This window comes from Synchiropus splendidus, chromosome 7 (genome assembly GCF_027744825.2).
Source record: "Synchiropus splendidus isolate RoL2022-P1 chromosome 7, RoL_Sspl_1.0, whole genome shotgun sequence".
Classification (NCBI taxonomy): Eukaryota; Metazoa; Chordata; class Actinopteri; order Syngnathiformes; family Callionymidae; genus Synchiropus; species Synchiropus splendidus.
Window position 1 is genome coordinate 4877333 of NC_071340.1, and position 141472 is coordinate 5018804.

At 42.8% G+C, this 141472-nt stretch overlaps 10 protein-coding genes across 20 annotated transcripts in view; 4 read left to right on the forward strand and 6 right to left on the reverse strand.

The window, feature by feature from the left end:
* Window positions 1-1660: 1660 nt before the first annotated feature.
* On the reverse strand, window positions 1661-39306 carry aacs (acetoacetyl-CoA synthetase). Its single transcript, XM_053871338.1, has 18 exons — window positions 38892-39306; window positions 36169-36272; window positions 31431-31551; window positions 28845-28958; window positions 25194-25291; window positions 24965-25079; window positions 24518-24599; window positions 23822-23975; window positions 23230-23310; window positions 22807-22931; window positions 16509-16573; window positions 13785-13907; window positions 5888-6001; window positions 4696-4821; window positions 4485-4554; window positions 4246-4304; window positions 2972-3174; window positions 1661-2902 (listed from the first exon to the last, which is right to left on the reverse strand). The coding sequence occupies exons 1-18, from the start codon at window positions 39028-39030 to the stop codon at window positions 2765-2767; spliced, it is 2031 nt and encodes a 676-aa protein (XP_053727313.1). The 5' UTR covers window positions 39031-39306; the 3' UTR covers window positions 1661-2764.
* A 5199-nt stretch (window positions 39307-44505) lies between these two features.
* On the forward strand, window positions 44506-64066 carry gak (cyclin G associated kinase). Of its 2 annotated transcripts, none has more exons than XM_053870973.1 (29): window positions 44506-44867; window positions 46941-47002; window positions 49560-49619; window positions 49837-49951; window positions 50830-50972; window positions 51047-51172; window positions 51590-51679; window positions 51764-51899; window positions 52112-52224; window positions 53597-53675; window positions 55182-55299; window positions 57916-57965; window positions 58038-58186; window positions 58495-58617; window positions 58676-58809; window positions 58871-59065; window positions 59141-59258; window positions 59822-59901; window positions 59972-60165; window positions 60228-60389; window positions 60470-60636; window positions 60695-60920; window positions 60984-61166; window positions 61231-61368; window positions 61610-61696; window positions 61758-61997; window positions 62085-62233; window positions 62302-62478; window positions 62548-64066. In XM_053870973.1, the coding sequence occupies exons 1-29, from the start codon at window positions 44726-44728 to the stop codon at window positions 62647-62649; spliced, it is 3858 nt and encodes a 1285-aa protein (XP_053726948.1). In that variant the 5' UTR covers window positions 44506-44725; the 3' UTR covers window positions 62650-64066. The 2 variants fall into 2 exon arrangements, with proteins under 2 accessions (XP_053726948.1, XP_053726949.1); XM_053870974.1 differs by having other exon boundaries at window positions 44507-44867; window positions 60470-60627.
* A 338-nt stretch (window positions 64067-64404) lies between these two features.
* LOC128762618 (uncharacterized) lies at window positions 64405-73720 on the reverse strand. Of its 5 annotated transcripts, XM_053870980.1 has the most exons (10): window positions 73609-73720; window positions 70829-71170; window positions 66965-67009; window positions 66329-66589; window positions 66029-66298; window positions 65633-65716; window positions 65483-65557; window positions 65319-65405; window positions 65049-65128; window positions 64405-64875 (listed from the first exon to the last, which is right to left on the reverse strand). In XM_053870980.1, exons 1-9 carry the CDS (start codon window positions 73651-73653, stop codon window positions 65066-65068), a joined length of 1272 nt encoding a protein of 423 aa, XP_053726955.1. In that variant the 5' UTR covers window positions 73654-73720; the 3' UTR covers window positions 64405-64875; window positions 65049-65065. The 5 variants fall into 5 exon arrangements, with proteins under 5 accessions (XP_053726955.1, XP_053726954.1, XP_053726953.1 ...); XM_053870979.1 differs by having other exon boundaries at window positions 65633-65713; window positions 66029-66589; XM_053870978.1 differs by having other exon boundaries at window positions 64405-64708; window positions 66029-66589.
* A 1623-nt stretch (window positions 73721-75343) lies between these two features.
* Window positions 75344-79727, reverse strand: LOC128762768 (uncharacterized). Of its 3 annotated transcripts, none has more exons than XM_053871257.1 (4): window positions 79528-79727; window positions 78231-78396; window positions 76196-76582; window positions 75344-76100 (listed from the first exon to the last, which is right to left on the reverse strand). In XM_053871257.1, the coding sequence occupies exons 1-3, from the start codon at window positions 79641-79643 to the stop codon at window positions 76244-76246; spliced, it is 621 nt and encodes a 206-aa protein (XP_053727232.1). In that variant the 5' UTR covers window positions 79644-79727; the 3' UTR covers window positions 75344-76100; window positions 76196-76243. The 3 variants fall into 3 exon arrangements, with proteins under 3 accessions (XP_053727232.1, XP_053727231.1, XP_053727230.1); XM_053871256.1 differs by having other exon boundaries at window positions 75345-76100; window positions 76200-76582; window positions 78231-78456; XM_053871255.1 differs by having other exon boundaries at window positions 75345-76100; window positions 78231-78456.
* Window positions 79728-80824: 1097 nt separating this feature from the next.
* Window positions 80825-88653, reverse strand: erap1b (endoplasmic reticulum aminopeptidase 1b). Its single transcript, XM_053870167.1, has 19 exons — window positions 88236-88653; window positions 87041-87532; window positions 86843-86981; window positions 86571-86705; window positions 86395-86515; window positions 86091-86245; window positions 85916-86029; window positions 85708-85839; window positions 84435-84566; window positions 84265-84348; window positions 84050-84207; window positions 83839-83918; window positions 83577-83760; window positions 83004-83160; window positions 82615-82799; window positions 82392-82553; window positions 82183-82323; window positions 81460-81541; window positions 80825-81402 (listed from the first exon to the last, which is right to left on the reverse strand). Exons 2-19 carry the CDS (start codon window positions 87505-87507, stop codon window positions 81232-81234), a joined length of 2799 nt encoding a protein of 932 aa, XP_053726142.1. The 5' UTR covers window positions 87508-87532; window positions 88236-88653; the 3' UTR covers window positions 80825-81231.
* Window positions 88654-90134: 1481 nt separating this feature from the next.
* Window positions 90135-99164, forward strand: naaladl1 (N-acetylated alpha-linked acidic dipeptidase like 1). The gene is made up of 19 exons (XM_053870573.1): window positions 90135-90384; window positions 90851-91023; window positions 91467-91588; window positions 91954-92073; window positions 92897-93089; window positions 93175-93268; window positions 93343-93447; window positions 94858-94943; window positions 95005-95124; window positions 95191-95276; window positions 95389-95452; window positions 95755-95822; window positions 96014-96105; window positions 96324-96417; window positions 96610-96691; window positions 97187-97360; window positions 97425-97512; window positions 97573-97665; window positions 97726-99164. Exons 1-19 carry the CDS (start codon window positions 90188-90190, stop codon window positions 97901-97903), a joined length of 2229 nt encoding a protein of 742 aa, XP_053726548.1. The 5' UTR covers window positions 90135-90187; the 3' UTR covers window positions 97904-99164.
* LOC128762365 (atos homolog protein B) lies at window positions 98844-120785 on the reverse strand. Of its 4 annotated transcripts, none has more exons than XM_053870574.1 (11): window positions 120477-120785; window positions 108729-109431; window positions 106881-107049; window positions 104405-104606; window positions 102903-104097; window positions 101090-101148; window positions 100910-101009; window positions 100596-100754; window positions 100436-100504; window positions 100161-100366; window positions 98844-99610 (listed from the first exon to the last, which is right to left on the reverse strand). In XM_053870574.1, exons 5-11 carry the CDS (start codon window positions 103992-103994, stop codon window positions 99457-99459), a joined length of 1839 nt encoding a protein of 612 aa, XP_053726549.1. In that variant the 5' UTR covers window positions 103995-104097; window positions 104405-104606; window positions 106881-107049; window positions 108729-109431; window positions 120477-120785; the 3' UTR covers window positions 98844-99456. The 4 variants fall into 4 exon arrangements, with proteins under 4 accessions (XP_053726549.1, XP_053726550.1, XP_053726551.1 ...); XM_053870575.1 differs by lacking the exon at window positions 120477-120785 and adding an exon at window positions 109641-110819; XM_053870576.1 differs by lacking the exon at window positions 108729-109431.
* Window positions 120786-121437: 652 nt separating this feature from the next.
* cenatac (centrosomal AT-AC splicing factor) lies at window positions 121438-129947 on the reverse strand. Its single transcript, XM_053870859.1, has 11 exons — window positions 129722-129947; window positions 129344-129510; window positions 128167-128265; window positions 128036-128102; window positions 127884-127946; window positions 127624-127691; window positions 127445-127550; window positions 127329-127356; window positions 122740-122841; window positions 122335-122467; window positions 121438-121928 (listed from the first exon to the last, which is right to left on the reverse strand). The coding sequence occupies exons 1-11, from the start codon at window positions 129836-129838 to the stop codon at window positions 121850-121852; spliced, it is 1029 nt and encodes a 342-aa protein (XP_053726834.1). The 5' UTR covers window positions 129839-129947; the 3' UTR covers window positions 121438-121849.
* Window positions 129948-130191: 244 nt separating this feature from the next.
* On the forward strand, window positions 130192-132006 carry LOC128763097 (gastrula zinc finger protein XlCGF8.2DB-like). The gene is made up of 2 exons (XM_053871889.1): window positions 130192-130575; window positions 130879-132006. The coding sequence occupies exons 1-2, from the start codon at window positions 130404-130406 to the stop codon at window positions 131832-131834; spliced, it is 1128 nt and encodes a 375-aa protein (XP_053727864.1). The 5' UTR covers window positions 130192-130403; the 3' UTR covers window positions 131835-132006.
* A 646-nt stretch (window positions 132007-132652) lies between these two features.
* The window catches only part of LOC128762301 (zinc finger protein 665-like), an 8968-nt gene continuing 148 nt past the window's right edge, over window positions 132653-141472 (forward strand). The window contains exons 1-5 of the mRNA XM_053870466.1: window positions 132653-132932; window positions 133297-133563; window positions 134523-135232; window positions 139586-139784; window positions 140035-141472. The exon at window positions 140035-141472 is cut by the window's right edge and continues 148 nt beyond it. Coding sequence (XP_053726441.1) covers window positions 132746-132932; window positions 133297-133563; window positions 134523-135232; window positions 139586-139784; window positions 140035-141302 — 2631 coding nt within the window. The 5' untranslated portion in view covers window positions 132653-132745 and the 3' untranslated portion in view covers window positions 141303-141472. The remainder of the gene's footprint in view (window positions 132933-133296; window positions 133564-134522; window positions 135233-139585; window positions 139785-140034) is intronic.

Sequence of the window (141472 nt, forward strand, 5' to 3'; positions counted from 1 at the left end):
AACCTACCTCCGTCTGTTAGAAGCGGCGGTCGTCCTCTTCGGTTGCGTCGGCCCAAGCCAGCCCCCTCAGAGCCGGTGTAGGTACCAAATGTGTCCACTTATCAAATGTGTCCTATCTGCCGCGAAGTGATGACGTCACATCCGGCATATATGATATCGTTTTTAAAATGCTTTAATGAGCCAGAAGAAATTGAAATAAAGGATTTCAAGGCGATTTCTACCACATGCATAGCATTTATTTCCACAAAATGCAATGTTTGTCATTGAATTGTTTGTGAAGTTTATGTCCATTCTTCTCCGCAATCTGCGGAACAACACGTCGTGATTGATCCCACAGCAGATAATCATGTACATCTGAAGGTATTTTTAGTCGTCAAGTCGTAAAAACAAGAACCCGTAAGTGTCAGCCAAACACAATGCGTCTTTTAGCTAACGCAGAAGTGTTAGGACCGATTTGGCAGGGGTGAAAACTCCTTCATATGGATATGTATAAGTGCCTGCTGTGGAGACTATTGTGATTTCTTGCGCTATCTGAGAAAAACAAAGCTGAAGCGGAGAAGAACAGACATAAACGATTCGATGACAAACATAATATTTTGTGGAAATAAATGCTATACATAATGCATAAAAAAAGATATTGTATATGTGACGTCATCACTCCGTGGCAGGTAGGACACATTTGGTACCTACACTGGCACGGAAGGATGAGACTCAGCAGTCCTTGGGAAGACGTTGAGCCCTACCTCCGTCTCGTAGAGATCTCGTAGATCCCATGATTTAATGCTTGCCCGCATGCGGGAAACTTGCTCAGGTAGAGCCAGATATGCAAAGATGGAGATGTGCTGAGTGCAGACACGAAGAGTGTTATACACAGTGAGGAGTGCCTTCCTGGGCGGAGAGCCAATCAATCGAAGTCTCAGGCCGAGGCCAGTGCCTCGATGTGGATTAACCAATAGCGAAGGCCGTTAGAGGGCGAAGCACATGTGACATAGAACAGCTTCTTACGACCTCTCAGCTTGCTGTCGATTGGTCTTCCTCTACTGTCAAAGGAAGCGAAAGAACTGAAGAGCTCACAGCGCCACTCCTCGTCGTGGAGGTGTGAATTTTCACTACACTGCATGTAAACCGGATGTATATGACGCAATCAGGATCGGTGGCTTAATTGAGCTATTGCCTTAGGTGGACAACGCTTTGCATGTAATTGCAGTCATTGTTTCAGCCACACCCATGCAACCCCAAAACCTACATAAATTCCAAAATCCCATCTCCTGTCCCCAAACCTCTGTTTCAGACATAACATACTTGACTACAAACAAGACCCAAACTTCTCATCCACACACAAAACCTCGACCCTCTTGTCAACACAGGAATCTGCACACCTTCAACAGGCTCATACATTGAGCCCAGACCTCTCATCCACACACATTGACCACAAAGCCATAAATCAACACACATCACAATCTACCATATTTGTGTTCTATACAAGGCAGCATTTCAACATATTCCACATGCACGTTATCACACTTGATATTTCCACATGAATGACAGCTCTGAGTACCCGCTCCTCTAAAGGTCACTGGGACTTTAAAAACCTGACAAGATGATTCCGTAAGTCCGTCAAAATGACAGTCTGTACACAGACACTGACTCACACGGGTAGTTACATCCCTGTCTTTATTTTGTTTACATCATCTGAGGTTTGGGAGTCCAACATGCCTCGCTTTGGGATTAAATGTCCTCAACGAAATAAAGCACTCTTGAAAACCTTTGATGCATTTTTAGGAAGCCTTTCATTGGTTTTAGTTGATTATTTTATTGATGAGGATCGCCTCAGTCGCTCATGACCGGTTCTGTCAGGAATGCTTGCCAACAACAACTAAAACAGAAAATAAATTATATTATTTTACAATAAAGCAGCAGATATCATTGAATAGAAGGGATGCACAATAACTATAGACACATTTAGGGGTAAATGACATCATACCGATATTGAAATAAATGTCAATAACAAGATTTGACTAAAATAAGTTTTCGATCACGGTCTGAGGGATCAACAACGGGGGGGGGGGGCCTTCGGCATTGAGGTGTCACAGGTCGACTGCGAAAGAAACGGCTTTAAGAGCTCTTTAAACTGACTTCCCATCTGAGAGCCATTCTCCTTCACTTCATTAAAAATTATGTGAATAATGGTCGGTAGAAGCAAAGAAACTGCAATTTTCCACCATGAAACGGCAAATGGTCGCTACTGTGGACACAGAACCCTCCAAAAATCTCAAGATGGGCAAACATGGTGTTTCAAAATGGAATATTAGATACTCATATTGTGAAATTAGAAATCATTTTTGTCCATTATGTAATTTTCAGCTTCAACAGTAACTGAGCACAGAAAAGTGCATATCAAAGATTTTAAGATCAGGAAATCTTAAAGGTCAGAGGAAAGTTGTTGAGTTGGAACCAATGAATACGTGATTAACAGAGAGCTAGACTGACCTGACACCTGGTTCACAAGGGGTAAGAGACGAAGCCTCTAAGCTCCTCCCACACGGATCACGAAACCACCAACCTGAACCGGACACCTGGAAATGCTATTAAAATGGAATTGATTACCCCGCTACCCTAAAACCACGTCACGTGCGAACAGGCATGACGATTCCAGAACTCCAATGTTAAAGCTCACATCAAAGCTCACATGACAGACAACAAGAACGAAAAAAAAGTGTCTTTAAAACATTCTTCTCGTCTCTTATAAATACATTTTTGCTCCTCAGTAGTTCTGCAGCTCTGGAATGTTCTCGTACAGGTCCAGGGAGTCCGGGTTGGAGAAAGCTCCTCTTTGTAAAACCTTCCGTCCAGCGAGAACCTGCTTTACCGCCACTTCCACTTTCTTGCCACTGATGGTGTACTGCAGGAGTGAAAAGAGAAGTGTCACAGAGGCGAGAGCCAAACAAGTTCATTGGTGATCCTTCCTCACCGGAATGTCTCTGGTCTCCAGGATGATTGCGGGGACGTGTCGTGCTGAGAGAGCTTTTCTAATGGCCCCTTTAATCTTAGACACCAAGTCTGGCATGAAGAGATGACCGGAAGCCATTTTTAAGAAGAGGATGACCCGCTCTTCTCCATCAGAGTTGTATTGAGGAACACAAAGACTGTCAGACACTTCCTCAAAGGCCTCCACTGAAGAGACACATGAAGAATGGGAAAATATTAACGAAAATAATGGACATTTACTGCACATTTTCTTTTAAGCTGCAGTCAGACTCTTGAAAAAGACAAATAAACAGGTGCCTGCGTTGATTCGTCAAAAATGCGCCGAACTGTGTTTATAAGAAAGCACATCTGTCAACAGGATGCAACTGCTGAAACAATCTAATCTCACGGTTCCTTGGGAATGTCTTTGTGGATTGAGGGGGCAGCTCCAAGGAAAACGCAAGTTGTCTGCCGTGTGGGACCATTTTGATCTCCTATATATAATTTAATTTAGAAAATTTAAAAATATTGGAAAAAACGTATTTTTCAGAAGAAAAATTTGAAAAAACAAAGAGTCCACAAGCATCTCATTCACATCGTTTTCACGTTTTTCACAATACGATACATGTTCACAGTATTTAAAGACATAGAATAATAATGAAAGAAGATTTAATGTTATTATTGTATACAGTCTGTCATCAACTCAGTGTCAATTCAGACAACAGTGTCAACTCAGTCTGTTAAGTCGGTTGCCTGCAGGGATTTTTAATGTCCAGCAGGTGTCAGTATTCAGTGATACAGTATCAGCACAGTGTGTCATTGTGTTGAAACACTTCATGATGCCTCATTTACCCATCACTACTAATCTGCTTTTGTGAGCTTAACTTCAGTGAGCTGCTGTGATTTCCCTCTCTTTTCCATCCATGAACAAAAATATAAAGCCTGTATCTCATAAATGAATATATAATGACCATATCCTCATAATATTGCGGAAGTCATTATTTTAACAAAAGCCATGAGTGGTTAACTAGTCACAATCCAGCACTGACACCAGTATGCTTCCTTTCAAGAGCAAAATGCCATATAATTTTCAGTCAAAGATTAATGTATCAATGAATATGCATCCTATTTTCGAAATGAGTGCCAGCTGATATTCATCAAGAGTGTTTGATTCATTTGAAAAAGATTGCTAAGCATGATGCGATGGACCACTTAGTGGTATCGCAGTCTCTAGTATCTGTACATCTTTCATACGCCATCAAATCCAAAAAATCTCACCAATGTTGTAGATCTCTGAGCTGCCAAAGCGAACTCCGTTGGGGTTCAGCGTCCCGTCACTGTCAGGCAGATTCAAAAGTGGGTCACGGCAGCAAACACAGGAAATCATTCTGCTCCATTTAGACTTCTCTCAATGATCGTGTGAAAAGGTCCCGGAAAAATAATCAACATTTGCTTTCCTTGTGAAAGAGTAATCATGCATCGTGAGCACAAACAGGTATAGCGAGCTCGCCACTGACCTTCTTCCGAGCATCACAACTCCACCTGTCTTCAAATTTATCTTACAGTAGTCACCATGAGCCCATACACCTACAGAGAGGAGACAACATTTTACTGTCATGTGGTGTTTATCATAGCCATCAATTGAAAATACATATGAAAATGGAAATGTCTGGATAAGTCTGTGGTTGAGTTACATCTCAAATGTAAGACAGCAAAGAGTCTTGTTACCAGGATACGTGGAAAAGTAAGCTTTGTGATATTTGCTTCCGTCTTCGTCGTTCCAGAAGTGTGTTGGCTGGCAGGGAATTGGTTTCAAGCAGACCAGCTCCCCGCTTTCCCCCCACACTGGTTTACCTGCACACGTCCAAAAGATAAGTATTTCCGGTCAGGTTAAGTTGCTGAGGTGCAGAACAGAGAGGCCATAAACAGAAATACTAGTGTTTAATCAGGCACTCTATGACCAAAATACAGGAGTTGGCACTGAAATATATCTGAGAACTGCTACATTTACCCTGAAATACGTCAATCTCAAAACACTTGGAGTAAAATTATTACTGCTCTTTTGATATAGCTTGACGAAATGTCGCCCAGATTCTAAAATGACACCCGACTTTGCTATTGCTCACTGCTGTGTGGTTTCAGCTGTCATCCGGCTTGGTCTGACGTGTCAATCTCTTACAAACAAAATGTTATTTATGCAATGCTAATCTTACAAGACAAGACAAGACATGCCAATCTTACAAGATGAGCTGAGGTTAAAATCTGAGAACCCACCGCAGATGTTTGGGTTGATGCTATACACGAAAGTAATGTCTATACAAAGCCATCTTGTGATTATTTCATCTCCTGATACATCTTGCAGTGTGTTGTTTCCCACCTCCTCATATCCCTCAGGGCGGCGATACCAGCTTAGAGGCAAACTAATATAATCTCAAATTCTTCCTGCAAAACTGCCTTTAAATTATCCCTCAATCCACTCTACTTTCAGGCAGTGGAGGAACACCATCACAGCCTGCAGCGGAGATCGGCAGTCGGAGATTGAGAGACTACAATCAATAAGATAAACACTGAAGCTTTGAAGCCTCCTAGGAAGATAGAAATCGTTTTTCTGTGGTGTGGATCAGAATGGGGAAAAAAAATCCTGGCTACCAGCAGTCACTTCTCTGTTTTGCGCCTTTTGCAGTTTTTTAGATGACGAAATACGGCACATGTACTACGGGGGCCTTGGGAAGAGCGGCTGGCTGACAGAAGAGCTTGCTCAAGGTCACAACAGCAATCCTCACAGCTATTAAACTTTGTCCGCACTCTCTCCTGGGATAGTTTCAAACAGTCTGTGGTATGGATAGCACATCTTCTACAACACATATTGCAACATTTTGGTTGTGAAAAACAGACCACAACTGCATGTCCACATTCTTACCATCTAGGTTCCAAGCCTCCACAGCCATACCCAAATTCCTGGTTTGGATCTCTCCCCGATACACAGGTACTGTCACATTCTGACCCATAAAACACGATACAATGTCAGTGCCACCTGGAGAGAGGAAATAAAATGTATGAGTTTGATACACTCAAATATCACAAGACTAGATTAAGAGATATTGTCAATATTTTAAGTTAGCTCTATTGATATTTAATACATGGATACTGCTGCAGCATTTGCAACATGTTTAATACCACTAACATTTTCTACACTGGAGCTATTTTATGGATTAAGTGAGCTGTTCATTCCACTGCTGGAATAAACTTTTTGTTTTCATGCACATCATTATCTGATTTCCCCATTAAAATGATGGCACTTGTTCTTGAACCAGTATCGCAATGTTATTTCCTGTGTTCCTGTGTCGTTTCCTTCTCTTCCTTCAACAACAATTCAGCAACTGGGTCTGACCCCATAGGCAGCCATGACAAAAGTGAGGCTATGCAAGAGAGTTTAATACACAATATGTTTGAATCACTGGATGCAAATGAGTCTGAAAGAGGAAAAAGTGAAGTTAAAACCATCAAATCTCGGGAAGGGTGATGGGTCAGCGGCCTTATAATGTGTCTAGAAAGTTCTAGAGGCATTGTGACACTTGAGCCACGACCTTCCTCTGTTCCGAACCTATCCTGGATGGCCTAACTCCGATTTCTAGGAGAGTCCGAACATCCTTGTGAGGAACCTGATTCCGGCCACTTCTATCCACGGGGTTGTACTTTCAGTCACTACAAAGACAGTGACCATAGGTGAGACACAAATGAATGGACTGATGAATGGAGAGCTTCGTCTTTCAGCTCAGCTACTTCTTCACCATTATAACCAACAGGACATTCACCATTTCCAAGCTGAAAACCATGTCCTCTGACTTGGAGGACTGCATAGTCATTTCAGATGTTCCAGTGAGAACTGGAGGTCTTGGTCTGACGGTGCCAACAGAACCAAATCATCTGATACATGTATGAGCAATTGCGAGACACAGATAAGAGCAGAAGCCCAACTCACGACCAGCAGACCTGAAAACGTCGCCAAATATCAGGAGAGGGATCTGTTTCCACCTCACCTGACCCACAAAGCAACTCTGTGGAGACAGATTCCTAAAAGCGAACCGCATACAGACACACAATCTTTTTTGACTTGCCACAACAGACGTTTGTCTCTATGGACCATCCAATAATATTCATCTCACACCCACAACCTTTACAGCTCAGATCAGAGGCCACATCCGTCCAGTCAGTCATCTATCCATCCATCCATCCATCCATCCATGCTGCTCCCTGCCCTTCCCCCACTTTGTCTTCATCTCCTCTTATGCTCATTCTATCCTCATCTCACTGTCTAGCAGGTTCTTTTGAGCTCTAATTGGATCCCAGGAGGAACAATTTTGTCTTCTGATTAAACACAAGTGAGTGTTTAGGAGAGGCAGGCAATCATTTTCATTTACACTATGTTTCATGGATAATTATGTGAAAACACACACATGGTTAGTTGTGCTGTAACAATTGAGTTCCTACATATGCAAGGGCACAAGACATTCATCACCGAACATAATGCCACACACAAGCAGCTCCTCCAATCCAGTGGAATGATTGCAGCCCACCAAGTGATGAACATCCATCTCAGTTATGTTTTTATTGCACAAGTGTTTTCATGTCAAACAATAATTGAACACAATACTCTGCAGTGATTACTTATGATGAAGACATCCATTATGAACAGGATGAAAATAAAAAACATACGGGAATGGCAAGTAGTGTGATGACAATATATTGTCATCAGAATAGTTGATTTAAAATTTGTTTTAGTATTGCATAAATGCAAAACATGCAGAATATTTTTGCTGCATATACACCAACGAAAGACCTAGAGTTCCATTTTTCATACTCACCATTTACACGGACCTGTCCTCCAGGTGCAATGATCAAGACAGAAAATAAAGACTGGGGAGTAAAATAGTAATGTGTTCCTGGCACAGCGAGGAACTGTCGGATCATTGAAGCTCGGATGTAAGGAAAATATGGATATGCTCAAATAGTGAGATACTTGATTGCGCAATGTCAATATTTTTGCTAAAATATCACAATCCTTGATTGTGTTATTGTCTTATTTATGTCAGCTATATCAATATCCAGATACTTGGCTATAGTGCTGCATAAGATTTATCTTTTGGATTTTGTTGATAAGCAAGTCATTCCTCTGTTGGAGTGCACATAAAAGTGCACGGCATTATCTGATTTATTCTCTTATTACTATATATTGTTGAAGTTACAGTACTGGAATATATCACGATGTATTGTCTCACCACTCCTGTATTGGGATACATATCCTATTGCGAGATAGCTGCATATACACAGCCCCAATGGATCAATTACCATGATTAATGGGTCTCGATGTGGGGCCCCGATTTAACTAATATGATGTTAGGCATGTATCTTCATGGAATTTTAAAATGGTATACAGAAATCACCGACCTTTCCAAGAAGGCACACGCTACAGCTTATACCTCTGTTTCATGTAGACTACACCACTGATCACTGGTGTTAAGTATCAAGTCAGATCTGGATGTCCTGTACTCAGATGGGGCGCTGTCTGATGCAGTCAGGTGCCACTCTCGTACCTTACTGTAATCGAAACTTGATGTACCTGCAGCACTTTCATTACCTTGAAATATTCTGAACCATCGAATACCAAGACATTCTTCTCACTCCTCTAGTGAGAATCTATCATGATAAGTGCCATCTTATGTAACAATAATGATATACCAAGATAAAATTTTTCACTTTTTTCCTCCCCTTATATGGAAGGGACATTCAGCATGACTGTCACAAATGAGGTGGCTGTACAGGAGTGCAACAAGACAAAATGGAAAACGAAAAACGCAAGATCAACCATAGCATAAATTGGTAACATATCATAAAAGAGGTATCATATTTTAAATAGTTTGTATCAAAATTGAATTTAATTGTTTCATGGTGAAACTTCTGAAGCCTCTTGTGCATTGCTGGAATTTGTGGCCAACATCAACTAAATCAATATAATTGTCAAATAGGTGTACGGATAGGCAAATCAATGTTTGACATCTCTCGTAGATCCCTGATGAGTTCATAGTCTCACCAACAGTGTTCTGCCAGTGTAATTTTGGGGTTAAATTGTGACTGCTAGAGGCTGAGACGTTTGTAGCTTTGTGGCAGCTAGTGAAACAGCTGATGGAGATGTTGTGTATCCAGTAAGCTCAACATCTGTTGCCGATGTTTTAAGGTGATGACTTTTTAGAAGAATGTAGCCAAAGCGGCTTCCGTACAACAAACATAATTTTTGAGAGTTTGACGGGCTGAACATTTTTTAAAATCCACAATCGACACCATTTTCCTTCGTCATTCGTCTTCTTGGCTGTCACACACAGTGAAGCCGGAAAGCACTGCATGCCATCCTGGACTGATCGTAGCTCAGTTTGTGACATAAGGTAAAGCAGTGTAGTGTTGCTAAAACAGAAACAGAGAGTCCTCAGAATGCTATCTTCTTTGTGGGAACAATAGTCTAAACTACACTGCGAGCTCACTTGAAACTGATGAAATGACTATAGAAAAGATAGAAGGGTTGCATATTGGCACATTAGGCTTTCATTTCAGTCCCCTCTCGCACCATAGGTTGCATTTGCAACTTCCCAACATGTTCAAAAAGAACAGTACGGGTAAGGATTAAGCCCTCCGATATTGCCCCTTAAGAATCGGATCTTGCTCTCAGGTCATGCTGTGAATGGGTGAACAATGAGCGACAAACAGGAGAAGATGAAATGTACACATTTTAATGAATGTGTGTATCGGTATCAGACTGTTTTCATGACTCGAATGCTCCATTTCAGAAGCAAAAACTTTTGCTGGGAAGTCTGATTCCATAGCATACGGAAAATCACTCTCTCTGTATGCGATGTCAACACCTAATTGTCATGTTTATTGGGTTTGACCAGATAGAAACTTTATGCATTTATTTACGAGGTTGGGTTAGGGTTGACATTATTGGATAAATGTTTTTAAAGAAATCGAACTTCAACTGTTTCAGACCAAGAAAACGGTTTACAGTTTGAGAACGATTGACTTTGCAGTCCAGCACAGATTCAGTGAGACTTGAGCACACACACACCAGTTCCACAGTGTGCTAGTGAGCAACCAAGTGGATGTCCTGTAAGGGTGAGTGACACATGCACACTAAACACTACGTAATCTTACATTATTTCTCCTGTATGCCTCTTGAGAGTGAATACAGTGTTGTGTTACTAAATTACCGTGCAACGCTTGTAAAAAAATATCAACTAAAAGTTGCATAGTACACCGTATGATTTAGAAAGACTACCATCAAATAAATCAAAACAGTAACTAAAAATGCCAGACACAGCAGTTAGCGAAGGGATATAAAATATTCAACAATTTGCCTGATAAAGTGAATGTGACCATGGTCCAGAGCACAGTGTCTGTACAGACCCTCTAATGGCCAGCAGTGGATGAGTTAAAAAGTCTGATGGCCACTGGAACAAAGGACTGGCGTTCTGTCTTACATCGTGGAGGAAGATTTCTGTCGCAGAAGTTGCTTGTATATGATGTTAACACCCTATAGAGAGGATGAGCTACGTTGTCCAGGATACTTTGTAGTTTACACAGCATCCACCTCTCAGACACCACAGGCAAGGACCAACTGGACCTCCTGGGTGGAGCCAGCCTTCCTGATGATCCTGCTGATCTTGTTGGCATCTGCTGCCCTTAGTCTGCAGCCCCCGCACACAATAGCACAGAAGATGGCACAAGCAACCACTGTACAATAGAACATCCTCAGCATGGTTTCACAAACACAGAATGAATGGAACCTCTTCAGGAAATAGTCAACTCTTGCCCTTCTTGTAAACACAGCTCTGCACAGCTCCTTCCTCACTTTCTCTGTAGTTTTATGTCTGTGCAGCGTTGGTGTCGCTGGCGGAGTTAAGGGTGGAGGGTGTGGGGACAGATGGACTGAAGTCAGGAAGGACTGAGCCGGTAGGAAGGCGAGTAAGGCAGGAGGTCTGCTGGTAAAGGGTTGTTGAGCAGCTGGGGAAGGGGTAGTCAACGAACCTTTCATCAAATACATTGAAAAACAGATTAGGCTCATTGGCTCGTTCGGTACCTACTTTTCTTGTTGTTGTCTGGCAGCCAAATGGTTTGTAACCAGTGATACCATTGCTGCAGTTTGTGCTTCAGCTTCCTCCTGCAGCTGTCTTTGCAATGTGCCCTCCCTCTGGAACAACTTCATTTGGTCCCTGTCCCTCTCTAAAGACCCTTGTCTTCTTATTCAGCAGGGCATGGATGTCTCTCGTGACCCACAGCTTGTTGTTTGGGAAACAGCGTAGTCACTGAAGGGAAAACACCGTCCACAGAGAAGTTGATGTATCCAGTGGTGATGAATCCTGCGACTACTGCATGGATGACGTCACTTGCGGTCGGAGGAATGTAAACAACAAGGATTATCGTGTGTCAGAACTCTTGTTGCAAGTAATATGTAGTCCAGTAATCGGGCTAGACATATGCTCCTCCATACAAACACGACACCACTTGTTGTTGTTAAGAATAGCAAGTCCTCCACCTTCTCTCTTGCCAGTCCCACGGCGAAACCTGTCCGCCCGAAACAGTCTGAAAGCCATCCACAGTTATATTAGTGTCTGGGATGTCTTCGTGCAGTCATGTCACAAGTCCCACTAGCTGTCTATATTGTTCCCCACGGTGAGAAGGATGATAAGGCTTATATCTCAGCTTCTTCGTTCAGATTTACAGTCTTACGTCATCCTTACTTCCTTCTCTGGGGATTTCTGGGCTCTCCATCTTCTGTGTGGCTGGTCGCAGCTGATCTCAGGCTGCATTGTTGAACTCCAACATAGATGCGGTCAGGAAAAAGTTAACGACCATTGTTGTTGAAGTAATAAAAGAGCTAAAAGCAATCATTAAAAGAGAAAGGCTAAAAAAAACATTCTAAGAATGGTATCTCCTATGTATGTTGCTAAACGGGTAACATGGTAATCGATCATTACATTTTTTATGTCTTTATTTGTACGTCACTGATGTTGTTGGGAGGCTTAATGAGAATTTTGGAGCGATGAAGCCACAGATAAGAAAAGAAGGAAAGTTTCTTTTTGTTTTTTTTCCTGATTCCCCCCACTAAAGAGCAACACGTCGACCAGGCCAGTGGATTTTACATTAGAAAAAGATGCAAACTCTGGCAGAGGCGGAAACAACCAGAGAGAACATATGGGCAGTCAGACGGCTTCATATGAGGATGCTGAGAATCCAGCAGGCCAAGTGATAAACCACCCAATGACAAGCAACAGGGGTCTGTTCATGTGTTACCCCTACAAGCCCACATGCACAGACTCTGAATAATGTGAAGCTCAACATCTTCGTTGTGAACTGACTTCGTTTGCAGTAATGCCCTTTCATAAATTTGCAGACACAATCCTCACACAATAATGCTAAACTATAGTTAAACAATTGTCAACCAGAAGCATTTCCGCTGTCCTCAACTGTCATCCTACCAATTTCATGCCAATGTTACAACTACCATTCTAGAACTGCTTCTCAACCTTGAGGAGCTGCAGGTATCAAGCTGTTAGATGTGATACAACAATTTGAATGTCTAATGCCAGCAACACGCCATGATCAACAACAAATTGAAAATAAATACATAAAAAGACAAAGAAAACACAAAGCTGTCTCGAACAACCATGATTGATGTGTGCATTTTTTAGAATGTAAATGGACAATCTCAGCAGGTCTCAGCACACATGCCCCAGTGACCACCAGTCACTCACTAGCATATGCTGCAACAGTGGTTGGACGCACACACATCCACTAACACACACAGTTGAAGAGAGCAACAACCTCAGCGGGTCAAGGAAAGGCTGCTTGGCAGCCAACATGGTAGCAGCCTGCTGTTGCCCTTGACAACCGGGCAGTAACTTGCCGGGGCACAACCTGCTGTTCTGGTGGAAGAGCATGGACACAATCCTCTTCCTAATTTCAGGGTGTTCAGCTCACAGGTGGAATTTCTTTTACACCGGGATGAAAACAACAGAATTTGTCACTGTGTAGTGTTGTATGCAGTCACTGCCTGACAACTTTTGAAAACAGCTTCCAGAGTGCATCCATACTTCAAACTGGAGAACTGTGGTACTGTAGCAAGGTGTTGGAACTTTGGGAACAGTACACCAGAGTTCTATATGATGGTGTCCACTGATGCTGATGATGAAGTGTCACAGAGCAGGAGCTTGTGGCTGCACTGTTTAAGGGTAACTGACAATGTCAACCAAGATGTAGTTAGAAAAAAGACTAATGTTTTTATTCTGTTTTTACAAAAAATGAGTATGAATTCAGTTATACACTTATTTAATGTTGGAATTTAACAAAACCAACTTTGTAGAACATGTGTGACTATTTCATACTGCATATTTATGGATAGTTCCACAGCCATGTCAGTGATTCTTGGAGTCTCAGTTGCTGCCAGAGTCTCTACGAGCTTTCTCCACTGCTGTTTATTTTAATACACTGCCTATCAACAACCAGGCAGTCACGCAATAAATGGCACTGCCATCGTACAGACAGGAGCTTCTCTAAAGAATTAGATTTTCTCTGGCCGTGTTGCCATTTTAACACAGCCTAAATGTGTGTCAGACATCTCAGACTTTATGTTAAAGACAATGTTGAGACAATGAGCTAAGAAGAGCCAGAGTCAGAATTTCTATTGAGCAGTTCAGTTCAATCAACTAAAACAACTGAAGCTGTTGTGGAGGTGGTGCAAAGCAGGTGAAGTGTGCTCATGTTGTCACCTGAGATAGACCCCAGCAGCACGTCGCTCTTGATGCAGCGGTAGACGTAGTCATAGCTCTGAGGTTTGAGGGGAGATCCAGTGGACAGGATGGTGTGAAGAGACTGGAGGCTGTGTGTTTCTGCTGCAGGACAAATGGACAAAGAAAGGACAGGTATCATAAGAGAGACACGCAGCTCAGATTGATGTGAAGTGTCTATGAAGACTATGAGGGTAAGATGATTGCTGACTTTATTCTACTTGGACACCCCAAGCTCTTCAGCTGAAGTCACCGGGCTATAGTCAAATTTTCAGATATATTAGTAGGCAGACCTTCGTTGAGTTCCAGCAAGAAACCATCTAATCTTCTTTCTCTTGCTTCAGCCAAACAATGCCTCTACCCGAGATCAACCAAAGACAACAAAGACCTTATACTTGCACCTCCAGTCTGTTTGAGGTCCCCACCTTGATTGGCACTTTCCCAACCTCAGAAGGGGTCCCAGTGATCTTGCTCCTTTTCTATCCAGACTTAATCCTCTGTTTCCCCGTTTTTCACTCCCATCTCTTCTCACATCTTGCTTCAGTGCTCAGGCAGACACCATCCTGGTCATCTGTCTTGTCTATAAATATCAGCCTCTTTTCAGGGTACCAATCCTCCTCTGAGCCCTACCCTTCTACTAACCAGACATTGGCCATTACAAATTCAAGAGCGATGCAATCCCAGTTCAGCCATTCAGCCATACAACGGACATCAGTAAAATGACTCCAGGCAGTTTTGGGGCTGGGGGAAATTCCAGGGAGAGCGCCTGATACATTTGAATACTTGTTTGTCCGTGAGGAGAATTCAAAACAGCAGTTATTTTGTCGCAGAATATTTAATATGCAGAAAGTTTATATGTAGTATGCCACTTGATTCCTGATGTGTTACAACATAGTAGACTAAACCAAAACATGGCCACAAGCTAATATCACCCTGCAAACTAATAAATCTCCATCAGCAAACGCGCTTCTCTCTAAAAAAAACATACAGCACATCCCCACAGAACTGTTGTACCCCATGCCATGCCTCCAGGTGTCTGGTCCAAATGTCAGCCCCGGGAAAAGGGCCTATCCGTTGGGACAGCCGGAAAGGAAGCATCCCCCACTAACCCTCTTCCACAGAGGCATCATTTCTCTGTCTCAGACACATTTGTCACACTATCTTTGTGGGGACTGTTCATTGCAATAATGTTTTCCCAGCTTCTCACCCTAAACCTAACCATCCAAAACAAATGGCTTTAAACTAAGACAACCTCAAATTGAGGCTTGGTTTCGTGGGGTTGGGCCAAATGGTCCAAACAAAGGCATAAGGACCAGACAAGGAGTCAAAAAGTCAAGAGTCAAAAAGTAAGGATAAACCAGGTATAAGACTCCTCTCTCGCATTCTATTCCTCTAATAATCATCCAAAGACAATGATGGAGCCAAGCAGGACTGATTGAAGGATGGAACCAGGGGGTTCTAATGATGACTAGACGTTAGAGTGTGGCAGACATGTACATTAAGTCATACAGCTGCTTTTCCGCTGACCCAGATACAAAATTCAGTTGTACAATGTACCAAGGTGTTTCCAGGAAAGCTGGGAGACACAATCTCTCCAACAAGCCCAACACAACCTGCCCCGAGGTCTTTTCCAGTTAGACAAGCTAGGCCTCAAGTGAGGTATCTTGACAAGATACCACCTCAACTGGCTTTCATCAATGTGGAGGAGCTAGATGACAAACCCTGTGACCCTCTGTCCATGAGAGGATTACACCCTGCAAAGGAAATAATCCTTGAATCATTGATGACTCTCCAAAGTTTGTGATAAAGGAGAGATTAGGTACACAAAAAAAACTAGTAACTCAAAAGCTTTGTCTGCTGGCTTAGCTCATTTCCGCTGAGGAGGTGATCCCTCTCTTGTGAAAAATACTTGAACTCCTCCATTATGGTAAGGAGCCCGTTGGTAACTTCAACTGAGGCGCAACACATTATTAAGTGCCTTAAAAGGTTACGGTAGAGGCCATTACAAAATCGCAAAACTGCGCAGAAATCAATGTTTTCCAAAGACCATGGACATTTTGTAATATTTTTGGGGGATTGATTCAGTTTTCCTGCTGAATGGGAAAATAGTGCACACAGTTTCAAACTGAAAGAATTGCATCTTGCACCCAGCTAGACATGAGCATGTGAGTGATTCTACTTTTGTTTGTTTATATCATTAAAGACTCCTCATATATTGTTCTCCGGTAAAAGCCAGGTTCAAAACTTCACACATTGCTTAATTCGGACCCTAACCCCAATAATAAACAGTGTGTTGATTTACTTTGTATTGCACCTGGGTCTGCCCGCCTGCATGAAATGGTTCAGGCCCACAGCATGAGCTGTAAGCAAGTTGTCAATATCAGTAAGTCAGACCACAGCGGCAACAAGAAAAGCAGCTAGTTTCAACGCAAAAGAACATAAACACGAAACTCATTTCTCCAGATTTGTAGCACTAACATATTTATTGTGTCTCCTGCTGACTGTCAGGAATAACAAAAACAGCATTTGTAATCACCCGACTCAATGTCAAGTACCAAAGTGCAGTAAGCAATATCAGACGTCAAACAGCATCATTGCAATAATAGTTAACCATCTGCCTAAACATCTGCTCAGAGAAGGTAATATGAGGAAGCATGTGCTCACAAATACCTCTGCTTGAGTGGTGTTATTTTGTTAATTACTCACAGGGTTTGAGGTTCCTCTCCTGCAGTACTGACAACCACTTGGCTCCGGTGCCAAAGATAGTGATACTGGAAAACAGGAAAGACATGGTCAAACAAGAACCAGAGAAGAAGGCCATGCACAAGGCGTGTGTGACATATCATTTAAGCACATATAGCTGCAAGGACTGAATGGACGTGTGATGCCAGCTGACGCCATTCGCAAGTGACTGTGGCGTTTCCTGTGATGTAAACGAATGCACCACTTGTTTTCGTGATTCTATGAATAACAAAAGCTACTTAAAAAAAAGGGGCAGCAGTTAGTGAGCCGCCTTTGCCCTTCATCCCATCTGCTCCACTGAAGCTGCTCAGCAGTAGGCGTCCCAGGAGGGAGGATCTGTAAGGGTGTATGACTGCACAAATACAAAGCAGGGTGTCTGTGAATAGAGTGTGTTAAGTCAACCTGCCCTGCACAGATAAGAAAAACAAGCTTCGGAAACCAATTTTCAAATAAAAAGAGCAGTCAAAAATAATGAGCAGTCTTGTGGAAGAGGACAAAATGTCACCTTGTTAGATGCTCCACGAGGATTTGCTTTAAAGACAAGCTATCGACATGATTGTTGTACACTTCAACACAGTAGGAAGCTTTCTGGAGCATGAATGAAAGTCAACTTGACAGCTGACAACAGTTGGACAACATGTGGAAAACGATAAGTGACAAAACGTCACTTCGCCACAATTTAATTCTCTAGCAGACGGCCATTTTCAGTCTGGCTGTGAATACGGGTGCGTCGCCTCTTCTGCTCAGCAGTTATTTCTGTTGGCGTCAAATCAATCAAAACTCATTGCATCACAGCGGAAACCGCGTCTGTCAATCACACGCCAAAATAAACAATGGTTCGCTGGTCTGGTCTGATGTTTGATCGGTAAAGAGGAATTGGTTTGAGATGAAAGATTCAATTTTCTCTTATAGGCCTGATTGATCTGTGGGAATGAAGGTAGTGAGGGAGAGAGAGAGGTAGGTCTTCTGCGGGTCTACTCTAAGGAGAATACACCGCACTGAATTCAGAGGTCTCAAAAGATGGTGGCAACGTGAGTATATATATCGTGTCTCTGAGTCTAAGCTGTAGTTTTTAATACTGATGTACTGTTGGCCATTGTTAATGTCAGCAGAGGTGAATCAGCTATTAACCACTTTACTGTCAACGCTATGTTTAACACAGAGAATCCAACTTAAGTTTCCTTGTCGCCCGCGGCGCAGATTACAAGGTAAAGATAAATACTCAACTAGATAGAAATGACAAAATAAATATGCACCAAGAAACAAGCAAAAACAGAAAAGCATATCGACAAAATATATATAAAAAAAAGACAGTTTCATCACTACAGTACACCACGCACTTCCATTTTCACAACTTCTGTTTTATTTTAGGGAATACAATGTTGCAGGAATCCTGTTTTTATCAACATTAATTTTTTGAGGTGAAAATTCAAATATTCGCACAAGCAACAACATAAATAAAGTAAAAGATTAATTTTAATGATTACACCATTACTATCAAAATGTTTGTCAATATTGTGCCGATATCATTATTGTGATTTTTTTTTTTGGCCACGATAATCATAAATAGAAAATTTGATTTCGTGACAGCCCTAGTTGGAATCCATTTGCTAAACTTCAGGCACAGCTCCAGCATCTTTGACCGTTTTATTTTTCATTTGCCGACTCATCATCTGATCCTGATTGGAGGCAGGTGGTTCAGTGCTGCGGCTAATTTGCCAGTGAGGACAGAAAGTGGAGGAAATACTGAGTAGCAATGCACTTGGACACATGATTCGAGCAGGACATGTTCTCTAAGCTGTCGAGGCAATAGGAGACACTTGATTCTGATCAAATGCATCCAAGCCAGGGCGGTTAATGCACTTGTGTGTCAGCGCATGTGTTAGCACTTTAAAGTCCCTCTAGTCAGCATGAGCTTGCTTAAGTACCCTCATGCTCGTCCTCCACCCCAGGAGGAAGGAGAATATCAAATCTCTTTTTTCCTGGCCAAAGAGGGAGAGGGTGTAAAATACATCGCAGCTCTACATTCACATCACCAAATCAAGGTGTGAGTGAAATTTCTCAGGCTGCTTTCACAAGTCTACCTGCACTACTCAACACACAAGCTACAAGCTGCAGCAGCAACTACTCATACTACAACATATCCTCGCCCATGGCAAGTATATGGACGTTGGGGAAAGTGGATGTTTGTGTCCTGTACAGATGACAAAGGCAACCTTCAGCGTTGCATAAGTTTAGCTTGAGGACGCAAAGCTCCACTCTGCCAAGGTCTATTTACAGTATTACGCCATGAGAGTGAGGATGAGATGCACACTAAAGAACCAGTATTTACCAAGAAGACAATTAACAAAATGACAAGGCATTTAGGAAGGAAAAGGTGAGGATTTTCATATGCAACCCAGAGAAGTAATGAAGTCCAAGAAGAGGAACCATCCAGAGCACTAAAGTTCTGCGACGGATTTCTTTTCTTTCATTTCTATTTTCTGGACTTCACTTTTTTTAATCCAGTTTTGTGTACTTTTAATGTTTTTGTTATTTCTCTTATACTTGAAATTGCATATCTGAATGTACATATCACATGTTTTTATAAAAGGTTCTCTACCCACATCATAAATTATAGTCATCATTTTCTGGCTATAATCCTTCTGACTTAATTTTCTAACTATCTTTGTTCACAAAAAATAATTTTGATCATATTTTATTTATTATATTATGTAAATAATGTTCTTCAGACTTATTAAATCCGTGAAAGTTTTATGATACATCATATTATTTTGGAAACTTTTGAATACCTCTATTTATTAAAATGATGAATGATTTTCCTTATAGATCAGACATGTCCAAAGTCCGGCCCGGGGGCCAAATGCGGCCCATGGTCAAATATCATCCGGCCCGCAGCCTCTGTCATAAAATCAATAATGTCTGGCCCGCACATAGACTTATTAAATTCAGCAGCAGTACTGCTACCAGCATATGAAGTAGCTTACACACTAAATGCTGTTACTCGTTTACCCACTAGAGGGCAGCAGCACTCTGAGCGACATCACTGCGTATGACGCTTTACCCCCAATTTTCTAAAATAGCGATAATAAACAACAAAAGGAAAGTTGACTGCGAGGGCCGACGCTTCAGTGACAGGTGGAAATAGGACTATTTCTTCACTGAAATACGCAACAACTGCGTATGCCTCATTTGCCAAGAGACAGTGGCTGTTTTTAAAGAGTTCAATGTCAAGCGACATTACCAAACGAGACATGCTGACATGTACGACAAGATTACAGTGAAGGAACGCAGCGAGAAAATGAAGCAACTTGAAGCTAGTTTAATCTCACAGCAGCAGTATTTCGCAAGAGCCCGAGAGTCAAATGAGAATGCTACAAAGGCTAGTTACGAGGTAGCAGCACTGATCGCAGAGCATTGCAAACCTTTCACAGAACATTGAACTGTCATGGTGATATATTTCATGCTTCAAATGTAATTTGCACTCAAGAGTACAATTACTTCTTAAGTTATGTGAATATTCTGCTGCATGTGATATGCATGTTTTAAATGACCCAAAACACATGCTTAAGACTGTTGAAATTATAATAAAAAAGCAAATGTGAAACACATAATGGCCTGCTACAATTTGTTTAAATATACTGTTGTTGTACGTAAAGAACATCAGCCAAGGTCGGCCCCGCACATTTTTACCACACCAAATCTGGCCCCCTTTGGAAAAAGTTTGGACACCCCTGTTATAGATGGTGTCTTAACTTATTAGCACCAAATATTTTTCTATGATTCAATATTTTTGGATATTTTTACCAGGGAAATATTGTTTCAAGTCTTTCCGAATAATATTTCTTTTATGTTTCAACATTTTTGAATATTGAACAGCTCAATAAATTGCATTCTCATATAACAAATTAATTAATACCTACATTGTTCCAGGTAACAGCGTAGGGCTCACAGTAAGGCTTACAGCCTAGAGGCACTCGCTGATTTGACTCAAATGTCAAACCTCCATTCAGAAGTTGTTCATGCCAGCCGCTTCCACAGGAGTTTGCCCACCGCACTTGGACAGACAATGTGACATCAGCGTCTAATTGGTACAAAAATCACCTCACAATATAAAAGGTTCAATTCATCTTCCTGTCAGCCCATGACTCTAAATTTTCTTCTTCTTCACCCATGACAATGTTAATCCATCAAAGCGGCAGCAACACATTCTGATCTCATGACTGTGGATTAAATCATGCAATGTTTCTTGAATCTCAGGACAGCAGTTCATTAGTGCTCCAATCTGCAAACAGATCCCATGTCTCAGCAGAACTTTTTTGACATTCCTCCTCAACATTCATGTCAAAATCTTCACCCCCCAACTCAATAATTTCTGCTTAAAATCGTGCTGACCGTCAATTCCCCATGTATATTTCAGTCGCAACACTCAGTCAAAAGTTGTATGATCTCTTGGCTCTCCAGAAACTTTAAAAATTTTGTTTGAGAGAGAGGGTGTTCAGCACAAGGAGGCCAACTTGTTTTAATATCTGGTTATCCTGCACGGTCACATTAGCACCTTTGTTTTTAGAGATGCACTAATCCAACCAATATTTCACTTTGCATCCGACCCCTGAATTGGGATATTTGCCCTTACCATTACCATTCATTCATTCATTCATTCATTCATTCATTCATTCATTTGACCAATCGAGGAACAACACAACAATGACATTTTAATTAGCAGAACATCTTTTGAAAAAATATAATACAATAATAAAATATAATGATAATATAATAATAGAGAAAATACAATAAGTTATTTATTTCGAGAAGTGGTCTTCTGACCTCTCTTTTACATTGTTTTGTACTTTTTTTCTCTTTTACATTGTTTAACTGCAGAAAGTGATCACAGAAGCATTGACTCCAGTAGTCCAGTAGTAGTGTATTTTGAGATCAACTGACTTATCAATACAGTAAATACCGCAAATTATATATTTATTAATATATAATAAAAATTATATATTATATAATTATATATATATTAAATTATAAGGTGAGTTTTAGCTGCTGCTGCTGCTAAATGTTTGCATATCCTGATGGGAGTCATGTCTCATTGAGATGCACCAACGTTCAGGAAATCCATTCCACATTTTGCAGTAACCTTGTTAAGCAGTTGCTTTCTCTCGGAAGAGATTTCATCTGACAACATGAAGCTCAGACCCAGCTGATGGATTGGAAGTATCCGCTGGTTGGATTGGCATCTACTGGATACTGGAGCCATCCCATCCCCAACTCTTCTAGGAAGCTTTGTGTTGCTGACAATGCTGACAAGCTTTACTTTTGTCAGCGATTGGGGCGGAACATGTTCAGCGAGAAAGCAGCACTGGAGCGCAAGAGTGGTTGCACTTTTAGATACTTCGTATTCTTAGATTAATTACTGACTGGCTTGAATGACCTTGTGTGAGCCAAAAAAACTTGTTTGCCTTTGATCACACTTTGACCAAAAGCTGACCCCCAGTGAGAGCAGTCATTTCTATGATTTAACTTTTTCAAATTCCGTCGTACTCAAGTACCAATGAAAAAGGGGACTTCAGCAGTATTTGAGAAAAAAACAAAACAAACAAAAACAATTCATGAAAGCAAATAAAATGAAATTAATTAAAATACCAGCATTAAAAAAAATAGAGAAATAAAATGATTGAATACAGGGTTTACACTACATATGAACAATTGTGGCACACAGCCATGGCTTCAGTGAGAGCCACAATGCCTTCACAATAATCATAAAGATGAAAAAGAAGATAAAAGATGAAATCTCAGGACAGCGAATGTTTTAAAACAAACTGGAAGTATTGAAACAAGTGGGAAATAACGCATCATGGAGGTGGGCATCATTATGGTGGTTATCATCGTGTTTTTAATCGGAAAAATTCACACCATTCACACCGACAGGAACGCGTCCACTCCTCATAAAATTAAGAAGGGACGGACGAAGAGAGATTTACTTCTCATGAATAAAATGTATGCATTTTATTGTTTCCAATGTCTCTTCTATTTCCTTGTTTGTCCTTGATTCTGTCGGAACCCTTCTCGATCAATTACAGTTTTTTGGGGTTTTTTTTGTTTCTTTCTTTTAGGGGGGATCTGTCTGTTTCCAAACCAGCACATCTGCTTGTGTGACCTGTCCATGTGTGCAGTTTTTAAATACGATTTCAAATATTCTTATAAATAGTTCTGACATTTCAAATGAATCAAGTTTCATACACTGCATCAAACTCACCCTAGCTGATCAGTGAGGTTCCATAGCACGTTTGGCGTGGGCATCAGTGGTGAGCCGTCGTAGAGAACCACTGAAGCTCCAACCGCCAGCGCTGACACCAGCCAGTTCCACATCATCCAGCCGGTCTGGAGGTCAAAAGTACACAAGCAGTGACAATCGGGTTATAAGCTTTCAAACACCCTTTTTTTCAGCTCACACAAGCTGAATTTTGGAGAAGCACATTGTGACATACAGATTAGCACATTAACAAATTTGAATATGGCTAAGTACAAGAAAAAAAAAATCATGAAATATTATTCTAAACAGCTCCTCAACTAACAGCCCTGACCTTCAGCACATCGCAGTTAGCCGAGCTCAAATTAGCATTTGGTCATTAAAATGTATTTTCCTCAGGCATTCTATTTTTACAGTGTTGGGACCTACCGTGGTGTAGTAAACGATGACATCACTGCTGGTCATATTGCCATGGAGAATGTGTTCTTTCAAGTGCTGGATCAGTGAACCCTAAGGCGACAGGGGGATTTTATTAGCGCTCAAAAGGAACATCTTTGTTTAGCACATTCACAGGTGTTGCATGTGGGCACCATCTTCAGCATCTTGTCTTTTTCCACAGCGCTGCCCAATTATTGGGAGCCGGAGCAGAACAGAGGGAAATCAGGAGGAGATATATTATTATTTAAATAGCCTAGTTAGAACTCAAAAAAAGCCAATGTTGTGGTTTATACACTATATGGTAAAATAACAGCAGAGGGATAACAGAGCTGATACACAGACGCAAGCACAGAACAGTGTTTGGCGGGCAATAAAAGTTAAGCAAATGTATTGAAAGGAAGTCAAAACAATAATTTGTTTTTAATTTTTCCAGCCCTCAAAGAGCAAATCACGCATTTGTCGGATGTTCTTGCTCATTCAGACGGTTTGTATAAGTGATAAACATGTCAGCAAGTACAAACGATAGAGATCTGCTGCCACCATGTGGTTTGATGAAAGCAAGGTGTGTGGACAGTTTTCTCACCCCAGCAGAGTGAACCATGCACTTGGGAGCGCCGGTGGTTCCGGATGAATACATGATGAACAGAGGATGGCTGAAAGGAACCTGCTCAAACTCCAACTGCGGAAACTGCCCGCCCTCCCCAAGACCTGATGCGAGAAAGTCATCCAGGAATTCACTGTTGAGAGAAATATATTCAAATGCATGTGAGAAACATTCTGTAATTTCTTTAATGAGTCCCTTAGAAATTAGCTACATCCCAATACTTTAACCAATTATTTCATTTCCAGTTTTTAATTTCATTTTAGAGCCCAAGAGCCACATAAAAATGTTGAGAACAGCTTGCCAATTGATTTGCCAAATTAGTGGCATTCTTGTGTGGTATTTTTTTTAAAGATGGATTTTTGTTAGTCATTATACACATTGGTCATTTATGTGAAACAGTTGATGACGTCATCATTCTTGGTTCAGCTTGCAATTACATCTCGTCACCACCAAGAGGCGGCAGCGCTCAGCAATCAGGAGGCACCTGTCAGCAGACTTGCAAACTGCAAGCACATTAATATTTCTAATCTAAATTCAAAAATATCCAGGGAAGAAATGGGACATAAATAAGTAGACTCATCAAACCTGGGCAAATATCAAATCCAAAGGATATATATTAACAGTTTACAAATAAGTTTAAGAAAAAGTTCAAGGCGACCTGCAAAAGCTACAGACCTGTTGGGGAGTTTGGAGATGTCAACCTCTTGTTTGGAACGTACATACGGGATCACTACTACTTTCTGCAGATCAGGTAGACCTAGAAAGGAACGTCATTCTTATTCAGGGACACATCGATTACAGTCGATCACATTATTTCAATTATTCAACAGTCACTTCCATTCAGAGAAATTGCAATAATGTTTCAAGTTTAAATGACGTGGTGATCCAATTTGAGGTGTTCACGTCATGAACTGCTAATGTAGTCTAAGCAGTCCTCACTAAAAACAATCTGCGCCACTGACAAATCACAGGTTCAAAAGACTAATGACAAAAGAGTGGGCCTGCAGCAGATGCGACACCAGATGTGCCACCAGAGAGATGGAGAGGGAAGGAAGCATAGTATGTGACAGAAATTATTATGTTGATCATCTCAACTCCAAGAACAGAGCCAATGAGGCTTACCTTCAACTACGCTGCACAGTTTCTCCATGTGGTCATGTGTCTTTCCGTTGTACACTACTGCTGCGACAGAGAAGATCAGTTTGGGCTGTATCTGAGAGAACCTGTCAAGGACGCCCTGGGTGATGCAAGAGAAGAGGCAGTTGAAGTGAGAAAGACACACAGTAGAGGGCTCAAGCTATTGTGCTCCAGTTTCCATCGAGTTCACCAAATGATCTCAGTTATAACTCACATTGACTCCAAAATCAACAGATGTGGAGCTCCAAATGGCTCCGATGCTGGCGGCTGCTAACATTGCCTCGACCGCATGGACACTGTTGGGCAAGTAGCCTGGACAGGAAAAGTAAAAAACTGTGCTGTCAACAACATCTTACTTTCAGTGGCTTTTCAATGTACTTGAAGTGAACACACACCCAGGGCCACAACTTTTGATGCGGGCTACAGAGAGAGTGAAAGGTTTTCAAAATATTTTTATCAGGGTCCCCAAAACTCCAACGCCACTAAAGTCAAACTTTTGATTGTAAATACAAATTTCATTTCATGTGAATGCACGGCAGAATCAAACGCATCTGAACAAACACCACACCAAAGTGTTCAGAGAGCTATAAACAAGTTGTTGTAAATAAAATGACTCCTTGTGTATGAAAACCTGGATTGCTATCACTAGTATCGCGCTGCTCCCAGCCCAACTTCACAGGTGGTGTCCTGGCTTTAGTAACTGTCATGAAATTACACTATAGCATAGCCTGATTGGGTTTAAACTTTGTCATGCTGCAGTTGGAAAACCAGATGTCCTGCAAATACCTGCACAGGTGCTGTGGCACATAAGCATCCAGTCGAAATTTGGCTTCAATGTGTCAATGTGTGCAGAATATGGGTTAATTTAAAAAAACAACATGTAGGATCTTGAAAAAGACAAGACATAAACACAAGGGGGCCAACTACCAGGAATTGGGTGGCAGGTTTGACAATTTGGCTCTTCAGACTTTTAGTTATTCTACTAAGCACCTTTGCATTATTTGGACCGTGGATGGAAACTGAAGGTAACCTGCACAAGAGCAGGGCGAACACATAGACACTGTAGGCTCACTCCAAACCCAGTATCAACTCAGCCTGGATTTGAAGCAGCACAGACTATGACGTCAGAGACTAGTGCCAAGCAACTCAATGCATATCAATTGGAACAAGGCAAGTTAGAACTCAATCTAAACATCCCTTTGGGAAGATTGTTCCTTGTTCGTCACTGGACCCTGCAGAAATAGGCCAATGAGTTAAAAATAATAGAAAAGACCAACTATAATCAGCTAGAATTTCAAGACTGTATTATGGCTGCAAATATCATTCACTTCATGAGAATGACATGACCCACCTTAAATCAATAAATCAGTACATATTTTGAAGTACTGGTATTTCCCCCCCCATGATTTCAGATTTGTTTCATTTTGAGCCCAATATGCTTAAAATGGCCCACTTAAAATAAAGGTACCCTATTACGCTTTTCATGTTTTAAGAGCTATTTACAGTGTTCGTAAGATGAAATGTCACCACGACAAAATAATGGCATGCGAAAGAACACTGACTATCCATTTCCAAGTACCGTATTTTCCGGACTACAGAGCGCACCGGAATATTAGCCGCACCCACCAAATCTAAGAAGGAAAATGGATTTTGTTCATACATAAGCCGCACCGCTCTATAAGCCGCGGGTGCACCGTTGCTGTCTGCGCCACAGAAAATGCATGAGGATCACTTCTCGCGATCCTCTAGTACTAGTTTTGAAAACGGGGTCCAGTGTCGAGACTGACTCATGAAACAATCTTGCCAATGTTCTGAACTCCAGTCATGAACTCCTCACATCTTATTTACATTTAAAGTGTTCAGAAAGCGCTGTTTTCACCCTCCAGTAGATCGTCTCTGTCAGCAGAGCTGCGGACACGCGGGCGAAAACAGCGCAATTTGAGCGCTTTAAAGGTAAATAAAACGCCCGTGATGTCATCGGTTTGTGACGAAGCTCAAAATTTTTGCCAGCAAAGAGCATGCTCATTAGACTCTAAAAAGAGAGACAGGGAGAGCACTCAGCTGAAGTAGCTGTCTTCAACTTCTTTCATGAAAGTTCTCACTCTGGACGGTTGCAAAGGTTTCAGATTCACCGCGAACGCTGCATCTGACACACACAAGACTGCAGCGGATTCGGTCCCGGTTGATTCCGTCTTAAAACGACACCTGAGAAAGGCTGCTCATCTGGCGCGGTGAAATTAATGATGATTTCTTGGGCAATATGCTTCGCGTTCTGAACGTCACGCTCAGACCGGCGAGTGTCGCGAGTGACCGCTGGTTCCTGCAGTTTCACTTTCATGAGCACCAGAAAACTCTCTGTGCTCCGTCAAGTGCTGGTGTTTTAAATATCCTATTGAATTCGTGGCGTTGAGGCCCTTTAACGTGCATGTGCTGCAGGATGCAAACTTGACATGACAGACTGAAAAAAGCTTCCGCATTAGACACGCCGTTGCCAAGCGAGTGGCGAGTAGGCAGGGAGGAGCAGACGCATCACAAACCGCGGGCGGTGCCTCATCAGAACGGCTGCTGTCACATGTGATCGGATTTTGTGACCAGCAATGACAGGCAGTGGTCGGCATTCACAGATCACCACGAGTTCAGCCTTTCATAATCGGTGGCCGATTGATTGGAATATCCCTGTAAAAATCAATATATTAGCCGCATCGTTTTATAAGCCGCAGGGTTCAGACCGCGAGAAAAAAGTAGCGGCTTATAGTCCGGAAATTACGGTAATGTAGTTTTTAAACTACATGATTTCGCCACACACTGAAACACCAATAAACAAGGAGGTGAGGTGGGGACAGCGGTTATATTCATTCCCATCACGGCTAAGTAACAAAGGCTACAATGTAATGCCTCCTTTACATGTAGATGGAAATGATGATGCATCCATCCGGCAAACCAGCGTGTGTGCGTGTGTGTGTGCTTACAGTGTGTGCTAGGTAAACAGAGAAAATAAAAGAAAGAGTATATCACAAAGACTCATTAGTCGTACAACATAAATAACTTGTTAACCTTAAAATGTATGACTGTTGTTAAACCACTGTAAAATACAGTATTGAGAAAAAAAGTGTAATAAATGATGTATCTATTTAATATGTATACAGTTGTTGACAATTGAACAATGCATTTGGCACTGAAATAAGTGATAGGTTAAAAAAACATGATTCCTATAAAGAAAAAACAAAAACAAAAACAAAAGTCTCCCCACCCCCAAAAAAATAAGAATAATTTGAACTTGGGAAAGAATACACCAGTTTCATAGGGCCCTGATATAGTGGTCGTGTCATAGACCCCTTTGGCACTCCAAGGAAGAGTACCAAAAATCTATGAGGCAATAGACGGTTTTGTCGAGAGAAGAGCAGCCATCCGGCTGCTCTCCAGGGTTTTCCATTTCTATGAGAGTGGGGTGTGAAACTGATTGGTAGGGCAACTGGTTCTCATCGGTTAGAGTGCTTTCAAATCTGTCAGACCTCGTCAGCACAAAACACACCAGCACCTCTGATATGTATTCTAAATCTCATGTTTGTAGATTTGTGAAGAAAACGTGTTGTGATGTCATCCGTCTTCCTCCAGCTCCGTCCTATTGGGATTACTAATGAGCTTAAGTCATTTAGATAATGGATTTCCCAGACTGCAGTGTCCATCTTTCCTGTAACCCTTTCTAAGACGTCGCTGAAGCTGTAGATTCACTTTCACAGTGCATGACGCGTGCAGCACAGTGTATCGTCTCATGTCATAAAGTATATTGACGGGGATTATTTCCTAATACTACCTAATACTGTGGTGTTGTAAAACAGAGTGTTGGCAAAAAGGCGTGACTCACCGACGACTCTGTCTCCGGGCCGGACACCAATTTTCCTCATGGCAGCCGCAAACAAGGCCACGTCCTTCCGCAGCTGCCCGAATGTCACCTTCAAGATCTCATCATTGGCCTCGGCTAAGAAAGAGAGTGGAGTTAGTACATTTTGAACGAGCAGAAACAAAACTTTTATTGGTGTGCATGCGTAGTGCACACATTTGTTTGCTGGTACGCTGGAAACAATAATCTCATCAAGAATTGACGTATGAGGCTCTGTGCTGTTTTATACTTTAGGTTGTCGAGTCCTTGTTTAAGGACTAGTCGACCTAGTCCTTAAACAAACCAGTTTGTGTATGTACCAGACTCCCTCAAGTGATAGTATTTCCTAACTAAAAAAAACACAAACCTCCACCAATAAAAAAAAAAAAAGAAACTCATGCATCCAGCTCACTAAATGGAATCATTTGTACACATATTTCCTGAAAATTGAATCAAAATCTGTCCATCATGTTTCATGTTACTTTAAACACAGACAAACTGGGCAAGCCACAGAAAACTTAGACTCCTTAGCATAGGTAATTATGTAATTATGTAGTCATTGTGTAGTATTTGTCTTGAATTCACAATATTTGCAGTTTGCAATGACGTGTCCTTCAGTTAGTGTAGGCAACGGCTGTTCAATGTTCAGTGCTGTCCATGGGAGACGGAAACAAAGACATTTGCAAAAGGAAAAGATCACCAGGTGATCCAACATCTAATGTGTTTTTTGCACACGTCAAAGATAATTTTGTTCATTTATAACATCTAATTAATGGCAGTGAGACAATGAACATGAGGGTACCAATGTAAGTGCATTAGAATTGCAGTTGTTTTTTTTAAATCACTCAGGTGCTGAAAGGCAAACCACTGTATAAAATGTGTTTTGTTTTTCTCCAAATGTAGTTTTTTTTTTCCAATTTTATTTTTTTTAAATGTTTTTTTTTCCATTTTATTTGTGGGTATCCTATTTTTTTAGCAGCTCATATCATTATATTTCAATGTTTTTAATTGTAAATAACTAAAACGTATACAAATTAAATATAATATAAAAACTTAAATTTATGTTAATATATATATATATATAATATGTTAATATTTTTTTCCTAAATTTTTTATCCTAAAAGTACAAGCAAAAAGAAAATTAACTTAACATCTTAATTTTTTAAACAGGTTATCTATGGTGTAAATCTAGTTCGTCTTCATGCTGTACTCTCTCTTCAGGTTTCACAGTTCACCTGACACATGGGATTATATTGGAATCAAGAATCCATGTCTGCACCCTGCTGGCAGAAGTTGATCATCGGTGATCAACATCAGGTAATTCTGATGTGGTAAGCTTCCAAATCATAGTTAGTTATAGACTCTACGCGTTGAGACTTACATAATTGTTTACAAATCTAACTCTTTTTTTACTCAGAGGAATATTTTGCTGTTTCTTTTGGCACAAAGCCCGCACCCCCTGCTTCCCCACTGCTAGGCATACAGCACTTGCCGAACGAGAGCACAACAGCTTAACAGATCAAAATTCATGTCTATTTATTTAACCAAAAGGCAAGCCTTCACATATATTTTGTAGAATGTAGAATTTGTTGAATGAATAAATGTTTAAATGTGTGTGTGTTCAGTAAACAGATACACAGCTGATATACATGTTGCTTATCTTGCATAAATATATATATATAAGATTATCAGAAATGTCAGATTATCAAAACTGTGGACATTTAGCTTGTAGTAGGGGAAAGAATCGTGATTAAAAAAAATGTTTGTTTGGTAATTTCGCCAAATATCTCTCTATCTATCTATATCTATATATGTATAGAGAGATAGAGATAGAGATAGATAGATATTTATATAGTTAACCATCACAGATACACAGCAGATACAACTGTATGCTTATCTTGTATAAATATATGAAAGAAGATTAACATTTAACTCGTAGTAAGGGAAAGAATCAAAAATCTAAAAATCTAAAACATCTTTTTTTTTAATTAATCATGGTCAGTGAAGTAAAAGCCCAGGGGACTCCTGCAGAGACCAAGACCAAGTGTTCATGTGGCAGTAGCTACTGAGTTCATTACTGCTAACAATTTGACTCAGATGTTTGTTTTTATAAAAAGTTATTTTTGTACAAATAGATGTACAAAAAGCCTGTTTGGAAAACACATTCCATTACATCGTGTTGACAATTTGAAGCAAAAAGAATCGTTCAGGCTGCTCTGTGTTGTTTCTTTGAGTGATCATGTCACACCAGTTAATCGGCTCCAGTGGTATATATATATTCAGCCACCAAACATTTGGTACGTCCCTAATTTCTATGTGAGTTCAAGGACTCATTAATCTTACAACTTGTTTGAGATACTTTTCAAGAAGTTTATATCGTTCGGATGTATTTAATGTACAATACGAAACAGTATTGAGAAAAAAATGTGTTGCTCGAATTTTTACCTCAATAATAAAAAAGCATATTATATAAAAAATATAAATATAAAAACAGGACTGCCACATATTCAAACAGAATTTGGGGGAAAAAAAATAAAACATCTTGTAGAGACCTATAAAAACTCCTCTTACTTGCAGCATAAAGAGCCACTTTGTCCTGATCAGCATGTTTGAGCAGATTCTCTGCGTAGTTCAGGCGGGCACCTTTAAACCACTCTGGGACATCTGAGATCTGCTTGGATGTGTCCACCACCTGGTCAAAAACAAACACACAGACCACACAGGGAAGAAGAGATGTAACTGTCAATTAAGGAGAGACCATTCACGATGAATGCAAATGGATGGACAAAATCCAACCTCATCCTGGTCCGAGGTCAATGGCCTATCACATGTTAAGACAATGGCTGACAAATACCATTGAGTCAACAATGAAATCTCATTCATTATTTTGTGACAGTGCGAGGAAACCAGAGTGGTACAAGGAAAACATTTAAGCAAGGACCAAAGACACAAGCTGGATTCCAAACCTAACCGCAAACTCATGAAGGAAACCAATCATAGTGGGATAATGAGTTTATGAGCAACTGAACAGGAGACAGAGCTATTCACTGTCAAATATGGGTGTAGCAGTACTCAGCCCAGTTGTATGTTTTTCATCCCTGTGTACACAAAAATCCTGCCACACCACAGAAATGCCTACACTCACTAAATCAGAAGGGGCCAACCAGTCAGAGGCCAAGAGCCACGTTGTTTTACTGAGCCACATCCTACAAATATATAAGGCTGTAAGGCTCACCTGAAAAGCTGGTGACTTTGCAGCAGTATAGCGGTTATAGCACATCCCTGTGTGTCACAAGGTTGCTGGTTCGCATCCGGTGTATATCAAGCAGCATATATAGAAATGTGTGCTCCATTTAATTTTTTATAAGACACTGCAGACTGGAGTGTCTTATCTTCACTTCATCTGAATTAAACATACTTAACAACGATCAGTTATGAATAATGGGTGAAACACATGCCATACATTTAGTTTAGGGAAAAACAAAGTGAAACGTGGAACTAAGTAATGTAAATCGTGTTCATCATGGATCAGATGACGGTCAGGCTTTTGACAAGGGGGGTGTCTGGACGTCCCGTAGACGCCCTGAACTGCAAAACATGAAAAATTGGATGCCCATTTCTCTTTCAGACAGAGCATTTTTTTTTCAGACAGACAGCCTAAATTTTTAATCAGTGCCTGCATAATGCCCCAATCATAGTCTCATCATATAAGTTTCCGCGCAGTATTTTCACTGAATATGATAAATTCCCCGTGTGTCAACCCTGCCCCGGCACCGGTGTAGGGACCAAATGTGTCCGCTTACCAAATGTGTCCTACCTGCTGCCAAGTGATGACGTCACATCCAGCATATATGATATCTTTTTTCTTTAAATGTTTCAATGAGCCAGATGAAATTGAAATAAAGGATTTCAAGGCTCTTTCTACCACATGTGTAGCATTTATATGAACAAAATACGATGTTTGTCATCGAATTGTTTGTGAAGTTTATGTCCGTTCTTCTCCGCACTCTGCGGAACAACGCGTCGTGACATGTACGGAGCTTTTTTTCTTTAATATCGCGCATGAAATCACAATAGTCTCCACCATAGGTCCTTATACATATCCAGATACATTTTTATTCATTTACCAGGGAAAATATGCACCTATGAAGGAGTTTTCACCCCTACCAAATAGGTATTACCACTTCCGCGTTAGCTGAAAGATGCGTTGTGATTGGCTGACATGCAGGGCACTGTTTTTATTTTATATCGCACAAAAATCAAAATAAACCCCACAGCAGATAATTATTAACATCTGAAGGTAATTTTAGTCGTAAAAACAAAAACCCGTACGTGTCAGCCAATAACAATGCGTCTTTCAGCTAATGTAGAAGTGGTAGGACCGATTTGGCAGGGGTGAAACCTGGGCGGGGGGTGGAGCTATGGGTTGGAGGCGGGACGTGTGGGCGTGGCTATGGGCGCCCTGCTTCAAACTCCGAGCTAAAAGCCTGATGACGGTCCAAGACTTAGGACCGCGACTCACATCAGCATTGAACGTGCCCCAAGCCGGATGAGCACATTTGGTGAAGAGCCGCATGAAAGTGGGGAAAGTTTCATGCAGCTTGGCCAGGCCTGCACAAAATGAATGAACCGTCACCTTGTGACACCAGAACACCAACATCAATGAGCAGCTAATCCTCTCTGTGAGTCTGTTATTAAATATCTGACATTATGTTCAGCATCCAGAACAGATATGCATTCGACTCCTACCAGACTTCAGCTGCATAAATGATAAATCTCAACAATGACACACACTCAAACTCTCACATGACATCCAGGCACTCGGCCACATTACAAGTCTTGTAGCTTATAAAAACTATTGAATTTGTAACATCAAGCTAACGACCAAATATGGCTGATGTAGTTGTGATCAGCAGGAAGCCAAAAACAAAGAGAACAAAAAAAAAGATTTAAATGTAAAGAAATGTGCCACATAAGTGGAAGCGCAGCAAAGCTCTGTATGAGGTCTGTTCCAGTCACTTCACATAATTTGCAAACTTTCCTCATCCAATGGCAAGGCGCATTTGAACTTGTGGTGTTCTAAGTTGCTGCCTGTTAGAACCTGCAAGAATGGGCCTTTATCAGACAGTAGGTGTCTCCTCCAAAATCTACCTGCCACGTTTGACTGATCTAGATATGGCTCTCACAATGCTATATACTGTAGTTAAGGTGGCCACGTTGATGAGTACTACCTGCCGCTAAGTCTGTCATCCCGCAAAAACCTCTTCACAGCAACAGATGCTGGTCTTGTTAGAAATTCTTATAAAAAAAAAACAAAAAAAAACAGAAGCAGCACTTTTATTGTAGTGAGCACCAGGTGATCACTGACAACAACATAGAGACATGCTCATGGATGATCTGAGTAATGTTCTCATAGAGAAGTCAATGGTAAAATTGCATAGACAAAATACATGAAGCGCAGTAGGGATGGGCAATAACTTATCGTACACGGCATACCGCCAAAAACAATCTCCACGATGACAACTCTGCATCTCTCCATAAATTCGATAAACACGCAGCACACTCACTGCATTGTAGAGTGTGGTGGACTTCGGTTCACGATCATAGTTTCAAACTTATTTCTAATAGAGGGAACCTTCGATAATGACACTGATCGACTCTGAGTCTCTGGATCCGTGTTTATTTTATTAGATAGAGTGGTCCTAATAGGTTTCCTGACGCAGTCCTCCGCCTTGGTTCATAAGAACAGAGTCTCCCGGTGCACTGCTGCCTCAGTTAAACACCGGTGAAAATAGTTGCATATTGGATGGACATCCACTCCGGTATTGGCAGCAGGGTCCTCTTCCGCGTCCCCGATGAGTGTTCACTGATCGTGGACGCACTCTCACAGGCAGCGCTAATGCTACAACCCGGCATCAGTTAGGGGCCATTAATAAATTCTAAAATGGTCAAAGTATTGGTGTAATCTTCAATACGGCAATAACAACCATTTTAGGAGAGAGAATTGGGTTTCTGGCAATACAAATATACCTAAATATCTATTGTCTATCATTCAGTTCAATATTGTTGACATTAGGATTGGTACTATTTGCTGAAGGTGACATTTTTGTTTATCTAGGGTTGTTCTTGATTGGCTATAGCGGTCAAGGAAGTGGTTCAACACTCACGGCTTTTATTAAAGTCTGAAGTACACATGATTAAATGAAAAATGTCTAGAGATTAAGTGACGATACAAACAATGACAATGACAGGATATATTCTTGATCCAGGGATGTCCCTCTGAGGCCCATCTGATCCACAAAAGGGCCGCAGAGGGTGCAGGTTTTTGTTCATCCCAGCAAGCACAACAGTTTCACCAATCAGGTGTCAGCTGAAACAAGTAGCAACTGATGGACAACCAATGGATTACAGCCTTCAAACACCTGATTGGTGAAAAGGTGTTCTCTGGATTGGACCCACCGCGGAACTTGAAGAGTCAATAATGAAGATCGTGAGGATGTCACAGAAGGGTCCAGCTGCAGCAGCTGGGCATTTCCGTCACAACACAAGAACAGTCATTGGAGGCTGATTGGCCAATCGCATTTCATTTTGCAAATAGGTACACTTGCCATTTCCCCTTCCAGTATGTTTACCAGGGAAAACAGAGAGGTCATTGAAGCAGAGATTATGATGGTCAATGGATGTCGTATAATCTGCGCCAGCATTTATTTAGCTGTAACCCTAACCTCTAGGGCAGTTGCGTCAGACTAATCTCACAATTCCATGCAACATTCAGCTCACGATACGACATATACATCATGATATTCATTGATCAATACGTATACTGTCCAATATACTGCACCTCCTTTCTTCTTTGACACAATCATGACATCACGACAGGTCTACATAGTAAAATGAAATTAACTGTAGAAATGGAAACATTAAATCGCTAGAATATTGACTTCAAGCCTTCTAAACAAGAATGATAAGTATCATTAATTGAACTACACCACCCAGGCCTACGAACCTCACCCTGGAGGTAAGACGGATTTTGAAACCCTGAATGTAACCTCAAAATTGAAACCAGGGACGAGGGAGTCACTATTATGGGGGTGTAGCAGTCTGCGAAATGGGTCGGTCCATCTGTGGCTGCAGTTGAATTATCAGTGGGAGTGGCCAGAAGGGATGTGGAATCGAATATGGACCATGCACCTGGAGCTGCATTGCAATACCGACAAACCAGCCATCTTCCACTGCATCACCATTCACGCGCATTCAAACCATTCCATATATTTATGCCATTAATAACAAACATTCATGGTTGTCTTACCTCGTCAAATGTTTTGGAGCTCACTATCCCACAGAAGCGCCACACCTCCATCCAAAAGTCAGAATAGTTTTCCACCGACCACTCATACAAGTCATGATAGGTGACTGGTAGAGAGAGAGAGAGAGAGAAACAAAACACTTGATTGTTTGACATTAACAACAAAAATATGATCATATTAACCAAGGGCGGGGCAGGCTTTTAGCCAGCATTTTGAAACCCCAGCTCAGCGCAGCACGGTGCACGGCACTTGGGAGCTATGGGTTGGTTAGTTTTGTAAACAACTGTTTAAATTTTGGAAGAGAGATTGAGATTGTGGCAACTTGTGAGATGTGGATAACCGCGACATTACCCCAGCAAATAAATATGGCAGCCAAACTACGGCTTCAAAAGAGGTGGAGAATCCACAAATTTTGATCATATTTGGTGAAATTACCAGATTGAAACACCCTTTTCATGGTAACAAGTGTAATGACACTACAAGTGGGGTATTATATAGGTATTAACAATCAGATTGGAAACATTGGTTTGCTTCACAATTACTTTATTTGCTTTGTTGTGCAAGAGTCATTTTACAGTCATTTTAAATGTTACTAGCTTCACTGTTTGTTGAAGGCCAAACTTTTTAAATAATTGTAGTCTCTACAGTTAGCTCTATAAAAAAACTTCAAAATTGGCATTCTGAAAACTATCATGAAACAAGAGAGAACAATCAAGTTCAAACAATATGAGAAAATTATTATGATCACTTTTTTTTCAGTTCCGATATCGATATCTGGTTGAATAGATAAAGCCGATAACAAATATTAGGCCGATATTTGTCAATCAGATTTGGCTTTGGTATTAAGAAAACATAACGACATTATGTTCCTAATACCGATTCCTGGGATTTGGGAATCGACCAATACCAGTGTTTTAAGTATTAAGTACTAACCATCTTTCCATGTTTTAGGTAAAGGTAAAGATGACCTCTTATGGAATTACAAACTTGATGTTTATTGAAACTAAGTGTTTACCAAATGTTGCTTGCGCTACTTCACCGCTTCTAATCAACAAGGATTCGATTTCTTGCGGAGCTACGTGCAGCACCGCTCCAAGTTGGAGTGGAGAGGAACAAACCGAAAAGAAATTAACCTGTGAAAAGTGACGCAAATCTGGGAAAGTTTCATTATTTGCAATTTACTGTGACAGCAAATGTGAAATCACAGCATGGTTTGCAGCTCCGCGCTGCACGAAACCAAAACCAAAGCATGGCACCTGGCCATTTGAGTGTGGATGACTGCAGTTCATAATCCTGATTTTGATTGCACTTTTGACACAAGTTACAGAAAAGTGTGGACTGAATGTTACAGACAACATGTAATGCAGTCAGTGGCCTAGCCAACAGATTGAGGGAGAATAGTAGATTTTTGATACACCTATTTGATACACTTTCTTTTTCACAAAGCAACTTGTCATGTCAGTAAATGACCTGGTGTGTCGGAAGGGGAGGGGCTAGAGGCGGGGTGTTGGGGGCGGGGCTTTGGACGGTCTGTTTCAAAATCCTAGCTAAAAGGCTGCATCATATGTAGGTCTGGCCAACAGGGAAGATGTGTTTAAATGTTGATTGTATTAGATTTTGTGTTGATGCTACTGTAGAATTATTTATTGCCTGAATTTTGTAAATAATGCAGAAAACAAATTTCCCCCCAAAATTGGCAACGCCAAACTTGAAGCTTGATATAGTTTCTACTTCACAAGCAAATGACTGACACCTGTAACTTTGATCAGAGCAATGTTTATGGGCGTGTTTCTATCAAAGTTTTGGAGTAAATAGAGATTAACAACCACCCGGGGGAGGCTGTAGTTTCGTAGTAGGAGCATGACAGAGACCTGAAGTGATAATTACACTGACTGACATTCTGAAAAGGAATATTCACACACTGAGAAAGATCATATCGAGAGATGGAAAGTGATGCACAGAGCTTAGTGACAGCGAGTCTGTTTGCCGTGACAGTCCAAAGAAGCACATATTGGTGTACTTCGGCGAAAGCAGGACTGTGGAAAAAAAAACACGGAAATAGCAGAAGAAGCGGTAGAAGCTGCAGAAGAAAACACAGCGAACAGCGGAGATGCAGCAGTGGTATTTACAGCCCCGCATCATTTTTGAATCCGTAAAAGTTAGCAATTTCACGATGACCCGCACCAGGTGACGTCATAATAAACCACTTAGATGAGAGGGTGTTTCTTTCATTCCAAACTTCAAAGTGAAGTCAAACTGAAGAGTTTTTCTCATTTACATCATGCCTATATTGCTCACAGTTTTTGAAGCATTTGCAGCACTTTGAAATTGTGGCGTCAAAACTCAAATGGTTAATATGCTTTTGTTTTGGTTTTGTCTACCAGCTATTCAGGTTTCACCAAACTGAAGTAATGTATGTGTGAAGTGTCAGGTAGACAAACTTGTTCCTTTGAGTGGGAAGGATCTGTTCAGTGGTTTGTGAGTCTGGTTCTTCAGAGATTTGTGCGTCAATGATGTGGTATGTCGTCGCCACAGATGACACAACTAACACCATTATTATTATTACATTCGTTATTGTTGTTTTTATAACTGTCTTCCTTGTAGATATGTAAGTTTATAAAGAGGTGTGAGTCTTTAGCAATACCTATGCAGATGGAGCGGAGTGAACAAACATTACCTTCCACCACGGAGCGAATGTACACACACTGACTTACCAAGGGCTTACCTATGTTAAGACCATAGTTCCCGTTGATTTGTACCCTGAATTTGTCCATCTGGGTGTTCCTTTTAGAGTCCGGGTACCACAACACCTTGCTCTCCATGTCCATGATGTTCTCGCTCTTTCCATCAGCGTCTTTAGACATCTCTGCGGCGTTCGCTGCTCGGTCGTTCCACCAGTTAAACTGAGGGGACTTGTGAAAGTAAGCGAGGTGAGAGGCAGGGGAAATTAGCACACCGGTTAGCCGTACCTCCCAGGCTCGGCTTACCAAGACAGCTAGCAGCGCTCACTGACAGAGCGTGGTGTCAGTCTCCAGTGTGACCTGGCAGACCACGCCCATTTGTTTGACGTCAGAACGGTGCGTTCATGTGCCCAATAGTTTTTCTTGGTTGTGAAATTATTTTACATACAATTTAAGTAAGACCAATTAAATCAATCAAATAGAAAACCATATTATCTGTATTGTGTGACGGAATAATTCTGTAATTGTGTGAATGAACCGCATTATTTTTGCCTTGTTTGCATCTGTATCATTCTAATGTCCGACAAGCATTCAATTTTGTAAGTCAAACTCTTTTAAATTATGTTATATATTTATATTATTATTGAAGCCGACCTGCCTACCCCTGAAAAGCCAGGAGATTGGAAAGTTTTCACGTGAATATAGGCTTCTCCAATTGGCTCATCACTGTGGCTCCACATCATGCGACTCAGTACTTGTGGGCGGGGATTCATCAGATGACATGACGCTATCTTGCTGATGCATCAGCCAATCGCAGAGCAAGCCATCCCATACGCAGGGATGTGACCAATCACCGAGCAGCACACGCGACCCTCCCGTCTGGAAAGACGTTGTCTGTGGCGCGATAGTGTTTTCGAACTGTGATTTATTACTTGAAACAGAGACCCTATCAACGAAGCAGACTCGACAGAACAGAGTAAAAGAACAAGTACAAAAGTTGAAAGAGGCTCGTTCAATAAAATACAAATTTGCCGTACTGCTCATCAGGCCCAAAATAAACTGTGTAACACAAAAGGAGCAGTTAACATTGCTCAATGGTCCTTTAAAAATGAGCAGTTCTTATAAGTCACCACATACAAAGTATGGAATGTACGATACAGTATATACATGGAACAATTAACAGAAATAAAAGTGGTCATGCTATATCAAATGAACAATGAAATTATGAAGCACATGACGACAATGTTTCTGAATATGAGAAATTTGACATTTAAATAGAATCATCTAGTTAATACAAATTGTTTCAGTGGAAATTTTAGATTCCAATGTCACTGTTAAACAGTACATCCAGAAGACCATATTTTTGGACAGTCGCAGCCCCACACAGTCTTAGCATGACTGGAATTTATACATACTCTCTCTTTACATGTGGAGAAAAAAAACAAACAAAAATCTTCTGTCCTAATTCCCCCTCAATTATTTCTGGCTCTGTGAGTTTTCTATGTAATGAATGTGATCAATGTTTGGTTTGATGTTCAGAAATTTTCGGGCATATCTAAGAGTTTGTCTTACTTCTTCACTATATGGGGCAACGTAAATTTCAAGTTCACACATGTTTTCGATTTTGGACAGTAAAGGGTTTCAAGGATAAAAAGTCAATCCAGGATTTATAGGAGGAAATATTAATGTAATTTGAGGAAATGTCACCTACTTATGACGTTCTGAAGAAGCATTTCTTTAAATATCTCTGGCTGATATGTTATATTTCATCTGCACAAAATGGTATTCTGACCAAACCTAGCATTTCCTCTTTTGAGGAGGGGATTATAAAAAACAGTCATGGAAAGGGTTTGATTTCTTTTTGGTATGATATTCTTGTTTTGGTTCTAATGAGTCCTCAACGAGTAAAAGACTGTTTCTTCTTAAGCAGGTCCCAAGCCCAGATAATTGCAGAGGGTTGTATCAGGAAGGGCATCCGACATAAAAACTGTCCAAACTAAAAGATGCGGATCAGACAAATTAATCTCATACCGGATTGGTCGGGGCCCGGTTTAACAACGACCGCCATCAGTGCTGTTAACCAGCAGGGTGCTGATGGAAATTGGACTTCTGTTGGCTGAAGAAGGAAAAGGAGAGGGGGGAGGTGTGTCAATAGACAGACGGAGAAGAAGAAAGACAAGAGAATAGGATTGAGAGTAGGGACTCTGATTGTGGGAACTATGACAGGGAAGGCAAGAGAGTTGGCTGACATGATGCAGAGGAGGAAAGTGGATATTCCATGTGTCCAGGAGACCAATTGGAAATTGAAGGGGTCTTCTTCAATGTAGTTAGTGCTTATGCCCCACAGGTGAAGTGTGACCTTCTGAAGCGAATTATATGAACTGCAGGAGAGTATTGCGAGAGGTGAGAGAGTAGGCATTGGGGCAGACTTCATTGGACATGGTGCAGGAAACAGAGGTGACGAGGAAGTGATGGGAACGTTTGGTATCCAGGATAGGGACACTGAAGATCAGAGGCTTGTAGGCTTTGCAGAAAGGATGGAAATGGCTGTGGTCAATACTTTCTTCCAGAAGAGAGAGGAGCATATGGCAACTTACAGAAGTGGAGGTAGGAGCACACAGGTGGATTACATCTGGTGTAGACGGTGTCACTTGAAGGAGATTAGTGATTGTAAAGTAGTAGTGGGTGAGAGTGTGGCCAGACAACATAGGATGGTTTGTGCAGGATGACAATGGTGGTGAGGAAGGTGAAGAGGGCAAAGACAGAGAAGAAGACAAAATGTAGGAAGCTGAAAGAGAAAGAGTCTTGTGTTGTTTTCAGTGATTGAAGCAGGCTTTGGGTGGCCAAGAAGGACTTCCAGATGACTGGACAACTACGGCTGAGGTGATCAGGGAGACAGGTAGAAGAGTTCTTGGTGTGTTATCTGGAAGAAAAGTGGAAATGGAGACTTGGTGGTGGAACGAAGAAGTGTAGGAGTGTGTACAACAGAAGAGGTTAGCTAAGAAAAAGTGGTATGTTGAGAGAACAGAAGAGAGTAGGCAGGAGTACAGGGAGACCCAGCAAAAGACAAGTAAAAGCAAAAGTCAATGGCCAAACAGAGGGCCTACGAGGACTTGTATGAGGAGGTTGGACAGTTAGGAGGGTGAGAGAGATTTGTATAGGATTGCAAGGCAGAGAGATAGAGATAGGAAGGAGATGCAGCAGGTTAGAGTGATCAAGGACAGAGAGGGAGATGTTTTGACTGATAACAGAAGCGTGTTGGGAAGATGGAGAGAGTACTGATGAATGAGGGAAATGAGAAAGAACGAAGGAGTGGCCAATGTAGATCAGGAGGAAGCAAGATCAGAGTGGTTTCGCATTGCCGGTTCTGTCTCTGTCGAATCGGACCCAGGCCACCTCGGTCAGAACCTGCAGTCTGAAAGTAAGGCTTGGAGTGAGAAGGGCATTGAAGAGGATAAAGAGTGGAAAGAAAGTGGGCCCTGATGATATACCTGTGGAAGTGTTTAGGAGAGGTGGCCGTAGACTTTTTGATTAGAACATTTAGCAAGGTCTTTGAGAGCGAGAGGATTCATGAGGAATGGAGGAGAAGTGTGCTGGTGCACATCTTCAAGAACAAGGGAGATGTCCAGTGTTGTGGCAACTATAGGGAGATAAAGTTGATGAGCCATATGATGAAGTTGTGGGAAAGAGTAGTGGAAAATAGACTAAGGACAGAAGTTAGTATATGTGCGCAACATATGTGCACCACAGATGCAGTGTTTCCTTTGAGGATGTTCATAGAGAAGTACACAGAAGGTCAGAAGGAGCTCCATCGTGTCTTTGTGGACCTGGAGAAAGCGCACGACCGAGTGCCAAGAGAAGAGTTGTGGTATAGTATGAGGAAGTCTGGAGTCGCAGAGAAGTATGTTTGAGTGATGTGAGACATCGGTGAGGTGTGCTGCAGGTCTAAAAGAGTTGCCTTTCAGCACCATGGCACTTTGTTTTTTAAAATGTTGTTTTAAAATGTCTATTTGCCACATTTAGGGGCACTGCCTCCACCACTGGGCCGTGATACAAGGACATATCAATTCCAGGATGAAGATGAGAAGGAACTCAAGCGCACACAAACACACAAGACTAGTGCAACAACTCCTGAATGAAAACAGAACAGGGTTGAACATTCGACTCAAATTTTGAGCATTAATCCAGTGAACATACAATATGTAGAATATAGTGGATATAGTGGACCATTTCCCCCCACAGTCTTTAAGTGAGTAACAATGTTGTTTGTAATGCCAAAGCTTGATTTGTTTTCTCACCCAGTGCCACTTTGAATGAATCATCGTTTATTTCTGTCATTTATTTTCGCTGTGTCTGTTCTTCAATTAAATTCTAATTAGAGACACACCAGCAATTGAGATCTGCTTGAATACCTTCATTTGGACTAGTGGTTCACTACAGATGGTGAGTAGAGGGAATCAGGCCGCACCCTTGTCATGTGCCTTGTTGAAGAGTAAATCTATCTATGCTGCTTCGTGTCAGGCTTAATACTTTTATATTTAATGCATGAATCTAAATGGGTTCAAAAAGGGGAAAGACATGACGGTCTAATAACATTATATAACATGATCAAGAAGCTGATGCAGCATTGATCCTCAGTCAATGTCTGTGGCGAATACAAAAGAGTGAAATGCAAGTGCTGTCTAAAAACCATGCATCTGGAATTTTATTGTATTTATTTTTATCTTTTGATGTCACATCAGAATGTAGTACCCAGAGAAATTCAGGAACAAACAATAAGGAAGTAACTGAAATCTAGACGTCTGGTAGCCTAGTCAACATCCGAGGTTCAACCCGTTGTGATGCTATGCGATGACCTTAAAAAGGCAGTTCATGACTGCAAACGCTGAATGACAGCAGTTCTGCAGTTAATGCCAAAATTCCACCACAGTGCTCCAAAACTCCAAAGTGTTTGCAAACACTTGATCTCAGTTGCTTAGGGAAGCCCACCTGCTACTTTCTTTTTTGTTCTGTCATCAATACTTTTTTCTTCAGAACACAAAGAGATAATACATATAAAAAGAAAGAGAGAGATTATATAGTAGTATATTAAAAGCAAAGCACTACTTTGAAATTTCACGTGTTTTTGTATTGTGACCAAGATGTTGACAGTGATGATGTAGACAATAACCTCCGACTGCCACTTGTAGGCGATACAGAGCAGTGCATGGTAAACCTTACTTCATGCACAGCTATCCGGTTCGTCAAAGTGTAGCCGCATAAAATGTTCTTCTGCCACGCAAATGTTGGGTCCTGGTGGCTGTCGGAGCGGTTGCACAAAACTATACCATAGGTTGTCTATAGAGGGAAGTATAGGACAGATAAGGAAAACGCGGACAATGTGGTAACTGGGGGTAATTTGTTCTTGTAGTGTTCGGCCTGCCTGAGAGAGAGACCGATACACGTGAGCCTGATAACAACCCTACTGTCTCTTCTGTACCTCATTATGACTTCATTGCCATGACATAACATAACATAATCCATATATGACACAGATAACTGCATACATTTACAAAAAAATGTCAAGAAAGACAACATCAAGTAAGATGGAATGAATCTACTGTGGACTGGTAACTTATTGTTGAATTGAAATGCCTTTCCAACTCACGTGACGGAGTCGTGCTTCGACGTCATCGCCTGTTACGGAAGTGATTGTGCTGATGGTAGCGGCCTCGTCATCTGGGCAGCTGGAAGAAGATGTTGGTTTCCTGTGAATGAACACATTTTAAACTTTACCAACGGGTCGAACCAGGGTGGTGCGTGCCTGTTGTGTGGCTGTGGATCCAAACATCCAACCAACGGCGGCAGAAATTCGACAATTTCGATCCTACTGGCGAACATGTCCCTGTTTCAGTCGGCACTGGATTTCCTAGCCGGGCCTGGTTCCTCTGGGGCCGCCAGCCGGGACCAGAACGATTTTGTTGGGCAGTTCGTTGAACTCGGTAACATGAAGCTGAGGATAAAGAGGGTGATAGCCGAAGGTAAGATTGTAAAGACAAACCATAAATGCTAACTATGGTGGTGGTGTGTTGTTGAGCTAGTAGGCTAACATGCTAACAACATCAGCGAGTTCTGCCCAGAATAACAACCAGTTGATTTGCCTATTCATTTAAGAACCGATTGGCATTAGTTAACCATCACTTTTGTATACTGGTAGGTTTTTCACGTGATCTGCCCGCGGCCAGTATGAGTCAGGTCTCGTATAAAGACGTCCGAAAAGTGATCAATGACATAAAGTAAAGCAGTTAAAAAAGCACCCCTCCACAGGGGATTAGCATTACCTGTGTGGTTGTGCACCTAACAAACATCCTGATGTCACTCACAACAGTACAGGGCGTAAGTAAATGATTCAATAAATTAATTCTCTAACCAACTATTAGAGACATTCTTCTGTTTAAAATCAGAATCAGCTTTGTTGCCATGCTTAGTGAGGATGCCATCAACTAGGAAGGTGCTTTGGAATAACGTGCAATCATGAATAGAAACATACTAATACTACTACTACTACAAATAATAATAATAAAAAATGAATACAAATAAACAGTAATACGAGTAGTAACTAATCAATAAATAACCCACAAACAACAAGGGCTGTTCACGAATTAATCAGTCTGAAGGCCGAGGGGAAGAAGCTGTTCCTAAGAAGAGAAGTTCTGTTGTGGATCGACCGCAGCCTCCTGCAAGAGGGAAGAGGGACAAACAGTCCATGACCAGGGTGAGATGGGTCGGCTCTGATCCGACCTGCAGGTCTCTGGGTCCTGAAGACATATAGGTCATGTAGAGGTGGCAGTCTGTAACCGATCAGCTTATCAGCAGAATGCACAATGCCCGGTAGTCTGCCGTTGTCCCTGGAGGTGGCGCTGTTGTACCAGACAGTGATAGAGGAGGTGAGGATGGACTCGATGATGGCTGTGTAGAACTCCACCAGCAACATCGTCAGCAGTCCTTTACGTGGCTCATTCATCCGTACATCTGATGCTGGAGCTAGTCAATCAGCCAATGCATTGGCCAGAATATTCAGAAGATGGTAAGAGAGTATTTGTCACAAATTATAGTGCACTGGTATTTCAAATATCATTTAATAGTTTGTCCTTGTGGGAAAGCTAACAAAATGTCTACAGCTGCATTAAGCATTGAAGTGACGTTAAGCTTTAAAGAATTCTTGAAAGAAATTAAACAAAAATACTTACAAACCTACCTAATTTAACTCCTCAGCAGCATCATGATGGGAAATGACTACTCTTCACAGAGGTCCTCTGCCTCACTGTCCTCCTCTCTATCAGTACACTTTCAAGGGGCGAGGTATTGCCACAACCTCGCGATACGATACTTATTGCGATACATGTGTATCCCAATACATGGCCTTCAAGGTAGTGATGGGGCAGATCCCTTCCAGTATCGGTATTGGGGTCCAAAACCAACGTTTTGATGGATCAGGAATTGCCAATCCAACCGGTCGCGATGACCGTTCCAAGAGCCGAATTTGAGCTTTGTTTTTTCTGCTGAAATCTCTTCCCAGTCAGCTGCTCTGCGAGCTCATTGCAACTATGGATTGGATTTCCTGGACATTGGTGAGAGACATGACAGGCATAATGCATGTCTCACTTGAGGAAATCCATTCCACATTTGTTATAGGGATGCACAGAATATAATGGATAGAATCAACATTTGGCTTCAGTGGTGAAGAGTCATCAATGTCAAATGATGTCAAAAATATTCAATCATCTTATTTATTCAATTGAAAACTTGTATCAAACATGTTCAGGACCGTTTATGCAATAAAAAAAATGTCAATAAAGTCTAACAATCACAATTGCTATTAAGTTAAGTTATTTGGTATTAAGCCAAGTTTTCATTTCGGTACATTCATACATTTTAGTGTTGTGCACGTCTGGCTTCTAAATAAATTCTGAGTTGTGCATTAGTTAGCGTGTAGTTTTTCAAATCTCTCTGTGGCAACCTGTCTTCAAGTGATGTTGTTTAAGTAGCCAAGTGCGTCTGCTCACTTTTTTTTGTTTTGGCCTAACCTCTGTTCCTCTTTCTATGTCTCTCAGGTGGTTTCGCTTTCGTGTATGAAGCCCAGGACATGAGCAGTGGAAAAGATTACGCACTGAAGGTGAACATGTGCCTTACACTTTCTGTCTTTTGCATTTGCTTTTCTGGAACTTCCTGCTTGAACTGCCCCAGGAATGTAATGTAACATAAAATGACCTGCTGTTTTGTGTTACGCAATAACATAATTTCAGCAGACCATGCTGTTTTTAGTCATGTTTTTGTATTAAGTGCAAGAAACACGGACTAGCTGCTGGTAATGGAATGGATTTCATTTTTTTGGTCATGGAAAATGTAATATAACCAAGTTGCCTTTCATCACCGCACTCGTGTGCATTGATGGACGTAATCAACGGTGGTCTGTTGTCACTCTCAGCAAACTAGGGATGGGCGATATGGACAAAAAAAAATCATGATAAATGTTGTAATTTTTGATGAGTTTTATCTCCAACATCATAATTTCTTTATGCTTAGATTTAATAGTTAACTAAGTGTTGAGATGAGAAATTCAATTTTTCACGTCTCTCGTAGAACCCAGTTGTGTCTGACCCACTGCTCTGCCAGTTTTATTTAGAGGTTAAATTGAGCCGTCTGTCTGCTGTCCCCAATGTATCTCATGTCTCTTAACAGTTTACTTTAACTGTGGACCCATCTGGACACATTTCCTAGATGCATTTGAAGAAATATTAGAAATTATGTGAATAAATCATTTAGATTATTATTATTTTCTCGAAATCATTATACAAATTGTCTTTCCCTTGTCTGGTGTGATGAAATACCTTTTCACAATTCTCCCTCCTGAAGTGGTTTTTCATTGGCATGTTTAATGATTTCATGAATACTTTGACCGTATCAGAATTTGTTAATGGTCCCTAGCTAATACTGGGTTGTAGCATTAGCGCTGCCTATAAGAGTGTGTCCACGATCAGTAAACCCTAATTGGGAAGAGGATGCCACCACCAACACCAGAGCAGATGTCGGTCGAATATCCAACTATTTTCAACAAAGTGTTTTGCTTATGCGCCAACGCTGCAGGTGATCCTGCATGTGTTAATATGAACCAAGACAGACAAGCTTGTCAAACAACCTTTTCGGACCACACGATCTCATAAAACGCACCGATCTGGATCACAATAAACACGTATCGGTATCCAGAGACTCAGAGTCGACCAATGTCATTATCAAAAGTTTGCTGTATTAAAAATAAGTTTAAAACGAACAGCCAAACTCCCCACAGCTGTTGCACGCCAGTGTCGGCAGTCAAACGCTGTGGAGCTGGACAGCGCGGCGCACCATTAGGGTCTCGTCATGTTCATGTATGCTCGTTCAATGCAGCGCATGAGCCGTGTGTTTATTGAATTTATCGTGATATGTAAAATTCTCATCGTGGACATTGTTTTGCCGGTGTATCGTGAACTATATGATATCGCCCTTCCCTACAGCAAACTGAAGATAAGCATTTAATTCGTCCTGCAATATAATCGTCCTAATTTACGAGTGCCCTGAAAATCAATACCATCCACTTTACACTAGGAATGCACCGATCCGACTTTATGGTCCCTATACCGATACGTGGGCTTCCAATACAGTATAAAGTATTTAGAGGCTCGATCGGGTCGATACCCGATACCAGAATCAGTGCGTCCCTACCTTAACTCCTGGGCACACTGCTTGGCAACTGATGTTCTTTGTGTGATTGTCTTTGCTTATACATTTTAATACTCCATTCTCTTTAATTTATGTTCTGTTTGTGTGTAGAAAACAGTCTGTCTGCATTAACCTGCATTTTTCAGATACACATCTTAGAATGTTTATTTATTGAACTTGTGATTACTTAAGATACCCTTCTAATGCCACCTTAAAATATACTGAAGTGTGAAAGGATGATGTTCATTACTGAAAATCATGCCGTTTAATGTCTCATTGCACTCAGACATGAAAGCATAGTACAAAAGCAGCAATTGCAGTCAAAAAAGAAATGATGGAATCAATTTATAGACCAAAATGTATTCTAAACTGTTGGCTCATCAAAGTAGCCACCTTTGGCAGATATAACAGCTGAACGCACACGAGGCATTCTTTCTACAATAGAAATTCAATATTCTTCAGAAAGTTCTTCCCACGTCTGTTGCAGAAGTTCCCATAAATGTGTGGCACTTGTGGGTTGCTTTGCTTTCACTCTTCTGTCCATTTCATCCCAAACCAGCTCAATGGGGTTTAAGTGTGGAGACTGTGCTGGCACTCCATGTTTGCGTAGTGGTTTAGGGACCAGCACATGTCCGTACACAGAGCTGTGGCTGGCAGCGCATAGTGTGGAATTCTTATGCCCTCTTGGCTGGTGAGTTTCCTCTCACTGGGCTTCATTGGAATAATTTGCATTCCCTCTGGGGGAAGGGTTGATGTGTAGTCCCATTGAGGGGAGCATTATATGCGCTCAACATTATATCTAGAACCTTAGCATTAAGTAATTTATTAACAAGTACTTTTGTACCACATTTGTACGACTCATTTCCTCATTGTCTGATATGACAATAGTTTCTAAACAATTAGACATTTAAAGAATTTTAGGTGTTTGATAAATTAGATGGTTAAAGATGATAATGATAATCTTTGTGTTCCAGAGGCTGCTGTCCAATGAGGAAGAGAAGAACAAAGAAATCATACAAGAAGTCTGTTTCATGGTATCCTCATCAGAGATTCTCAAGATGCGCAGGAGGCATACTGCCTTACTCTTATTTTATCCAGAATGTGGAAATGCCTTGTTTGTTGTTACTGTAATGAGGCCATGTGATGTTTACATACAACACTGTTGTGTATACATGAACATGTTGTTGTTTTTTCAAAATCTAGCTGCTCTCAATGAACCCAGATTTGTTCCTTGACCTCTCTGCCCTGTAGAAAAAATTGTCAGGTCATCCAAATGTAGTCCAGTTCTCTTCCGCTGCCTCTATCAGCAAAGAAGAGTCGGACACAGGACAGGCAGAGTTCCTGATCCTTACAGAGCTCTGCCAAGGTGAGTACCATTGCTTTCATCAGTGTGACTTCTCAGCAGCGGTAATCATTTGCTCTGGCTGTTTTATCAACTGCGGTGATGAAACTTCAGAGTAGCCTGCTTTGCTCTTCTTCCTCTTGTCGTCGGGCATGACCCCATCTGTCTGCTTGTTTGTTAGGAAACCAGACTGGCCGGATTCTGTTATAGAGATGTTTGAATTGCTCTCACTACTGTTTCTGGTGTGCCAAGCAGTAATTTTGATGATGTAATCTTGTTGCCTATACAGCTGCTTTCCCTTTCGACTTGTCATCTTCTCGTCTGCTGCTTCATTCACTGTTCTGTCCCTTTGAACCACCATTAATGTATGCTATGTAATACTTTTTATTCAGTCATTTGAACGGAATTATTTCATGAGTTGACAGTCTCACAAGTCCCTGTTCATCTCATCACTCATCTTTTTCCTCCCATTGATTGTCTACAAAATTATGTTGCACTGCAGTTGCACTTCCATCAACTGAATTCACACACCTAGCCCTTTGAAAGTGATCACCAACCAGCATTTTAGTCTGCACCGTCTTTCAACCAGTGCTGGTGCTCACACGTGAAAATGAATTCTCTCCATCTAAAATCCAGGGGATTTCTCAAAATTCTCTCCCTGGTAGTACAATGTGAGCATCCCACAACACACCATTTTCTCAGTTTTAATACTCAATGTGAAAGATTTTTTAAAAATCTATTTAATCTATGTATTTCAATCTAAATTTCTGTGATTACAACCTTTTTTGTGGTATAACAAAATCAAAATTATGATACGTATTGTGTCTCCAGCCATCAAACAGCTGGTGACTTTGTGATGAAGAGTTAGATCTGATCTAACTGTTGCACCTTTTGTGTTGCAGGTCAGCTGGTCGACTTTATGAAACGAGTAGAGCAGAGGGCACCTTTGTCATGTGACACAGTGTTGAAAGTGTTTTACCAGGCGTGCCGCGCTGTGGAGCACTTGCACAAACAAAAACCTCCAGTCATTCACAGAGACCTCAAGGTTTGCCTTTCTGTCTAAGGCAAAGCATCTACCTGTGAATCTGTGAGCACATCTCCACTCTTCTTTTTTTGCAGATTGAAAACCTCTTGATTAGTAACCAGGGCACCATCAAGCTTTGCGACTTTGGCAGTGCCACCACAGTGTCACATTACCCTGACTACAGCTGGTCTGCACAGAAGAGGTCGATGGTGGAGGACGAGGTGAAGTTGGTGAACACTCCACTCACTTTATATTTTACACTCATTGTGAATGACCTGGACAACATGACTGCTTTCCCAAACTGAGAGGGCGATTGTTTTTTTTCTCTCTGAAGACAAAAATGGCGCTTTAATTCAATTGAGGTCTGGAGTCAGAGGAAGCTGATCTGGTTAATTAAATTGACATGATTTGCACATGTAGCAGATGACCTCAGTAACAGTCACATGTACCCTAGAGTTAGGAGTAGAATTTATTAACCTGATTGTCAGCAGTGTCTTGAGTTCAGAGCCAACAGATGCCACGGGGGGGGGGGGATGAGGCCTGTGAGGGCTGTTCGTATTCCTGTTCTACGACTGTCAGTTGTTAGTGGTTCAACACAGCCTGTGATTTAAACATGTTTTTTGTTCTTTTTTTTGTAGATCACAAGAAACACCACTCCAGCATACAGGACCCCGGAAATGATTGACCTGTATTCCAACTTTCCTATAAATGAAAAACAAGACATCTGGGTCAGATTGTGCTCGGTGTTATTGAACTTGGTGATGTTACTCTGATGATTCTATAATTTGACAATGATTATCGTTCTCTTTCAGGCCCTGGGTTGCATCCTCTACTTGCTATGCTTCAAGCAGCATCCATTTGAGGATGGAGCCAAGCTGCAGATCGTAAATGGCAAATACTCCATTCCTCAGAACGATGTCAAGTACACTGTTTACCATGAACTCATACGTAAGTGAGACCTTCATACTCGTATGTCTACGGTACTTAAAAGGGCACGCTAAACACGACTGCCTATTAAGATGTGTTAATCTTTTGATGTACCTGTTTCCTGCTGCACTTCTTATTAACAAACACACAGGTTTCTTTAATGATCCTCATGGTCCTCCATCTCATTCAACTCCCTCTTTCTTATCATGTCATGTGGTCTTCCTATTGTCCAGGATCCATGTTGAAAGTCAACCCGGAGGATCGGCTGTCTATCACTGAACTAGTCAACCATCTCCAGGAGATTGCAGCAGCTCGCAATGTGAACCCCAAGTCTCCAATCACAGAGGTGTCTTCAGAAAATTCCTTTGAACCCCTTCATTGATTATGTGTTATGTGTTTTGAATAACATTTTTTTCAAAAGTCTGACACATTCAATTTCAAGAGGTTGTTCAGACGAAGAGTTATGAATCGCCCCGAGTGCAGAGGTCGGTCACTGTTGCACTCCTGGTGGTTTGATGCTCACAATGACTCCCCCTCAATGCCCTCCAGGGACTGTGGTCATGACCATGTAATCTGCCTCAGCTTCTGAAGATTCTCAGCATAAATCCTAAAATCCTGCTACTTTAGGACAAATCCTCAGGAAAGGTTGTGATTTAAACAAAGCGGATTCTGATGTTATAAACACTTCAGGGTTTCAGTCATGTCTCTCCACAGAGCCTAATGGTTTATCAATATATAGACATAGTCAGTTTATTGAATTCCAGGTACCAACCTGTGAGTTACCACAGATTCAACATTTAATTTTGACCTCTTGAGCAGCTCGCTGAATGCTTACTAGCTAATAACAATAAAGCTATGTTGAATTTCCTCACTATGGGACTAATAAAAGCCATGTAATCTAATCTAATTGTAAAGCCCTGAATTAGCGCAAATGTCACTGAAGGAGCTGGTCCATCCTGCATGAGACCTTTCTACCAATTATTGCCAAAAAACGCTGTCAACTACAGAATCATTTTGATACCTGCTATATTTGAACCAGGGTTCACACATTATTTCCACTTCTTTTGTGTTCCAAAGTCTCCAAACTTCAAAAAAGCAGACACCTGTGTCATGAATACTGAGGAGCAACACATTTCTTGTCAGTTAGTCATGGAGCTTGTTTGGACTCCCTGCAAAGGATTGGATATAATATATATAATTGATATAATTGATTCACTATAACATCTCCACACCACTAGACTGAGGGGAGTGCTTGATTCCTGCTGCTAACTGGGAGTTGCTGATCCTCATTTGTGAGCCCAGTGGTCCCAAGCAGTGAAAGCCATTTTTTATTTACTGTAGTTGGCGTTATTTTCTATGTGGATATTTGTCTCTTAACTGGCCTCGACATCGCCTGCGCGCCAAGTGAACGCTGATTTGACAACCACTGATCTGATTAAGGCTGAAAAGGGGTTTCCCTGTTGGACATAAGGTGATTATCATCCTCGCATTTCCCCCCTCTGCTGCCTGTCCGCACAGACGAGCTGAGGCTTGACGGAGGCTGGTTGAGGAAAAGAAGCATTTCTTGTTCTTTGTATTGTTTTTGGATAATAATTTAAACTTTTTTTTACTCGGCTATGTCAGCACTGTCACCACTGACATAGCCGGTGGTGTTGACAGTTATGTTGAGTACGTATTACTGCTGGCGTCCAGTTTATGATGGCTATGAATCTCTTCAGCTACTGGAGCAGAATGGAGGTTTCGGCAACAACGGAGCTCAGCCCCCGATGCAGTTCCACAACGTCCACAACAACGCAGGTAAATAACGGCCGGTGTTTGCTGTAGTATTTTTGTGCAGTTCTGACGTTTCTACCAGCTGCTTTATAATCTCACAGCCTGTGATTGAGTTAAACTGATTATGACCACCGGTTTGCCACTGAGGCCTCAGGAGCCTTCTTTTGACTTTGATGGTAACCAGAAGAATATCTGCTGGTTTCTACTAATAGCTGTTTGCAGTGGTTTTGTGCTCTGATACGGAGACTGTGTCGATGTTATGACAGCCAACTCTAAAATTGTGGTTGCAGTGCTGTCACAATTTTTTCATCTTTATTCTTTGACTGTGAGACATGTTCAAGCTACATAGGTGCTCTGTTTTCCTTGATTTACTATCAGTGTCCTGTCCGTATAGATGCTATATGTTCACCACAGTTTCGCCATAGTTCACACTCCAATGTTTAGTCACCCAGCAGGAGATGCTGCTTTACATGTAGGGCATGGAAATAAATGGATTCTGATATTATCAATATACCTAACATGCAATTCTGATTGTTTCTTTTTTTCAACATGAAGACAGTCCTCAAATCAGTTCAAACTTACAATATACTTCTGGTCGGTTATTTGGTTGAGAAATAACCAGGGAATGAAAAGACAGATAGTGATCCCTTGTCTGTAGGTTTTTGAAAAAAAACATGTATTTCTGGGCATTTTGGCCTCTCCTTCACACAAAAATTGTGTTTTTCTAACTGATGACAATTATTTTAAACGACTCAAGTGGACACTGTGTGTGTGTGTGGCAGATGGCAGTGTTTTGTGACTGATTGTGTTAGAATTGTCCACTCCCCACAGTATGGTGCTGGAGACTACATTGGAGCGTTATTGGGGTGCTGAGACACACACACAAAGACACACAAAACTATACAAAAATATATTAGTCACGAGTGTCACTAAGTGCCTTCTATTAATAGTAGTAAAGGGGTGCATGGGCATCATAAACACATTTGGGTGATGATGATTTAGTTGATTTAGTCATGAGTGCATGATTCATTTAAACATGTACTAAATATCTGAGTCTTTATGGGTGGTCATAGACAGTAATCAAGTTGTAAGAAAATTCATATTTATTTTTTTTCAACAGGCAAAAATACAGAGTACTGGTCATAAGTAGGAGGGGACGGGTTATTTAACTTGACTTTGTGAGACCACACTGCTGCCAACACTTGTGTAAAGAAGATTAGTGCAGTCTGGTGACCATCTGTCTCAGTGACAGCTAATGTTCACTTTTTATATTCATTATTTCACCTTCTACTAATGCAACTGAACCATTTAAGTGTGTTTTGTAATCCCACCATCAAACTTTTTCTTTTGTGTGAGATTGATATTGTTATGCATTGCTGAGGGGTGAGGGCAAGCTCTCAGAGCAGTTCAATTGTATGAGCTGACAATGTGATATACAGTGTAACATAAGCATGGCAAGAGTGAAGAATTATTCACAACTTATTCATGACAATAGTGATCACAATCAGATATGTATTCCCTGTGCTGCAGGCATCTATGACCCTGATCAGTCAGGCACTGGAATCCTGGACATCTTGAGAGGAGGCACTGAGAGGTTCCTTACCAACATCAAGGACACGTCATCTAAAGTCATCCAATCAGTAGCAAGGTCAGTCGTCGCCTTCATTTTGATGTCGACGATGTTTGATGTTTTTTCATTACCACAATTAATACTGCTGATTCATACTGGCTCCACAGTGAATGTGAAATGGAATTATGCACGTTTGCCATAATTTCACATACAGTTATTTCCATTTAATCCTTTAGAAGTCTTGGCAACACATTGTGATTGTGATTTGTATTGTGTGATTATTACACTATTCAATAAGTCAGATATTTGGTTGACAAGAAAATAGTGAGTTCACTGTGGAGTGGGTGAGAAGACCATCAATCAGGCGTTCTGAAACAACTGCGCAGGTACTGTTGTCACTTGTGATGTCAGTAGACTCAGTGTTCCATGTGTACTATACAGTAAATTGTCACTTCTCATTTGAAGCACTTTCCAATCATTTTTCATGAGATACCGGCAAGAGAGAATCAGTTTTTTAACTATGTCCACTTCTCTTGTGCGCTGTGTCTCGTTTTTAGTGCGCCATTGCAATGACACATGAAGTGTTCAATTTCACCACATGGGCCAATTGACCACTTATGTCCTCTTCTATATCGTTATTTATTTTTATTTAGCATATTTTTTTAGCATCTCCATCACATTGGTTATGACTCTAAAACTACATTCAGTTCTGCTCCTCTAACTTGGGACGCTGACTGTTATTGAGAGAGGAGACAGAGAACCGTCTTCGTTTGTAATGTTCATGTTTTGGGTGCCAACCGACTCAGAGCTCAATGAAAGAAATTAATATTTGTCCAACAGCTACACACAAACTGAATCTCATCAGTGTTTATCAACACTGAACGACACACAACTTGATCTTATGCAACAAAACATTCTATATCTCATAAGTCAAGACTGAGCAAATTTGAAAGTTTTGTTTTTCTTCCTTGACAATAATTTTGTTCATTTATAACCATATTGATATAAAAAAGAATTGTGTGCCATAGGGGAAAACCATGTTCACATTGTGTTCTCCTGGTCGTTACTGTTAAGTCCTTTATTTGCACTTCATATCATGTACATATTTGTTGCTTCATTTGTTTTCATTTTATGTTCTTTGTTTTTGTTGTTTCTCTGTCCCTCATTGTTTCCATACGTTTCGTCACCTAGCACAACAAGGTAAATATGAATGGGGCTATGTTTGTGCTCCTGTGTGTGTGTTCCTGTAGTTCTCGTGCGATCTAGAGTGACTAATAAAGTCATCCCAGCTAACGCCACCAGCATGAATGTGTGGAAATCACAAATTCAGTAATTGAAACTTATTCTGAGCATCAGAAGCAGCATGTTTCGATTCAAGGTTGATTTAGTCATATAGCAGATCTGCCTACTAAAACCTGACTAAACCATCAACATTACATCCAAACATTCCTTATCATGTAGCTGCCCCTGCTTGGCATTGACTTTGTGTATATAATATATATTTACATATTATACAGTATATGTATTTTAATCTGCTGCAGAATGTTGTTTTTGTTTCTTTTTGTTGACGTCAGGGTGAATTGTTGATATGTAAAGAGATGATGGCCGATGAAAATCAGAAGGCCATTAAATCATTACATTTCAGCTGGAACAGCAGATCAGGAGTTATCTTATTGTTATGTTGATACGTTTCAGCACAGTTCTCTTCATATTGTATTCCCGTTATGGTTTCGCTCAATGGAACTTGTTTCTGGATCAGCGTATGTTTTTTTTGTTGCATCTTGGATTTGCATCCCACGTTTTTTTTTTAGTCAACTAGTGGTTTGATGGTGTGTTCGGTTCTTCAGGACCACTCTGGAATGCACACTCATGCTTACCGTGTCCCAAAACCTGTTGAACGCTCCTCCAACTCAATAGCTGTCTTGTTGGTTCATTTAAATTACTGTTCAATGAACAAGTTGAACCTCCACATTTACAGGAATTAAAGTAGGAGGGTTGAGTTCTGAAAATGAACTTCATGTGGCACCATCTGCAGGATAAAGATTAACTTTTTGGTTGTCATGCCATATGAGGCTAACGGTGGGGGGGGGACAGCTGTCTGAGCATCACCTTCAACAATGCTCAGCAGCTGACAGTCTCGATCCACTGCATGCAAATTCATGTAGTTGAGTGAAATACTGTAAATGTACCAGTTGCACGTATTCTTCAGATGTATTACCTTGTGCCATTTTTATGTGCTTTGATATTGAAGCATTGCTGACGTGCCCTTGTTTCAGAGGGAAAACTGGACATCTATGCATTCCATCTCTAAAATTGTTTTAAAATATTTGTGAAAACACAACAATCTCTTGTGTGATTGATAATAGAACTCAAGAAACACAAGAGTTAAGATCGTATTAATGTGTATTCGACTAACTTTGAATCGTGTCACACCACATGATAACCATTTAAACACTGTTTCTTCAAATTGGTTTGGTTTGAGCTGTGGCTCTTCAAGTGATGTATGTTGTGACGCACGGTATCGGTCCATGTGCTTATGTCTCAACTATCAACAGTATTTCATTGACACGTACGGATGATGGATTATCTTAATTGATGGCTGTACAGATTTAGCAGTGGAGTTTGAAGAACCGACCGACTGTCTCCTAGTTGTCTTTCATCTCTTGAATTCACTCAACTGTCTTTCTCTGTCAGCTATGCCAAAGGAGACCTGGACATTTCCTATATCACCTCCAGGATTGCAGGTCAGTAAAGAAAGTGCCCTTGATCATGAATGAAATTAAGGTGGTTGCTCACAGATGTTGGTGTGCGTGCAGTCATGTCCTTCCCAGCTGAGGGCGTGGAGTCAGCCATCAAGAACAACATTGAGGATGTCCGGCTGTTCTTGGATTCACGGCACGCTGGCCACTATGCCGTGTACAACCTTTCCAAGCGCTCATACAGGCCGTCGCGATTCCACAACCGAGTATGTTCACTATCAGTAGTAATTTGATTTAACATTATGACCACACAACATTGTTCAGCCACTTTTTTGTCACTTGGTGCCTTTTTTCGCCACCATTTTAGAAGCTGTGTATCCTCTTTGCTCTACTTCTTGTTGCTTAATTGTTGTGAATTTTACTTTACTTAATACAATAAATAATAAAAACACTTAGAGCCAACACTGATGAATTGATAGATGCCTCATCATTTGCCAGGCAACTGTGACTAATGCTACTCAAGCCCTCACAGAAATTGTAGTGGCCCAGGTTCATAAATTCTTAAACTGTGCAGGTGTCTGAGTGCAACTGGCAGTTGCGTCGCGCCCCAAACCTGCGCAGCCTGTACAGTGTGTGTAAAAACATGCATCTGTGGCTCAAGCAGGACCAGAGGAACCTCTGCATCGTGCACTGCCTGGTACGTGGTCTCCTGTCCGTGTCAGTTGCCAAGCTGATGATTGTGCTTGTGGCTGCAGGATGGAAGGGCGGCCTCTGCTGTCGCAGTCTGCTCCTTCTTGTGCTTCTGTCGTCTCTTCACCACCGCAGAGGCAGCCGTCTACATGTTCTCCATGAAGCGTTGCCCGCCCGGCATCGCCCCCTCACACAAGAGGTACACATCCACCATTTCCCCAAACGCATTATGTCACTTAACTTATTTCTCCTTCTGTCAGATACATTGAGTACATGTGTGACATGATGGCAGAGGAGCCCATCATCCCTCACTGCAAGCCCATCAGGATCCGCTCCATCATCATGACGCCTGTGCCGCTTTTCAACAAGCAGCGCAATGGGTGCCGGCCATTCTGCGAGGTTTATGTTGGAGACGAGAGGGTCCTGACCACATCACAGGAGTACGACCGAATGAAGTAAGCACAGGCCATTTAGTGCCAACCGGACATCGTGAAAAATGTGCCTAACTGTGACTTGGGTTTCGGTGGAAGGGATTTTAAGATGGAGGACGGGAGAGCAGAGATTCCCTTGGATGTGACAGTCCAAGGAGACGTGCTGGTGGTCATCTATCATGCAAGATCCACTTTAGGAGGACGACTACAGGCAAAGGTATATATTTGATGTATTAGTATCAGTATTGTTTTTTATTAAGTTGTGTTTATCTGCCATTTTACCTCAGACATGATCATTGTCCAAATTTGCAGAAGACACTTATTCTTGTTGTGGTCTAGCTGGCCTGCAGGCCTACTTCATGTCCAGATCTTCTCAACCTGTCAATATGTTGGAGAAACAGTTGGAATGAAATCTAGTTGTGTAGATGATGCCTACCAGTTGAACATCTCACCAGTCTGTGGTGAGCTTTGCCTTTGGGCTCAACTCGTTCTTCAGCACAGATCACCATCTGTGGCACTTCAAACTGACCTTCATTCTGGCAGCTTCACAGTTTTCTGCAAAGCATTCCACTGGGAATTGAAGGTCTCACCCTAACAGAGTCAACAAGATCCACCTGTTCTGCATTAAGAAACTCTGTCCATAAAAACTCTGAACACGCTGCAAAATTAGGTTGTATGCCAAAAATGGTCAACCAAGGAAAAGAAACGATAGCATGGAAGGAAAGTTGATGTAATAGAAGTGATGTCTACATCTCCATTATGGTCTTGATCATGTTTCAGATGGCCTCCATGAAGATGTTCCAGATCCAGTTCCACACCGGCTTTGTCCCCAGAAATGCTACCACTGTGAAGTTTGCAAAGTATGTTTCTGATGACTGAAGATTGCATGCAGGAGGTGTGATCTTTGCCTCTCTGTTCTCCTGCTGCCAGGTATGATCTGGATGCCTGTGACATCCAGGAGAAGTACCCGGACTTGTTCCAGGTGAACCTGGACATTGAAGTGGAACCCAAAGACAGACCCAGCACCAAGACCCCCCCATGGGACGGCTTCCAGACCAAGGGCCTCAACCCCAAGATCCTCTTTTCGTCACGCGACGAGCAGCAGGAAATCCTTAGCAAGTTTGGTGAGCAAGTGTGACTTGAGTTTTTCATTAGATTGTTTGTGAGACCTCTTTACGGCCGTCAGGCAAACCAGAGCTGCCACGTCAGCCAGGGACCTCTGCGTTCTACGACTCTGAGGTGCCACAGTTGACCCAGCCTCCAACTAGCTCCCCTATGACAGAACCAGAGTCACCTGCCAGCACTGACACCAACGCCAACAATTTCTTCCAAACACTGGATTGGGAAGGTTAGTTATTTGAGTCCATGCTGGTTTTCCATCAAAATGAATTTTATATCAGACACAGCTGAGTCCTGTCTTGTGTGCAGACGTCAACAGTCCTCAGGAAGCACCAAACATGCACGGAGGACGATCCATGGACGACCTGAGCGACCGGTCAGAGGAGGAGTCATACTCTTATTCCGCCCCCAGTGGCGAGCCGCTATCTCGAGACCCCAGCGAGCCCTTATTTGATGCTGACTTCCAGGTAAGGAAGGTAATGGACTTTTCACTTCAATCTGCAAGGGCTGTTCTGACATTGTCCACCTCTACAGAGCATTCCCCCTGCTGCTGATGACTCCCTGTCTGGGGACACAGCAGACCTCCTGGGGTTAAACTGTGAAAACCAGCAAACACCAGCAGCCACCACTGGAGGTCTGAAAGCTGCCTCTAGTGACCTCCTCAATGACCTGTTCACCCCTCCCAGTGGACAGAACACAGCTGTACAGGAAGACTTGTTCTTCAGTGGGCCGACCAGCGGGGCCGCCCATGATACCAAACGTGAGCCTCTACCGAGTTCTGTCATTTAATGTGAGCCTAAATGTTCTATGGTCTATGCCGCAGCTACGGGCGACCTCTTTGACCCCTTCGGTATGGGCTCTGACTCCAGCCCCGGCTCATCACAACAAGCCTCGGGTCCGGACCTGTTTGGAGACTTGCTGGGATCAGATGGTTCCTCTGTGAGTGGCTTCGGGTCAGTTCACAATAACACGGCACCTGCAGCCAACAGTAGCCTCTTCAACCTCAGTGAGTGTTTCAGTGCAGTCGCCATGTTGAACGTGATCACACCAACACTGATGTGTCGTTAAAGACAAGGTGGTGAAAGATCCTCCCAAGATGACGTCATCGGCCAGTCAGCCGGACCTGCTTGCGGGTTGGGACAGTTGGACGGCTGGGACGTCGGTGGGCATAAGCTCCTCCGCCAGCAAGCCCACACACACCACCACAGGTGAGGCGCCTTTTCTGTTATCACTGGGGCAACACTTGGCTCTGGAGTATTTCTTAGTCACTGTCTTGAACCAGTCACCAATGGGTTTGCCCCACATCACAACCTTTTTAATAACGTATACATATTTTATATCTTTATATCTTACCATATTTTGTAATGGCATTTTTAAACTATGAATTGAAATGAAAGTAGGAATGTGATGTTCTTTTATTGATTGTGTAATTTTGAATTTTGTACGTAGCTCCTGGAATGTCATCCATGTCCAAAGCGAAGTCCCAAACGTTCGACCCATTTGCTGATTTAGGAAACATCAGCTCCTCCTTGTCAGGTAAAATCTCCATTAAGAAAGTGAAACGACTGTGTTACTGACCTGTGGTCGGCTGTTTCAGGGTCTAGCAGCGGTCACTTGTCTTTTGGTGGTAAGGCTGCACCATCCTCCTCCTCTGCGAAGCCTCACGCCCAGCCCTGGCAGCATGGAAGGTCTGGCACTGCACCGATAAAGAACCCTCAGCCTGGACCCAAACCCACCCCCCAGCCTGCCGCCCCACCCCCAAAACCAAACTACAACCTCAACTTTTCCAGTGTGATCGGAGGCAGGGAGGAGCGTGGTGTTCGAGGACCAGGATTTGGTGCGCGTTTATAGCAACTTCTGAATCCGATTTATTTCGACTGTCTGCATCACTCCACATACTGAGATGGGTCTGATTTCTCTGCAGGCCCCAAACCGAAAGTGAAGGAGGACGATTTCGAGGATCTGTTGTCCACGCAGGGTTTCGCCTCCAAGCCCGACAGGAAAGGACCGCGGACCATTGCAGAGATGAGGAGGCAGGAGTTGACCAAAGACACAGACCCGCTCAAACTCCAGGTCACTGCTCACATCTGGTCAGAACAGCACATTGTGCACCTCAAGTCTTCATCCATGTGTGTTTGTAGATCCTCGACTGGATCGAGGGGAAGGAGCGGAACATCCGAGCCCTGCTGTCGACGCTGCACACTGTGCTTTGGGAGGGGGAGACACGTTGGTCCCCCGTCAGCATGGCTGACCTGTTGACCCCAAACCAGGTGAAGAAGTTCTACAGGAAGGCTGTGCTGGTCGTCCACCCGGACAAGGTGAGCCTAAACTTGGTTTGATCATCAGCTGTCCGTCAGTTCAATAAGAACAGCTTGTGTCCTCCGCAGGCGACTGGTCAGCCCTACGAGCAGTACGCCAAGATGATCTTCATGGAGCTCAACGACGCCTGGTCAGAGTTCGAGAACCAGGGTTCGAAGGCGCTCTTCTGAAAGTGGATGCTTGATTTTCACGCCAGGATCTCGCCTGGGTTCTATGAGACAGGACTGAGCCCACATTGGGCCTTTAGGGGGCGCTGAGCCTCTGAGAGGTGTCCTCTCGATCATTCCCTTCTTTCTTAACACAAGTGGCTCCGGAACTCATGGCTGACTGGTGCGACTGGTTGGCGCACAATCATGCGGAGTGTTGGATGATTTTAACTACAAGAAACAGCCTTCTTAGCATGAGAAACCATCGTGCAGTGGTCCGTATCAAGGTAACCAACTTTTTTAAGACATCCTGACACAAAATGCTGCTTCTACCACCACTGTGACGCACACTGTCACGCACAGAGGATGAAGGCAAACACCCTGTTTTATCAAAAGTGCTCTTTCTTTTCGTGTCCATCCTGACCATGACGCGTCACCAGGATCGTCCACTAGAGGGTGGTAGCTGATCAAGTGCTCTTTTTGTCATGTTACCGAAAACCATCCCTTAAAAACGGCATAAGCCCCGCCCCATGAACGTTGGTTGAATTAAAGATGTAGGAAAGATGGATCCTGACACAGGTCGATCATTTTTGTCATCATCATCATCATCATCATTGTTTGTTTTAACTCAAAGGAAGTGAAATTCAGGAGAAACTTATAAGTAGCACGACTGGTGTAAAATGAGAGGACCAACATGAACCTGGAGTTTGTTTTTAACTGCTTTCAGGGATCACTTCTCTGTTTCGTTGGACGATTCCACGAAAACACCAGTATCATAGTGTTTTGCAGAAAGTTGGCTTTCATAGTTAGTTTTCAAAAGTGTTAACAATCCTCGTGTACATTCCATCTCGCTATAATTATGTTAACCTAGACGTTGGTCCTTTTTACAGCCTGAAAACGCGACACACGAGCGCTAATTACGATTCCATATTTTCAGTCTCCAGTCTGAATGAGCTACAAATTAAACACTTCCTCTCTTGTGTTTATGCTTTTCTCAAGACAACATCCCTCTCATGTAAATAAGTATTTGTTTGAAGGAATCATTTTGTGGAAGAGTTTGTGTTTGATACCTTTTTGTTTATACCTCACGGACCAATCACATCACGTGTTTATTTATTACTCGGGTGCAGGTGAAACGTTAACGGCACAAGTATAGATCCAGATAATATATAAGTAGAATGTGTGCGGAGGTTCTCGGATGAATCATGTGGTTCCAAAGCGTCTTACAAAAACATGAATGTGCTTTTTATGAAGCGATATATATCCTCGTTCTCCCTTTTTTTATTTGTGCGTCTGTCGCGACTTGATTTGCATTTTAAGAAGTTCCATTCTGCTGTTCTCCTTGTTGCTGTGAAGAATCATATCAACAGCATTTAACTCGATAAAATATGAATGTTAATTTCAATGCTAAAACAAATGATTAAAATTCTTTATCTACTGACTGGTGACTAAATTATTTTTTGGCTCATGGGCACTAATTTGATGGAAGACACCATGCTAGGTAGTACTTCGAACACACTCGCTAGGTTGTGTTTTGCTTCCCCATATATGGTTTATCTGAGGGCATGGCAGCACTAATGTCTGCAGTCTTGAACACTTCACCCTGAGTAGCCACTAATTTAACCTGTTTTTGGATTTCAGTTCCATATCAGCCTGGACCACAGATAGTCATGGGGGATGGGTCACAAACTAAGTGAATTCCAATCTGACATCTAAATCCATCTGGGATGCAACAAGGGGAAGGACACAAATGCACAAACACCAATAATGTATTAAGGATTTATTGATTTGCAGATTTGAAAATGAAAACAAATTAACAAAGATTGTCTAGTATGAGACGTGTGGTTGAGCAAGTCGAGGTTAGTATTGAAATTTAAATGTCAGTTTCACATTGCAGCACAAAACTTATTTGAGTTAAAAGAAGGAGAATATGTTGACTGAATAGATAAAGTTGGGCGTAGTCGGGTGAATCTTGACTGAAGATCGCAACAGATGTCCCAGACAACCGTACTTTGGTGGGTCACACCTTTGTGAGACTTATGAGACACTGCAGTGTCCGCGTCTGCACATGGAGATCTGCAGCCTGGGCAGGAAGCAAATGGTGGCATGTCAACATCTGGCCAACAGAAAAGATGAGCAGGAAAAGGCACTTCAAAGTGTAGAAATCGCTTAGAAAGTGAGCACAAAAAGAAGAAAGGAGTGAGGGTGAGCCGGGTGAATCCCAGAAAGCTGGAGGTCTGCCACTTGACACTGAAACAAGAGAGTATTTGTATCTATATCTTTTAGAAGACCAATGATAAAGTACAAATCATTAATCAATTGTTTGAAACTCAAAATAGATATGTGAATGCTAAGTTAACAATGCTGACTTTCCTGAGTAGGGAGTAGTTAAACTAGTGAAATAGGTTCTGAATGAGATTCACCTGTGAAGATGGCGCCCCTAGCCCTCAATGGTGACCTCTGAAGCAATGTGTCCGTTCAGCACCGTTTCCACAGACACCTCCTGACAACAAGAGGTGTACATCAGAAGAGGTCATTGGTGAAAGGACGGGATGCAGTGCAGATCAGATCAGATTCAGACTCATTTACCGACATGATCCCAGTCAACACGTCTCAAAGTGGTTATTGCAGTTGAACTTGTCAAGAGTGAAGTAACTGGACCAGCCAGCAGTGACATTGGGTGCGAGCATTACCATCGAGCTCAGTGACAGAGACTCCACAGGAAGTTGCGTCTGGTACGGCAGCTCATAGGTTTCACACTTCAGGTTCACGTTTGTCTCCTAGATGGTCCAGCACAGACGCAATTAGAGTTTTGTGTCTGAAGTTTTCAAGTTGTTCATGTGGTAGAGAGACTCACAGCGATGGGTTCTTCAGCAGGCTGAGGCTCAGCATGGGTCTCATCAGCAGGTTCGGCATCCATCGTGTCACTCCTCTGTGAAGTTGAGTTGTCTGATGTTAACATCACTCATCAAGTGGTCACTTCCAGCTTCTGATGTGTTCTCACTACCTCAGCTGCAGGTTCAGCACCATCCAACACCGAGACTGCTTCAGTTACAACAAAGTCCCCAGCCAGCTTGTCGGCCCCATCCTGCTCAGATGAGAGAGAAGACACCTCCATCTTCAGGTTCAGCACAACTGTACCCTCTAACCCTTCAACTCCATTAGAGAAATAATTTATATCAAGAACATTTTAGTGACGCATCAGTACAAGCAAAATCTATTGTGGAGTCAAAATTCATGATTCTGTACATGCCAACAAAAAACTGAAAACTGACTCCACTGGAGAAAAATGAGTTTGTTTTGTACTATAATATATGAACTATATGAAAGATAATTTGCTGAAAGAAACGAAACGACTTGAATTTGGAGTTCATCGAGATGCAGGGAAACAGAAAATATTCACCTCTTTGGACTCTGGAATGGCTTCTTCAGACTCTTCTGGTGCTTTTTCAGGCTCAGACACCTCAGGCTCTGTCTCCTTGGGCTCAGATAGTTCCGGTTCGGTGTCTTTGGCCTCAGATACTTCTGGTTCGCTGTCTTTGGGCTCAGACACCTCTGGTTCGGTCTCTATGGCCTCAGATACTTCCGGTTCGGTCTCTTTGGGCTCAGACACCTCCGGTTCGGTCTCCTTGGGCTCAGACACCTCCGGTTCGGTCTCTTTGGGCTCAGATACCTCCGGTTCGGTCTCCTTGGGCTCAGACACCTCCGGTTCGGTCTCCTTGGGCTCAGACACCTCCGGTTGTGACACCTCTGGTCTTAATATATTGGTCTCCTCCTCTACACCTACAGGAGCCTCTTCTTCTGTGGAAACAGCTGCCTGATGTTCAGCCGACGTCACTGTGGCTGGTTCTGTTGCGGTACAAACAGCTATCTCTTGAGTTTCCCTCAGAGGTTCTACAGTTCCTTCTACTTCCTCCTCCTGTTGTTCCTGAGCTTCTGCTTCAGGATCACATGGCTCCACTGTCTGCACAAAAAACATCACAAATTTGATAAATCACGTCAGCTAGGGACTAAACTTGGTTCCAACCAAACAATAGTGGTCTTCTTGAGCACAGCACACTGTAAACTTCAGGTATTCATTTGGAATGCACATAAAAGCACTGTGAGGTGAGTGTTAGCTCCAGCACTCGGCTCTGGATCTTCCTAGGTTTTTGAAAGCGTCTCTGCCAGAATATACATAGCTTTCCAGTGACCTTGACGATGATCCACATGAGAACTTTTGGAATACCACCTGTCATCTGAAATCATGTCAGGTTCACACCTTCTGGGATAGTCACGCCTCAGGCCCAGACCATATAGACACTTGGTGAGACGAACACGTGTTTCAATGCCTCTTTACCTCATCAGCTCCTGCCTCCTCTGGAGTGTCAGCTGGGGAGGTCACCTGTGAGAGAGGGGGAAAACAAACTGGTTCACAAATGGTGGAGGTGGCAGCTCCTCGTAATGTGGGAACGGCAATTTGCACTGGCAGTCCCTCTAGAAAGGTTCAGTAACCTGTAGCAGAAAATAATTCAATGCATAGGTATGGTCTTCATAATAAAATGCCAAAGTTCCCAGGATAAATGCACGAATCTGAAGCTCGGTTGTGTCAACGTTAAGCTATATTATCTGACTGCAGCTACAGTTCAGACTGGCAGTGTGGTCATTTTGGGAAAACGGACACTTCTGAGGCTCATGATGGCCCTGGACAGATCTGGATATTTCATGAGTTTTAGGCAGAAATAAAGGAGTGCTTTCTCCCTGCACTGAGAACCGAGCTGTAGTCACGGAAAGCGATGCTTTTGTTGCTGGATGGACACCATCACACTGCCTAAAGGGCCTGCAAAGAATGGTCCTCAAGAATTGAGGGGGGGTGGTAGTCCGCCGAGAGCCCTGGCACCCACAGTGCAGCCAAGTAGGCTGAGGCACAGTGGCATCACCACGAGAGAGACATCAATATTTCAAGTCTTATAGTCAGACAGTAAATTATTTAGTTGATTTCGTTCAGACACATCTTCAATGTGGAGCAAATTGCAAATACAGAAATGAAGCTTTACGGCCAAGGTTGCCAGGAACACCTACCAGTGCAGATCCCTTTCAATAGTGTTCCCTATGAACACTTTGCTCAGAACTGCCCTCACAGGTCGAAACTACAGGGAGAAAATTTAGCACAAACCTGCAACCAGCTTTTGCACGCATTGGTTTTCACTGGCGAACACTGGAATGCACATAAACCCATTTAGCACTCTTTAAAAGAGACATTCCTCGGGGCCAATTGTGAACCAAGAAATGAGAGAGGTGCAACAAAAAGTGCTGGAGGCGCTGTTGTAAAAACCAAACAGGGAGTCTAAAGATATCGAACTCAAAACAGATTTAGCTTGCACACAGATGCTATAGAAAACAAAATAAATCGAAGCAATACAGCAGGCACAGACTGTGACAATCTCCAAGTAGACACATGCAACACGTTCTTCCTTCACTGAGTTTGGAAGGACATGGTCTCATCACCAACTGTCAAAGTACTGATGTATAACTCTCGAAGAACAACCACTTCCTTGTAGGTAGCTCATTTCAATAAACCTCAATCTGGGTGACAATGACTTGCGGTGACTACCGTGTATGTCCCGCTCACTTGTTGTGCGCTGTCTTTACGAAATAACTGTTTTTCTTCAGGCCTCTCATTTGCTTTTCAGAGAGTTATGTTAACAACTGCTTTCACCATCATCTCCACACCCTGCAGTACAGCTGGTCGTTTGCATTTTTCTGCAAGTGGCCACATTCCAATAGGACATTCCATTATTAAACGTCAAAATGTGAATCTGAGCCTTGACCCCAAGTTCTTATAATGACATTTGTTTCAGACGAGGAGATCCAATTCTCCATCTCAAGTCGCTACCAGTTTTACTGGAACCCTTTGATGAGATCAAGACCCCAGTTGTCTCGCTTGGAGACATTCCTGATGGCTGGTTTTCCACTGACCAGTTGTAACAGGGTTGTCTGCTTTCAGAGTCATGGTTGGTTCGGATGCATAGACACAGTTATTTTAAACTGCCAATGCACATTAAATAGCCAGGGGGGCCTTAGAGACAAGTGTCTCAATGGAGGAGCAGTCAGACCTAAGAACTTGTTGGTGACAATCATTGGCTTCAGCATATCAAGACCACTGGTGCACAGTAAGAGCAACTACCAACAGACAAGTGCAATTTCAGGTTAAGCTTATTTATCGCATTGAGCCAGACAGAGCAACGGCGGTGCCTAATTTACTGAGAAGTCAGAGTGGTTTTCTCATGAGACCTAAGATGGATGGCTTGTTGGCACCAATATCCAAGAAAAGAAAGAAAAGTTAAACACACAGGCCCATTATATGTTGTCCTGAACATTATTATTATTTCCAAACCATACACCAATAATATAATCAATAAATCAGACTCTGTAACTCTTGACACTGCACTCTCCCTCCATGGACTGAATCATGAATCGACAGTGTTGAATGGCACCCATCCACCATTGTATGTGAAAGGGGGAGGAGAAAAACAAACAGTCAATGGGAGGAAGTAAGAAGTGTAGGCGTGAGGGGCGGAACCAAGGAGAGGTTGAGGGAAGAAGCAGATTGTAACAAAATGTTCAGCAGGAGCCCCACCCTCAAACCCCCTCCAGCAACAAAACACCAAGAGTGCTCAACAGACCTGAGGAGACAACACTCACCTGGGTGTCTGTGTTAGGGTCCTGAGGAGGAGGTGCCGCCTCCTTTGGGCCAAAAATCCAGCTGAAGACGAGCCCCATTACAGAGACAAATCTGACAGGACAGATGCCTGTATGTGTTTTAACTCACAGCAGAAGTGAGGGAGCAGAGCACTAAGTGTGGAGAGAAGTAAGTGCCGTGGCTGGGAGGGAGTAGCAGAAGGGGTGTGCGCTGCAGAAAGAGCTTTACAAGCATTCTGCAACTTGGCCCCTATAGAAAGTGGGCTGAGCCTTGCAAGTAGATATTCACGTTTTTAAGATACAAACAAGGTCGCAGGGTACATTGCTGCGTGCTAATGGTGGTCTCTGTGATGCACAGTGAAGCTTGGAATTGAAACTCACTCATGAAATGTGTCCACAATGTTTGCTCAACAGAATCAAGTTGAACTCACTCATCTTTCACCAGTTGTGATACGGAAACATGCACACCGAGGCTGTGTCTCTCCATCTGGTCCTGGGTCTTCCCACAGGACAAGCAATTCAACCATCTTACTTGACAGACGGTAGCTCTGCACCACGTCTCCAATGTGTCCAAGAATCAAATGTATATTATATTATTATACATATTTTATTATATTATTATTGTTGTGTACTCCACCATACAACCAAGGTGATATTTCAGCATGACTTGTCTGAGTCTTGCTTGAGACCCCTGGTCTAAAACATCAATCGACGAAGGCGGTGTGTGTCAAGCCAAGTCAGAGGCATTGTCAGCCCTATCCCCTCCACAGGAATAATGGCTGCCCACAAGTCAAACAGACAAACAATCTCAGATGAAACTCAGCAATGGCGTGTCTAGTCCATCATTTTAAATGGAACCCCAGCACCCATGAAACTTACACATTTATAAAACTCCCTTCCAGTTTAACAAAAAAATAAAAAATCACAATAAAAAATATATCAGTTGTGGTCACATTTCTGCATCTGCAATTCACAACAGTGAGTCTCGGCTTCAAATTAACATTTTCCTAACCTTATGTATCAAAAAAAATAAAATAAATGGGATCACCAGTGGCTTGATAGTGGTTTCCAAAATTAAACAAGGTAATGACAGTCCAACTAATGGCAAATAACTTCATGATTTGACTGTGTTTACATCTCATTTGAATGGTTTATTCAACTAAACTGAACCTTTTGCATTCAGTTTACTTTGGGTTAAATAGTGCAGATGAAGACATGAAAACAAACAACCTGGACTCAAGTCTACATGTCCTTCCAAGACAGTGACTCGTTACCACCCGCACTAAAGTGAAAGTGAGGTTGCAGTTGTTTTATCTTAACATCAGTTCACCTCTTAATTCACGGTCAACTTCAAGTGAAAGCAGAGTTATGTTGAGTTATGTTTCTCCTGTTATAATTATAACGTTGTAGCTTAAACAAACTCACATGTTGTCAAGTTATTTCCCTCTTTAAAATGCTCCACAAACCAACCTGTCGCTTCCAGTTAAGACAGAACTTTGTTCAACAGGTTGATGCTTCTTACCTCGGCCTCTGGTTCTGCTTTGGCAGGCTCAGTTGGTGGTGTTGGAAAAACTGGTGCTTTTTCTGCAACCTCCACTTCAGCTGGAATCTCTTGCAGAACCTCAGTCTCCGGCTCACATGGCACCGGAGGTTCAACTGGCTCTGTCACAGCCAGTTGTAGTTCAACTACCGTTGCCTCCTCTTTGGGGACAGCAGTGGGGGCCACATCGAGAGGCTGGGATACTTCAATCTTTTCCTCTTTCTTCTGGGTTGCTGAAGGTGCTGCACTAACAGCGACTCTCTGTGTCGCTTTAGCTGGAGCACAGATGACATGCTGTTCTTCAAGGGCTCTTCTTTGGGCCTGCTGCAGGAATAGACAGAAAGCATCCCATAAGACAAATAGAAGAAAGCAAGTGTCATGTTTTTCTTTTATTTTGTGCTTAGTCTTCCTGTTACTCTCATTGATCAGCCCGAGGACTTGGCTGCTGTTAAAGGCGTGCACCTGGAACTGATTCCATTCAATCCACACACCTATGAATACCCCTGCTCTCGCGCAGGTGTGGGATCGACATTGCTCCCGGGTGCGTTGTTTCTATGGTTCTGTTCTGTTTTGCACCTGGTTGGGCGACTCTTCCCTCTGTTCTACTTCTGTTACTTCATGAATAAATTAGTTGTTACATTTTATTCTCGTTGTCACATCTTCTTGCTGCTGGTTACCACTCACACTATGCAGCCCCAGACAGCAAGAGATGTTATAAGATGATCTCTCCTTATGTCCTGGAAACGCAGTGTTTAAGTTTGTATGAAGAATTAGTTGCACGGTGTCCAAAATGATCCCAATTAAATGGCCGCCATCATGTTCTAGACACTGCACAGCAGTGCAGTAACAGAGTGCAGTTTGGAGTATCCAAACAGTTCTGACAGGTTTGGTGGAGCGGGGCTGAAAAGTGCTGGATCAGCAGAGGTGTTGGGTGCCCCGCGGCACAGACAGTGGACCTAATCACATCATAATCAGGATATTATCAGGTTACAATCACTTGCCCAGAAATGCTTTTGTTAGTCCTTTCGCACACTGGATCCACGCTGTAAGCCGACTGTGTGTGTGTGTGTGTGTGCCATTGGTGTCTGTCCAGCCACCTTCTGTGAAAACAACCCCTGGCTCCTCCCTGCCAGCGGGACTGCTCACAAAACTCCAAAGCTCCATTGTGAGGTTTGTCTTGGCTAAAAACAAATATTGACCAAGGTGAAGGAATTCCGTTAAGAGGGGGGGACACTCAAGTGTCCAGTCCCCTTATCTCTTTGTGGTGATAATGGCGAGCTCTGGCTATCTTTCAGGGACCTTCTTATCTGAGTGTCACTGACAGCCTCTTAGGGAGCAAGACTGTGCAGAGCCAAATATGCCTCACAGATGCAAGACATCTCTTGAGGCCAAACAGATGACTGGATAAAGTTGCTGAACTGGCCAGGCAGTCGAAAAGACTTGAGGCCATTGAGGAGGACAGCGGATGCGTGCTGTGGAAAAATGCATTTAAAGTACATTCCGTTTTTAACAAGGCCTTGTCATTTCTGCTGCAAACTACAAAATCTACCTGTAGAATAACCCACAAAGACCAAGAGTGTAGCCCATGAGGCATTAAAAAAAAAGAAAAAGTAATTTATATTTTCATGTAATAATCATGTTATTATGTTTGATTTTGTGATTGCTTCCTTTCTAACACCATTGGTAATTATCATGAAAACTCGGCAAGACAAGTGGGAGGAAGACAAGTGAGAGGAATATCATTTATCAACTGTTGCTTATCATGATTTCAGAAGTGTGTACTGAACTGATGGTAGGTCCTTGGAGTAGCTCGCAGTTGCTAAAAACAAATCTGTTAAATACATTGTATTGTAATTTCAACTAATATTAGGATGCGTCTCACATCCATTCGGCTTTGCATTGCCATTAAGAGAATTAATGTTTTGCACCATGTGTGTCTCATATACATAATTCCCCGCTCTCAGAATGTGCAGAAAGAAAGAGGGGAATTAAGAAGTAGAGAAAGAAATATAACTCCCTTGGACTGATCTTTTCACACCACCAATTTGACTCGTATTATTAATTGAATCGACACGTTAAGAATGATCATTTTATGTAATAATTAAAAATGTAAATAATGACCATAATATAGAGCAACACAATTATCATATGTCTTTGGAGTCAACATTCAGAAGAACAAGCTAGTACTTTCTGTTAAGAAGTATTATATTGTGGAAAAATTAATAAGTTGTTCTGCCGTTTTGTGGATGGTGTTTTAGGGTTATTTTGTTAGCAAAACAATCTTGCATGCTTTATTAATTCGTCATCTGATTTAATTAAAAAAAAAAAAAGATATTGTCTTCTTTAAAAAGGGATTTTTCAGGTGAGTCCAGTTAGATAAGCGATGCCTTTAACCTTCCCACAACCGCAAAGCACTTGTTACCGCATTCATTCACTAATTGTAGTGGCAGGAAACTTGATCTATTTCAGAGAAGTGAGTAAATAATTATTTAAAACCATACAAACAAAAGATATACCAACTTAACGTGCATGATTGAATTGAATGCTTTATATATTCGCGTGAATGCTGAAAGCATCACGAGAAAAACACTGATTTAAAGCATAGTTTTAGTCCAAAAACGTCGTTTTATGTTTAAAGGTTCAGCAATTACGATGACTACGGAGCTAACATCATTGCAATTTATCCTCCAGCTGAGCCACAATCCTGAGGTGCAAACGTTCTTCCCGTGCTTTATTTCAAGATGCAAGTGATGTTAACTTACCACCCTCCTCATGCGGCGCTTATTCTTCTTTCTCTTGCTGGGCATGTCGGTGGTATGAGGAGGACAATCTGTGAATATGTGGAAGTGTGTCCAGGTTTTAAGCTCCTGCCGCCTGTGGGATGCAGCCTGGGAGGGGACAGCGAGAGACGGTGGCGCGCCGATGCTGAGCTTGATTGACAGGTTACACACGTTGCCGCTGAAATACCTAAAATGTGAAAAGGCTAAAAAGGTTCATGCCACTTACAGAGCAAGATTATGTGCGCGAAAAAGTAGGGAAAAAAATCATAAATCAAGCTGAGAGGGACTGCGATCAACGATGCGGTTGTGGTCCTCACAGTGTTTCCCGGTTTGCTTTTGTTGTAGTACTCCGGGATTCTTTAAACGGAAAAATTGTATCATTGTTATTTTGGCCTCAGCATATCAGAATATTTATCTGGGAGACAAGTGCCATGGCAGACGCCCGGTGCCCATTTTCATGAGAGAAGGGCAGCCAGTGTCCAGCTAATGCAAGCTTTTCTAGAAAGGATCACGTGTTATGTCGGGAATGTGAGTCTGCTAATGCAGATTTTCACTTTTCAAAGGGACCTGGAACATCTTCGTTTCTAAACTAACCATGAATCAGAACAGTGTGCGTTTTTTTTAGTCCATCTGAGATGAAGAGAGTCATCAGGCCCTCGGAGGCGTTGCTTATCGTCCTGCTTACATGTGTTTTCATGAGTGTTAATGCTTGAGGTGGAGTTCGGGGGCAGGGGGGCAGGGGGGCATGGGGGCACAGCCCTGGCCCTACAATGCGGAATAACATGCAGCATTAAAAATGCATCAGTCTGACCTACTTCCTTCATCGCTGCCATGATTCCCGCGGTACCAAGAGAGGCTTTGGAAGCCCAACTATCAGTATTGAGGCATTGAAATAGCTGGAATTGGTTTTGCTAAAAGGTTGTACAGTCATGAGTAATGAATGGAGATTTCACAGAAAATAAAATGGGTTGCACTGCGTGATTCAGCCATGAAAGTGGAGTGGTTACCAAAACGACAAACCCATAAACTGATGTGCAGTTTTTACTGGCAACAGTATCATCACTTTTCAACCATGTAGCCATTTTCCCCACCGATTTTCACCACTTTTCATCATAACACACTTCAGATCGACAGTGCACACAACCTATTGCAACATATGTGACTTGGAACACAAATTCATGAAACTGGCAGATAGCTTGATAAAGCGCCTATGACAAGTGTCTATTAAAATGGCCCATTGAACCTGCAATGGAAGTTAGAGATGGCAGATCACTGGTGTAGTTGGTGTATATACACAAGACCGGCTATGTTGTCAGTTTCAGCCCTTTCAAATTTGTTAGTCTCTACATTGAGTAGCTAGTCGTCCTGCATGTGAGGTGCCACCACTCACAACAATAGACTCAGTTACGGAGACTTCAACCTGGGAAAACAATGTTTTGTCACATCAGACTAGCAGAGCATTTTAATGTCAGCAAAACGCCTGTAAATTCATAGGCCTCACCGTGATGTGCGTTCTGAGTTCGTTTTCATCACCAAGCCACGATGCAGGACCCCATTTTCAAAACACGTCAGAAGAAATGTCACGTCCTCACGCATTTGTTTTTTTAGGCAGAATTTGACTGTAAATTGACTGTATCATAAATAGATCAGTGAAAAATCGGAATATTTATTTGTGCAGCAGCTACTTTGAACACTCAACCTCCTGTTTGTAAAGTTATGTGCAGAAATGTAAAGCCATATACCCCTTTTGTTTTATTATTAAACACAAAGTAGCTTTGGTTTAATTACATTTCTTTTGATATTGACATTGTTTTATTCCAGCAGTTTGAAGATGCTTTACATATTGTGCCTCAGCCACCAATATAGAACACTCACTGTATTTATAAATAAATACACGTTTTGCATTTTCATGGTTGGTAGCTCTTCATGACCTGGTTATTTATAAGTAGCTTGTGAGCGGAAGAAGTCAGAGACAGCAGAGACTTATTGTCCCAAACATGAGCCAAGTCAGCAGTAGTTCACCAGGTACACCATCATCAAAGCGCCAGCACCGCTCTGGAGAAGACTCAGCTGTGGCGCTAGCTTGCGACACTTGGGCCTTGACTGGCCTAACAATTAGCTGCTTCTGAATGAGCGCGACTCTGTCGTTCGCCAGCACAGTTTGAAGCAATGATTTTCTGGGAGAGAGCCGAGGCAGATGGGACAATGATTCCATCATTTTCAGAAAGTTGGGGATCAGCTGTGAAGATGGAGACACAGAAAATGCAGTCACTCTGCAGCCCCCGATGAAGTATCGAATCCGTGAGGATGAAAGGCCTGACTGACGCAGAACTTGTGTGGGCATGACCACCATTCCGCTTGGACGGGGCCATGGGTCACGTATTAATTGCACACCTCTAAACTATGTCACTTTTTTGTTGGGGAAGCGACCCTGCTCCAGGGGAGATCTGCAGACCTAGCTGACTGGTTCAACCCTGTAACCAAGCAAAAGGTGAGATCAGGTTTAGTCTCTTAAAAGCTTTCAAGTAGGTTTCACAACAGTGATTGGTCAAAGCATCAAAGGTCTTACTAGCCTCCTGGGTTCCAATTGTCAGTCCATCAAGCAGAATTGCTTTTCCTATACTTGTGTTACTTTTCGTCGTGGGTTTGTCTGCGACTGTCTTTGCGCTTCGTTTCTCAGTGAGTCAACATCTCGCGACGTTTCCCAGGTCGCCAGAGAAGCTTCCCCCGACTCTTCTGGCACGTTTCTTCCTTTGTAGTTAGTTTTACCCAGCACCTTCCCCTGTCCTGCCTCACGCATCACACCCATCCCAGCCTCCTCTTCTGTTTTTGGGGCTGAATGAGGTGCATCAGAAGAAGCGTCACGAGGAGCGTTATGAGGAGCGTTGGGGTCAGCGTATGGCGGAGGGCGGTCTGGGTACATGTCCTCTGAGGCAGTTTCAGAACTATAATCCAACTGAAAGAAGAGATGGAAGACAGGTATGTGAATGGAAAGTACAACACTGATCAGTGGGTCGCACATTTGTTTTCATTTTATCATTCCTCTGGAATTAGATAACCTTTGTTAGTCCCACAGTGGAGGCATTTGTCAAGTTGGTAGAATCACATAGCTTTTGCTGGAGATGTCCTTATTTTCATAAGCGAATCATTATCAGTCATAATTAATTTGTGTTCATTTGTGCTATGGAAGGATGGCTACCAGATCCAGGTTCATTTTCACCATCAGCGGTGAAAGATAGAGAAAAAACAAAAAAATGGAGAATGAAGACCAAAAGAATGAAAGTCAACAGGTACTAGTAAGTGAATACCAAAAAGTGGAAAAGGTATATAGATAACAGTTTATTTAAATAGTCACTGAAACATACCACTGTATATTATATATATATATATATATATATATATATATATATATGCATTCGGCCAACTGACAATAGTCCACAAAGTGATCACCGTTATTGACATTTTCTCGATCCACTTTTATTACAAATAGGTATATATTTGTATCTTGTAAAACTGTAATACTTCAATAAAGCTGTACATCCACAATCGTGGCTTGCTGAGGACTTTTAACATTTCATTATATTCCGACCAACACCAAGCCTCATTCAGAGGCTGACACACGTACCATCTCCCACAAAGTTGACGAGACAAAAGGTACTTAAAAAACGGACAGGCTGGAGTATTCAGTCAAATATTTGGTTTTTCATTTAGCATGTTTGTGTTTTCTGGTTCTATATGGACTACTATTTAGATTTTGGATATTTAACATTATTAGCTTTAGAGAATTAGCATGGTGCTTGTTTGTGAGAATGCTCAGTTATCCGGGTGTTCGCGCCTGATTCAAACCTTTGCAGCATGGTGCTTGTTTTCTTTCTTGAAGCTTTCACCAGCTGGTCCTGACTCATGAGACAAAAGAAGGATTGTCTTATCTTGTCTTTTGTTTGTGTTGGAAATACCAAACCTCAGAGGACCCCTGGGGTGGTCTGGCAGCAGGTTCCACCAGTTAGAGTGGTGGTTAGGTAAAACCTTTAGGCACTTGAAATCCAATTAACAGATCTTTAAAAAATGCATTCATGAGTGCTTCCTTGTAAAATTGTATATAATATTGAAGCACCTTTCCTCATTTTGCCCAAGCAAAGTAAATAGATTTACACTGCACGTTCAAATTCAATTTGGGATCTGTCATCCAGAGCAATGGATGAATTGAAGATAGATCTCTCAGGTGGACATAAAGATAGGGAGATGGAAATACCGATGCTTTCATTGGGAGTGACAAAAACAAAGTGTGTCAGAGCCAAAGCTCATGGGGAGAATTTTGGAGTTTGGATTTTGGAGGTGACACAGTTGGACACATGGAAAGGAGAGGCGGTGTTGGACCAACAATGTTGGGGGTGGAAGATGAGGAGACAATCACTGGGGTTCATGGATGAATGAGGACTTTAAGGTGTGATCAGGACATGCCATGGCAACCCCTGATGGCAAATGCCTGAAGAAGTAGCGGGGTCAAAGTTCATCTTAAATGTGGATAAACAGGGTGACTGACCTGGTGATCTTTGCCATGCCCCAGCAAAGACCACCAGAAACTAAAGTCATCACCAACCTACCTCGTCATAGGAGGGTGGGGGTTCTCTGTGCGGTTCCTCCTGCTGCTGCGCTTCAGCGATGGTGACGTCAGAGTTGATGATGTAGGTGGCCCTTAAATTCTCAACTGGCCAGGAGCACCGATTCAAGCTCATAGGTGGAGTCTCACAACACATGCTGCAACAACAGCTGAGCATGGAGAAGACGTAGATGAAGATGAGGAAGAAGATAAAGGACAGGATGACCACCCTTAGAGAGGGAGGAGGTGTAGTTAGAAGAGGGCTTTAAGAAAAATTCTTATCAATAAAACGCACAGCTTTGCAGGCAGTTCCCATTTGAACATATTTAAATAGAATATTTGGCAGCCATTTCTGTTTGGACTATTGAACTTGCATAAATAATGTTAAAATGTGATTTTCTTTTCAAAATTATTTGTCAGTCAAAGCGTTACTCCTCCAAACCAAAAAGAAAATGCATTTAAATTAATCTCTCAGTTTTGGGGTTTAATTGTGTGGGTGAGTGTCAGCTGAGTTAGAAAATAACACACGACTACTAAACTTTTTGGCCTCTTCGTTTTCCTCAACTTCGCCGTGATTATTGGAGAGACCTGTTCTATTCAACTAACTTAAAACAACCCTGAGCCTCCATCCAAGTAAACGGCTGTAGTTAAGCAGGTGTAATTCGGTAAGAATGATAGTTTTCACAGCACCACAGCACAGCACCATCTGGCCCTTGTTTACTTGCCATTTCACAGAGGAGCGTTTGAGTCCACATCAAACGATGATGTATTGCATACAGTAGAAAAGGCATATTTTGCATTTCCATTGCAGGCCTGATTAGGAATGACAGTATTTTTTAATTCATTTCATTGTTATCATTACACAAATTTTATTTAAAATGTAAAGTGTTCGTTTGCATGTTTCTTTCTGCGTTAACAACCCCCCTTCTTTGTGCAATTCATATTAGTAATATAAATAATGGAAACAATGGATCAATGAAATGAAGTCCAAAAACTACACCGTATTTGGATTAGTAACATTTTCCACAACATTACCGTCTTGATTCAGTCGTTTACTTTCCAAATTACACCTTCTCATGTCATTTTCCAGCATTGTAAACTACTTTTTGATGTAAATTAAAAAAGATATTATACAAATACCTAAAAAAAACGTACACCAATTTTCTAGATCTGTTTCATAATTGTCATATGAATCGATTGTTAAAAGAGTAAACAACTGGGAATTCTCTATCACTATCATGTGAGCCGTTGAGCATGTGTCTTTTGTGATAGCGTGATAATAAAAAGCAGATCAATCTCACTGTGAAACCAGTCCCACTATGTTCTCCACAGACAGCGGCATCTCAGACAACCAGAAGCTCCCTACGTCTGTCAGAGACTCTGCCTTCGTCAGTTGTGGCTCACATGCAGCGGTCATACCGCCCCCCACTGCTCAGGATTTTAGCTGCAGTCTCTCAGTCAAGAAGACGATCATGCCCACTCCCGGGGTTAGAACAGCGCACGGGGCCAAAACAGAGCTACACCATGAGGCTGGCTGCACTTGTATTTATGCTATATGGACCACTTTGATCCTTTGATGCTTCCTTCCCCTGCATGAGTGGCGGTTGGTCATTACATTCAGTACTCAGTAGAGTTGCCTGACATTGACACCAATTCGAGGACTCTTCTCACCCTGTGACATAAAAATGACCCAGGGATCATCCAAAACGACACAGGGCAGCAGCACTGGGCTCTGGCTGGTGCTGGTGAAGTATGGCACTTGCAAGCCACCAATCACTCTGGTTTCCTCCCAAAAACATTCAGGTTAACAGGTGACTGAATTGTCCGCATGTGTGAGTAAAAGTGGTTCTCTGTTTGTGTCCTGAGATGGCCGCGTGACCTGTCCAGGGTTTCTCTACCTCTCACCTTGAGTAGCTGGGACAGACTGCAGCCCCATTACTTTGACACGAAGATAAAATGATTAAAATGGAAGAATAATAATCATCATCTGATTAAAGAAGCTGGGGTCGTGACAGACCTGTCCTAGATACAAAGGGTGAGGGGTGAGCCTCGAGCAGGTCAGACATCCATCACATTCAGTGCCATGTGATGGTGATGATGATCTCTCACTTATAATTTACAGTCAGCACTTTGTCCTTGTAGTTTTGGAGTACAGGAGGAAATTGGAGTGCTCAGAGGAAACACACAAGCATGGGAGAAACTGTAGCCTCTAGCCTGGTTTCAAACATACACTGGCTGTGGGCAGGTAAATGGTGCATTCAGTAAAATCCAATTCACAAACAAACATTACTTTTTAATTTATAAGAATAGTAATAGAGATTTTATGACACAGGGTTTGCCAAAATATTATGCACCTTTTCCCACACCAAGCCAGTCATACAATTAGATGTATTAAATCAATCAATTAAAGGGCTCAAGCAAACAAACATCTAGCTAGACTCTTTAGAAACATAAATCCAAACCATTTGGCTCAGATTATGGATGATACTGTGTTTGTCAGGTGTGGTCACATGCATCAGGACACCTGACGGTGCGTGAACAGCTGCTTGTATGCTCATATTATAGATGCATGACCAAGTAAACAGACGGTGGGAAAACACATTTATTCGTTTGATACAGAAATTTGAAATCCCAAACGTCACAAAAGAGTGCTAAAATGGTCTAATCCCTCACACCTCATGCACCTGATTGGCATGTCTCCAACACATTTCAACGAAGACTGACAAAAACCGAAGCACTGTCATTTCATCAGCTGACCACCAGAGTGAGCTCACAGCAAATTTAACATTTTTTTTTGTTTATTCTGATCCATTTATTAACTTGAATGTCATTTGTCAGTTATTCATTTATTGAAATGAAGCCAAATTAATGATGGAATTCAGGGACAATGATTAAAGATCTCCTTCTGAGTACAGTGGTACTCTGGGACTCGACACAAACTTCAAACGGATGTGTGACAGCCCTCCAGATTTACTACAGTACAAGTATCTTGGCTACTGAGCCTCCTATAGATCCTCGTGTGCTGGCCTGCGTCCGTGTTTGTCCAGCCAGGACTGGAGCAGCGGCAGGTTGCTGTCCATCCAGCGAATGTTGTCCATGATGGTCTCGTAGCTCTGCTGAATGCACCTCAACTCTGACCCTGTCTCCTCCGTCAGGGAGTTGAAGAAGCTTTGCACCTGAGCAGAAGAGGTGTTAAACCCAGGTCCATCAGGAACAGCGACCTTCTCTCTCACCTCCTGCAGCATCTCTCTGGTGGAGTACTTGTCGGTCACCCCTCTCACCATGTAGGAAAGCGTGTGAGAGCCCAATTCGAACCTGAGCAGACACATTTCTAATGAATATAGTACAGGAGCGGAGGATCATCTACAAATGAGGAGGTCATCACACCAAGATCTAGCTTCATGAGTGAGTTCCAAGTATCACAAGAACCCGGGTGCAAGAACCCGGCACCAACATGAGCCTGTATTTGAGGGGTGTACTGTCCTGTGACCAGTTCAAGGTGGGAGGGCTGGCGGCATACACGCCACCCTAACATATATAACTATAACATGTGCACTCACGTGACCAGGTACTGAGGCGCATATCAGGTGATGCAGGTGGTCTGAGCTGGCTCTTCAACCCAGGCACAGAGCTATATAGCCAATAATGACACAAGTATATTGAGATCATTTTCCCTAGTGATGTGAGTGTGACTATCTCATACTGGCCAGCATATATGTCCTCAAGACATGCTCAAGTGTGAGGTACATCTTCACACCATCTAACAGGCTTGGCTATTGTTTTGTTTAGGTCTCGATTGCTCAACAGAATATGAAACAGAATATTTGAATACTACAATTCAGAAAAGCTGTGTTGCAGGCAAGTTGAGGGGCATATTGTGACACATGTGTGGAGGTTATTGCAATACTGTCTAATCTTTTGCAATGTGTAGATAACAAGGCAGGGACTTGACTGACTTCTGAATCAGTGTGTGCCAATTGGCACGGAGGAAATCCCACGCCAGTTTATAACCAACAGGGTTCCTGCTGACCGACACCACCACATCTGGAAGATCTTGAGCCTTCATCACATCTCCCCGAAGACTCTGCTCCATCATCCTGAGACAGTGGATGGAGAAATGTCAGGGAACTATGAGGGCCACGCACTCAACCGCTTCGCCACACACCACTGAAGCTTGTCCTGCAGGGGAGTGATGGCCATTGCCATCTTCATCCGGCTTTTCACAGACGCCTGGAATGAAGTGCGATACTTCTCAAACAGGAAATCCCAGCCAGCCGGGGAGCGAGCTCCAACAACAAACACAGCCAACGTGACGTCAACCGGGAGGCTGAAAACCATAATCATATGTGAGCTTCTTGACATACACTTGTGAAGATATGACCTCTGACCTCATTTCACCATCAGAGTCCCTCCACTTATTGAAGAGCTCAGTGGCTTTGGTCACACACGGCTGGTAGTTCCTCACGCAGGCGAAGACCAGAAGGTAGCTCCTCAGCACTCGCTCAGACACAGAGCCAGAGTCGCTCCATTCCTGACGGTCGATCAGTTCATGGAACAAGTCCACAATGTAATCCTGCCAAAGAAACAATGCTTTTTCTTCACTGCATTTTAATTCTGCTGATGTCCACTAGTGTTGCAGTGGATCACCAATGACCGTGATCGAGATCTGAACTGTGAGTTTTTGATCCGTTGCTGCCCTAGTGTCGACATCATTTTAAATTTACCTGCGATGTGTACTTTATGCCAGCAAACATGCCATTTATACAGCAGCACTGACCTTCATCTGGTTCTCCAGGGCCACCATGTCCCTCTTCTCCATCAGCTTGTAGAGCGGCACCAGTTCTCCGAAGCCCTGAGTCACTGCAATGATCTCGGTTTCTCTGGACAGGTAGAGGGAGAGCTCCAGCGCTGTGTCCAGTCTCACTTTCCCCACACTGAAACAATGAGAACCAGACTCAGCTGATGGTTTAGGATGGAGTTAGCGAGGGGGAATGTCTGACCTACGACCATGTTTTCAAGCGAATGACACAATCATGATTAACACCACCCTTCACAGGTGAAACTGCTGCTCCTGCTCTCTCAACATTATTTATGCTGTGATGGTGGGCATGCTGAGGCCTATGGTACAATCATCACTTCATGACAAGTCGAAATCGAATTTCAATGAACTGCCCAGTCCATTACAGTGGTTACCCTGTCTTTGTGTGCTGGGGGCTCATGGCAGTGTCTAACTGCAGTGAGGGGTCTGTAGCAGCAAGTGGCAGAGTGGGGATCCTCCATGTCCCTCAACAGGCCACCATTTCCATGTGTTGCTGATGACACAGACCTGGTGCCAATCCTGCTCACTGACCTGACCAGCTGGAAGATGTTCTGAATGAGATTGGCTCGGTCATTGCTGCTTAGAGCAGTGTGGTTGTGATGCAGCAGCTGGATGATGGACTTCCACCCCTCATCGGTGTAGTGGACCATGTAGTAACCGCTCATGTCCACATTGAACTTCACCCAGTCCACTTCTTCTGGGAGGTAGAGGATGTCTGCCCAAAGAAGAGGAGACAGATGAGAGCAAAGACAAGGCAACACCAGAGAAATGTAGCCTGTATAAGTGCAGGCACCAGTTTTTGTCTTCAGCAGGAAGCGGTGGATCGTGTTGGAGGCGCTGGTTTTGTAGGTGAGAGGGATCTGCCAAAGAAATCTAAACACAAACAATGCTTGGTTATAACTAGAGGCCAGCATGGTGTGTGAGTGGTGAGTGTCGACATGTGATGGGCTGGTGAGCAGGCCAAGGGAGTCTCCGGCACCACAGCTGAATGTGATGTCACCTACCCCTCAGTGAGCGATGTGTTGTCCGTCTTCAGAAATCTCTCTTGACTCAGACGGACCTCACGACCTTTGACTGCCACAGTGACCAGCGGAACACCCTCCTGCAGCGTCCAGGTGTCCATGATGGCCTTCACATCCAGCTGGTCATCAGAGAACCATTTCTGCAGACACATCACATCAGGCTTTTCTCATTCATTGAATGCTTTCAAAGGCCCTACCGAGGCACCAGGCTGAGTGTTTCGCTTAGAACAGAAGTCCTTGTGTTTCTTTCCTCCTTCATATTGGACGTCAAAGTCACAGATCTGGTTGAGAGACACAGTCAGATGCTGCATAATAAAACTTAACTCACAGGCAGTTGTGACTAATAAGAATAGATGTATTCACTCACGTCAGACAGACTCTCCCACAGGTGGCTGCTGACCGTGTTCTGGTAACTGAAACGTTTCAGGTAGCGGATGATGCCGATCTCAAAAGCCTCATGGGTGAGAAAGTCTCGCAGCATGTTGAGAATACAGGCTCCCTAAACACACACAACATAAACACATTGTCATAACTAAATGACTGGCACACGACTGGCACACGTCCATTGCTCGCAGAACTAAGTCAGTCGATGCTACCCAAAACTGGACCAGGTGTCCTCAAAAAAAAAAGACAAATTATAGAAAATCGATTTTTGTATTGTCATCAATTCAATAAAGCTTCCTTGTATATATGTCAGATCGCTTCTTATATTAGATTCGATGTCCGTTATTTGTCCCACAGTGGGGAAATTCAACAAGACTTGAAGGAGCAGTCGAATCTCACCACACCCAAAGATTTATGGTTGTAAATACTGAACATGTTAAACATTAATGACCAATGACCATTACTGCCACCAAAGTAAAATAGCGGTGATGTGTACTGACTTCCACGAACTGGTGTGTAACTGATTTTATTTACGGCCCTCTAGTGGCTGGTTAAGTATCACTGCCTTTCACGCTGCATCTTGAGCAAAGTGCATATCCCAACAAGCTGGTACAAAAAACAAGTGGCACCAAACTTAAAGAAGTAATGAGAGCTCACAATCCACCCACTTGCAGGTCATTATGAAAACATTTAACTGATAACTATGATGTCACATCAGATGCAAAAAGAATGGGAATGTGCTGGTTTCAGAGAAATCTCAGAACATGGTTGGTTTCAAAGCACCCTCTGGTGGCAGAAAAGAAGAGAAAGAATGTGCTAGCTTCAACTATCTTGACACTAGATGTGAATCTGTTCATAAGTGAAATTTAACATGACGCTTATGAATGTCTCCACTCGAGGCTGACAATTCTAGAATTACATCAAACTCGCTGAAAACTGACACCAGCTAAACTAAAGTTGAATGCGGACGCGTTGTTCCCCGAACTTGTTTCTTTATATTCCACAGACGTGAACCATTTGGGCACCAGAGATTTTTCAATGAAATAAACTTTGATATCAGTTTATTCCTCTTCTCTCAAGCAAAGATGAAGATCATGATGAGGATGATATCCTTGTATAAAGTAGTAACGACCACAGATTCCAAATTTGCAGATGGGCTTGTTTTAATACTGTGATGCTTTGAATCCAAATTTTGCAACTCTGGCACCAAAAGTGTTAAAGGGTAGGTGTTCTGACACGCAAACACAATAACCCACCTTGTCGTACGAGACATCGTCAAACATCTCCTGGATCTGTGCAGGGTTCTCCACTGGGGTGGACACGGGGTGGGAGGAGGTCAAACTGTCCACTTCCATGGCTTCAAAACACTTGTTAATGAAGAAATCGTCCTATGGATGAGGGCTTTGGTGAGCTGAGTATATTTCAATACATGCATATTTCAAACATTTCATGGTCATTGCTCACCACTTTGAGCTCCGGATAGGTGACGTCCACTGAAATGAACTCCATGAACTTGGCAAAGCCCTCATTGAGCCACAAGTCATTCCACCACTCCATCGTCACCAAGTTCCCAAACCACTAGGGGGAGAAAACATTTACCACTGACTAGAAACTTCTGAAAGCAAAGGCGATGTTCTACCTGGTGAGCCAGCTCATGGGCGATGACCATGGTGATTCCCAGCTTGTCTGAGGCAGTGGATTTCTCTGGGTCAAAAAGGAGGCCAGTCTCTCTATAGGTGGTCAAACCCCAGTTCTCCATGGCCCCGGACTGGAAGTCAGGAATAGCTGCCAGGTCTGCACAGAAACACAAATCACGTGTCTTAAACCTACCAATATCATGGACCAAAGTAAGTTCTGGTCCTCGCGTTATACAACAGCTGAGCCTGTCATTGAGTGAAGGTTTCAACAGTGATTTGAAAATAGTTTCACCCGCTTGCTCTCACCCTGTTTGGGAAGCGGGTATGGAATGTTAAAGTAGTCGTCATAGAAGTCCAGCAGCTTCACAGCAGCGTCCAGTGCAAACGCTGTCTGATCGATCTTGTCAGGAACAGCATAGACTGTGATCTGCAGGGCGAGATAGTTTTAAAATCCAAAAGGAGGCATCTTTTGTCATCCTCACCTTGACGCCGTGCTGCGTGGTCTTGGTCACAGACAGGAAGTCGGACACGATGAAGGCCACCAGGTATGTGCTCATCTTTACAGTGGTGTCAAAGTGGTCCTCCAGCAGGCCTCCAGGCAGCGCCACCGTCTTTATCTGAGAGATGGAAGTGAATTATTCAACACAATTGAAAGGATCAACTTAGAAACAGTTTCTTATTCCTGCCACAGCACACTAGTGCACAAGAGGATCATCTGAACTGTTGCTCATGGGAGTCAGTGTCGTGCCACCACCTTGGGCATGTTGGAGATGGCAATGTGTTGTGGCTCTCGGATGAGTTGGATGGTGAAATTAGCTTTGAAGGCCGGCTCGTCGAAACACGGGAAGGCTCCCCGGGCATACGTAGCCTCAAATTGCGTCGATGCCAGAACCCTGAAGGAATCACATACATTAAGATAATATCTAAAACTGACTCAAGACGCGAATCCTACCGAGTCTCGCCACTCTTGGTCTTGTAGGTGCTCTTGTAGAAACCGTGAAAACTGTCGGACAAGTTGGCAGAAAACTCCAACTGGACCTCATACTTCCTTCCTCTGGTCATCATGGAGGGTGTCTGCAGGGCGATCAAGTGGGCCCGCGGGTTCTCCAGAACCTGCAGAGGCCTCGCTCCGTCTGGCGCCAACAGTAAGGCGTTGCCAACCATCATCTGCTTGGCGTGAAGAACAATTGTGCGCGTGTCTTCACGCACGTCCAGCTGGATACGAACAACGCCAGTGAAGTCGAGGGAGGTCAGGTTGGGGTGAATGCTCAGGTCATAGTGGAGCGGGAAGATGGTTTTGGGTAGTCTCATCTGATTCCAAGGAAACGGCTCTCTCTCATCTTTGACCCCAGGTAGCTGAGCTGCTGATGAGGAGGGAGTGGAAACAAGAAGCAGCAGCAGAGGAAGAGCTGCAAACATGATGGCTACTCAGACAGACGGTGACCTGTCGATGAGAGAGTTATCACCACCTGAGTCTTATGGAGCACACGTGGAAGAACTAGGCGACAATGTAGTTACATAAACATCTCTTCTCTTCAAACTCTTCTCATATTTCTTCAAACTTTTTCCATTTATTCCCAAATGAATAACGTTAATTAGGTATTCTGTAAGCGTGAGCGTATGCATGACTGTTCGCCTTTGTGTGTCAGGTTTCAGTAGAGGATGAGCAATGAACTTTATAGTTATATAAACGTAAAATAAAATAACACAAATGAGGAATTTCTACAATAGAAATTCTAAACATGAACATTCAAAAACATATTCATAAGAGACAAAAATGCATTTGACAAATGCATATCAGACCATTTCCGTAAAGAAGTCAAAGCTGGTTTGGCAGGAACAAAACGAAAGGAAAGAAATGAAAGGGAAAAACAAAAAAAGAAACTCATAAACCGAACGGCACTGAACGACGTCGAATGTATCTGCAATGTGGTGAACCTGTTTCGCCAAAAAGACAGAAACTACTCATAAAACGCACAGACAGCTGTCGCGCCTTGAATCATAAATTTGACATATCTGCTTAACTGGTTTCGCGCTCGTGTCGACGCTACACCACCCGGATCGTGGGATGCAAGCATTCAGTTTGACGCAAACAGCAAAAACATGATCAGTTAAACCGACAATTTCAAAGTCGTGTTAAGTCTTACCGTGTGGTTCTGTTCGTGCGGTTCGGAACCGCAAGAGCGATAAGTGAAAGTGAAAGAGAAGCGGACGGCGAGGCATGATGGGAAGTTTTCAGAGCTCACTACTGGCGTCACGCTGCAGGTGTCACCCGCAGATCAGAGACCGAAACACTAGAGGCTTTTTCAAAACGACTGAAACCATATTGAGTGTGTCACAGTGAACACCGGACCAGGACACGAGCAGTCACAAGGTTCCCTTTGTTTAATGTGATGACACACACGACCAGCAGAGGACACCACAACTTGTCAAGCACAGCCAGGCGGCCTGAGCAAGTCGGACTGCCCAGAATGACACAGATCGACTACGCCGTTATCACTGGTAGCCACCCAAATCTCGAGAAAGCCGCGAGAGCGGCAGTAGACAGGCGCACGCAGTTCCTGACCCACTGCTCCGCCTGACTTCCGCCTGCCTCCCAGAGCATGCTGGGATGGAGCAAACAGAGACACCTGATTGGCTCTGAAGTGCGTCACCAGCTTTGAGTGGTCAAAGTTGAAGAAGTTTGATTCGTGAAAAAAAAACATGGACAGATGCAGTTTATTGAATGAATGGAATTGTATTGGATCATTTCAATGATCATCACAGTCCCTCTCTGTGTTCTCTTTATTATGCTCATCAGGAGGAGTTTTTTTTTTTTTTTTTTCATCGGAAAATGAAATATAAGAGACATGAGAATAACCTTGTTACAAGCGACAGTTTAAGCAGTCAAGGTCTGGTGTCGATTAAACTAGTTTCAGTCATCATTTTCAGTCTCAGAATCTTATACTCCTGTGCGCTTCTTCAATCACTGCAAGTCTTTCATGAACAACAGGAAACTACAAGTTGCCTAGAGACGAGTGTGGAAGTCCTCACTTAGCTGGTGAATAAACACTCATGGGTCTGGGTCGCAGCACTCAAGATCTTCCTCAGTGTCCATATACCTTGTCTTCACCCTCACAGAGCGGAGCTGTGCCCACCTGGCTCATGGGAAACACAGCCAATTGAACAATATTTATTAAATGAAGGCGTAGTCATTCCATTCTCCTTGAATACATTCTACTTACATTTGACATTTACTTGTCAAACACTTGTTTTGCATTATATAACATTGTGTCTGATGACGTTGTTCTCGACATGTCTTCTTGCATTGTTTTGTTTGTTTATAATTTCGGCCCTTTATTACCAATGTTCTGGTCTGTTCTCCTGAGTAACCTGGAAGTCCGGTACATTTTCTTGAAACTCCTCATGTTGTGCAGAGGGCTGTGTGTGTACTCATAGAACTAGAGTTACATCCATTTAACTCAGATGTTTTTGATTTTCTTTGTCAGTGAGTTCCACATTTCCTCTCCCACTATTGCGGTGCACATTTGTCTCTATGCGGTTCTAGCATATGGCTGGTAGACGTTCCCTCTTCTGAGGTACTCCACATACGGGAAGGTACTGAACCACAGTTGTCCTGCAAGACATACCTGGGGCTGCTGTGCTGTGCTCACCATAATGGGAAGAGGCGTCACGATATCTGCATCTATGCATACCGTGTCATCCAAACTGAAGGACACCGCAGGGAATTCAAGATGAATCTTTCATTATTTTTCTCCAGTAAATGTTCATCTTTCCTAGTTAGTTTGTACACCTCCCCTCAATGAGTTAATAAAAACGCAGTTAAACGCTCATCTTATTGAATTAATAGGTAACTGTTCTGTTTTGTGCTCGCTGGCAGGGTCAATAAAAGTAGAAGATTCAACAGTCACTGTTACAGATCAAAGCAACCACCTGCAACGTGGAGGACAAGTGTCATTTATAAAAGTTGTTGTTCACTGGAGCTGTAAACTGTTCATGTACTGCACACACGTGTGTGTGAGGACAAAGTCCATCTCATCCCAAACATGATGTTGACTGGTCACCGGGCAGTAGCAACACTCCAAATCAAACAGAGAAAATGTTGAAGACGCTGCTGATCGGAGGTGTGTGCTGTACAGCGGTCTTTGTCGTGGGAATCCTCATCGGTCACTTTGGAATAGACAAGAGCAGCAGCGGGCCAGCATGGCTGTCCGAGGTCAACAAGGACGTGGATGAGAGTCTCATTGAGGCATTCTTGTCTCAAGTGGACAACAATGAGATCGGTAAAAACCTCAAGTGAGTTAGAGCACAATTTGTTGTTCTCTCTTTAATTAAAATTGTTTATTGAAGAGCAGTCAGTGTATAAAGTGTCACTTTAGGTAAACAGGAGTAAACGTATAAGAAAAATGTAAAAAGTAAGTAAGTTATGGATCACTATTTCGTCAACAACATATTTTAAATGTACAATGTTATATTTTGAACAGATTTTTTAAGAAATTAGACACAATGTTTCACTTTTTTTATATTACAGAACTCATTTGCTCATTTTTCAATCAAAAACATGAATAAATGTCCCTATTTACCTGTTTATTATATGTCCTTAAAATAGAACTTCCTCATAAATGGAGAAAATAATTGTAGAAATTAGAGTGTACAATTAAGCACAAGTTCATGATAAAAAAAATCTTTTAAAGACCTTTTGCTGACACCATGAAAAGTAAAAATATCTATTAATTCAATCCGTCACTTCATCTTCTGACAGAGAGTTGACCAAAGTCCCTCACATGGCCACAACGGCCGGCGATGAGGAGACGGTCCAGCTAATGCTCAAGAGATGGGGAGACCCTGACAGTGGGCTTGACCAGGCTTGGAGGGAGGAATACCAGGTCTACCTGTCGTTCCCTGATGCCAGGAAACCCAATAAGGTGACAGTAGGTGAGTCTGGTCAGCTTTAGGTCAAGGTGCTTTTGAGTCTTACCATAAAGACAGGCAAACTTATCATGGTTGTACTGAACATGAATGTATTAAGGAAACCTGCAGTTGACCCTTTTACTGAAACGGTCAACTGCAAGACTGACGTTCCTTTGTGCAGCCAAAATGACTCTACAGAAGTGGTCAGTGAAGTAGTCTACAACAACTGGGAGCTGATCTTCATCCCTTTCCTCTCTGAAGCAAACCTGCACAAGACGTGCAGACGATCACTTAATGCACTTTAACTGCAATATGCTAACAAAGTACCTTAACACGTGCTCCCTGCAGCACCCCCATAACCTCTTCCTATAGAACCAACCCTCGTGCTAGATACAGTAGTACGGCCAGTACAGATGATTCATCTGGTTCATCTTCCATATTGTGATCTTTACTTTTTTTGTCAACAGTTGGACCATCTGCCTCAACACTGTACACGGTGCGGGAGAAGGAGAAGCCGTATTTCCCAGATCAGCAGGATCCTGAGGTGGTCCAGCCATACGCTGCCTACTCACCCGCTGGGGTAGCTATGGTAAGAAAAATCATCATTAATGAGAAGACTACCACGTAGGTTCCTCAGTCGCACGCAAGATGATTATTAAGCTGAGTTCCTCACCACCAGACACAAGTCGGAAGGCATTAAGCAGAACAGGTTAAATCCAGCGGTGCTTTTTATAACATAACTGTACCTATTGATTAACTCGGAACAAACAAGGTCAGAATCATTTGGAGGTCACATGACACAATAGTAACCATTATGGACTTGTAAAACAGTGCAATAAACCTTTATGCTATGTTTTATACTTTTATTTCTGGAGGAAAGAAAACAGAGTTTGGATTGATGGTTTTCACCACGCCATTGCTGCATAATGTAGAGGTCGTTTGTTTGTTTTTCAGGGTAAATTGGTTTACGCCAACCAGGGCAAGCCCACTGACTATCAGACTCTGAACGAGACGCTGGACCTCAGAGGAACAATTGCGATCACCAGATATGGAGGAGCCGGGAGAGCAGCCAAAGTGAGACCAAAGTGGAGCTCATCTGCTTTATCTCTTAGATGCTAATCTGTGCTGAGACCTGGTGAAGGGGTTTCGTTGGATAACAGAAGGAGCAAGGTGCAAGTGGATGTGGCGAAAACAGTATTTGGAGTCAATCATCCAGAGTAGGCTGGAGATTCAGGGTGGCACAGGGTGGAACAGGTAGAGTTGACTGAGAAGGATGATGTGTGACTATTAGAAAGGGAGAAGTAAAAGCTTTAAAAGGCTTTCATGCAACTGGAGCTCAAAAATCCTACATGTGACTACACTTGGAACTGAAGCATAGCGTTAGTGTGCTAAAGCTTTGATGGACTGAGTTCATCTTGGCTGCGTCTAGACCTGGTGTTGACAGACCTGAACAACAAACCCACTCTGAACCTTCTTCTAATCCACACAAGAAGAGTGGACTGGCTGAACAGACTCCAAGAAATTGGTTCTAATGATCTTGATAATGACAAGGTGAAAAGTGTACATCTAATGTCAAGATCCAATCTGGGGCTCCATAAACACCTTTACTAGCTTGCTGAAATTAGGCGTGGAAAACCAAAGGTCAGGGGTCAGGTTAGAGCATTCTGATTGTATCTAAAAAAAATAAATAATAATAATTAAAACAAACATGAGTACAAAGGTTGACAGACTTGGAAGGTAGTCCAAGAGCCAAGTTGTATGGGCCACCTGTGGACTGAGTCAGCAGACTTGTGGAACCTTCGTGAAGCCTGCCGAGGCAAAACAGTGCTACCTAGTGTCATGATGAAATAATAATCCCTCCAGCAGTGTGTTTTCAAAATTTGGGTCCGCTTCACAGGCTATAAATGCTGCACCGTACGGAGTCGCTGGAGTTCTGGTCTACACCGATCCTAAGGACATCAACGACGGTCTCATGTCAGATACCAAGGAGACGTACCCTTATTCCTGGTACCTACCGCCCTCTGGAGTAGAGAGAGGGGGGTTTAGTACCCAATATGGAGACTTGTTGACCCCCTACCTAGCGGCCAAAGGTAAGTATTAACAATCTGTTTGTTATGAGTCTTCAAATTCACTCCATATCAGAGTCATAATAAACAAATGCACACTCGTCCCTAGAGAAAACATACAGGATCCCAAAGGAGGATATAACAGGAATCCCACCTATTCCAATACAACCCATTGGATTTGAGGACGCCTACATCTTAATTTGGTGAGTCATTCCCTTCATGTAATACAAGGCTTGGCAAAGATGTGATCGCTCATCAATAACTGGTGTAATTGTAGTGAACTCGGAGGGACTGTGGCACCAGCAGAATGGCAAGGAGGATTCAATTGTTCCTATAAGTTTGGTGGCCCAGGATTCCAAGACTCCAGTCTATTCAACAACAGGTACCTCACTGGCAACATTCAATGTATCTGGGCAGACTCTGGCTCAATACTCTTTCTTCAAAAGTCACCACTCGTCGCTCCTGTCAGGCAGTGATGGACTCTGCCAGCTTTCTTCATTGTCCCCTTGTCTAGGTCGCGACGCTCACCAGCTCCAAGCAGGTCTGCATACGAGAGGACATATTACACTTGTCCAAACCAGATAAAACCAGACCATAAAACACTGCATCGACTATTTTTCTGTCTGATAAATGCCAGGGCACATTAGCCGCTAGTGGCTAATTTTGCCGCTAATCCGTTTTGTACTATGCTATACTGTGGTAAACACAACAAAATGATTAACGGATACTTACACATTTGTTATCATCTCAAAAATAAGTTCCACACATTTGATAACACACCCAAGACCCGCAGGAAGCATAAAGAACGCCTCGGGTACAAACACTGTTTTTCACCACAATATATTGACTAACATGACATGGTTATTAGCATCTTGGCTAATCGGTTTGGCCAGCTATATGTTCACTGTATGCTTCAACAGCGCAATACAACAAACAGGAGACAAACACCCATAACTGTGTTACACCATGAGCGAGTCATTTTCGCCGGCAATCAATTTATTGAAAAACTATTTTCACCATACATGTATATGTAGCGCCCGTTTTAGCATCTGTTTTGCCACAAACAAATATATACTACACTTATATACAAACAACAAGCAACAAATACAAACATCGCCACTTCAGGATCAGATGAAATGCCTTTTGTAGCTCTCAGTTATTGCCAGGCTGTAAATTCAACTTCTATATTGACACTTGTCCGGGATCTTGCTCTGTCATTCCATTCTTCTGCCATGATGTAAACAAAAGTCGCTCTGCCCTTCTGCCGTAAAGTGTGGCAGTGGGGGTGGAGTTGGGGCTCTGATGCCACTCAAGTCCAAGGGACCATTTAACTGAGAGCTGGAGAGTCTGACTCCAGGATTTTGGACTGTTCAAACTGAAATGTGTCATCTCAAGAAATATAAAAAGAATCTATTTATGTCTAACTGTTACGCATTATTGCTTTAAAGTCAGGACGCTTGCAGCTGATCTTGTCATCATTTCACCGTCCTTCAGTTGAATTCCCGGCCAGACACAAGCTTGTTCTGCCAGTGTAACCTTTCATGTCTGATACATTTGTGTTGGTCCTTAATCATCCAGGTCACTGTGCTAAGAGAGTTCAGAAAACTGTACTCATGTTTGCACCTTTAAATATTTATTGTTAATCCAAAAGGTGTTTTCAGTTACAACATATTGGCTACAAGGACAACCAATGTTTTATTTCCTTGTTTCAGCAGATCTTGAAACACTTTTCAGAGCCAAGTACCCAAGTACAGCTCACTTATTCACTTACAACTCCATGCCTACATTGCAGTGATGTAAAGCTCCGAATATTCAACACTGAAGTGTTGAAGAACTCTTCAAACGTGATGGGCATGATCAGAGGGAGCGTGGAACCAGGTAGGACCACAGAAGTAAATGGCCAGTTAAATCACCAGCTTCAAACACATGTCATCCAAAGACAGGTACGTCATCTATGGTAACCACAGAGACAGCTGGGTTCATGGTGCCATAGATCCAAGCAGCGGAACTTCAGTCATGTTGGAGTTGACCAGGGTCCTAGGCACAATGCTCAAGAAGGGTGAGGATACATCCAGGCGTCTCTTGTGTCAATGGCAATAAATAACAGTGGCATGCTTTCTGAAAGGAACCTGGAGGCCTCGCAGGTCTATCATCTTTGGCAGCTGGGGAGCAGAGGAGTTTGGTCTCATTGGGTCAGCTGAATACACTGAGGTAACCCCTGGACAGGGTGTCTCCCACCTATCACCACTCGATACAGCTGGCTTAGCCCCACCCCACATAACAAGAAGAAAAGAAATAAATGAACATCACTTTCTGTCTGCAGCAATACATGACCAAGCTCAGTGAACGCACTGTTGCCTACATCAATGTGGACATTGCTGTTTTTGGTAAGATACAATCAGAGTAGTTTGAAAGTCGATAGTTGGAAAGAAACTTAGTGTTGAATGTACAGGTTGTTCTTCATGGTATTAAACTATTAAAGTGACTTGAAGCTTGGCACTTGCTATAAATACATTAAGAGTTTAGGAAGCCTTCAGAAATACTTTATTAATTCACCTGACCAAACTATTTCAAGTTGGGCTTCTTTCAGAGTGTGAATGTATTTGCCAAAATGTATAACTACAGTATAGATGCAGGCATCCAAAAAGATGATATGCGTGTCAGTGAATCTTTCCTTTATTTTGATTAGCCAATGCTACGTTGCGAGCGTCAGGAATGCCGTCCATGCAGCACATTATCTTCACTGCAGCAAAACAGGTGAGATGTTCTTTAAATTTAGGTGCTTGCGCTAATGCTACAGTTAAAATGGTGGATTGTCTCACTTGCTTCTAATCTGAGGAGCGTATAAACATTGCGTCTGACTCATTCACCAAGTCATTTCAAACAAAACTAAATGCGTGTTGTAGTTTCATTGTGCTTTAAAGGATCCAACATTCATTTGTTGAAAGGTCCAGGCACCTGGAATGGACTCAACATCCGTGTATGAGAACTGGATCAAGTACACAAACAGAACCAGCCCAACACATGGAGTCATTCCCAGGTTTGGAGGCAAATATACATTCACGAAAACCATTATCATATAAAGCATTTTAAGAAGTTCGACTTGTTAGTGGTTGAAATTGAAATATGGGGCCCATGTTTTGGTTTTTGAAGAGGTTGTTTCTACCAAAGTTTAGTTGAAACTCTCATCTCACTTTGCCAGACTAACAAAAACATGTTGCGGTCATTAATGTCATGACTACTGTGTGTTGCCTTTAGAGTCGGATACCTGACCGGAGCCGGAAGTGATTATGCCGCCTTCGTCCATTACCTTGGAATCACTTCAATGGACATGTCATACACCTACGACAGGGTGGGAAACATTTTTCTCTCCTCACATGTCACTGTTATGAAAACTTAACTCAAGAAGACTGAACGTGTTCCACCTGTGAACACTAGACTTTGGTACAGACAATGGGGAAGTATCACACCAGTTCAGGCAGGTGATGTTTGAGTATTGAGTTGTTGCTGCTGGTTAATCTAGAGTCTATCTTCCTTCACATAGACCAAAACAAATGCCCGGATCTACCCAGCCTACCACACAGCATACGACACCTTCCACTATGCGTCAACATACATCGATCCTGGTGAGTGATGAAATGAAAGATTTTGGACCAAACATGAGCTAAAGTTAACAGAAAACAAGACGGGCAAACTAACTCAAAGTACAAAGGGGTTTTCATCGATATCTTCTCTTTAACGATGACAAAGGTCTGAGACTGTTCTGAGTTGTAAAGGCATGGAATATTTGTTGCAGTGTGTTGGGGTCTTAAATGGTCAAGTTCACAGGTCTTGAAGGCGCCATAACAGCCTGGGAAGCGACAAGGGAGCTCTACCACCTGTGAGAGGCTTATGAGAGGATTTATAGACTAAAACAGCCATGCAAAGGCACCCTTACCTGCATGAAGGGTCTGTTATGAGCCATTGCTAGAATCCATTGACTGAAGGCAATGCTCAGAGCGGAACTCAAGACTGACTTTGAGGGTCAGAAAAGCTAGTCAACCGGTTTGGTTGACTCCGGTCAATCTTTCTGTAGTCCGCGGTACTCTTTCAAGTGTTGTGTTGTCTCTCCTCACTGTCAGGGTTCCACAGCCACCAGGCAGTTGCGAGGGTAGCCGGAAACATTCTGCTCAGATTGGCCGACAGCCTCCTGCTGCCTCTTAACTGCACTGACTACGCAGAGAGTCTGGAAGACTACCTCAGTGTGGCAGTGAACCTTTATCAAGACGGACTAATGGCACAAGACATCTCAATGGGTGAGCACAATGAGAGCCTCAGACTCGACTCTCCGGGCCTCTTGTCACGTCATGTTTGTTTCAGAGCCCCTCAAACAGGCTGTCGCTCGATTTCGCAAAGCAACTTCTGATTTGGACAAAGTCATTACAGGACTGGATCTGAAGAATGAAACGTGAGAGAAGATGCATTTGCTCTGTATGTGTTCTGTCTGACATCTTGGCCTCAATTTCAGACCTCTGACCTTCCGTAAGATCAACGACCGGCTAATGCTGCTTGACCGGGCTTTCTTGAATCCTCTGGCGTTCCCAGATCTATATGGACACAGGTGAGATTGGCATCTTCTTGATCCTGACCTGCATCTTGGTAATCATATCTGTCATGTCAGGCATGTGATTTGGACACCCAGCACGGCAGGAAGGTCCACATTCCCAGGTTTGGCCGACGCCTTTGCCAAAGCTCAGTCCTCTGGATTGACAGAAGACTGGCAACAAGCGCACTACCACCTGTCAGTCCTGAGCCAGGCGATAGATGGCGCCGCCTATGCATTGAGTGATGAGTCCTGAGGATTGTCACTCTGATTAAAATAAAAACCTAGCATTTTCTGTGTTACTATCTGCAATACCCAAAAAATAACTTCAAATACTTAATTATTTAAATACATATTTAGAGTGCCTTTGTAACACACAAAAAGAATCAAGTTGTTGCCTATGCTTCTCACATTTAAGAATGCAACAGATCAACTATATATGACGCAAAGAAGAGGTGAAGCGTTCACACATCGATTTAAGTATAGACCAGAGAAATACGTGCAGCAAGTGGAAGCCAGCTAAGTGAGCGGAGGAGCAGGAAAGCTGACTGGTTCTGGACCAGCTTCAGAGGTCTGATGGCAGGCAGACTTGCCAGGAGTGAGACAGCAAGAAGACTGGGGCTGGAACATGTGCCGCGTCACATGGCTCACACCCAGGCTCATGGTGGTATCGGAACAGGTGCTGAACGAGTTGCAAGTGAAGGTGACGCTGAAGTCTTATTTATCACCGCAAGACAACATTGTCCAGGTCAGAGACGTCAGACAATTCAAGATGCCATTCATTTTCTTGAAATAGTGGACAGTGAACTGTTCAGGATGTCCTCTAGGGTCCACCATAAGAAGCTCGGTGAGGCTGCAGTGACCACAGAACGGAGGGCCAATTTGAGCTTTCCATACATTCTCCTCAATATATGTCCTCATCACTCATAAACAACACCAAACACGGTTTCACTTGCCAGTCGCCAAGTTTATTATTCATTGATACATAGACTTTGTCGCCCTCATTAAATACCCCCCTCCCCGTCCCTCCCACCACTCAGTCCCCCTCCTGCTCTGGAGAGGTCATCCCACCCCAAAACACACTCTACTTTGTGCAGCATATTGCTCTTTAAGACATCTGCGAAAAAATATAAATGAAAAATACTACAACTTTTCTGCTCAGAGTTCTAAAAAAATAATACATTTTGTTTGATAAAAAAAAAAAAAATGAAACACCACAGTGTCCCTCAGTCTGAGACAGCCCAGCTTGAATGTTTTTCCAAAAGAGTTTGTGAAGGGATTATAGGAATATAACTATACATTTATCATTCGGTCCACACATTTGACTCAGTTACGACATTGATCTCCCAGGTGTTTGGTTGGTGACAGATTTTATTTGGCATTTTCTTTCTTTCTTTTTTTTTTTTTAATCCCAATGGAGGATAGGATCACCGCTAGAGGGCGCTGCCGGCAGAGTGAAGGGCAGTGTGATGACACTGGAGGAAAACTCAGGTGTTAAGTCACAAGGCATGCATGTTTACACTGAACACTTGTGTTCCAGCTGTGGTGTGTAGTCCAGAGTCCGGTGTTGTGTGTGTGTCTGTGTGACAGTGTGTTTGTATGTTTGTACATAAGTTTTCAAGTCCACTTTTGATTGCCCAGAAGCTTCTACACTTGGTGCTTACGATTAAAAAAAAAAAAAAAAAAAAAGAAAAGAAAAGGTATTCCACGTGTTGTCTGTTGACTGTTAGAGTCCAGCTGCAGTCCTTGCTCCTCTTCTGAAAGCTCTGGAGGACCCTGGGATCTTCAGTTGTTTTGTAGGAGCAAAGGTTACAGGCGAGACGAGTACTTGGGGTTTCTTGGCACCTCGGTGAAAGATTTAAGCTCATAAGGAATCCCTGTGTCCACTTCAATGGATTTGCGGGAGAATAGCAGCCGGATATCGTTGTGCAAGTAGATTTTACCAGATTTGGAACTCTGGAATCTGAGAGGAGGCACAAACAAAGGTCTGAGAGTGAATACCACAACACTTTCATGCAGTGTGGAATTGAAAAACAGTAAAAGCAAAGCAAAAGATGAATATCTTCTTAACGGACAATCGAGTGCAGCAGGGGCAGCACACTCCCCCGCCCGGCAAGATTTGATTGCCCCTTCATGTGTTTTATCTGTTCCTGTTAAATATCTTCGGTACAATGTGCTCACTCGGACAGCAGGTGGCAGTAGAGTTAAAGAACGCTGAACACTGTCAGCAGCAGAAAACCTTCCAACGGTGAACAAATATGACTCCAGACTAACGTTTACTCATTTGACTTTGTATCACTCAAATCATATTTGCGTATATTATTTATGTCAATGTTATCAGATTTACTGTCACTTAAACTACTCATAATATAAAACTAATCTTGGCTGTAAAGCGAGTGAAATATACACATAAAAACATGGTCAGAATAAAATACTGTAGAACACTTGGGCTCAGGAAGTCAGATAAATCTGACCAGAAGGTGGTTGTACGAGCAAAGAAGTTCCATCTTCACCTCAAATGTATCAGGTAGCAGAGGATCTTCTTCCTGTCTGACACTTTACTGCCTGGGGTCGCAGCGCCGCCCGCCTCCGCCGCGTCCTCCACCGGCAGCAGGAAGATGCGGTGACGCAGGAAGGTCATGTGATTGACTGGCATGTCGCTGAAGTTGTAGGTCACCAGGAACATTTTCACCACAGTTTTGTTGGGATTGAATAAGGTCTGACAACAAGAGTGTCAGCATCAGTGCCAAACATGTCTTGCTCTGATGCCCTATTCTGACGGACTCACCACTTGAATGGTCCCTGCTTTGGGTACGCTGTAGCCTTTTTTTCCAAGAGGCTCCAGAGAGACCACGCCCTGGAGGGAGCAGTGGGACATAAGCCATTAACAAAGGCAAAATATGATCTATTCTTTTGAGCATGAAATACAAGTAAGAAAAAGGACTGACCAGGAAGGGCGCGGGGGCACTGTGCTCAGAAATGTCATAGTATGTAACCTGCACTGGTAATGTGACATGTTGAGGGCAGTAGGAGCCGCTGGCACCAATCTCTGCTGTGAAACCTTCAATACGACCTGATGGCGTGAAGCGGCCCTTCAGTATGGACTCCTGGCAGAGACAAACACAGCTGTGACACTTGTCGCTCCCAATATTTTTAAGGAGTAATATTTCCTAGTGACGGACGACATCATCAGAAGAGCTTGAGACAGTCTTGAACCAAAAATTCCTCAACCAGAGTGAATTCAAAAGAGGCACACACTAACCTCAAAGTTTCCTAGAAGTGATCTACTGATGGACGACGAGGGCCAGTCTGATTGGGGTGAGGACCTGCAGTCCGTATGTCTGCCGCTGCGCAGCCGGCGACTGAATACAACCGAAAAACACACATCCCCTGGTTAGTCTGGAACTAATGGTACAAGCAGGGAAATGTAAATGTAAATCACCTTTTCAGCCTGATCACCTTCTTCAGCCGCTTCCCTGTACGAATGCAGTCAGTAGCCGTCTGAGAATAGGAAGAAACCTTATGAGATGCTTCAGGCTTTGGGGGGGGGGGAATAAATCGCTGCCACCTGGTGGACTACTGTCCGTTGTAGCACTACCCCGTTATCTTCAATCAAACGTGATTCTCGCTTTAAAACACAAGGGCAACTCCGTTCTGCATTTTTATTCATCGCCACAGACATTTATTCGGGTCATGAGACATCGCAGCTCAGCAGCTTTGTTTGCCTCCTTTTTTTGTCTTTCTTGAGTCAGCTCATTATGAACTTTGATCATGGCAGACGTGTTTGGATTCAATCATCACAAATCATACAATTTAATTTAATTTTAATATAATATAGAATAAAGTCTGACCTTACAGCTTCATGATTGTGGAAGTCATTCAACTCTGTAACAAGTCTCTGTACACGTGTCCCCTGTCTTAAGAGACACCGCAATCCAGGGCTTGTGTGTCTGTGTTTTAAAGTCATTGCAATCGTCTGTGTCTCTTTATGTGTCGACACATTTTTCATTTAGTTTGAAGCAAAAGAACAATAAAGTCAGGACGGGGTAAACAAGTGCACGCAGGCAAACTACTTTGTACACTCTTCTGTGTTTAGCTGACACCCTTCCATTCCATCTCTGCATGCCAAAGTGCAATTTGACTCTTTGACCTCTTTTTCCATGTTATGAAGGTATTGATACATTCCATTCCATGTAATAGTTTGCTGTCTGCATCATGCTACATGGAACTGCATTTCTCTGTTTTTCTACCTCTATAAATATTCCTGTTAATGTACACGACTAGTCATTCCTGCATGTCCCCACATAGCTGTGCTACCAGCAGTATATTATGACTGCATATTTATGACCCTCTTCTGTGTTCTGTGAGTTTGTCTCCCCTGAGTTTGCATGGTGACTACATGCCATTTCTATGTTCCTCCTCCTTTAAAGTCAGTGGTTAAAATAACACTGTCAGTTCGACCATGTTCTCTTCTGCTGATGCTCCACCACTTTACTCGGACTCTTTAAACCCTCAACGCTCCACGACCTTATGCACTCGTCTGCCCCCATCAGCACTACCCCCATTCTGGTCACATCTACAAAAAAGTTCAGTTTGTGTTCATAAATGGCCAACTCACTTCCAGAACTATTAAAGGCAGGATGTAAGCATGAGGGTACAAAGAGTTGAGGAACAATGGACACTCGCTCAGCGGGTTTATTCCAGAGCAGACCAGTCCAGTGGGGTCTGATGGTTCTGTGTGCCATTTTTCTTCAGTTCAAGTTCATAGACTTTTTCCAGAAATATACAAGATGCTTGTTCCATCTTTGACTTGTATCATACAAAAGGGTCTACCTTATTTCACAAAGCTGCATTTTGTCTGGAAATATTGCATGTAAGACATATAGCCACAAAAGAAAAAAAAGAGGTAAATAGTTTACTACTACATTACTACATACTAAACTATGCAGCATGACAGCAAATACAAATGGATTCAAGTTTTCTTGTTTTAAATAAAATAATCCCTCTCAAATAAAATACTAAAATTGCAACACTAGAAATTAGGAAATATTTTTTTGTCTTTGTCATTTGTAATTGTGAAAAAACTAATAAATATATATATGAAAAAAAAAGAAATTAGGAAGTAAAAACCATTCCAAAACCACCAAGACTTCCCGCTCAAATTGATTTTACAGATATTCTTTCACAGCAAATAAACTTAAAAGGAAAAATGAAATCTATCGTATACTTGCAAGCATGTGTGAGTGCGCACTAACCTTGGGTCGGTCCCACACCGACGGCAGAAGGTGGTTCCAGTAGGGGGCGGCTTTGGAGTCCGTGCTGCGACATGAGGTGGGTCCCAGTCCTGAGTCCAGCATCGACAACCGGCTCCGCTTCGAGGTGGAAGGCCCCTCGTCCTCAGAACACGACTCTGCTGTTTCACTTGGGGACAACAGTCTCTTTTTAACGGACCAATGAGCCCCAGCGGTGAGGCGATGACCATTACTGCTGGGGGTCTTCTCCCAGGAGGCCAGACCTTTGGAGGAGGAGACTGTCTGGGTGGCACTGCGCTCCGGGGGAGAAGATTCAAGTCCCACTCCCCATTCTGTGGCCTCTCCAGGCTCCAGCAGTTCTGTGTGGTGTGGTGGGGAGAAGGGTCCTGGGGGGCTGGTGGGACTGGCGGGGTTTGGTGTTTCGTAAGTGGACATCTCATATAAGTGGGGGGTGGGTTGGCCGCCACATGTGCCATTATTGCAGGTATCCATTCCAGGGCCTCCGAGTGAGTAGGTGGGTGTGCGGCTCCCATTGTTCTGAGAATGGTCACAATGATGGAGATCACACATAGGGGAGGATTTGGGTGAGAGTGGCGTGAAAGCATCTGGAACTGGCCTGTCATGATTGTGCTGTGCTGGGCGACGGGATGGAGTGTGGTTCGGAGAGAGTGGAGGAGATTTAGGTGACACCCCCCCCTCGCTGTCTCTAAGGTCGATCATCCCGACTCCTGACCCAGGAGGTCCACCCAAGACTCCGCTCTCCAAACAATCCCCAGCATCCCCCAGGTGGGGACGCTTGTGAGACTGCTGGTGGGTCTCCTCCAGGCCCCTCTTAATCCCAACTCTGATTGGCCTTTGCTGGGCATCAATGTGGGATTCTGTGGAGGTAGTGAACCCCCCCAGCTGAGAGAAAATGGAGAGCTGATAGACTTTCTGAAGATGGAGATCTTCCTGTCCATAGTGTCCTGGTGTACCAGGGTGGGCCCCGGGCTCCGGTACCTGAGTCCGCGCTGACGGTGGAGGCAGGTCACCCTCATGGGCTGGGAGCTCCAGAGGAGCCTTCTTGTGGGCCAACTCCACGTGTATGTGCCGCATCTTCGACAGGAGGTATCGAAGAAACGAGTGAAACAAGTTTGTCCTCACAGTCAGGAATCAGCGTTGTGCCTCCCTGGATGCCGAGTTAAAAAGCTCACAGCTCCTACAGTGATAGAAAACAGCGGCTAAGTGACATTCAAGGTAAATTTGAGCAGGGAGGAACAGGTCACGAGCTCTACTCAGAAGACCATGAAAAACAAATATGAATCAGTTTGAGAAGTGGTTGGTGTCAGAAAAAAAGAGATTTTTTTAGTGCTTCCCATGCCCACTTTCCAAGTGGACTGTGAACTGGATTCCAGCAGCAAATGATTTGCTCAAACACAATGTATGACGTGGTTTAAGAACATTCATGTTCTTGATCTGTCCGGCTTAATTTGACAAAATGCTGAGCATTATGTAAGCAAGCTCACCTCTGTGCCAGTCCTGGACTAATCCTGCCGGCCGGAACCCGACACATGTGATACAACATCTGGAAGGTGTGTGAGGATTGGCCCAAGAAACAACAACAACAACATGGATATCTGTGGCATCTGCCAGGGAACGTCCACAACATCCCAGGGAAAGATTTCAGGAAAGCTTCTGGATGGCAGGAGACCTGAAACGACCAGCAGCCTGTAGAGACAAGACATTTATGTGAGGAACATGACATTCACTGTGGTGCACACTCGTAAAATATTGTCAGCAAAGCTTCTCAACTACTCTGCACAAGTGTAAACTTCAAATTAAAACACTTACAAAACAAAACTGTTCTAACCACAGCACCACACTGTCATTAGAAGGCAGCACTGCTGCATTACAGAACAGCACTGCTGCACCACAGAAGAGACACTGCCTCTTTTTTTTTCTTTAAATTGAATTCAATGTTTTAACACATTTTTTATTGATACATTTCACGTTTAATACGCAGCGTGTAATAAGATCAAGCGGACAGCAGATCGCAGTAGTGCTACAGAGCTCCTATAACACACTTTAAACAGACAAAAAAAGTGGCCACTCAGCTGGGAATGAATGAGAAAACCATCAAAATATTGGTAAAGCCACATTTGGTCACCATGAACACATAAGATACCACATGGATTTGAATACTTGTTTTCTGTCAGTTGTTCTGCTATCTCACTGCAAACGTAAGATTTCCTGAACAGGAGCATGTCTGAGATATGGCGCAATGAGATGTGCCTCTATTAAAGAAAATTCAGCGCGGGCATTGTAACATGACAACATGTCGGGCTTGAGCAAAAACCCCAGATTCAACAGTCAGTGTGACTGCACACAGAGTTGCTAGGGCAGTTGTCCATTCCACGTGATGTAACCAGTGCGACCCATTCATACATCATCACGTTGGTCCATTGAGCAGGTCCAAAGTTTGCTTGAGTTTGAGATTTGGGCAGAAAACAGCATCCAGAGCACTTATGTCCGGATGATCAAGACTCCAAATAAATGAAAGTAACGAGTCCATTTTGCATATCTCCTGTTAATTAAAATATGTTTGCATTCATTCATGCTAATTATTCTGCTGGACACTTGGACTTTTCATTGCAGCCAAAGTCTATAGACATTTCATGCAAATTATCATCAAAAAGGAATTACTCTCATTAAATGTGAATCCCGAGCATTTTTACCGTGTAGTTTCTAATAAAAAAAAAAATGCATGTGTGTAACTTTGAACTGCCATCCATCCATCCATCCATCCATCCATCCATCCATCCATCCTCATCTGCTTATCCGTAAGTCGCGGGGGCAACAGCTTCAGAAGGTCGCTTCAAATCTTACAAGTCCTTCTCCCAGGCAACATCCACCAGCTCCATCTGGCGGATCCAGTGACGGTCCCAGACCAGTGAAGAGATATAATACCTCCACCTGGTGTTGGGTCAACCCCCCAGTGTCCTCCCAGCTGGCCGTGGCTGAAACACCTTCAGAGGGAGGCATCGAGGGGCCTTCCTCATGAGATGCCCGAACCACGTCAAATGACTCCTCTCATTGTGGAGAAGTAGCCGCTGTCCTCCAACAATATCCGGGCTAAGAGAACTTCTTGGAACTCATTCCACACCCAGAGAGAGCAATCCATCCTTTTCTGGTTGAGGACCATGGCCTCAGACTTTGAGGTGCTGATCCTCACCTGATACCTAGCGCTTCACTCTCTGATGCAAACCAATCCAGCCAGAGTTGACGATCGCATTGTGATGAAGCCATGAGAAACAAATCATCTGCAAATAGCAATGAGTGGATCTTCAGGCCACCAAAGCGCAGGCCCTCCCCACCAGAGCTGCGCCTCGAAATCCAGACACCCTGCTGAGACAGTAAGAAGTTGGTCCAGGACAGAACCCGCATTGTTGCCCTTGAATCCGAGGGTCTTTGAACTTCAATTCACAAATTAACATCATTGTAATGAAGGTAGCATCTGTCACGTGAGTTTGGATACATTTTACTGCATTTTTCTTTTGTAATTTCCTCTATGGTAATTAACTCAGTGATTGGTAGAAAAATGCATTCACATAAAAAGTGTATGAATGCTTAATTCAGTGCAAAAGGAAATGCACGGCCAATACATGCACTAATGCCAAAACACAATACTTCACCCATGACAAACACAAAAGGAAAAACGACCATGTAACACACATCCATGAAGAACACACATAACACATAGACAAAATGATGGATTGAAGTATGTGATGAACTTAGGAGACCATTTACTTCCTAGCAGAAGTATTCGATTGATAGCTTCTGAGGAGTCTATTTATAGATTTTTGTTTTGTTTCGTTTTGTTTTGGTTGCAAGCAGTTATAAAGGAGGAAAACAACCCTTGGTGCGTCACTGTATAAAATGACACAGTTGTTGCAAATCTTTGAGTCAGCTGACAGGAATGTAGCAATACATTCTGACACTTACTGAAAAGTCAGTATTGCAGAGAACTCCAGAGAACAAACTCCCCTGATGACCTCGAGGTGGCTCTTGTCCATCTGTGACTGACCGTTAGCCCTGCACACCTACAATGGTCACCTGAGCGCCAGACGCTAAGTGACTGTGACATCATGACAGGTCATTCCAACCAGAATCTCTGTGGAGACAGCGAGAAAAAAAACATGTTTCAAACACACTTTGCATCTTTAATCCACTTGATCCTTGCGTACAGCCCATTTGTTTCAGCTGACAGAAGCAACAAATTGAGTTGATACTCTTGAGGGCAGGTGGAGTGTCCTGGGCAAGGGGTTGGACATGGTGAGTGGGGGGGAGGTGGAGGGGGCGATATTTATAGAGACTCTGTGTCAGTGCCCCCGGGGAGCACCACAGGCTCCTTACTTGGGCCCGCTTGATTTTCAATCTTATTTTAACACATCACAGAGGTTGTTAGGCCACCCGACTCTTCTCTGGCTCCACTCAGGTGCAAAGAAGTGAAGGTGAATCACCAGCGGTTGATCATGAAACACCATTGCCCAAGAGCAGTGATGTTGAACCTGTAACCATACCATGCATCTACAATATATAAAAATAAATTGAGTATAATAGGTAGCAAAGTATGAAACCAATACTTTTTTTTTGGCAAATGCCTGCCGGAGAACATCAAGTCAATGACATATTTGGCCGTCACAAGCTTCCTACTTCCTAGAAAAAAATGGCAAATGGTCATAAAAAGTAACTGCACTAGATTGAGCTCTTCCTGTTCTTAATAAATTACAGGTACATCTTAAACTATGGTATGAATGGCAATTTCATTTGAGAAGTGATAGCTGTCAACTCTGCCACATTATGTGCCATTAACATTTGAGTAGGTGACAAGCATGTAGGAGGAAGTAAATTTGAATTCCATCTCTTTGAAGAAGCCCAGTGTTCAGTACTGCCCACTGGAACAAAACGGTGCAATTTAACACAGAAGCTATGATATATATTTGATAAACATTGGCAGATTTACATGCATTCATACTCATGTTTATTATTTGTTCTATGTTACAAATGACAGCAGTGTCAACAGATAGCATCAAGTGGTTTTGTTGTCCGCCCAATTTCTCATCATCTTTTGGCTGCACCCCTCCCACAGCCCTGGAGGCCCCAAGTCTGCCCGAAGGCTGATAAACACATCCACTAACACACACACTCAGGTTCCTGTGCATGCACAGAGAACAACTGAGAAGCTCAGACAAGTGGTCACCAGTTGATTAGAGAATGTGTCGTATAGAGTTAAGAAATCTGACGTCACAGTAGGCAAGAGGCTAGAATGACAATTCTGTGTGTGTGTGTGTGTGTGTGTGTGTGTGTGTGTGTGTGTGTGTGGTGGTCTTTATAATTAGGTTTAAGCTGGGTTCAGAGTCATGATTAAGGTTAGACATTTGTTTTGGATGGTTAGGTTGAGGCTGGGGAAAACATGTCAATGAGAAACCTCACAATGTCCCCACAGGGATAGCAATACAAACATGGGCGTGTGTGTGTGTGTGTGTGTGTGTGTGTGTGTGTGTGTGTGTGTGTGTGTGTGTACGTGCCAGATGGATTCAGACACACAGGAAGCAACAAAAGTAAGAAAAGAAGAAGTGACTCACACACAGAAATCAAATCCAAGCCCAGTGACATACTTGCTGAGAATAGTGTTTGAGACGGGGGTCTCCTTCTGCCTCACCAACCTCTGTATTATATCTGCCTATATCCCTGTCTCCATTTTTGGAGATCTGAGTGAAGCCAACCCAGTCGACAGTGACATCAACGAGAAACAACTGCAGTGACAGAAGGAGAACTTGTGACACTCACCCATTCAGGAAGACTGCCTCATTTCTTTCTCTAGTGTTCGTTCCTTTGGGTCAGGCTGCCCTATCTGTCTAACTCCCTGTCTCCTACTTCCAGCTGTTAGCGTGGAGAAAGACAGCAGACATGTCAAGATGTTTTGCTGGCTTTCCGTGTCCACTTGCCTCTCTGTATTTGGGTCTCGCTTTTCACTCGTACAGACACAAATCAGTCAGTCTTGAGCAACTTGAACCACCCAGCCGATCTTTTCTCTCCAAACTCCCTCCCGGCCTCCTCCTTTCTCCAATTTGCACCCCTCCAAAATATCTGGAATACAAAAGCTGCTTCACATGTTGGCGTCCCCTCGTCCTCCCCCTAATCAGCTCTGAAGCCCCTCCTCTCAAACCTTTCATAGCCTCCTTCCCTCTCACTCTTTTTGCTTCCTGTGGTTTCCTCTCAGCTGTTAGAGCAAGGCGTGCTTTGCCCACTCAGCAATAAAGCTCACAGAAGGGGGGGGCAGTGCTTTCTCTCAACTCATTGGCTGGGGAAGAGGGGGGTCAGCTGTAGTGATCAAGGTGGTGATTGGTCGACTGGAAAGAGAGAAGGGGGTAGGGTGTGCTTTTTTTTTTTTTTTTTTTTAAAGCTCCGCCCAGCTGTGCTTGTTTGGCTGGATCTGGTGAAGTGGAGTCCCAACTGAAGTGAGTCTACAGTGTGATCCTGCACCACAAATCTGTAACACAGTTAGTAGAAATCAAAAATAAAGCTGCCTCATAAGAATAACCATTCGAAAAGAGACAAGCTAGTGAAGTTGTCAGATATGTATGTCTGTGTCATACACATCTGAATAAGGGCGACAACTGTACACCAACCTCACAGGACAGACGAGTCATAATTTCACAACACTATTAAGACAACAAAAGTTCCAATCACAAACCATACATTTGTTTCCACTGTGTCAAATCTTGTCTTGTTTCTTCATTTTGTTCACTCAATCTATGATGACAAAAAACAACTTTTAAAAGGGTCTGGAAATTAAGTTATGCTCAGCGAGCCTATACAAAAGTGAAGTAAGGGAATTTCCCCACTGTGGGAGTAACAAAAGTTATCTACTCTAATTCTGAATCTGCGATTCTGAGTGGACTGTCAAGCCATGGTGTCACAGTGATGATGTAATGAAGACTGTTAATTTAGGTAGAACTTAAGCATGACATCTCTGATGACCATATTAGGCCAAATTATTGCCAGACACTGCAAAAGACTATTTTTACGCAACTGTCTCAGGGTCCATCAGATCTCTCAGAAGCAACATCAGCTTGGTGAGTCTGCCAGCAACTGCCACGATCAGCTTTTCTTACATTAACCGTTATCTGAATGTTCCTTCTCTGTGAACTAACTCCTTGCAGTCACCACTGATTATCTCAGTTCTAGTCAATAACAAAATTGCCATCAGGCAATATACAATGCTGTGTAAAGCAGGACAATCAGACCAAGCGGACTTTGTCAATTTCAAAAAGTACGCTATATGCTTTTTCTCTGGAGCAGCAACGAGGTTCTTCTTAAACGTACGGCACAGTTACCCAACATTATCGCTTGCCATTTTGTTGGGTTCCTTTGCGTGTCTTGTGTTCCTGTGTCTCTTTCAAATTTTCAGTATCTACATCACTGTCTACTTGTGTATATGAATAACACCGGCCACTTCTCCAGAATTCTTGCAGCTCCGCATCCACAGCCTGTCCCTGCTGCAGAGCAAAGCTCCGACTGGCTACAGTGGGGGAGTAACCGGGTGAAAACAGCAAATTTGAGCACTTTATTGTCATTACAATGAGTTGATGAGTCCAGTTATGCAAGATGCATGTCCAGAACACCCTCTCTAGGCGTAGCCTGCACCGCTTCACCCGTAGCTTATAGACCAGAGGAAAAATAAACAGATTTGCAGTAGAAAATGGATTTATTGAGTCATCTAACTGCAATCATGCAACCTTCTGTTTTGAAAGAGTAATGTGAAGAAGCGTAGTCATGTTCCATTTTTGCTTTATTATTAAAGAAAAATGTTTAATTACATTTTATATGTCTGATATTTTTAGTATTTTTCAGCAGTGTGAAGATGCCTTGCCTATTGTGTTGGAGCCGCCAAATTGCGCTGCTGCGGAGAAAGAAAAAATAACAAAAAGAATATGAAAGAATACTAAAAATATTTATAAAAAAACTTTCTCTATTATCGCCTGATGATGGCACGGCTCTCAGATGAGCGGATGTCAATTCTGCTGTAGCAGATCACCATGATGAGGGATGCACATCAGGTTAGAGTCAGCGAGGTGATGACACTCTTGGTTGTCATGGCAGCGGCACATCCAGTGGTGAAACTGGGTTTGTTGCACATGAGGTGGCTTCAGAGCTGGTTTGTACATCACCATCTCCACCCAGTCCAGGACAGGAACAGGTGGTTGAGTCTGTCGGCTCAAGCTCGCTTGGACATGGCAGACCGCGCATTCTGGCAGTGCCTATGGCTATATCCCCCCAGGGCACCGGGAGGCACCCTAGATGAGGCCACCAATCTGCTGGAGTTGATGGCCGCGGAGAAGGTTCTGCTTCATTACGCACCACGGCTGACGGGACATCACGCGATGGCGTACATCAACCATCAAGAGGGCGTGAGGGCCCCTCCCTGCAGAGGGTGGCAGCTCGTATCCTGATATGCGCAGCAAGCCACCTGCTTGCCGAGAGCGCATCAGAGCACGTCCCAGGTGCCCTACACCAGGGCGTTGGACAGGATGTGCAGAGGAGGCGCTGTCACGGACGAGTGGGGTCTCGCGCCAGAGGCGGCAGTCGCAATCTGGCAACGGTTTGGGTCGTTTATCAAGAGATTCCTGCTTGGCGCATCAGGCCTACTGATGCGCCTGACGAACCCTGCTTTCATACTGAAAGTGATCACTTTAGTGTACTGGTCGCAGGGGGTCATTTTGAGGTTGTTCCATCCTCCTCCTCATCAGAATGAGCAAGTTAGCGCATTCTACGAGGTCCATTTCTTCATCTGCCACTCTTTTTGTCTGTGCGTCCATGGAAGACATCTGCCAGGCAGCATCCTCGTCGTCTGCATCGACCTGGACATGGCATCTCTGTGGTGGCTCATTCTGTCCTTTCTGGGGGTGCATCTTCATACTAGGCTGACGTCCTGGCCCGGTAGGACGTCGGACACTTAGTTACTTTTTATTTTCGCCCATGCTGGGAGGGAACTTGTCCCATTGGCCTTCACTGTGGTTTTTATCCAATAATGAAGGCTATTAGAGGGCGGAGCACATAATGTAACAGCAGTCACATGGATATGCGCGTAGTCCTCTTACCGGCTGCCCTGCAGGCCTGTCTTCTGCGGAGAGCCAATCAATCGACGTTTCAGGCCGAGGCCAGTGCCTCGAAGTGGATTAACCAATAGCGGAGGCCCTTAGAGGGCTACAAACATATTCAGAGAACTGCGGTTACATTAGGTACGTAAATGTCAATAGAAAATCATGTAGGGGGAAGATAAATTACAACGTAAAATTGAATCATTCAAATTCACATTTGATTTTGGAGGGGCAAAACTGTGAATGGTAGATGTAATTTACTGTCACAAGGAGCCGCAGTTTGTCCAGGCCTTTTGCTTAGGTCCTCTGGCAGTGCAAACATCACACCAGACAGAATATCAAATAGCTATAATCTATTTATAGATGTGCATTGCTGCCATCAAGTGCTCAGTGAAACAGAAGGGCTCATTGTCAGATATCTATCAAACATTAACCCAGATTAGGGACACACTGATAGAGTCCCACAAATGCCCAACTATCTGTGTATTCAACTCTTTAGAAGATGCCTAAAAGGTGTTAAACATTGGTTTATAAACGACAAAGGATCACAAAAAACAAAAACCCATCATTTGGATCGGCAACATTTTGCTTTTACAATGGTCACTTGACGTACATCAATAATTGTGACTGCAACTACAGCTGATACTACAACTGCTATGATACAGTAACATGGTGTACAAGTGTAATTACCACTATGTCATGGTCAGTGCTTTTGCTTTTTTCTAATGCAGCATTTCTAATCGAGTGGTCCATATAAGTTCGTCTGACACAGGAAGGATCTGATCAGGAAGGATCAGAGACCGATCGACAATAACGGCATGGGAGCGCTTAATGTGGATAACCACGAGATTACGCCAGTAAACTAATATGCTGGCTACGCTATGGCTGCAAAAGGGTTGAAAAACTGCAAGTTTCAATCATATTTGGCAAAATTACAGAGTGGAAACTCTTTTCATGGAAACCAGTGTGATGACACTACGAGTAGGACATTATACTGGCACTAATGATTGGACATTTAGGGCGTCCTGCGTAGAAAAACTGGCCGTCCTGTTCTGAATGCAGGAGGGTGTCCATTTTTTCATGTTTTGCAGTTTCCTCAGGACACCCAGATGGTCTTTTACAGCAGAGTATTGACATAGTATAGTGTAGTCTGAGCATTGTGAAAGACGTAATAAGACATTTCTTCCAAGTATTCCAAAACAGTTTGACTGTTTTGCACCCTCACTGAGATTAGATAAAATTTAATCTCTAAAAATCCTCTCTCACCAATTCTGAGAATTTCTGTATTTTGTTGCTTTGCTGCCCTCTGCATGTGTGAGACCATGAGTGTTATATCTGTCTTATCTAATATATAATCCTTTCACCTCCAGTAGTGACTCACTCTGCTGTGTTTTTGAGAGAAGGAAAACAGAAATACAAAAGGGAGGAGACGGCATTTCCAACGTTATCCAGTCCTTGGATTTTTGTCAAAGATGGGGCGGAGTGTGGTACTCTGAAAGCTTGGTGACAGGCTGGGCAAGCACAGAGGATGGAATGTTCCAGAGAAATATGTTGCCTATTCATGGAGGACAGAAACGAAAACTCCCTCACTCTCTCCCTCCACCTCTGCTCTCTCGTGCACTGTCTCTCCCTCCTCTTCCCTGAGACTCCAGCTTCACTTCACCGTAATAATTCTCTCACTGCGCTTTTCCTGGCATTTAAATCTGTCTAAACAGTTTTTAACTTCTAGCATTTATTGCTGTGCAGAAATCAAACTGAAATCTCCATCAGAACTGAAATACAACTCACTATTAATACACATCTTTACATCTTTACACACTGAGAGTAAACAGCGATGCATGCTAGAGATTAATATATTCCTATTTTGGATTGTTGATGGTGAAATTCACAACAGTGAAATGTGTTGTTTAGACATTATTTATGAGTTACATGTTGTAAATGATGTGATTGATTATTTATTAATTTAATATGGACTTCAAGAATAGATTGAGATCATCACAGTGGACAGACCACAAGTTTGAGCGTGTCTGCACGTCCTCTCATTTTCGTCACTAGCCCATAAGAAAACAGACAGCTATTAATTCTGGACTACAATTCTGGGCTCAGAATAATACATCTGGAGAAGACCTATAAAGAGATAGATATTAAAGCATGTATTCGCAGGTTTGACTGCTTTCACAGATGTATAAATGGAACTAATATTCCAACTCATAAGAACAAAGGTGTGGCATAGAGAGAGCCATCCCAGACAGTCCTGGCATTGGGACAGAGACGGTGCATGCAAGACACAACTTCTAGTGATAGGACCAGAAGGAAATAATATCGAAATCAGTTGTCTGAATACGTGCTCCACCCTCTAACAGATCTCGCTATTGGTACACACTTTGGCAAAGCCCATAGGAATAACATGCCTTCCTGCATGGCCCTTACCCGAAGGACCAGCCACATCAAAAACGCCAAACACAAGAAAAACACGACCCACCTCATGGTGGTCTCGAAACACTCTGTGGGATCGAATGAACCCAACTTCATATCTCTGAGACAGGCTCAGGTGAATGTCAAAGCTGATGTCCAGGATGTGGCTGCGAAAATGTCCAACATAGACACTCCCTGAAACAAGGATGCTGACAATGAAATCGTTCAGCCCACTCCGCAGGTCACCACCCTTCCAGCCAACTGACCACCATAGCACACTAATAGTCTCTCCAATTAACGCACTGCTCTAGTGTTATCCCATAGATCGCCAAAGCTCTCACTGGGCAGAGCAAAAATGATCTGTCACCTGAATGGTGAGGTAATCACCATAAGGATAAAAGATGGATTCGGGCAGAGTATGATCAAATCCCTGACACGAACACGTTCATTGGCAGTGCCAATAGATCCCCGCTTTTAGCATCCAAAGCCACAACTTGCTCAGGACACTCAGGTGCCCTCTAGGTAAAAACCTACACATTCTTTTAGCAGACACTAAGGCCAGAAGGAGCAACGTCTTAAAAGACACTACATCGAGATGAGCAGACTTGTCTAAAGGTGACTCATACAGTCCCGCCAACACAGTCTGCAGATTCCAACGAGGGATACCAGCTCTAAGAACTGGTCTGATCCTCCCTCCCATGTGAAAATCACTTGACTACGGGATGGCTCCTGGCTGAGAACCTACCAAAGCCCACATGTCCCGTAGCAGAGCTGACAGAGCTCCGTGCATCAGGCTATATATGCCTTTAGTGTACCTTATGGATGTATTATGTATGTATGTCATCGAGTAGCCCCCAGTGTGTAAAGACAGGTGCGTCAATGTTCGCATTTTCGTGCTTTTAATCGGATGGCTGTCTCTGTGCAGGGACCTTGTCAGACATCGTCTTAATTTAAATCAATAATAAACGTATTAAATAACCTCAATAAGCTGCTCTTGAGCTGTTGCATGAATATGACAGCTGTACAAAACTACTACTACTGGTGATAACAATAATAATGTTTCTAGGAAGTGAAGTTACATTAAGGGAACTCAATCTGCCACCACTGTCTCTGGTAGCAGAATAAGATTAGTTATCTGGTGAGAATTCTCGTAATTGTGTGATAATATCGCGATATATATTGCAAAGAAAGCTAAATTGCAATGTCTGAGTCTTTTATATCATGCATCTCTATTGCAATGACTGAAATGAAATATGTGCTGAGCACATTCTGGCCTGAGACCCCTACATGAATTGAGGCAACAGTCATGTCCGCAAAATATATTACCTATACCAGTGGCCCCCTACCTTTTTATCACCGCCCACCGGTCAACTCTAGACATTTGGAACGTGGCCCGGGGGGTATGAAGTTGCCACTTTGAACCGTCAGATAAGGCCTCTGCATGTTTGTGGCCCACTAAGACTCACAAACTCCACTCCTCTCAACCAGTGCCCTAATGCTCTCTGACTCATGCCTTCAAAATGGAATACAAATACAACACGAAATCGAATATTAAGTGCATGAAAATTTAAAATCACCATATTGTTAAATCAATCGGAGCCCTGAGCTTCTTTCTCTGCAAGGAGACGGTCCCATCTGGGAGTGAAGGTAGACAGCCGCAAGAAATCCATGTTTCAAGTATTGTTTATTAAAAACTTGGTAGTCATAGGCTTTCCTCCTGTCTCTTCACGGAGCCTTTTCCCCTTCATAAAGAAACAGCTGTTTCCTTCTCATTTTGCGAGCTTGTGGGTTAAATTGTGGTACCAATTGATCCACGAACCGGTACCGGTCCCCGGCCTGGGAGTTGGGGACCACTGGCCTATACACATGCACTCATTACATTGCACATTTGTCCTCTATGTCTCCTTATCATTAAAAGTCATCATAAGTCAACATTATTTTAGAGCAAGCCCTCTTTAAACCTGTCTGAACACAGGCTGGTTCAATAGAAAGCACTGAGGTCCTGATGAAGAACTAGAACTGGGCCAGCGTGAAGTAGATCCAAAGTAGATCCACCGCGGCACTGCATTGCATTATCCCAGCCAGAAGAATTGGCTTGAAGGGGAAGACGAGGTGAGACAAACTGAAAGTGTGGCCTGACAGAGGCCTCTTTTGCAAGATAATGGGCAGCTCTGTGCTAACACGTTAGCTCTGTGCTAACTGCTGTTCAGTATAGCTCTGGAGGATTTTAGACACTACAATAACTGGAATTGGATATTTAATCCAGCTCCCACAGTCCCTCCAGCAGCATCTTGACATTGGTCTGTGATAACACAGGCTCTCAATCACTGAAACAATTTAACCCCAAAACATTACTGTCAGAAGCTGTTCTAGAACCTTCTTATTGCACATAAACTGCTTTGTATATTTATAAAGAGTAAATAATGCTCTTTATAATCACGCAAATACAACCACGGTCACCACATTGACCAAATGTCTGTGGCAAACTATGATGCGCATTTGTATCATTATTCATTTTAAAATGAATAAATCTGATGTAAATCAAATTAGACAAAGAATTGCGATATAAAGCAGAATCACAATATAAATCCAATCTACACCAAGTATCTGGAAACTACTGAATCGGGTCAAATACATATCGTCTACCTAATGACTAGTGCAGGGCCTTAATATGGATTATTATATGGCATCCTAATCTTATTCCTGGATGAGGCTGGATTACCAAAGGTTCACATGATTACAACTACTTTGGAAACAATATATAAACTACATGCTGAAGCAACACAGGCATTAGCTCATGATTTCCCAACTGGATGGGAGTGGGTAGAGGGGGAGGCAGTGCGGAGGGGGAGGTTAAAGGGCAGCAACAAGTCTATAGCAAAGGTTAATCCTGAGATCAATCTGAACACACAAACACAGTCTTGGCTCAGCAGGTGTAAATCCAAAGCTAGAACATTAATGTGCCAAGAAAAAGCTGGTTTTCAAAACCAGAAAGAAGGATGAATCATTTTTAATTAATTGCCTGAATGGATTCACTGCAAAGCAATCTTCAGTCATATTTCTGTGATGTTATTAAAGGAAAAGGACACTAGCAGAGCGCCATTACATGTCAAATCAAGCACATCAAGATGTCGATTATACGTGAAACACTGATCCATTTGTGTTTCTTAGAAGGCACAAGCTTTCTTGTTTTCTCATCACCACAAATGGCTTGTTGTGTTCATCCACAAACAGACTAGATACCACGGCTTCAGTTTAAATGTTCCGCCTCAGCTCTTCCCTGACTGACCCGGTACAAACCGACGGGAAGCAAATACACAATTTGTTCATCTACGCACCACAACACACAATTATAGATACAGTCAAATAAGGAACATCACAAGCGTACAGTACAGTATCCCTGTTTAATTAGTAAAGGAAAAGAAAAACATGCGGTCGTTCTCATTTTAATTGTCATTCAGCATTACAGTACAGTAAGTACTGATTAATGTCACATACACTTCCCATAGTTTGTGCAGCACCCGCACAGGACACGGACATATTTGGGTCAGGATTTGGTACTTTGGTTTGCTTATGTGAAGTTAAAGATTGTTTGGATTCATGATTGCTTTTATTCTGGGTGTCACTGATTAACGAGAAAACCCTTAATCTTTGGATGACTACATGGAGTACAACAACTGAAAGGAAGCTAAGAATATTCACAGCATTGCTACACACAAGACCTCTCCCATGATTTACAACAATGAGTGAGGTATGTTGTGAAGATAGGTCAAGCCAAGTATGAATTAACCAGTGAGCCCATAATGCACAAAACAAGGGCACCATAACCCAACCCTAACCCACTATATAGGGATATTGACTTGACAGACGGTTAAGTGGCCCAACTGACCTTGAGGTAAGCCTGGAGCTAGGTTTATAGACGAGAGGGTGAGTGTTAGGGGGAGGGAGGGCCATGAAGAGGAGGGCAGAGGATCCTAGGAGCTTAACAGTGGCTGTCAGAGAGAGAACATCAATTCATTCTAGGCACATTTTCATCATTACTTAGACAGTTTATTCTAGTGACGAACTGACACCGTAGACAAAAAGAAACTGCTACTCTGAGAAGAGTAAATTTGATATAAAGGAACCAGAAATACAAGTAATTTAATTCTTACCAAAGTAAACCATTATTAGCAACCTTCAAGTTAGCACGTTGACAGTTCTATGGTACCAGCTCTGTTTGAGATTACAGTAACTCATTCAAGGAGTGTGGTGTTCCATTTCCGAGTCACAATTAGTGAGCTGAAGTACCATGTCATGTGAAGGTGTTTTCAAATTTTTGGGTTGATGGAAAATACACCATGAGGACTGATGCTAAATGTTCGCCTTTAGTGTCATGAAGCTGCGATATCAGAAGGCTGAGGAGAAATGAAATGGTGAGTATATGAAGAGGACCACCACTTAAAACTATACACACCCTCCAGATCAATACTGCCCTACAGCAGCTTCAAACACTGGATGTAACCCACATTATCATCTGTTATCTCTGACATCAAATCCTACAGAGACACATTGGGTGGGTGATGGCAAAGCCCTATAAGCTTTAAGAGGCAGGCCTCATGTTAAACACACTGAGCGGACACCACACTGAAGGAGAACAGGAACCACTCATCCACATCGCCACGTGAAGAACCAAAACCCTGTACGTCCAATAATAGAAGGCTTCTGCACGCAGGAGACCAGAGGGTGAGTGGTATCACTTAACTGCGCTCCTGCAGCATTGCAAGTTGAATGACACATGCAGAAAAAGTATTGTGCTGCTGCATTGCAGGTGAGGACAGACAAGTTTTGTGTTGACCTGTCTGGTGCCTTATTATTTATTCACAGACTGCTCTTTTGCACGCATCTGTGACTATTATCAAAGCACATAACATTACTCAAGCAATCTTGCCACAGCCAGGTCCAGAGACCTTAGTTCTTAGTGCGGGTGGCCCTTTGCTTCAAACAAATATTGAGGAATAAGGAGTGAAATTAAGAGTCAAGTTTTGTCAACTTGCCATTTGGCCTGGAATAAATACCAAGATAAATCTAAAATGGCCCCATGCGGGAAAAAAAGTAAAGTCTCTTTCTCGTTATTCTGTATTTACAGTGCATTTTAGAAGGCAAGAACCAAAGCACAGGACAAGCCCAGACCCGGGCCTTCTGCACTGCACGCACCTCGCCTTCAGGGTTGCAAAGAACCAAATGACGTCACACTCAGCTGAGGACAAAGCCCACTGGTTTCTTCCAGACAGGGAGGAAGAAGGGAGGGGGCTATGAGAGCAGCACAAGGACAACCTCGAGTGATGTTGGGTGGATTATCTCCAACATGCGCATAGGAGTATTTGCATTTTGCGTGTGTAGGGAAATCATTTTTACACACACATCTGGTGTCTTGCCCTCAGTACATGTATGCAATGGGCACACTAATGTCTTCCATGTCCTGCTCATCAGGACAATGGTAAGATTTGCCATGCATCACCTCATTGATGCTATTGATACAATAAAATCTGGACTCAAAGTAAAGTAATCTCACATAGCACATATGCCTTAAATATGTGTTCCAGTCCCTTCTTCTACTGAGAGTATTTCTGTTCATCATCACTCCTCCCACTGAGCCACAGTCATAATCTCACCGATTTATGCCAGAGCTGTTTGACACAGAGATGATGAGTGCAACATCAAGGATGTCAGGAAATGGCAATGTGTGCAGAATAGCATCAGTGGACTGTCTATTAACTGCCACTGCAGACATAAAGGGAAGCGTGAGTGAGGCAGACAAAGCAGGGAACGCCCCCTGCAATCTCCTGTCAGGTCAGCAACTGGTTCAAGCTGGATTCCTGTCATCTTCTACTCACATTCACAGATTATTTCATGAACTAAAAGAGTGGCGTGAGCTGCGTCTTTAGACATGCAAATGACCAAGGCATGAATTCCCATGATACCACCACGCGCAGCGAGATACAGTCATTTAACAGGTAAAATGAAGTGCTTAACATACCTTTCAGCAATGTAGATGCGTGAATATCCTGGACTTGTGAACACGGTTTAGTTGTTTGGCCTTTTTTTCTTGTCTGTGCCGTGACTGCTACGTTGCTTGACTCCAATGTCGCTAATGCTACTCGATCAAGAAGCTACAGGTTCACCAGCATATTATCGCTTTCCCTCACCTATTCGCTATTCTCTCAGGTCACTGCGTTGCTTCCATTCCATCTGTCTTTCTTGAGTGCTCGCAGATGTTTTCCTTGTTCCAGTCTTTTCCTAAAATTCGTCTCGTCTGTCTCTTTAAGCCACGGCGTTTCCGGGGTTCACTCACACGTATATGCATATATAGTGGGCGGGCCATTAAGGCCAGCTGAGCGTCTGTCATTTAAGCGATTGGCCGCAGCCCTCTAGTGCAGCCAATGAGCGCGTCTAAACCACACCTCTTCTGAATATATGTAGCAACTGCGTGTCGTGATTGGAGGATGGATTAACTGAAGGCCCGCCTAGTACACGTGCTACTCCCCCCTCCCACTCCTGCGCGTCAGAATAGACGCTGTCCTCCCACGGTCAATAAAGTCACTAATATTTTACAGATGAACACAATCATGCACTGGTATCTGGTGGAAAACAGCCTAGGCGCATTCGCATTTAATTAAAGTGTGCATTTACTCGCTCGATTGCCTTAAATTGGTTGTGACCGTGTTGCCAGAGACATCCGACATGATGAATCCTGCCCCAACCAACACAGAGGCCCGGTCATTGTGGAAACATGAAATGACTCAGCTTTATTGCAGCCATACTTACGATTCAAATTACGTTACCACATCCTCATCAACAGTGAAGATTTAAAATGTAAGCCTCAGAATGGATCAAATCATTATTTCATCAGCGCCATCTGTTCCATGTTCACAACGTTGACCCACTAGAGTCAGGCCTGGCTCGACCCAGTTCTGACAGATCTTTCTTGAAGCGGGACACCTTTCGCAAGTACGTTGTAGTTTCTAAGATCACCTCAATAAAGCCATAGAAAGCTGAAAAAAATTTTACGGGAGCACAAAAGAAATAATAATCAAAGAATGATCGTTGACATTATCGGTAATTACAAGCTTGATTGACGTGCAACGAGGTGGGAAAAAGGTTCAATAAAACAATTTACAAAATATTTAAAAATCACCGACCGAAAAAGACAACACTTACATGAGATTTTTATTGTCATGTATCGTTGAGTGAATAGCGACACCTGGTGTTCAGTTTATTATATACACAAAACTTATGCCGACATTATCTTTGAAAAACACTGCCATAGGAAATAAAAGGTGGAAGTAGGAGTGCATGAATACACCAAGGAGGGAGACGTTCAGTAGCCATTCCACCTTCACTTCACACTTTTCAGTACTGCTTCTTTGATCCCTGGGTGCCACTCCTCTTCCTCTTTCTTTTCTGGCCTTCTTCTTGTCTGAATTGATGCCTGTCAGAGAATAAGAAATCTTTCTGATGATGAAAACCAAGAGGAGCTCTGACCACAGTTATATATGATGTATATTCTTTAACAACAAGAATTACTCAATATATTCTGTACACACATTGTTAATTAACCACCGCTTCGTCCTGTTCACTGTTGCGGGGAGTGCTGGAGTGTAGCGGTCATTGGGTAAGAGGCGGAAATACACCCTGAACAGCTTGCCAGTCCATCGCAGGGCACACACGCACATGCAGCATGTCCGGAGACCGGAGAACACGGTAAAAACCCACGCGCAACAATATATGCTTTGCATTTTTATAGGAGGTGGATCATTGTGACATTTTTAGCTCACAAGCTGCAAAAGTGTGGGCACCCATGACTCAGAAGGCTTCTGACATGGTCTCACACACACCTGGACTGCCAGCGCCGGCCACTGTTCCACACACGCCCGAAAGATGGAAGCCAGTTGGCGTCTGTGTTTGAGCTGTGATCAAAGTTGGCGCCGACTCGGTTTGGTGGGAGTTTCTTTGACTTTTCAAGTTCCCCTGGGGAAGAAAAAAAACAACTTTATTGTCAGGATCAAGGACCATGGTCAGTTGAACATTAATGACCATATAGAGTACTAGCAGAGACACAAGGACAACAAACTGACCATATTCAAAAAGCCAAAGTGAATGGAAAAGACTTCTGACTGACTGTGTGAATATAGCTTCAGTTTAAAGAGCTAATGGTGAATTAAACATCATCTACATTGTCCCCTCTTTCATCTCTCTGGTCAAATATCAGCCAGTCCATCTTTAAGTGTCAAATGTCTTACTCTGTTTGATGAATCCTTGAACAGACGGACCGATCTCAGCTTGTGCTGAAGAAGCAGATGTTCCTTCTTGTGGATCATCCTGAAGCCAGGGTGGGACGGCACCTATTAAAGATAGCACCATTCAATCACTTCAGCAAAAAAATGTTCAACTACATTTCAGAAAGTCCCAAACACATTATTGACTTTTTAGAGATTAAGAATAATAATAATTTAAAAAAATAATAGAAAATATATACTGGATACTGGTGTTGGCTTCCAGTAATCAAACATCTTTGCATGTGACCCAGGATGGATTCAGCACAGAACCAAACGTTCTTTACTTCATCAATTTCAAGTAACATTCACATTGTTTAGGAGACAGATCATTTTCATGATCAAAGAGTTGATGATGTTTCCACCGATGCTCGTACCAAATGATGCATGAAGCATCTGGCTCTCGTCTGGTTATAGCCGATAACACAGCTGGCTAACAACTGTTGATGAAGATGGCACTATCAATTCCATCCGACATTGCCAGTGTTTTCTCTCTTCATCTTTATTATCAGCATGAAAGGAGGGAAGTCCCCACCTTCCCATCCATCCATTCTCATGCACTTATCCGTTGTCGGGTTTCGGGTGCAGCAGCTTCAAATAGTCAAGCCAAACACCCTTCTCCCGGTCAACATCCACCAGCTCTGACTGGGGGATGCTGAGACGCTCCCAGGCCAGTGAAGAGATACAACCCCTCGGCCTCCTCCCGGCTGACTGGTCTGAAACATCTCCAAAGGGAGGCGTCCAGGGGGCATCCTCAGGCGATGCCTGAACCACTTTAACTGACTCCTCTCAATGTGAAGAAGCTCTTCTCCGAGTCACCCCCGAGTGACAGAATGTCTGACACCATCTCTAAACCACATACTCCGTCGAGCAACCTAGTATTTGATCAATCTTTGACTTCAGCTGGTTCTTTTCTATCGCAGTGCTTAGTCAGTCTAGCTAAACAGCACCAGAAAGACCTACACTGGCTGCAGCAACTTGAAAAAATTGTGGTAGTATTGGTTCCACCTTCCGTGCCACCCCTGACAAAGCCATCAACAAGACAAGCAAGAAGTCCACAAACATTACAGTCGTTATCCAGTCGACAGAAGACAGCAGGGTCAAACATTGCTTCTTTCCAGGAAAAAACCCACTATCTTTCACTCTGTAATACCAGTAAAGAGATGCATCAGCCAGACCATAAAATAAAGGCCAACATTTTCTGAGCTTCCAAAAGAGCTGTTCAGCTTCAGGTGGGGGTCAAATGAAAATGTCACATAACATCCATTCTCTCTAGAAAAGCACGTTCTGTATCAATGCATTGGAGTTTACATTCCTTCTGACAGATCTCTGGTCGCTGATGCAGTGCAAGGGATTCTGAGGACCATTAAGATTTTCTTGCTCAACCATGTCTGCCTCTTCAGTACCTCACGTTTCACGATGAGGTTTTGGTTGCAATCCTGTTAAAAGCTCGCCTGGTGGAAATGTATGGTAACATCATCGCATTCATCCATTCATCTAATCTATTACTCCGCAGTTTCTGTGAATCATCCACACTTGCACTGCATCTTGCATCCACACTACAGATTAACGGCGGCAGACACTAACAGACTCAACAAACTAATCCGCAAAGCTGGTGATGTGGTGGGGTTGAAACTGGACTCCTTGGAGACGGTTATGGAGAGAAGGATGCTCCTGAAACTAAAGAGCATCCTGGACAACATCACCCACCCCCTCCATCAGCTCCTGGTCCAATACAGTAGCACGTGGACCAACAGATTGAGACTACCCACCTCAAAGACTGAGCGCCACAGGGGGTCCTTTCTTCCTGTGGTAATAAAACTGTACAATTCATCCCTGAAAAACTACAGTGAAGGATTCTTTCGTTTTTTCTGTTCATTCTGTCCTTGAATCTGCTTTTTCTTGCACATTGTTTTTAAGCTCTTTTGTATAGCTTTTTGCACTTTATATTATTTCTTTTTCATTTTATTGCGATATGTTGTGTACAGAGCATGTTACGAACATAATTTCCCTTGGGATTAATACAAATTTCTGATTCTGATTCTGATTGATGTGCTAAATGACTCCAGCTCCAGCAACATTTCCCCATTAAAGGAAGAATAAAGGCACTACATCTACCAGTTTTTGAGCTTCCTTGCAGCTTCTCATGTGACACAAACATTTGTAACTGTTGCTTCAATCTTTTTTTCTCTTTCAGAGCAACAGTTTGCTCAGTAACATTGTGTCTCGGCGCTGTCACGTGTGTCCTTTCAGTTGCAGTACACTTTCTGTGCAATTAATTTCACCATTCCAGTTCACAGTTAGAAACTAACTTACTCACCCATCACATTTAGCTGAATCCTTTCTGCATTCATGTTCCTCTGTGTCACAATGAACCTGTTGTCCAGACAACTCCATGCCTCTTCCATTCATTCCACTTATTTGCACAACACCTCGTCTCCATTTCAATTTGATCTAAACGTGACATGTATCAAGCAGTTTTAAGAGTTCATCCTGCAGCTACACATTCAGGGGTCACCCGCCTATCGCAAAGTGAGAATACATGAACACTTCATACATCCTGTGATTTTACTCTCTCAGCGAAGTGTTCATAGGAGTGTCTTGACTAAGGTTGTGGATAGGTATTTCGCCATTTCTCTCGCTGTCCCTGCCAGCACCAATGCCACAGACAGCACCTCCTTACATTTCTCCATCTCTTGTCGAGGTAATGACTTCATTTTACCAGGTTTCATGAGGCTTTGTTTTGTTGCAGCTTGGTGGGACTCCAGTGGCTAACCATCCTCTGCTACCCACTAGTGCTCCACGATAAATCATTGAAAGTTTCACTCGTGACATGACCGCGGTAGTGATTGGATAGCTCAGCAACAGGATAGAAACTGAAGACAAACCGGGAACTAGTTACAAGAATCAGCCCACCAAACAGTCTCAAAACAAACTTGGTATGAAAAAAGGCTCACATTCGATTGTGTGGCTGTATTTTGGACTCAAACAGGTCACGAGCGTCAGTCTCAAATGATTTGCGAGATGTCTTTTTCACTCAGCTCGGCAAGGTAACACCGCAAATTAGGGATGCTTGATCGATCAGTCACAGATCGTGATCGGCAGATATCAGCGTGATCGGTGAATGCCGATCACTACCTGTCATTGCCGAGCCCAACTGATCACGTGTGACAGCCGGCGCTCTGATGAAGCCCCGCTGACTGTGATGCGTCAGCTCCTCCCAGCTCGCACCTCACTCAGCAGCAGTCTGTCACTTAAAGTTTGCATCCTGCAGCACATGCACGGGAAAATGCTGTGCAGGAAAGCGCGATTAAATGAAATGCACCATTTAAAGCACCAGCACTTGACTGAGAACGGAGTGTTTTACAGGCTTGTGACAGTAAGACCGCTGATTCCTCAGCAGCAGGTTGTTAACGCAGCTGACATTTAGCAACACCCACCAGTCTGAGGGTGACTGAACGCTAAGCTAATTGCCCAAGAAATAATCATTAATTTCACCGAGCTAGATGAGCAGCCTTTCTCAGGTGTTGTTTATGCGGTGACGGTAGTCAGGTTGTAGTCAGGTGCAGCATTTGTCAGCAACCTGAGTCTGAAACCTTTGAAAACGTCCTTACATAAATGCTGTGCTCTCTGTTTAGCTACAAGCAGCCAATATGTCAATATTTCACAGATATAGCAAAGTGTCAAGAGATTCACCAAACTGCGACGCCTCACATCAAATGTTTTTCAGTTGTCCTTTTGACATAATAGTTGCTATATTCTGCATTGTTTTTTTTTCTATTTTTTTGCTTTCTTGAAGAGGTATATTAAAACAAATTAAAATGATTTAGTGGTTCATGTTTTCACATCATGTACGCCGAAGGTCTCATTTTGATTACAAATTCATTGTCAATCCACGTGATCGGTATTGTGATCGGCAGCAAAAACCCTGATCGAAGCATCCCAACCACAGATCTTCATCAGCACCTCAAACGTCACATGTTTGGTGCGGCAACTTTATTTTGTTATGGTTTGTGTGCAATACACTTGATATGTCATAAGGAAAAGAACTCGTGGCAGAGAATTGTGATAATTGAATTGCAATAATTTTAGGTTTATTTTGACCACTATCTTCGCAAAACGATCTCAAAATAAAAGTACATTCTGAAATACATGAGGAAGAGGTGACAATGACAGAAGAGCAGAGGGAATGAATACCAGCTGAATTTCAGCACCCCAACGAAGCTGAGTGGCGGCAATGGGGCAAATCACAATAGTGATCAAAACCTATTTTTAATCAAAACAAAATACCCAACAAACTCTGTGTAAATGAATAGACAAAAAATTACACATGGAAAACAGGGTTTCTACGTTGCCAATTTTAACCCAAAATAATTAAGACACCACTCCCCTGCACACAGACTCACAAGAAGTAAATAATTCTAAAAACATCTAGTTCACAACTCTATGGAGACACATCAGAAGCTTGTATCATAGAGAAGTGAATTTGAATCGCACATAGTCAGTGAAGTCATGGTTATATTTGTTGAAATATAAACCAGAAGACTGTTACTCACCCGTGTGAACATTTCCTGTCGTGGAGTCCTGGGATGAAAAAATTATAGAAATAAAAATAAATAATCCATGTTTCATTGTTGAGAAAAAATGGTGGTACTGAATTTGATTGGTTTACCTGATGACCGATGAACGTCAACCCATGCTCCGCTGAAGACCACACGACCTCAGAGTCCTCAAAGTGTTCCAACTGCTGGTGTGGTCCCTGAGACATAGACTGACACCTTTTCCCCAATTCACAACAGGTTATTTCACAGTGAGAAGTAACAATAATGCCACAGATAAATCTAACTGTACCTGCCGACGCCTTTCGGTTGTTTAACAGCGCCATTGGGTGTGTTGGATAAGTCAGCCTCTGTCTCATGCTGGTGTTGATTGAGGAAATGCCAACAGTGGTTCACACATTCATCTCATTTCCAATGCATATTTACATCTAAACTTTCTATACACAGTAAAAGAAAATGTCCAGTATGGAGAAGATAAAAACCACAGAATTCATTGGATTGTCATCAAGTCCACCATGATGGATACTGCCAATGCATCCCTGGAAAACAAACCTCTGAGAATGACTGCAGCATTTCTTGGCGTTTCATCTCCTGCACACGAATTTTTTCAGTTTGCTGCAATGAGACACACACACTTAGTATACTACCTCTTAAAGCAAAGGTTCAGCTTCAATGACATGAGGTGACATGAAGATGCGTGTTACCTGTTTGACAAAGTGGTCCTCTTTCTCTTCGAAGTTCTCCAGTACGCGTCTCACCTCCGTTTTAAACCTGAAGAAGAAAGCCATTTTTTATATCAATTCTTGAGAACTAGCACTAAGATTGTCAAGCCTACTTTTCAATCTCCTCCTCAGTGAAGATCACTCTGTCTCTCAGTTTGGGATCGGCATTGTTTTCCCACCAGAATTTATGAGTGTTTTTCCTGTGATCTGGCCTGAAAGCACATTTATTTGAAATGTTAAAATAGAAAACAACAATATGAAAAAGGTCAGTGCTTTAACTTAGTCAGGTGAAATGGTGATAGATTATTCTTTATTCATATGACATTGTCACTTCTAGGACTTGTTTCCTGAATCTCTACGTCCTCAACAAACTGTACCCAGTTGTCCATTTGTGGGCCCTGACCTGTGATTCAATAGAGGGGGCGTACAAGTACTACACCATGAAGATGCTCCATTTTAACTTTATTGCTATATTAATTCCTTCCCTATTGGAAATCTTGTGACTATTAATGCTACATAAAGGAATATCTGTGGCACAGATGGTTAGGATGAACCCTATACTATGCTTGTGGGAGAAGTCTATAAAATAAAAGGCAATATCAAAAATGGACACATGGGTTGATGATGAAACCAATTGCAGATGAAAACCATTTCTCATGTGTATTTGTGCTGCTTGGAGAATGCAAACCTCCCTAAATGAAACCCCCAACAATGCACTCCTATTCAACTGTATTTTTGTGGCTAGAGCTGTTAAAATGTTGGAAATTATGGCAGAAAAAGTGAACAAATTATCTCCGGGGGTAATTTGCTAATATCGGGTTTCGTGAAAATAATGTAAATACTTCAAATGTGAATTCACATCTTTAAACAGGCTTAATAGGCTTTATTCGACAATTTTTTGTCATAATCAAAACTAAACCTAATTTTATATTTGCGTTTTTGTTGTTATGAGTGCTGCAAACACAACGAATGGCTCTTTCATTCATTGAAAAAATATATATTTGAGAAGACTTGGTCTAAACCGCACCCTGGGAGGTCCCTTCACTCTAGCTGCAACTGACATCTCAGTCGTCTACACCCTGTGGTACTCTCTTCTCCACAGTGTTTCTTGTGTTTTCACTACCATTCTCTTGCCTGCATCTTCACTCACAAGTGATCCCTTAGTAGTCACTGCAGTTCCAATCACCACCCTAGCTCGTTCAGTGTAACTGTCAACATTCTACAATGCTACACAGGCCCATTAATATGTACTCAGAGTAAAGCTCTAACCAGTCATCTGGGTATGCTTACTTAGCCATATGTTCCAACAGTCCTCCCCATATTACTGTCATGTTGCCATCCGTGATGTTTCGCTCTACTTCTAGTTGACAGCAGTAGCACCAGAACTTGTCCATGTGCTGGGTGACGTCGAAGGTCTCCACCAGGGGTGTTTTCAGTGTGCGACGAGCTTCCTTCACCTGAAAAACATCACCAGTACGATGAAACGGTCCAACACATTTTGACATTCATGGCTGCTAGCAGGTTGGTTTAAACAAGTGGCTAACACGTATAGATTGCACCATTAAAGACATTTAAACAAGCGACTTCCATGCTATTATTAACCTCTGTGCTATTTTACAACACTGTGATCATGCAGCCTTACAACAAAAAGGTGAAGGTCGCAATTACCTTTTCAAAGAATTTCAGAAGGACCACTCTTAGTTTGCTTTGGTGGGTTTTACTGAAAATATGCGACTTCCCGTTGAACGATGTATGTCGACAAATGGCACAGTAATGCGCACCCATTTAGAGTCAATTGCTAATTCGACAAATCGGACAGAATTTCACTGATACAAACGGACTCAACGACCAACGCTAGAAATGCAACTATCGTTAGCGCTTCGTGGTGCGTCACAACATGAGTCCCCGGAAACATACACTGGACTACATATGTTCTGCTAGGTCTATTTGTGACAAAGCCAGAATTTTAAATCACAGTTCAAACAATAATAAAGGAACTATAACGGAGAGTAATTCAAATACACAAATAAATGCTTTAAAAATAAATGAATAGGAAAATAAAAATATATATTTAAAAACACCACCTTTGGCCATGGGTGGCAGTGTTGCGATCTACAACTCGTTTTGACCCCCAATCGCTTCGTGGAAGAAGAAACTGTCGCAACAAAGGGGGAGAAGAATCGAAGCAATTGCGTTTTTTAATTTGAGACATTTCGGGAACAACCGATTATCCAAACTCGTTGGCAAGTCGTTTAACAACAACATTAATGCTATCGATTATTCACAAGGCGGACGAATAAAGGACTGTTCCCGCACGAACTCGCCGTTAACCCGCTAGCACCATCTCATAATGCCTTCCATTGTGTTTTTGCGAAAGTTTGTGAACCAGAAATTAAATTCTGCTGTGGAAGAAATACTCACAGTGTTTGAAAAAACGATCTGCGAGTACCAAGATGAGATTGATCACCAGCGCAGATTGTTGGAGGCTGCTCGGAAACCCTCTAATAACACGCTGCAGATAGGTGGGTGTTTACTTCATATTAAGAGTACACGTCTGTTTGACCATGCTCTGCTAAACAGTGTAAATTGTGTGCGTCAGTGTAAAGAGATCGCCAGTGGGGCTAGATAGGTTGTCAATCTCTTCTGGACTGTCAACCTTTCCAGAGTATCCATTAAAAACTTGATTAGATTAGATTAGATGGCTGTTATTAGTATGTGATATATCTGAATTTGTAGCTGTCTTCACTTATTGTTGTGTACCATAGTCACTTGCCCTGTGTATTAAAATATGTCGGTTAATAAGCCATATTATTTTATTCTTCCAGAGCAACAAGAGAAGATCACCCACTTGGATCGTGAGGAACAGATGGAGCCACAGATCAAAAAGGAAATGTGTCTGGATGAAGTGGAGATAAAGCAGGAGATGGACTGCATTCTGGTGACGACTGTGGGTGAAGAAAGTTACGAAGAGGACGAGTCAACTCTTCATTTGAGTCCTGATGAAACAGAAAATGTAGAACAGAATGTTGACGAGTTCATGACCCCATCCTCGCATTATACTGTGCACCCAGAGGCCCCTGAATCTAATATGGATGGTCCCAGTATGTCCAGTACAATTCTGTTACACAAGGCCAGCAAAAGTAAAGACCCTCTGAAATGCCCCTTTTGTGGGAAAATGTATCCGTTTGTTTCTCAACTGAAGAGTCACATGAGGATCCACACAGGCGAGAGGCCATTTAAGTGTTCAACTTGTGGGAAAGGGTTTGCATTCTGCAGCAACTTGAAAAATCACCTGACGACTCATACAGGTGAGAAGCCCTTCACCTGTGTGACTTGTGGGCACTTGTTCTCGTGCAGTCGAAACCTGAAAGAGCACATGAGGACTCATACTGGCGAGAGGCCGTATCTGTGCAACATCTGCGGCAAAACATTCAGCCACGTGTCGACCATGGTAAAACACAAAAGCCTTCACCTGGACAATAACCCGTACTCCTGTGAGACATGTGGGGCTCGCTTTGTGTCGCAGAGGAACTTAATTGAGCACGAGAGAATCCACACAGGAGAGAAGCCGTACGTCTGCGGCATCTGTGGCAAGAAGTTCACGCAGAAGTCAAGTTGGACCAGACACAAAGGAACCCATCTGGAGAACTGTTTACCTTGTCCAACATGTGGGAAGGATTTCAAATCACGGAAAGGCTTGAACAACCATATGAGGATCCACAAGGAAGAGCTGGTGATTGCTGTTGACTCAGATAAAGGAGAATCTGTGGCAACAGAGTAATCTCTTTCACATATTTGGACCTGATACCTGCAGATTATTACTTGTCCAGAGTACCATTGTTTGCATGTAGAATAGGTGTGCAATAGTTTCTTTAACATGGTGCATGTTTTTTATAAAATATATAATAACAATATATTAACCCAGGAATTGTAGTGACTGGAATCTTTGTGTAAGGATGTTAAATAAAAGTAACAACATCTACTGTCTTAATTCATTCATACAGTAACTTTAAAAAACAAATTTAAGATCCATAGCAACGGCTGTCTGTGCACTGGCATGGAAGATGAATCAGCTGGCTTTCAGTGTGAGGCCATGGTTCCCTGTCAGAATACCGTTTGGACTGTTCTGTCCAGGTTGGTGGAGGCATTTTATCTTATGTGTCGTTCCAGAGTGAGGGAAGGATGGAACGAGAGATGGACGGACACCAGATAAATGCACTGTCTTGTTGAGCAAAAAGGCAAAGCTCAACACATGAAGTGAAAACACTCCTACTCTGCATCAGGAAAGCGAGGTGTTGCAGGGTGTCTTATCAACCAGGAGGGTACCCTGTTGTGGACCCAGGACACGCTCGAGAGAGGATGGTTACAGGTGACCTCACAACACCTTGTCATCTCCCAGAAATGCTGGATAGATGATGATAGATGGAAAGAATTTTACACTATTGTCATAACTATGGTCTGAGTAATACAGTTCATATTCTGTTGCTCCTTCAACATAAAGTCCTATTCTATAGTCACAGCCGTGATTTGTTTACACCCCTGTGCTCTAGGTGGCGCTTTTTGCCACCAGTCAGTAACATTAAAGAAGAGAGTCGGAGACGTAAACCGACGTCAGAAGAGCATAGCTTATCATACCGCCACTAACCGAAGATACCCATTTAAAATAACGATTTCATATCAGTCAGTCATTTTATGGACATTTGTGGTGAAACTACGTTAAATATGTCATCGATTACCATTTTACGACATTTTGTGAAGCAGAGACTAACTTCTGCGGCGGAGGAGATATTTGCAGCTTTTGAAAAGATCATTGTGGAGTACCAGGAGGAGATCAGTCGTCAGCGCCAGCTGTTGGATGCTGTTAACCGGCAGCGGGTAGGTAAGTGCGTCATGTACTGTTGAAATCCAAATTCTTACTTTTACTAACCTGGACCCGCGAGTCCAGTCGTTGCAGAGCACTACTTCGTTATTGTGTGTGTGTGTGTGTGTGTGTGTGTGTGTGTGTGTGTGTGTGTGTGTGTGTGTGTGTGTGTGTGTGTGTGTGTGTGTGTGTGTGTGTGTGTGTGTGTGTGTGTGTACCTCATTCTCAAGCGAGTCACTCTCATGGACATGGACAAACATTTCTTGACTTCGTGAAAAACAAACAAAATAAATGAGGGATATCGTAAAGACCACCCCTGAAATCCAAGGAATGTTGACTGATGATTCATGAATCTCATTCTCTTTTTGTGTTGTCTGTCCAGATGCACCTGATAGCATCAGCTGTCACAACCATGGTAGTCAGAACACTGTTCTGGTCAAAATGGAACTGTCAGAGGAAGAGGACAAGCGTCAGATGATGTTTGAGGGATGTTACCACAATGAAGTTGGAGTGCACGATGAAGCCCAGAGTCGGGCAGAAGATGCTGACGCTGCATCTACAAGATATTTATCAACAGAATGCTCCAGTGACCAGCTGCTCCTGTACAGCGCAAATGTTGAGAAGCCTCGATCTCCCTCACAACAGAACGGTGTGTTTATTTCTTTTTCTACTTTTTAACTGTACAATTATATAAGCTAGCTATAGTTTAAGAAATGAATGCCAAGGTTTCCACTACATATAAACGAACGTGGCGGACCGCCATGGTTTCAGAAAAAATATCTCTTTTCATAGATAAAACATGATGGTTTTCGGTGTGTTTTTCATGTATGAATACAGTAAATAATCATCACAATGACTGACGTCTGTTGTTAGCCAAACTCGAGTTGCGAATTCTGCCAGGCATACGAAGAGTCGGACTGTATGAGAACGGCTGCGGATTGGAGAGAGAATTACTTGTGATGAAAAACTAGCATTTTTATTTTCACGACTTCAGTAGGTACCAAAACTTTCCCCTCTCATTCATTGTTTCTTTTCTCTTTTTTTTGTGGGGGTGGGGCCCTCCGTTTCCAAAAATCGTGGCGGAAATCCTGAATGCGATTTCCATGTGAATCTTAAATTTTACACACACACACAAACACACACACACACACACACACACACTATTTTCCAGACTATGAAGTAGAGTGCACCGGAATATTAGCCGCATCCACGGAATTTAAGAAAGAAAATAGATCTTTTTCGTACATAAGCCGCACCGGTCCATGAGCCGCAGGTGCACTGGTGCTGTCTGCACCACAGAAAATGCATGAGGATCACTAGAAGTGATCGTCTCTGTTGGCAGAGCTGCGGTCAGGCCGTCGAAAACAGCTCAATTTTAGCGCTTTAAAGGTAAATAAAACAGCCTGTGATGTCATTGGTTTGATGTGACGTGGCCCAATATTTTTGCCAGCATGACGCTCTTTACACTGTAAAAATGAGGGATGCTCCGAGAGACAGGAAGAGCACTCAGCGGAAGCAGCTGACTTTCCGATTCAGGTCGCCAGAGATCGCGGCATCTTGTATCAATGCTATTGTCTAGTAACTCCATTCTCTCTCATCTCCGTCCAGACGCACAAGAACAGGACACCAATCTGGTTTGTGAGGATCAGAACAACATTCCAGTCAAAGAGGAGGTGAACGAGCGGGAAGGACTGAAGAAGGAAATTGACGCTAGGTCTTTTTTTGAGGAACGTTACAACAGTGAAGATGCTGCTTCTTACTTGTGTTCAATTGAAGAGAATGAAGATGCTGCCACTTCTAACCTGAGTTGTTTATCACCAAAACCCATGGGTGGGAGCCAGACAAACCTGCACAGCACTGCTGCATGTGCAGACTCTGGCTCAAACATTGATCCTACCAACAGACCTTCCTCCCGACCCAAACGCAAATACAAGACTTGTAAAACAAAAGTGCATCTAAAGTGCCCATTTTGTGAGCTGGTCTGCAAATATAACTCACAGCTCATAAGACACATGAGGATCCACACAGATGAGAGGCCGTTCCCATGTGCGATATGTGGAAAATATTTTAAGATTCGCAGACACGTGGAGGAGCATATGCTGATTCACACCGGCGAGAAACCGTACCTGTGCAAAGTCTGTGGGAAGAGCTTCACACATAGGTTCAGCTGGACCAGACACATGAAAAGCCACTCGGGTAACAAGTCATTGTGGTGCATCGACTGTGGGAAGTGGTTCCATGGGCACATGGGTTTTAACAAGCACATGAGGATCCACCGCCAGGAGCAGAACACTAGCGGGACACAAGTAGACTCTGAGGCCACCCAGAGATTCTGACTGGATGAAGTTATTTTATAAAGCAATGTGAACCCCAATCTGCCTCAGTCATTTTTCATACACAGAAAAGCCTGATGATGATTGATCAACTGTCACAACTGTCTATTAAATCACATTCCTTCATCTCAGTGTCATAATAGTTGTTTTTAAATATACACAATCCGAGTGTTGATATACTGTATCTGCAGGGCTGTGGCAAGACATGTTTCAGATGCCTCCATATGCATTTCTTAGCGCTCTTTCAATTATGTGAAAGCTTCCATGGTCATGTGGCACCTTTTGTGTGAACTGATGAAAGTCATAGAACGCACACTCAAAGAATCACACCTCTCGTGCACACGTGAACTCACTCGCACAACAATGGTAAATCTGCCAGCACATGCTGAACCAAGAACACGGTCACATGACAAATGAAATAAAAGACACACTTGCACCAACACATGGTACCTTAATTGTGTTATGAAATATCTCTCATGGATAATAATACAATAGATGGCACCCCACACAACTTGGTCATACTGTATAATAGTAATAATTTTAATAATAGTAGAATATTAATAATAAAGCTTTATTTTAGCGCCTTTTAGAATGCTGTTCACAAAGTACGAGTATTTGCACCTGCTTTGACCACGAAAGAACCTCAGTGAGTTGGAATTGAGAAAAACATACATACATGCAATGTATAAAGTGAGTGCCGCAGAGATTTAAAGGTGGTGGTGCACATTGTGTTTCGGATCTCCTGTTGCAGACTGTTCCAGTGTGGAGGAGTCCTGGCATAAAAAGCTCTGTCACCTCTTTGTTAAGGTCTAAACATAGGGACATTTGAGGGTCATCATCCCATCTGAGGGTCCTGACTGGTTCTAGGGGGGGTCAACCCAAGACGGGCTTTAAAAGTTACCAATAAAATTGATTCTAACATAGACAAGGAGCCAGTGCAGAGTGGCGAACACTGGAGTGGTGTGTTGTTGACTGTTAGAGCCAGTAAGAGTTTGGTGAGTTCTGAACCATCTGGAGGCATGAGAGAGATTTCTTGTTGATGTCGGTGGGGGGAGAGCTACAGTACTCCAGGCTGGAGAATATGAACGCGTGTGCGTTAAGTTGGCAAGTGAGGGCATGAGTTTAATTTTAGAGATCATTTTCAGCTGGAAGAAAAAAAGGAAAAATTGGATTGTGTTTTTTTTAATCTGCGGAGTCCAATAGAACGCAGAGATTTCAGGCTGTAGGAGTTATGCATTTGTAGTGCTGTAACTGCAGCCACTACATGAGCACATGAAGAACAGTAGCCAACAGATGGTGGAGGAGAAGAAATCAACATTTTATCTTTCCACATTTCAGATTGAATAGTGCCTAACCGGTGCAATATTTGTGCAAGCATGCTTTGCTGACACGTTTATCAGTGCACAGCAAACTTCTTATATCTTAAATAGTATTATGTATATTTTACAAAGGTTATGGTAAGCATTTTGTGGGGCATAGAATGGACCCCAAGTGATAGTTTTTGCCACTGCACTACATTAACAAGTAATTTATTTGAATAATTATTTAAGTAGCATAGGCCATTGATGAGGACAGACTTCATATTTTATTAGCATTCTTATGATTTTATGGTCACATTTTTCCAATAACTGATGTAAGTATGCTTCAATGTTATAGTGTGAATAAAAAAAATTTCCATTCACATCCACAACGCACTTGTTGTATGGATGCCATCGCTGAACTGACCAACTGTGTTTGTTCTCATAATTGGTGATGACAGTCACCATAGGTCCAAGACATTATTTTCACATACTTAATAATAATAGAATAATGTTCTCAATGGGTTTTTTTTCTTCACATTTTTCTATCAACCTGGAACTTAGCTAGTGGTCTGCTTGTGACTTCTTGATAAGCACATTGGTGTTGTTGGTGTCAATATATCATCAATTGTAGTACCTAAAACAGTTAGCTGTTAGCTCTGATGAAGCTTCAGTGTGCTAGTCTAAAAGATAATGTAAAAGAGGACCATGTGATGTTTCAGTATCAGTCTACTAGCTCACTATAACTTTGGTGTAGCAATGTGATGGTTGTCAAATTTACAGAAACACGCCCACTGCCATGAGTGGCCTGACACCTTATCAATGGTTGACATGAAGGCAAAAGAGGGGTTTTATTGAACCATATCTTGAAGATGGTTCTGACACTGACTTTACAGGCACAGACAATGGCCTGTAATTCCGTCACCTTCGAGGTGTGGTTTCCTCATTATAGGTTCCACAGCGGATTGATAAAAGGTGGAGCATAATCCACCAGAGGTGAGTACGGAGAGTGGGTGCTTATCAAAAGAAAGAAATTCCAATGGTACAAACCCAGATACACCAGGCCTTGGCAAGTAACAAGAACACAAACTCACACATTTACAGTTCAAAAAGGGACAGAGAGTCCAACTGGGTACATAGAGTTCAGTGCACACCTACTTAGCCCCATCAGCAACACTAGCCCAAACTAGGGAAAACCTAGTGTAAAAAAAAAACCTGTACCCAAAACTCAAGACAAAAACTTGAGACGATTTGAAATGAAGGTGGAATTAGACTATCACTGTTAACCCCCTCCATGTCATTACAACTGAAAAGACAAAAACACTGTGCCTTTGACTTCAGTCAGGACAAGCCATTTCATCTTCCTGGTGAGTATGACCCAACCAATATTGATGCAATTGGACTACCTGGACTGAACTTTGTGCATTACTGTACTAGCTGCAGAGAGTTACTAACTTCAGCCGGCTGTTGGCAGAGTGTGTACGTTAACATCTTGCTGCAACCTCCATAACACCATATCAAAACAGAATGTACGTAGATGCATCAACTGCATATGCCGGCGTTTGCTCCACGTTTGCTGACTCTTTATTCCAAACAATACAGCGCCTGTTGTTGAAAGATAGCTAAAGCAATGAAGGGACCGCGAGCCAAGTCAGTTAAATGAAAATCAATGCACAAGAGTAACCAATCCAGTCACGCTGAGAGATCTTTTGAACAATGAAAGGGTGCAGTCACTCAGATCGCCATCACCAGCCTCATAATCCTTTCAATATTTGGATTCTGTGGATGTGGAAAATCGCAGTGGGTCTGAATAAGAGAGCTTTTGGTGCACCCCGGCCATATGAGATGGTGGTTATATGTGGTCTGGAGTCGAATCAGGATGAAGGGGAAACATCTCTGTCCGGCCCACCTGCGGATGGGGGGGGGGGCACTGTACGTCCTGGAGGAGATAGGTAAGAAAAGGAGGTTAAAGGGAAATATATTTTGTTTAGTCACTCATCGCCAGTGACTTTGCATATACATTTTAAAGCGTGCCAATGACTTATTGTTGATGACTTGGGTAAATACACTCACATAGCACATACAGTTCACTCACACCACTCATGAATATAGTGACCTGCGTACCATTCAGCTCAATAATGGTTCCAGGGCTTACCTCACATGTGGAGTCTTCTTATTAAGCTAACCACTTTCCACTCTGCACAATACACGAAGAATGTAACTATTAGGTAATTATGATAAAATCATAATTAGAGTGCAGATTATTTATCATATGTTATTCGCTGATATGATTTTCCATTGAATGCAAACCAGTAGATGCTGAACTTGCTAATGATGAAGTAGGGAAAGGATATCTGTCTCATCTTGTGATGGGTCTGATGAGGTCACCAGGTGAGACAACCAAGGCCCCTGATATGCTGTGGAAGATGTCTGTACAGAAGCAACAGTCTATAAACCTGGTCCACTGTGCTTGGTGTGTGCTTCACATAGTCACATTTTTGAGCAGTGCACCCAGTGTTCTGTCTGCAACACTTTCTACAAGTTATTTAACTGCTACTTTGCCTCATTTTTGACTCAACTCTTGCACAGCAAAAGAACCTGTTTTGGGGAAATCCACAAGACAAAAGTTGGCTATGTGGAGAGGAGAGGTAGGACCAAGAATGTTGGAGGTGGAAGACAAGAGAGACGACCAGTGAGATTCATTGATGTGGTGAACAAGGATACAAAGAGGACAGGTGTGAATGGGAACCAACACCATCGGTTGAGGTGGAGGACGTGCAGTGGTCACCACTGATGGGGCATAATCAAAGAAGAAAGTTGCACACAATTTAACTTCATACTTTTTGAACGTTTTCGATTTAACTAGACATGCTTTATGATGAAAATGAATGGTGTCGAAACTTGAATTTACACGTTCCCAACAGTCTCCACTGGTGGCAGTAATGCACTCCTTCAGCTGTTTGCCGTCTGCCATTAAACAGTAGAAGCTACACGTCACTGTTTCCCGTCGGAAGCTAAATGTTGTTACACCAGGGTTTAGCTGTTGGACATGCACAGTTCCAAAACAATGTCTGGAGTGCTGGATTTAAGGCAGTTTATAAATCAGCGGCTCACCGCTGTCGCTGAAGAAATATTCGGTGTATTGGAAAAAGCGTTCGTCGAGTACGAAGAAGAGATCGATCGACAGCGCAGGCTTCTGGGAGTCATTCGCAGCCCTCGTGTAAAGCTGGAGCGCATCGGTGAGCGAAGTTGAATGGTGACGCCATTGTTTGATTCATTTGGTCAAGTAAAAACATGTACTTAGGCTTATCATTTCTTACGGATGCACTATGTTGAAATGAAAAAAAAAAAAAGTAACTACGTTCATGCCAGGCTTTTCGCTTTTGTCATGGTATCTCCAGCTCCACCATCGTTGGCACTGCAGCCTCTCCTCTCCAGAGGGATATACTTATTTCTGAGAAACTAACTGCCGGTTTGTGTTTCCTCCAGACTTCAAAGCACTGCCCCACAAGGATGAGGAACGTGCCAGTGACCGAAATCAGCGGAAGAGCAACTCTAATTTCGAGGGCGATGATTGCCAGGTGGATCCGCAGATCAATAAAATCATACTGACGGAAGAACATCTAGCAGTGAAGCAGGAAATGGACTTCTACAGTAATGTTGAGCCAATTCTGCCATCAAGATCAGACCAAGCCCCGGTGGTGGAGAATCATCATCAGCAGTTAGAAAAGAGTGCTTCAGAAGAAGGTAATGATGATGAAGATGAAGAGCTGCTCCCTCTTGGATCTCCTACTGGAGATGCAGAGGAGAACCTGTTTTCTTGCAAAATTTGTGACCGGTCTTTTAAAACTGACCTGGCTTTAAAATTACACGCAAGTGCACACATGGGTCAGAAGTCGCACCTTTGCAACACGTGTGGGAGAAGATTCAAAGACTTGACTGCGCTATCGAGACACATGAGGCGCCACACAAGCAAGGAAATCCATCCCTGTAGCCAGTGTGACAAAACATTTAGCGTGCGTTCCACCCTGAAGAGACACATGATGGCCCACTTGAAGGAGAGGCCGTACACTTGTAACGAGTGTGGGAGTTGGTTCCGAAGCAAGTACTCGCTAAAGACCCACATGATGTCTCACACCGGAGAGAAGCCCTTCCACTGCCAAACCTGTGGGAAGGACTTTTTGAGCGCTTACGGACTTCTCATCCACACCCGGATCCATACAGGTGAGAAGCCGTACCCATGTGACGTCTGTGGGCTGGGTTTCCGTGACATCACATCTTTGAATCGCCATGTCAGTACCCACACCAACGCCAGGCCAGTTTCTTGCGAGATTTGCGGTGGGACCTTCAGAGATAACAGCACCTTGAAAATCCACCTTCGGACGCACACTGGTGAGAAGCCTCACAAGTGTGACGTGTGTGGGAAACAATTTGGTCTGATCAAAGTACTGACGAGACACATGAGGACCCATACACGGGAGCGACCATACCCTTGCGGCATCTGCGGCAAAGCATTTGCAGAGCTGTCGACGATCAAGCGGCACATGCTGATCCACACAGATGAGAAGCCCTATTCCTGTGAGGACTGTGGGAAGCTCTTCAGACACAGAGGGAATTTAAAAAGCCACATGAAGTCACACAAGTGTGGGGGCGCACCAGTGGAGCACGTTCGACAGTCTCCCTTTTCTTATGGAGGTTCACTGGAGGAGAAACCGGATACACCAGAAGAGGTTTTTGATATAGTAGTTGTCACCTGACTTGGACAAGCTTAGTAAAATTCAATATGAAACATTCAAAATGAAGCCTCTTACCTTATACTCACATGTGCCACTGTCTCCAGGGGTTCAGGAGGATAGCTTGGACTAGTAAGTATACATAAACGCACATGTATTCAGAAAAGAATAGTCATATTTGTGGAAATACTTAA

Excerpts from the sequence above, each read along its gene's own strand:
- aacs (XM_053871338.1), bottom strand. The coding sequence starts at position 39,030 with ATGTCTAAAGACGCTGATGGAAAGAGCGAGAACATCATGGACATGGAG. Across the intron at positions 23,976-24,517 it reads ATCTCCAAACTCCCCAACAG|TGAATTCCTGGATGACTTTC; the intron begins GTCTGTAGCTTT and ends TTCTCTCAACAG. Across the intron at positions 16,574-22,806 it reads AACCTCACTGATCAGCTAGG|TATCACTATCTTTGGCACCG; the intron begins GTGAGTTTGATG and ends CCTGTTTTCCAG.
- gak (XM_053870973.1), top strand. The coding sequence starts at position 44,726 with ATGTCCCTGTTTCAGTCGGCACTGGATTTCCTAGCCGGGCCTGGTTCC. Across the intron at positions 58,187-58,494 it reads CGTCGCGATTCCACAACCGA|GTGTCTGAGTGCAACTGGCA; the intron begins GTATGTTCACTA and ends TAAACTGTGCAG. Across the intron at positions 59,902-59,971 it reads ACCACTGTGAAGTTTGCAAA|GTATGATCTGGATGCCTGTG; the intron begins GTATGTTTCTGA and ends TCCTGCTGCCAG.
- LOC128762618 (XM_053870978.1), bottom strand. The coding sequence starts at position 73,653 with ATGCCCAGCAAGAGAAAGAAGAATAAGCGCCGCATGAGGAGGGTG. Across the intron at positions 71,171-73,608 it reads AGCGCCGCATGAGGAGGGTG|CAGGCCCAAAGAAGAGCCCT; the intron begins GTAAGTTAACAT and ends CTATTCCTGCAG. Across the intron at positions 66,590-66,964 it reads AGGAGGCAGGAGCTGATGAG|ACAGTGGAGCCATGTGATCC; the intron begins GTAAAGAGGCAT and ends TTTTTTGTGCAG.
- LOC128762768 (XM_053871256.1), bottom strand. The coding sequence starts at position 79,643 with ATGACCGCTGCATGTGAGCCACAACTGACGAAGGCAGAGTCTCTGACA. Across the intron at positions 78,457-79,527 it reads ATAGTGGGACTGGTTTCACA|GGTGGTCATCCTGTCCTTTA; the intron begins GTGAGATTGATC and ends TCCCTCTCTAAG. Across the intron at positions 76,583-78,230 it reads CCCCACCCTCCTATGACGAG|TTGGATTATAGTTCTGAAAC; the intron begins GTAGGTTGGTGA and ends CTCTTCTTTCAG.
- erap1b (XM_053870167.1), bottom strand. The coding sequence starts at position 87,507 with ATGTTTGCAGCTCTTCCTCTGCTGCTGCTTCTTGTTTCCACTCCCTCC. Across the intron at positions 86,030-86,090 it reads CCCATGAGCTGGCTCACCAG|TGGTTTGGGAACTTGGTGAC; the intron begins GTAGAACATCGC and ends TTCTCCCCCTAG. Across the intron at positions 83,161-83,576 it reads AACATCTTCCAGCTGGTCAG|TGTGGGGAAAGTGAGACTGG; the intron begins GTCAGTGAGCAG and ends TCATTGTTTCAG.
- naaladl1 (XM_053870573.1), top strand. The coding sequence starts at position 90,188 with ATGTTGAAGACGCTGCTGATCGGAGGTGTGTGCTGTACAGCGGTCTTT. Across the intron at positions 93,269-93,342 it reads GACGCCTACATCTTAATTTG|TGAACTCGGAGGGACTGTGG; the intron begins GTGAGTCATTCC and ends GTGTAATTGTAG. Across the intron at positions 95,453-95,754 it reads TGTGGACATTGCTGTTTTTG|CCAATGCTACGTTGCGAGCG; the intron begins GTAAGATACAAT and ends TATTTTGATTAG.
- LOC128762365 (XM_053870577.1), bottom strand. The coding sequence starts at position 103,994 with ATGCGGCACATACACGTGGAGTTGGCCCACAAGAAGGCTCCTCTGGAG. Across the intron at positions 100,367-100,435 it reads AAGCAGGGACCATTCAAGTG|ACCTTATTCAATCCCAACAA; the intron begins GTGAGTCCGTCA and ends TCTTGTTGTCAG. Across the intron at positions 99,611-100,160 it reads TGCTACCTGATACATTTGAG|ATTCCAGAGTTCCAAATCTG; the intron begins GTGAAGATGGAA and ends GCCTCCTCTCAG.
- cenatac (XM_053870859.1), bottom strand. The coding sequence starts at position 129,838 with ATGGGTGCGCATTACTGTGCCATTTGTCGACATACATCGTTCAACGGG. Across the intron at positions 129,511-129,721 it reads TTCTGAAATTCTTTGAAAAG|GTGAAGGAAGCTCGTCGCAC; the intron begins GTAATTGCGACC and ends GATGTTTTTCAG. Across the intron at positions 122,842-127,328 it reads GACAGGAAATGTTCACACGG|GTGCCGTCCCACCCTGGCTT; the intron begins GTGAGTAACAGT and ends TATCTTTAATAG.
- LOC128763097 (XM_053871889.1), top strand. The coding sequence starts at position 130,404 with ATGCCTTCCATTGTGTTTTTGCGAAAGTTTGTGAACCAGAAATTAAAT. Across the intron at positions 130,576-130,878 it reads TAATAACACGCTGCAGATAG|AGCAACAAGAGAAGATCACC; the intron begins GTGGGTGTTTAC and ends TTATTCTTCCAG.